The 143380-nt window shown below is 42.5% G+C and overlaps 7 protein-coding genes across 11 annotated transcripts; 6 read left to right on the top strand and 1 right to left on the bottom strand.

The window, feature by feature from the left end:
• The first annotated feature begins 4924 nt into the window (after positions 1–4924).
• Positions 4925–18114, top strand: fam20cl (family with sequence similarity 20 member C, like). Its single transcript, XM_034089835.1, has 11 exons — positions 4925–5032; positions 7646–8194; positions 9872–10050; positions 12272–12350; positions 13635–13727; positions 13864–13979; positions 14706–14886; positions 15844–15953; positions 16204–16285; positions 16430–16489; positions 17828–18114. The coding sequence occupies exons 2-11, from the start codon at positions 7647–7649 to the stop codon at positions 18096–18098; spliced, it is 1719 nt and encodes a 572-aa protein (XP_033945726.1). The 5' UTR covers positions 4925–5032; position 7646; the 3' UTR covers positions 18099–18114.
• Positions 18115–19140: 1026 nt separating this feature from the next.
• Positions 19141–28909, top strand: sp100.1 (SP110 nuclear antigen, tandem duplicate 1). The gene is made up of 17 exons (XM_034089468.1): positions 19141–19239; positions 19451–19659; positions 20578–20752; positions 21240–21467; positions 21586–21705; positions 22563–22696; positions 22776–22820; positions 22913–22943; positions 23179–23259; positions 24117–24233; positions 24333–24469; positions 24858–24926; positions 25013–25146; positions 25989–26103; positions 26190–26261; positions 27085–27228; positions 27704–28909. Exons 2-17 carry the CDS (start codon positions 19525–19527, stop codon positions 27800–27802), a joined length of 1836 nt encoding a protein of 611 aa, XP_033945359.1. The 5' UTR covers positions 19141–19239; positions 19451–19524; the 3' UTR covers positions 27803–28909.
• A 2718-nt stretch (positions 28910–31627) lies between these two features.
• Positions 31628–36845, top strand: LOC117451074 (uncharacterized). 2 transcript variants are annotated; one of them, XM_034089172.2, is made up of 5 exons: positions 31628–32171; positions 32703–32876; positions 33560–33733; positions 34359–34645; positions 35420–36845. In XM_034089172.2, exons 1-5 carry the CDS (start codon positions 31973–31975, stop codon positions 36272–36274), a joined length of 1689 nt encoding a protein of 562 aa, XP_033945063.1. In that variant the 5' UTR covers positions 31628–31972; the 3' UTR covers positions 36275–36845. The 2 variants fall into 2 exon arrangements, with proteins under 2 accessions (XP_033945063.1, XP_033945064.1); XM_034089173.2 differs by having other exon boundaries at positions 31629–32171; positions 32703–32771.
• Positions 36846–38654: 1809 nt separating this feature from the next.
• On the top strand, positions 38655–46326 carry LOC117451491 (GTPase IMAP family member 7-like). 2 transcript variants are annotated; one of them, XM_034089817.2, is made up of 3 exons: positions 38655–38698; positions 40769–40947; positions 44200–46326. In XM_034089817.2, exons 2-3 carry the CDS (start codon positions 40881–40883, stop codon positions 45198–45200), a joined length of 1068 nt encoding a protein of 355 aa, XP_033945708.1. In that variant the 5' UTR covers positions 38655–38698; positions 40769–40880; the 3' UTR covers positions 45201–46326. The 2 variants fall into 2 exon arrangements, with proteins under 2 accessions (XP_033945708.1, XP_033945707.1); XM_034089816.2 differs by lacking the exon at positions 38655–38698 and adding an exon at positions 38703–38755.
• Positions 46327–48583: 2257 nt separating this feature from the next.
• Positions 48584–57806, top strand: LOC117451120 (uncharacterized). 2 transcript variants are annotated; one of them, XM_034089239.2, is made up of 9 exons: positions 48584–49204; positions 50708–50997; positions 51457–51635; positions 51829–51891; positions 51979–52067; positions 52275–52389; positions 53582–53938; positions 56513–56612; positions 56748–57806. In XM_034089239.2, the coding sequence occupies exons 1-9, from the start codon at positions 48644–48646 to the stop codon at positions 56905–56907; spliced, it is 1914 nt and encodes a 637-aa protein (XP_033945130.1). In that variant the 5' UTR covers positions 48584–48643; the 3' UTR covers positions 56908–57806. The 2 variants fall into 2 exon arrangements, with proteins under 2 accessions (XP_033945130.1, XP_033945129.1); XM_034089238.2 differs by having other exon boundaries at positions 51454–51635.
• A 44-nt stretch (positions 57807–57850) lies between these two features.
• ccdc97 (coiled-coil domain containing 97) lies at positions 57851–62795 on the bottom strand. Its single transcript, XM_034089240.1, has 7 exons — positions 62325–62795; positions 61974–62150; positions 61218–61377; positions 60578–60666; positions 60296–60485; positions 59487–59610; positions 57851–58160 (listed from the first exon to the last, which is right to left on the bottom strand). Exons 1-7 carry the CDS (start codon positions 62508–62510, stop codon positions 58022–58024), a joined length of 1065 nt encoding a protein of 354 aa, XP_033945131.1. The 5' UTR covers positions 62511–62795; the 3' UTR covers positions 57851–58021.
• Positions 62796–63519: 724 nt separating this feature from the next.
• LOC117450525 (myocardin-related transcription factor A-like) lies at positions 63520–120436 on the top strand. Of its 2 annotated transcripts, XM_034088338.2 has the most exons (20): positions 63520–63785; positions 66177–66340; positions 85647–85712; positions 97947–98002; positions 98750–98825; positions 100188–100349; positions 104008–104168; positions 104631–104747; positions 105368–105436; positions 105526–105710; positions 106875–107046; positions 107714–107966; positions 109384–109511; positions 110663–111559; positions 112898–113080; positions 114475–114585; positions 115697–115831; positions 115951–116034; positions 116783–116831; positions 117043–120436. In XM_034088338.2, the coding sequence occupies exons 2-20, from the start codon at positions 66208–66210 to the stop codon at positions 117552–117554; spliced, it is 3549 nt and encodes a 1182-aa protein (XP_033944229.1). In that variant the 5' UTR covers positions 63520–63785; positions 66177–66207; the 3' UTR covers positions 117555–120436. The 2 variants fall into 2 exon arrangements, with proteins under 2 accessions (XP_033944229.1, XP_033944228.1); XM_034088337.2 differs by lacking the exons at positions 63520–63785; positions 66177–66340 and adding an exon at positions 76732–77134.
• Positions 120437–143380: the final 22944 nt, after the last annotated feature.

The raw sequence follows: 143380 nt of genomic DNA, 5'->3' as shown, positions 1-143380 counted from the left end.
ATATACACCTGAACCTCAGCAGGAGAGGACTCTTTAAAGTAGAGACACTACATACTGATATACACCTGAACATCAGCAGGAGAGGACTCTTTAAAGTAGAGACACTACATACTGATATGAACCTTAAAATGAGCACAATAGGGCCCCTTTAATCGAGGTATTGTGGCGTCGGTTGTTTCGTTCTTCCTTTCTCTCTTAATGGTTTTTCCTTTGCTCCATTCTTTCCTAATTGCTGCACACACAACAGAGATCCATACACAATGTCAGGCTGTCCCATGAAGAAGCAGGATTTCATTATCTCACAAGCTGTCACCTTGAAATGGACGACATGAGGAGAAAGAACGATTCACAGGAGGTTAGAAAGATGGATGGGGTAATGTAGACGCTGAGAAAGATTAGAATTACACCACTGGGAATACAAGAGGCTGGATCTGAGAGGGTTTATCTGATGTCCTGCTTGTATATCTACGGCGTATATGAACTGTGCGTATTAAACACATTGTTGGTATTCCATAGTTCTCTCCCTCCTCCAACGTCTGTCTTAAATCTCCTTCCCTCTTATATCTCATGTCTTTCTCTTGTTTCCTTCTCTCCCCCAGGTGTATGTGTTCTTCTTTGTCTTGATTCATTGCCATCACCTTTTTAGCTCCATCACTTGGGACTCCCCCCGCTCAATCTCCCTCATGTGTCTTCTTTCAGCCTCCCTTTTCTCCTCCTTCTCTTTCTCTCTCTCCCCGGATGAAATATTCATACCCATCCATACTGGCAGTGTGGCAGCAGGAGTCAATGCTTTCAAATAAGTGGGGGAGGGGGAAAAGGAGGCGGAAAATGAGCGAGGAGTTGAAGGCAGAAGAGAGCAGGTGCGAGAAAGAAATAGAGCGATGAGAAGTTGTGACAGGGTGGGAACAAGGGAAGAGAAGAAGGTTGAGTGAAAGACCCATCACTTCAAACGCCACATGATGAAACACTCCCTTTGGCATTTCCCACACACACACACACACACACACACACACACACACACACACACACACACACACACACACACACACACACACACACACACACACACACACACACACACACACACACACACACACACACACACACACACCTGCACACAGATAGGTTTAACTCAAAGAAACCCACAGAGAGATAAAGCACTTCAAACATCAGCTGACAGAGGATTAAACGCTTTTTGTATTCCACCGAAAAACTCCTATCATTTGAGACGTTTTTACACACACTCACACACTCACACACTCACACACTCTCTAAACAAGCATCCATGCAATCATAATGCATGCCAACACACACAGTGGGCCTCCAAGGCTTCCATTAGGCCAGCCTCCACATGATGCGACAGGCCGCCCTCTAATCTGCCAGATGTGATCTTAAATTCACTTTGTCTTATTATCCCGAGTTTGCACAACAGAGTCGCCGCCCGCCCGCCCGTTGGACAAAAGAAACACACGCTCCAATTAGGTGCCACCATTCTGGGTTGTTTCCAAGCAACCTAGATGGAGCTGCAACTGCTGCGAGGCCTCAAAGCTTTGAAGGATGTGTATCTCTGTTTAATGGGAGTGTGTGTGTGTGTGTGTGTGTGTGTGTGTGTGTGTGTGTGTGTGTGTGTGTGTGTGTGTGTGTGTGTGTGTGTGTGTGTGTGTGTGTGTGTGTGTGTGTGTGTGTGTGTGGGTGTGTGTGTGTGTGTGTGTGTGTGTGTGTGTGTGTGTGTGTGTGTGTGTGTGTGTGTGTGTGTGTGTGTGTGTGTGTGTGTGTGTGTGTGTGGCTTTAAAGATGTGAGACACAAACCGTCCATTACCATTATTCTGGGTAAATTCTCTTGAAGCCCTTCCTCTGTAAATACTCACAAATGCATATCAATCCACTGCTAAAAATAGTCCACAAGGAGTACACTTCACTTTGTGTTACATTGGCTACACTGCTGAGCGTTTCAGGGAATCATTTCTAAGGATGAAACTGTGTATTGGTGACAGATTTGCATCCTCAGTGGGAACCAGCAGTCTTCACGCTGAGACGGATAGGGATCGATAAATCAGGTGTTTAGAGAAGGACTTATTTTACAATTTTCCTTCGGTATGTACTTTCCTAACACCAGTGAAATTACAAATACTATACTATACTTGTGTTGCATAAATGAACGTAAAACCTACATTGGGAGTTTTGAAAAGACTGTACGCATGTACCGAGCTAAAATTAGCACAACATCATAACATCCATAAGAAATGCTATTGGGGTTACCTGGACCGTCATAGTTTGAAGCCAAGTGTCACCGATATATTTGAAGAGTTAGTCGGTGAAGTAATAGAAACATAAAATATCTCCAGCCTTGTCCTTTAGGGGAGGATTACTTTTTTTCTAGGATCAGTACAGCTTTTAGCTCAAAGCGCTACTGTGATTGAGGACAGGCTGACAGAGCTATAAGATAGCTTTACACTATTGTTGTATTATTGTAGAGCACTTCCTAATATTATACAATATATAGCCAATACGCCAAACTCTTCCAAACACTGCATTATATATAAAACCATACTCAGACATTCCTTGAATGTAATGTATGGAAAATATATTCAAACCTGAATGTATTAGAGAAGACCCTGAGATTAATGAATCATCTCATCAAACGATATTCCTCGTTGCCTACTTCCAATGTAAAACTGCAAGGGGCGTTATCATGATGATGAATCATTAGGATCAATGGGTGCTGTCATAAATCTAATTTATTTCCTAATGCATTCAAACATGCAATATTTATCTAACAAGGGATCTATCCTCTCACTCTGTCTCTATTCCTGTGTGTGTGTTTTATTGTAATCTTATTTGTGACATTTAACACTTGTTTACATGTAATGAAACATACTCAGAGGCTGCCGATAAGAAATCAGACATATTGCCCCAGTTTTTAAAAAGCGTCCGCCTAATCAACGGGACCTGCTGCACATACATTATGCATTCTCTCTCAGAGCGAAGTTAGGTAATGAACAGAAACATATCGTTGGCTAATTAGCCGTATGCAGGAGAACGATTGTTCAATCCCCAGAGGACAGAACATGCCGAAAGCCAGGGAGAAGGATTTAAAATAATAGTGGGCGATATGATGGATGGTTTATGATATAATTAACAAGAGATAAAAAAAGGGAGACAGGTTTGAAGAAGGACACAAAGTGAGACTGTGTTAAAGAGATTAATTCTGATTTCATCTGGACTCCTTTAGAATATGAATGTATTTCCTGCATGCTTCTCTGTGCACCTTAATGCAGACACTATGAAACTGCGTAGGACAAAAAAGAAAGTTCACGGCTTTTAACCAATACATTGAGTATTAAAGAAAACCATTTTAATTAATAAAAAAATAGTCTCTCTGAAAAAAAAAACACCAACTGAGTGTCCTTTCAAAAGTCAAGACAGAAATCAATAATACTGTAGAGCAGGGGTGCCAAACTCAAATACACAAAAAGATGGGTGCTACTCGAGGGCCGGACTGGTTCAATGTTTATAGCAAAACTTATTGAAATGAACTTATTGCACATATTAAACCTGGAACTAACAAAGCTTAAATTATTGCCTATAAAAACAACATTAAACATTAAATAATCAGTTGCATTCATTTCTTATGGCTCTATCTGCGGCTTCTCCTCAGTCATTTCTTATGAGTACATTTTCCCACAGGCCAACAACAGCTTCAACAAAACTATTTCCCTCAAAGAAAAACCAAACATGCCCTGTTGCCGTGAGAGAAAAAGTGCAGAAGGAAACATTGAACTCAGTGTGCTGCTCTGAGATGCTAGCTCAGATACTTGGCATCTCATCTCGGGTGCAAGGTCATCAATGTTTGGGCTCTGAGCGGAGGAGACCCTCAGGATTGAGTGAAGGTCTGCGTGCAATATACCGGCGGGCCAGATCTAATAGTAATCAAAAATTATCCTGCGGGCCGAAATTAAATCCACCAAGGGCCTGATTTGGCCCCCGGGCCTTGAGTTTGGCCCATGTGCTGTAGAGCAAACAAATATGTGAGAAAGGCCACACAACACAAGACACAAGGAGAATACAAAGTTGACAAACATGGGAAAATAATACATTCTGGGGAAATGCGATCCTTTCCCTTTATTAGCATGAGCTGAGAAGAACATTGACAATACCCTTATGTGTTGGTAGTCCATACACGATACTACTACTAGCAACCCGTTAGCTTAGCAAGGGAAACGAGAACGAGAACTTCTGAAGATTAATCTGGTTTAGTCATCTGTTAAAAAAAAAAAAAAGGGTGCAGGACTATTCCTTGGACAGATTTTTCTACCATTACTGTTCCTAGATACAGCAGTTTTTTTGCCAAATGAAACCAAACAGAAGCAGTGTGTAGCTCCTGTAGGATTTATTGATTTCATTGTGTGGTGTTAGTTTTGCAGTTTTATTTCGAGCTAACTTCCAGCAGTGGGTGGATTTGCTGCCAGTTTGCCAGCACATTTTGTTAGCTTTGGACATAGCTATAGCTAGCTGTTTCCAGTGTTCCTGCTGAGCTAAGCTAACCAGTCGCTTAAAGTCAAGAAAAATATAATAAGAGTTCCTACAATGTCAAAATATGACTTGGATTGAGATAGGAAGTGAAAGCTGTTTGTTGTTAGCATGACATTCAGGGTTCCCCATTGAACCCTCCTGTGTTATGATTACTTTTACAAGTCAGTGATGTTGTGTTGGACCTCTGTCTCTACAGTACTGCTGTGAGCACCTCCATTATCATCCACTCCGTATTGATCCAGGCAGATCAAAAGATCATTTGGCATATTGATTCTCTCAACTGTGGGTCACGCAGACACAGGTCACCGTGACTGAAACATGCCCGTCCCTGTACTTCTGTTTGGATTGCAGTGACCAGATGATAACAAACAATCTTCCTGGGCAGCATCGGGACAAAAGAGCGATAGAAATGTCACTGCACTCCGAATATACTCTTTTTACAGAGCAAGGGAAGTGGAGAGGAGGAGAAGAGAAAAAGGTCTTGATGGGAAAGAGAGAAGTAAGTAATTCCTACAGCCTGAGGGTCCGCAGGGGGAATGTTCAATAATGTATTGATGTTCTTATTGAGAACTTCTTTCTTTGATGATTTATTCTAAATAGATATATCTGGGTTTTGTTTAAGTGCAGTGCGAATATGTGTGTTCCTGTTTATCTGTCCATCCACCTGTCTGTCTGACTTGTATATTAATCAGTCAATTGTTATCTCTTCTAAATATTAGCTTTTTATCGTTTTGTGTTTGCCTAAGGCGCAGAGCAGAGAGTAATATCTAACTAATACAAAGATTGGATTGAAGTCTATGAAAAATGTCCCGACTTCTCATTTGATGTATTACCTCAGTAATTAATTTTCTAATGAGTTTTAATTACTAGTTTACAATCTTCTTTATTTCATCATGATTTTAGTTTAGTTAATAAGTTATGGTCCCATTAGGAGTTGAGTAGAACCTAAAGTAGGGTTTGTAAAGTAAGCCAGTATACCTCATGATTGAACGGGCAGTATTACAGGGTGTTTTTTCAGTTCAGGAGAGGTCATTTTCACATTTTGTTAGACTAAACATTAATTTTTTAGCATACTGTTGTACTTTGCTCCACGCTCTCCTGTCCACTTCTTGTTCCAAAAACCAAGATGCCAATGAATACTTTTTTAACAACATGGTTTTAAGAGGATCTCTGGTTTTCCTCTTGTGCCACCATGTTGTTCCCACTTGTGATTATGAGTGAAAGATCTTGTTGTTTTTGCATTGCATGGTTAGCCATGAAATCTGGTATCCAAATGACGCAACTTGTCCTCATTCCCCTCAAAGGACTGTGATATATTTGGTTATCCCTTAAAGGTGGGGTTGGTAAGTTTCAGAAACCGGCTCGAGATACACTTTTTGTTATATTCCATGGAATGCTCTCAACATCCCGATAGCAATGAATATTTTAAGTGCTTTGACAAAAAATCCATAAAAAAATGTCATCTGTAGAAACCGTAATACTGTAAAAAGTACATCCAATCCGTTTAGCCGGCCCGGCTAAACGGATTGGATGGCCTACCTGCCTGTCAGCCTTCCATCGGGGCACAAAATTATCTCGTGCCCTCATTGGTCATGTGCGCGTTCGTGTGTGTTGGAGGAGGGGCTCTATAAGGAAGTGGCAGATTTTCTCCGGTTGTGTATTTTCAAATTCTAGCGATCTCGAGCCGGTTTCTCAAACTTACCTACGCCACCTTTAATGTTTCATGTTGCGTCTTCATCTTGTCAAATGTTTATGACTGAATACCTGAAACCTAACATATCCCATCAGATTTAGCTTTTGTTTGTGGTTAATGCATGCTAACTGAGATGGCTAATATTACACCTGCTAAACATGTTGGTATTGTCATTGTGAGCGTGTTAGCATGCTTATGTTAGCATCTAGCTCCAAGCATTGCGGATGCCAAAGACAGCCTGCTGCAAAAGACAGTGTCTGAAATTTAGGAACAAATTTTGACAGTGTGTAAAATCTAGGAACAAATTCAGGCTGTTGCTATGACCTACGTCTGCGAACCAACCAATCAGAATACGACAGGAAATGATTCACAATAAACTCAATGGCGTGAGAATTCGAAGGCACTATTTTGGAATTAAATGTAGGTGCAATCGTCTGTTGCCACCCTTACGTCCCGTCCACACTACAGCTTCAAAAAAAGCTTGGAGCTGAGCGTGTCTGAAGCTCGACCAACAACCAATCACATGAATCTCCCGCCCCTGACACACAAGCAGCGGTTTGATTGGCTAGAGCTTGTACTGGCATATGATTTGATTGGCTGACGCTTCCACCGAAAGCTTCAGAAGCTTCAAAAGTACGGCCCCGTCCACACAGCGGCGTTGGAAGCTTCTTCCAACGCTTCTGCCCATTCACTTTGAATGGGGTGACGTCACTTTTCGCCGAACTGCATTGTGGGAAGCAGAGCTTTCCTGGCGTTTCAGGCTTCAAAAGTTGAGCAATGTTCAACTTTTGAAGCTTCTGAAGCTTTCGGTGGAAGCGTCAGCCAATCAAATCATATGCCGGTACAAGCTCTAGCCAATCAAACCGCTGCTTGTGTGTCAGGGGCGGGAGATTCATGTGAGTGGTTGTTGGTCGAGCTTCAGACACGCCCGCCGACAAGCTTTTTTTGAAGCTGTGTTCCAAAGCCGCTGTGTGGACGGGCCGTTACTGTTTGTTATTGCTCCTTTGTGAAATGTCTTCAAGGTTCAAGGCTTTCATTAGTCATTCGTACATAGCTACAGTGTAGTTATGATGATGAACATCTTAGGTCACAGGCTCCACCAACAGAGCAACACAATAAAACTGAAAAACAGAACAAAGTAATACAAAAAGAAAAATAGTAAAATAGTGTATAGTGAAATAAGATTGGTGATTGGAATATGATATATTAGATATATCATTTGTAAGTTGCAGCCAGATCAATGTTATGGATGTTGTTTCAAAGTGATGTTTCTTTCTTATGATGTCCGAGTGTGTGCATGAGTGGGATGCAATGGTCAGACCCGTGTTTCATAACGATCACGTTTGAAGGGCTGGCGGGCCTCCATGGTCTGTTTAAATGTTAAATCTCTTTCTTTGTTGTTGCCTCTTTTTCCACCAGCATGATGAGACAGAAGCTGGGTCGATCCACTCGCTCCATCTATCTCTATCTGGCGTTTCTCTCCCTCGCTCTCCACCTCCTTCTGGCATTTTTTTGTTTCTCTATCCTCCAGACAGCATGTGTACCTTCTTCCTCCTCCTCCTCCTCTTCTTCCCATCCAAAAACAGATAGTGAGCACCGTCAGTCCCTCTCTCACTCCTCCTCTTCTCCAGCTGCCTCCTCCTCAAATAAACTGCCAACACTCCTCCAGAACGAAGAGCATCACAAACTGAATTCCAACGAGTTAGACCATAAAGAGAAAGACTTATTATGGGATGCCACTGAGAGGGAAAATAAACTGACTGGAGGTTTGATCCGAAAGGTCAAGGGTTGGTCTAAGCTCGAGGCGCTTTTCAAACACCCGCTGTACAACCTGCCACCTCAAAGTTTGCAAGACGATGATTGGCTGCTGAGGGTGAAGAAAAACACTGAACATACAAGTGATAAAGGAAGTGAGGAAGGAAGTGAGGAAGAGGAGAAGGAAGACTCCATCGATACTGACGGTGATTGGTAAGTGAACAGGATGGAGAAAATAGATCGATATGTCACATATGGAAAGAGAGTTCTTCCCAACGTCCAAGCTGAGTTCCCCCTTTTCCACATTTAACTATAGTATCAAAATGAGATCACAAGCCTTTTTTTTAGACATCTGGTTGTCAAGGGTCTGAGGATGGCAATGTCAGTCATGGTCAGTCTGTTGGCCCATCGCTTCAATCCTTAGTAATCTCAATTATTACTAGAATTAAAAAACCTTACATTCTTGACATTCTCTCTGGTGCCAACATGAGGTCTGCACGGTCGATAACACGGTTGGATTAGCATGACATCTAGCCTAAACTTTGGTGAATCATTGACTGACAAACGGCAGCAGTCGTCCAACATTTTGGTTATAGCTGCAAAACAAAGGACATTCACATAGATAACTAACAAACTAAACGTGCGCTGACTAAAATAAGCTAGCATGCCAACACAATAACCCAGATAGTAAACAATATTCTGTGTTGGTAACACTCTAATAATAGAGTGCCGCAGTGACGCGTCCTAAAACCAGGAAGTAAACTCCTTCCGGTTCCTTCGACAAAAACGCAATCTCTCCGTAGGGTTTTGGAAAATAGCTGGAAATAAGGTCTGTGGTTGAAACACGTTTAAGAGACGGATCACGTTTTGTTCAGCCGGATAATCTCCACATGTCTATCCTACTTTTATCATTTCTAATCATAAATCTAGTCGCCAGAAGCAAAATGCTAACGTTATGCTATAAAGGAACTACAGCAGGGTCGCTGCTTCGACCTCACGCCAACTTAAGATCCATATTCAAAACTACAGATTCAAAATTGTACGAGTTGAAGCTTTTGTTTCAACACTCTGCACGAGGCAGGGACTTGCTTTCAAGCAGAACAGGGGGAACAAACTTAGCGGGAGTGTTTACGTGTTCGGTGTAATGACGTAAAACGGCCTGGACAACTTCTGTAGTCCTATTCAGCCACTTGGTAACAACCATCGTTTTTCAGACACCTCAACTCTTCAGAAATCACCAGTGGGGTCACTGCTGATGATTTAATGTCGTAGAACAAAACGTGATCCGTCTCTTCAACGTGTTTCAACCACAGACCTTATTTCAGCTATTTTCCTAAACTATGGAGAAATGCATCGCTTTTTATCGAATGAACCGGAAGTGGTAAAAATGCTAACTTACTTCCGGGTTTTAGGACGCGTCACTGCGGTTCTCTATAATATAACCTACAATCAAAATGTTGTTATGGGCTACCAGGGCTAGTTAGGAAATGCTAGCACGCTAACACAATCAACTAGTAAACAATGTTGTGTTATTTCTTAATTAGAAATAAGAACATGACACAATAAACTAAGTTGGTGAAGAATACTTTGTGCTTTAAGCTAATGAGAGAATGATAGTAGTATGCTAACTAGGAATTGCTAATCATGTTCCTGCAAAACTACTGTTAGTGATATTTACTTGTATCGTCTCTCAGTTTTAAAGTTGCTGTAGCATTTGCAAAATAATGTAATGTGTTGCTTTTAGTTACAATCTTCATTACACATTTAATCCCTACGGTTTATTTTTCATATCTCAGAGTAAGCCTGGAGTAAACTCTCTGCGCCTCAGCTTGACTATAACCTTAAACGACCTGTTCTGCCTATGTATTGCCTCCTCTTCCTCCCCTGAAGGGAGAGTGCCAGCGAGAAGAAAGGCTACGACAAAGTGTCTTGGACGAAGGAGGTGGAGACCCATCCTCCATGGCTGCGCTTCCACCTGGGCATCTCTCGCTGGGAGCTGTACGACAGGAAGGATCCCAACCTGGCCCAGCTGACTCACTATTTGGCAAGGCAGCGTGTCCTCGGTGCTGGTGAGTGGGGAGGTGGGGATAACAGGTTGCAGGACAGAAGGAGAGGTGGAGCGAGGGAAAGCCAGCAGAGAATGAGGACAGACGTTAGAGCCGGGTGCTCTGAGGAAGGGGAGGGATTTACATTACCCTCCATTTCATTTTCTGTTCCTGAGAATATTTCCTAAAATTTGAGACGGATACTTTTTTTTTCTCTCCGGCACAAATCACAATGCAGATATGATTCTTTAAATATTGTGTTCTGCCAACTCACAATTAGATTTCTAACAGCAAAGACAACGAGTTTTAACTGGTTATGAAATAATTAAGATATGACTTGTTTGTAAGCAGAAATAACAAATTCCCAGAAGACAAAGTTCCTATATTTACATTTTCACACAGTTTTGCTATGAGTTGCATTTGAGCGAGACAAAATGGAAGCAGGAGACTTTTCTCTAAACAAAATGATATAATACGTTTATTTTATTATTTATTAAATACATCGTGTAAAGTGGTTTTATGTGAATGTGAATAACATTACATTACATGTTACTTGTTAGACGCTTTTATCCAAAGCGACTTACACACTTAATACTGTGGACAATTTGAACCTCCCCTGATCCGAACACCAACGCACTACCCACTGCGCCACACGCCTCCCAAATGTATTTTGTGGCGAAGGCAAAGTTAACTTTGTGTCACCATCAAACTTTACCCTGGATCGTCCAACACATGCTTCAATTCCTTCAGATAACTCTTGACACGAATACAAAGCCACAACCAGGCTGCGTTCTCATTTCAACTCTAATCTCTTTATACAAACAAGCTATTCTCTGAGCGAGCCAGAGGCAACGCAGCATTCACCAACGTGTTCCCCTCTGTGAACAGAAGCTGTGCCAAAGTTTATATTCAGTGGAAATCACATTTTTAGAAGCACTTTCACTTAAAGTGGAGCACATGCTAGATGACAAATCTGTGGGTTCACATCTCAAACAAAGCATGTCAATATACTTTTACTTAACAGCAAAACCTAAATGCTGTAATGCAATCAAGAAACCTTATAGAAAAAAATCTATTCATGAAACGGACACACTCTACCGTTGCTTCAAAACATTTAAATGCACATTTCGTGTTAACACATCTCAGACACCCTGTCTTCAGCACGCCCCATCATGAATAATGCATTGAGATATGGTGCAGATGTAGCACTAATCACAGCTAAAGGCTGAATTTCATCCATGTTTTAATGTGTAACATGTACCACAGTGTATATATTTAAAGATTAGATTCATATTTCCCTAATCAGAGTTATAAACAGGTGTTATACATAAATATGAGATGATTTGATTTCAATATTTTGAATTATTTACTGGACTTGCTCCAACAAGCATGGCATGCAGCAACCAAAGCAGTGGAGGCATTGCATTCATTACCAAGTCTTTTGATTCCAGCTGCACAACAATCCCGACGACTAAACATATGTGTAACGTTTCTATGAATGTTACTTTATTGATGTAATTACTTGTACTGATGTAGTATGCAAAATACAAATGAAGTAAGCAGAGAAGTATCTACTGCTGTAAAAAACGGTAGTATTCATTTAAAATTGTATTTTTATTGTTAATATTGTAGCGACCCTGCGTAGGATGTCCAGGGTGTCACTCAGGCATCCCCCGTCTCTCTGCCAATCATAGAGCTGCACAGTGATGCTGGTTGAGGTGCGGGCCTGTGGTTGGGGGAGCGGACGGGGGAGGGCGGGGAGTTGTGAGTAGGCACTGCTATATATATGTGTGTTAGGTTAGTGTGAGGTAGAACCCACAAAGTGTGCATGTACCTGTGATCATCTGTAAAGAACAAGAGTTATTAAAGCCTCATAACGAGAAGCCTGTTTCCGACTCACCGTGTGAACGTTACAATATTATAAAACGGCCCTTTAATATTGATTGCATGTCTTTTTGCAGTAATGTACCAAGGGTCTCGTAGCAGCTTTGACTCTGTAATCAGCCACCATGTGGAGACACACATGTACTGCAATACATTGAACACATACTCAGTGCACACAAACAATTCAACATTACAATTAGAGAAGATGCAATTGTGTGATGATTGCAGTATGTATGTGCACTGCATACTCACTTCACTATTGTGTCTATGTTTTACTGCAGTGAGAGTTGCCAATGAAATGTCGTTGTCCTTTGTATGACGACAATAAAGAAATATTCTATTCTTCATGCATATGTTTCAGTTCAGAAGACGGGAGGCACGCAGCTCAAACTGCTCATGTCGTTCCCAAACTACGGACAAGCTCTTCTGAAACCCATGAGGTGAGAGTCCTCTGTGTCTGATGCCCGAAGCTGTGATGACTGATCGTGCTATCCTGCCCGTTCAGTTGTGAACACGTTAGATGACGGATCCATAGGTTTCATTTCTTCTTTTAATGCATCTTCTCACACACGACGCGCATGTGAATAATTTCAAAACCGGCAATCGTAGAACCTTGCACACAAAACAATAAAGAAGTGAATTTGGCCCGTGTGCAGGAATGCTTTACCCCTCAAATCATCATGAATATCAATTATTCAAGCCACTGGTGCACACGTATCACACATACATACACAGACACACAACCTCCAGTGCTTCAACACATTTTGTGTTTACTCAACTCGGACATCACGTCTTTAGCACGCTGCACAATAATGAATGCGAGGAGATATGGTTCAGTTACTGCTAAATCACAGCGAGATTTCTCATTCAACCAAAAGCGCAAAATGTACTGTTACACATGAGAGAGGCCCTATTAAGCTTTTTGGGGTTACTAACTTTCCTGTAGTGTGTTATGTAGGTTTGTGTGCATGTAAATGGTCTGCAAAGGCTAACATCATAAAGTGCCCTGCCTGAAACACCTCCATTGGACTCACTTCCTGAACAAAGTGACATCACTATGTAACACTCGGTTTTCGCGCTCAAACACATTGTACTAATAGGCTAAGGGGCAGGACTTCTCTTAGCGGTTGACCAATCACAACAGAGCCGGCCAGCTAACCAATCAGAGCACACTGGGCTCTGGTTTTAGACAGAGGGTGAAAAGAGGTGCAGGCAGTATGAGAAAAATAAAGAGCTTTTTGAACATTAAAGCATGGAGACATGTTTCAGTAGAGGCACTAAATATAAATATGAACATGAGCCCGGGTAGGCCCATGTAAGTTTGAGAAACCGGCTCGAGATACACTTTTTGTTATATTCCATGGAATGCTCTTAACATCCCGATAGCAATGAATATCTTAAGTGCTTTGACAACAACAACAAAATCTGTGGAAGCCGTGGTGCTGTAAAAAGCACGACCAATCATCTGAGCCGGCCCGGCTAAAGTAACTGGATGGCCTACCTGCCTGTCAGCCTTCCATCGGGGCACAAACTGATCTCGTGCCCTCATTGGTCATGTGCGCGTTCGTGTGTGTTGGAGGCGGGGCTCTGTGAGGAAGTGGCAGATTTTCTCCGGTCGTGTATTTTCAAATTCTTGCGATCTCGAGCCGGTTTCTCAAACTTACCTACCCCACCTTTAAGTCATCATAGCGGATTTCTGTTTATATCCGTTTTTTGTCTCACAGACAATCCAGAGATGCAGAGACGGATGTGAACCTCTTCTACTTCTCAGACTTTGAAAGACACAACGGAGAGATCGCTGCCTTTCACCTTGACAGGTACGGAGCCTCGTCAGTATCCATCAGAGCAACACACGCCCAACACTGGGATTACTCTTCCATGAAGCCGTTGGGCAGCTCGTAACATCTTCTTATACGGAAACAAGTTTGACCTTTCTTTCTTTTTCTTTTTCAGACTGTTGGGCTTTAACAGGATCCCTCCTGTTGTTGGTCGACTGATCAATGTGACCTCAGAGATCAGAGAGATCACCACCGACCACAGGCTGTCCAGGACCTTCTTCACCTCCCCTGGTATGTGTGCGCATGCATTTAGAGTCTAGACAATCGGGCACTTGTTTCTCTGTAGAAGTTTCATGTTTCTTTTGGGTCATTTTGAGTCCCTGTGTTTCTGTGTTTCTTGTCACTTTGTAGTCATGTGAAGCCTGCTCGTAGTTGTTGTATCTCTCTTTGTTGTTGTTTTGAGCTTGACTGTAGTTGTTTTGTGTATATTCGTGGTCATTTTGTGTCTCTTTGTAGTCATTTCCAGTCTTGTTGTGATTGTTTTGTGTGTCTTTGTATTCTTGTTATGACTCTTTGTAGTTGTCTTGTGGGTCCACGTAGTTTTTTTGTGTCTTTATAAAGTCATTTTTGGTGTCTTTGTCGTTTTAATGTATGTCTTTATGGTTGTTTCTTGTCTCTTTTTGTCATCTTGAGTGACACTTTCCAGTATGTTGAGGAGTTGTGAGTCTCATTGTGGTCTTTTTGAAGCTAGTGTGGATCTCTCTGTAATTGTGTTGGGCTGTTGTTGTCTTTTAGGTCTCTTTGTAGTTGTTTGATTCTCCTTTGTGGTCATTTTGAGTCTTGTCCTTGATGGTACGTGTCTCTTGAAGACACTTTAGTCCCTGGGCCTGTAGTCTAAGACCTGTTCAGTAATCCATTCATGCATGTATGTGAGTATGTATCCGTGCCACCTGCACTAACATGTGACATACTATCCATGCAAACTGAAAAACTAAGCTGCCGTCTCTCTGACTGCAGCGGGCAACGTGTGTTTCTATGGCCAGTGTGAGTACTACTGTTCCGCGGAGCACCCGGCGTGCGGTCAGCCCCACAGTCTGGAGGTTTCTCTGGCCGCCATGCTGCCAGACCTCAGCCTGGCTCCCCGCCGCTCCTGGAGGTCACCATGGAGGCGCTCATACAGCCGCATCAAGCTAGCAAAGTGGGTACACCATTTTTACAGAATATGTATTATAAATGGTTGATTTTGAAGGTCCCCTATTATTCTGTTTCTCATCAGTATATTACAGCTCTCAGATATATACAAAACATGTCTCTGAAGTGTTTGGCTCCAAACACCAAACAGGTCATTGCAGCATTACCCATAATCCCCTCTGTTTCAGCCCTGTTTCCAAAGTGCTGATTCTCTGTCTGTTACTTTAGATCAGGGGTGTAAAACTCAATTTCATCGCGGGCCACATTAGCATTATGGTTGCACTCAAAGGGCCGGTTGTAACTATATAAATATACATATATAAATATATAATTATATAAAATAATGTATTATGTTACATTATTGCCTCTGAATTGGATTATTATCGGATAGGGTAATAACTAACGTCTGAAAGCAGAAGTCCAGGGCAAATAATTGCAAGTCTCTTCAGTGCGCATGTCACAAAACGAGATGCATTGTGGGACATGTAGTTTATGGGCAACCTGCTTCTGTAAAGTGGCATGTAACCGTATAATAAACGTATTATATTCTTTGCATGCTCTTGCGGGCCACATAAAATGAAGTTGAGGGCCGGATTTGGCCCCCGGGCCTTGAGTTTGACACCCCTGCTTTAGATGAAAATAAGGAGCCCCTCCCCGGTTTCCTGAAACTTTCAGAATGTCTTTCGACAGAGGGGACACGTGTTGATGTAGAAGAGACATGAAGAAGTGGACTTTGCATAATGGCTGAGCTTTAAACAGAAAAACCCTGCAATAATCACTGCAGTAATCAATTGTAATGTTTCGACCTTCTGTTGGAGTCTAGTTGGGATGAGTGTTTGTATCATAAGGCTTCACTGTCCTCTGGTGGTCAAATTAAAACAGTAAAACACAACATTAAATATAAGTACTAATATCATCCTATTAGTATCCTTTTTCTTCTACCTAATTGCTGTGTTGTTCCCAGGTGGCAGAAGGACCCGGCCTACTGTGACACGGTGAAACAGACGCCTCCTTACAACCACGGCACCCGGCTGGTGGATCTCATAGACATGGCTATTCTGGACTTCCTCATGAGTCAGTGCTTTCATTTAAACACACTCCTAGCTTGAAACAAAATGGGGTTTACACAGTGAAAAAGGCTCACTGGCCTCTTCTTCCTTTAAGATGTAAGGGGAAAACATTCAAAGTGTATAAATAATTAAGAAAAAGAGTATTGTTTCCCAGGTTAATGCTCAGGATGTTATCACAAACCATTATTATCTTTGTGTTTCGACAGAAATGTCAGTCACATAGTCTAAATAAGCATGCATGTTTGTCTTTGAAGGCAACATGGACAGACATCACTATGAGACGTTTGAGAAATTTGGAAATGAGACTTTTCTGCTGCATCTGGATAACGGACGGGCGTGAGTACAATGAGCTGCTGTCTGGGAGTTGATAATGCTACTCGTATAGAAGAGGCAACAGCAACTAATATGTAGTAGAAGTCTGAGAACAACATAAATAAAGAAACATTATATATGGTTGATGCTCTTGATGATGTTTTTCAGGTTCGGCCGTCACTCTAAGGACGAACCGACTATTCTAGTTCCTTTGAAACAATGCTGCAGGTAAAACAAAACACTGTCTGTTCAACTATCCAATATCCAACATTTCTGCCTTGAATGTCCAAAGACAACCAGACCTATGCTATATATTTTGTTAAATTGTGTTCTAATATCATCCCAAATAATTCCAACATTTATCAGACTTGGAGAAATCCGTTTTTTTAATCAAGGTGACATTCCATTTCATTTAGTCTCCTGTGAAGAATGCTCTTGCACATGCATCAACATTGGGGTTTGTCTGCCAGAAGCTGTCATAAATGGACTTTTTATCTAATTTGAGCCCCATTTTAACAACGCACCTTTAAGATGTTGGTTGTTGTTGACAATATATTGTAACTGGTTGAATGTTTTTAGTCATCAGACATCTGGATCTTCAGTTATCAGACAACAAGCTGAGCAAACGGCTTATTTTAATATATTTTGGGTCTTCTCACCTTGTTGATTTGAAGAGAAATTAGACCTCTGTGGATAATCCAGCTCTTGGTAAAATCCTCCTGAACGTCTAGCTATCAAATTACCATAGCAACAAGCTGAGCAAGAATTTCCATGTTACGCCAAGAGGTGTGGGAAAAAAGTGATTTTTAACGTGATTTGCTACAAGATGCCACCAGATATACCGTACTTTTCGGACTATAAAGCGCACCTGCATATAAGCCGCAGCAGCTAAATTGTCCGTCTGTCTTGCTCTCGTTCTGTCTCTCGGTTCCACTTTTACTTTGGCGCGCTACCTGTCTCACTTTTCCGGCCTCCAGCTTTTCCTGCTGGAGCCCGCCCCTTAGAGGTGGCGGGCGCGGACCGGTCATAGAGCCCATAGCGTTAAAGGTGGTTAATTTTACCTGTGAAATCCATAGATTTAGGAGGTTCCCTAGTGGCCGTTAGCTGTACAAAAAAAAACGGCTTATAGTCCGAAAAGTACGGTAGTTAATTTTTGATATTATTCATATTTATTTTTTAATGAGCAACTACTAGTGGCAATAAAACTACAAAAAATAAAGGGATGAATTAAAAGAATTCAGCACATTTTGTATGTAATCTTTATTTAACCAGGATAGGCCTCATTGAGATTACAAATCTATTTTTCAAGAGAGTCCTGGCCCAAGAATGGAAACAGCACAGATACAGACAATTTAAAAAAACACAATCACAACACAGTCTTACACCAAGTTCAGCCAAAGCATTTACAGACACAGCGGCCTGCTTCAAGGTCAGTTAGAGTAGCACATAATGACACCTGCAATTAACAGACCAGAAAGAGGGTGAGGAAACTTGAGTTATCTCTGAAGATTCTGGCTTATGTGTCAATATCTCTTATGATCTTGAGCTCTCCACCCATATGTGTAGCATCCGTCGCTCCACCCTCCTCCGCCTGCGTCTCCTGTCCCTCCCTGGTTTCCGTCTCAGTGACGTCATGAGGGAGTCTCTGGCTCAGGACCCTCTGGCCCTTATCGCCCCGCTGCTCTCTGAAGGAAACCTCTCTGCTCTGGACCGGCGCCTCGCATCCGTCCTGCAGGCGGTGCAGACCTGCCAGGAACACCACACAGACGTGATCTACAACGACTTGGAAGGATACGATGCCATCAACAGCATGCACGAGGAACAAAACAATAAATGATGTATTCAAGATTCAAGGCTTTTATTGTCGTTTGTACATACAGTAGTTACAGTGTAGATATGGCAATGAAAATCTTAGGTTACAGGCTCCTCCAACGGCGCAACATGATAAAACAGACAATTCAAATAGTGCAAGTAATACAAATAAAATAGAATGGAAATAGTAGAGAGTCTATATTCAAGTAATTAGAATATATTTTCCCACCGTTGGGAAGGTTAGTTTCAAACTGTAAAAAGTGTTCAAGTTACACTGTGGACAAATGTAAAAGGCAATGACGATTTTCTAAATACTTCTTCCTACAAATGTTATTATATTTGATTACTTTTATAACAAAACTGGACAATAAAGCTGAAGAGTCTGACAAACAAAACAGTGAAAACCTCACTAGAGTACTGACCACTCGTAAATGTAAAACTTTTATTTTAAAGTTCTTCAGTATAACTTAAAAAAGAAAAGAGCAATATTTTACATATTTATAAGCATTTCCCCTAAAAGAATATAGTCAAAGGATTCAAAAGCTGTATTTATTGTATGCACAGTAGCTACACACTGTGGTATTGGCAATGCAAATCTCAGGCCTCTCCAACAATGCAACAAACAATATACTTTACATAAAAGTAAATGACATACAATTGTGCAATAGAGAAAAAGGTGCAAGTTCGTTTAAGGAATAAGAAAAATATATACATATAAAATAGAACAGAGATAATATGCAGTAAAATAAATAGTGTATATTGTAATTTTATATAGATATGTTTAATAAATAGAGAACAAAAAAACAGTTTATTATAGACAGTAAGACAATTTACAGAGCTCATGAGATTAAAAGTCTTATGACATATACAATTCCCTTAATAATCAAATTAAGTTTGAATAGCAGCATAATTTAAAAATAAAACTGTTATTTTTCTCACTAACTAAAATAACAGGTATTCTTTCATTTAAATAAATAAGAATTCAGGAAGTATCTTTTAAGTGGATGGCGCCCTCTGCAGACAGGGACCAGTAGTGCATTTATCTGTCAAAAATAAAAAACTAGTTTCACTTTTCAAACGTCACCCAAAGAGAAGGGGGGTTTACAGGAATATACTATACTATTCGCTGAAGGGGGAACTGAGGACACATTTGTGGGAAGATACAGGTAAGAAACTCCACGAATGAATGCTTCTAAATCTACTTGTTTTGATTTCAAACCTCCAACCCTGTTCTAGTCCACGGTGAAGTTTCTTATGCGCATTTGAAAGGGCCAGTGTCCAAATAATATGAATCGGGACAGTTTACGCGCAGGGAAGGAGGCCTAATGCATGCTAAACAACGGAGGTAGACTTTCTAAATCACATTGTTTACTTTAGTGCCATAGTTTGGATGTGGAGCAGACGCGGTGTCTCTGGGTGTTCTGTGGCTGTGACTGTATCTGATTGAAACGATGGATTGGCTGAGGGATAATGAGCTCCTGCAGTTTTTCCGGCGAAATAAAACGGAAATGTCCTGCATGGAGAACCCGCAAACCTTTCTGCGACAGCTCCGGGACCACGACCTGCTGCTGGATAAAACATACGAGGTGAGGGGCTGGAGTGGAAACGCTGTTGTTATTACCTTCTTCATACACACTTCCTGTTTGAATGAAATGCCTGCTACTCATTTCTGCACAAACATTTTGAAACGTGAGGCATGTGATAAAAAAGCGCCAAAACTGCAGTTCGTCGAATAGACACTTGGAGCTGGTCTCAATATCTAATTCCACTACTTTTTGACTCAGATTGCGTCTGAGTCTACACTTTACAAACAACATAAACGAACAATATTTATAACAATTACTTTATTTAAAGTGATGTAGGCCTGTATTTGGGCTGTTTACTGCCGACTTTGCAAATGGATTTTGAATATGGTTTGGTTATTTTCTATTTTCTAATGGGCGTTGTCATGCCCCCCTCTACCCCAAAACTATTTGTTGTCCCCTTTTATGTGCTTTTTGAGACGTTTGGTGAACAGACATTTTATATAAATTAAACCATGACAGTGATCAGCAGTATGAATGATCTGTCAATCAGGTTAAAGTATTTTAAAATCTGTTTAACCCAAATTGAATGGAAGCATTTCAACTTGATCTGTCAACCATTGGATAGATTAAATGAATGTTAGCATACATACAGTAGGTATACATATTTTCAAATAACCCCAACCCCTGCTTTAATGGAAGTGTCAAAGCTAACATTGTGATCAGATGACCAAGAAATATATCCTGGTGTTGTAAAACAAGTTCAGTTTATTTTTGGTTTATATTTTAGGTTTCACAACTTTTGTAATATACACGTAAAACAATATCTAGGTTGTGATCTTTGTGACTTCAATCTAGGCTCTTTGGATGCTGAAAATGATAAAAACAAAAATGTGATTTGGCTCAATCTGATTCTGCGCTCTGAGGCTATTGTGCAGTTATTGAACCGCTTATTTTCTCCTTTTGTTTGTGTGTCTGTAGAAGGTGATTCGCATGCAGAGTATTAAAAAAATAAAGAACGGTCTCTACGAGATTCTGGACCGGTTGGAGAGTAAGCAACCACAGGACATCAGAGCGTTCTGGACCTGTGTCTTCAAGGAGACCATCTTGAACGAGTACCCCACCCTGCGACTGCTGAGAAATGACCTCATGAACGGTCAGACGAAGTCTTTATTTTGGTCATTAGTGTGTTAATGATTAAGATTCTGTTCACCATGTTCCGGTTCTCTTTGGACATTTTAATCGGAATCACTCAACACTAACACTGTTTACTCTATTTTAGGATTGATAGGGTTAGCGAACTAGCATACCTGTTTAACCGGAAAGCTGAAAGTAAATGGACTAACTTGAAAAATATGGACACTGTCAATTTTCTTATAAAGTAATGAAAAAACAAGTTGAAATCGTTGGCCATTGATCGTAAAATGTAAAATAGTTCTGCATAAACCATGGTCAAAGTGATGACCATGGATTAAACCATTGTTGAAATTGATAACTAGAACAATAAATACACCATTGTTCAAATAGTTAGCTAAACAAATAAATACGTAGTTATAAGTTGACATCATTATTGGCGAAATTTGCTGACTATGTTAGGAAGGAATTTTTCCGTTATTATCAATGGCGGTTAATTGAAATTGCAGGAACTTTCCAATCCGACATAAAGCCGTCTGAGAGGGCGGAAACAGAGGAGGCAGATGAAGGGAAAAGGAAGGATGTTTCAGAAGATGAGGAGGAAGCGGAAAAGCAAGAGAGCTCTGTTAAAAAGAAGAGAAAACTGAAAAATAGGGACGTGTGCGACGAAGAGGAGGAGCAGCCAGGTCCGTCGTCTCGGGTGACTCCGAGGAAAAGGCCTGAGAAAATACACTTCTGTAAGTCACCTCCCACTTCTGCTTCCATTTGTAAACATGACTGTGTATTACTCAAAGTTCCCCTGCTGAAAAGTAACTTGTAAAGTAAATTCTTTCTTTCTTTGCTTTTATTTTCCAGCCTCTCCCCTGAAGAAGGGAGAGAAGAACGACATTTGGAACTGGGACCTCTACAAGTCCCAGCTGCCGGTGACCTGTGGAGAGAAGGAGGGGATACTCGTCAGAAAAAGACTGGCTGATGGTGAGCAGAATATAAATAACTGAAGTATGGGATCATGAAAAAAAAAATGATCATCATTGTCTACTCCAATATGGAGATCAAGTGAATTAGGACCAGATTTAGAGATCATTAATCACAATGTAATTTCTGATATATAGTGAAACTTCTCCAATCTTATTCTGACCGGAGAAAGATAGTGACTTTATTAAGTAAGTAATATGTGTGATAACGTATTCTCAAAAGAAAAGGGGAGATATTATATATATTATATTATTTCGCTATGAGCAAATGTTCTCCTGCAGTGCAGACTGATAAGATTTTCAAGACACTGTACTATGTGTGTGAGACCGTTAACAATGTCCAATTGAAACCATTGCGCTGCTACATTTTTGTTTGTTGGACTTTTTTTGTGTTCTTCCGTAACATAGTGACAGCACTCTGTATCATTCATGCTCCAATTGTTTGCACTCCATTACATTGTAAGTGATAGCCTAAGGGGCGGGCCATCTCTAAGCATTTGACCAATCACAACAGAGCCGGCCAGGTAACCAATCAGAGCAGACTGGGCTCTGATTTCAGACCGAGGGTGAAAAGAGGTAGGCACACACAGGCAGTGTGAGAAAAATAAAGAGCTTTTTGAACATTAAGCATGGAGACATGTCCCGGTACAGGCAGAAGGTACTAATATGAACCTGAACATGTACATGATATGTCCCCTTTAAAAAACTGAAATCACGGTCAATTTAATATTGGCAAGACTGGTTGCTCAATATCCAGTTTTGTGACATGGGGAAGTTAGGTTTAGCTGGAAGGATTTTCCAATGCTTGATAGATTTTGATTGACATTAACCCATCCTCAATACTTTATTCTGTTTCAGGGGAGAAGTGCATCGCTGTTGGGAGACAGTGGTTTTCTCCGGGTGAATTTGAGAGGTTTGCGGGCAAGGACAGCTCCAAGAACTGGAAGATGACCATTAAATGTTTGGACACCACTCTGGGAAAACTTATACAGGTTTGTTAAACTTGGATTTAAGTTAACTGGACTATTAAATGTTGCGACACCCTGTAAGATTTTGGGAACTTCACTGCAGGCGGGTCATCTGAAAGCAGGAAACTACAGAGCAGGATGCAAAAAGGTAATAACGAAAACTGATGTAAATACATATATTCTGACTACTTAGTTTTTAATGATCTGACCCTAATAATATCCCTTTTCTCTTACTGTTAGACCCTGTTCCCAACTCACGATGTAACCACAGGTTTGTTGCTAAAGGTGTATACATGGAGTATTTTTGATAGTCGATGAGAAAACTCTGAATCCCTGCAAGCTACATTATTACAAGATGTATCGGTCTAATCTAAATGGTTTTCATCTAAGTCTGCATGTGTAAAATGTTGAGTTTCAAATATTGAAGAAGTGAGTGTTTTAACTGTAGGATAAATTATTCATACGAAGAAGCAATAGAAAACCTATTCACCATTTTCATTTTTTAGTGTCCGAGGAAGAACAAGATAAGGACGAGGACGAGGACCAGGATTCATCAAGCAGCACAAATATTTCCACAGCTGGAACAGGTCCTGCTTTCCTCAGTTATATAAGGTCACGGCCCGTCCACACAGCGGCGTGCGTTGACGCTTGCCGGCGGGCGTGTCTGACACTCGACCAACAACCAATCACATGAATCTCCTGCCCCTGACACACAAGCAGCGGTTTGATTGGCTAGAGCTTGTACTGGCATATGATTCGATTGGCTGATGCTTCTGCCGAGGTGTCAAAAGTTGAACATTGCTCAACTTTTGAAGCGAGCAACGCCAGCAACGCTCCACGTCGCTTCCCACAATGCAGTTCGGCTAAAAGTGCCGTCACCCCATTCAAAGTGAATGGGCAGAAGCGTTGGAAGCTTCAACGCACGCCGCTGTGTGGACGGCCCGTCACTGATGCTAATGTTAGAACAAATCATAGAACTTGTTTTTTTTGTACCAAAGGCTAAGTTACCAGATACTTGAAGCTAGCTAGCTTGGTTGGCAGCCATAATTCACGTTACCTTTGATGTCAATTGGGATGCTAATTTAGGCTAGCAAAAAAACGCTTGTTCGGTCACTCACTACTAAACTGAAAAAATTAACAGCTAACTCTTTAAAGTGACTTGTACATCAACGAGCTAAGCCAACAGGCCAAGTGCAGACATTGATTACCTGCTAATAAGTGCCAACATATAAATAGGATATCACTAGAATTTCACTCACTGAACATTTGAGACTGACACTTTTTTTGTAGAAGAATTTTTGCTGAAACGGTCGCTCTTTAAACCTCCCTTTTAGAGCCTCAAGTGGCCATTTGAAGAAATGCAGTTTTTGGCACTCTTGCATCGACTGCCGCTTGACCCAATCCCAGTATCATAGCATTAGGATAATCATGTTGTCCATTACAGACGAAGAAGGAGAGAGAGAGGAACAGACAGACGCCAGCCATGACAGTGGCAGGAAGGTGTTCAAAGTCACATGTGGACCTTTAGCGGGGGACTTACACAAAAAACGATTTGCAACAGGTAGCTATATCTGACTGAACACAAAAGCTTAATATGTGTATTGAAATAATAAAGTTTTTACTGACCAGCTGAATCTAGTGTAATGTGTCTTCTTGCCAGCGATCTTAGGGAAGAGTATTCGTACTGAGACCAGATGGATGACCCCAATGCAGTTCATGCTGGAGGCATCTCCAACATATTTGTCCTGGAAGAAAGACATCGAGTGTGAAGGGAAAGCACTCGGGGATCACATAAAGGTAAACATGTAACTGTGCATTCTTGTGAGATGCATTTTCATAGGAATCTTTAAAGGTTCCTCATTATGCTCTCTTTCAGGTTCATACTTGTATTTTGAGCCTCTACTGTGACATGTCTCCATGCTTTAATGTTCACAAAGCTCTTTATTTTTCCCCTTCTGCCTGTGCTGCAGCACCTCTTTTCACCCTCTGTCTGAAACCAGAACCCAGTCTGCTCTGATTGGTTAGCTGGCTGGCTCTGTTGTGAAAACAGTGATGTTTAAGAATTTTCAGAGCAAATCTTCAGTTACAAAAATGTACCTGTAGCCAGGGAGGTAATGAGCTTTTGAGAGACCGAAGGACTTGTCAAGCCTGAACGTTGTTAACCATAGACACTGTTTATTTTCAGGCAAATATCTTGAGGATCCACAAAGTGCGGTGTGATTGTAAACTGTGCAAACCGCGAAGTGAGGATCTGGTAAGTTTGTTAATCAGTCATTTTCATAAACAAGGAACCTTCTGTAGTGTAATTCTACTGAGATGTTTACACTTCTGTCTTGGCAGGATGATGAGAAAAACGATGACGAGTGTTTCATCTGTAAAACTGAAGAAGAAGACAAGTTTGTGGTGTGTGATACCTGCCCTCGCTCCTTCCATCAGAAATGCCACCTTCCTCATGTGGAGGACAAAATCATACGGTGAGCTTTGAAGCGAAAGAAAAAACCACGATTAATTTTGTTCCCCTTAAATCTGGATTAATACTTGATTCTGATTGGCTGCAGGTTGTTCATTATTTTCTTATAAAGGACACCTACCAAGTAGTTCAAGAGACATTGTTTTTCCACCAGTCTAAACTCATGGATGTATCTAAATCAGGGGTGTCAAACTCAAGGCCCGGGGGCCAAATCCGGCCCGCGACCTAATTTTATGTGGCCCGCAAGAGCTTGCTAAGAATATAATATACAATACAATTGGTGTAATTGTTTAATATTTGCTTTCAATTATTTGCCCTAGACTTCTGCTTTCAGACGTAGTTATTCAGGAAGATATTACCAGAACTGATAATAATCCAATGCAGGGCCAACAATGTAATATAATACATTATTTAATATATATTATATTAAAATTTAAAACCGGCCCTTTGAGTGCCACTATAATGCTGATGTGGCCCGGGATGAAATTGAGTTTGACACCCCTGAATAAATGATAGCAATGTGACATGCTTTGGCCTCGAAAACTGACATCCATAAAAAAAATGTAGATTCAACTTCAACTGGAGAATCCTACTTAATTCAATACATTGTATTGTAATGCAAGTCACCTAATCTACTTTATTTTGGTAAACGCATCGCTGCCTTGACGGAGACCCTGCTTTTATTACATGTTAAACTAACTGTTCAACTTTATAAATGACCTACGCAAGTGTTATGTCACGTGGTTTCACTTATTTAAAGAGGGATCGATGTTATCTACTGTTGAAGATTGCTAATTGTCCGATCCAACATATATACCGTTATGATGTTTGTGTCAATGTGAGCAGCGATGGAAACCAATGGATGTGTACGTTCTGTGTATACAAGGCCAACGGAAACCTTTACCCCAGTGAGTCGGACAGAGAAGCAGCCTTGTCTCGCACAATATCACAACGACTGCTGGTGAGCACACTGCGACTCAATCTCTCTTTTCATCGTCGTGTCTTGTTTTCCATTAATCTCATCCCTCCCTTTTCTTACATCAACAGCATTGCCAATACCTCCTTCTGTGTCTGCGCAGTGCTGATAAGGATCACATATTTGCTTCTAACCCATGTGGGGTAAGTGCTTTTTATTGTGATTCCAATATTGCTCCTATTAATGACAAATAATGCCAATGATTTAATTTAAAAGCATATAAAGTGTGCTTCATTATCTGGTTCCTGGAGGACTATCTTCTTGTCTTTTGTGAATCTGATAAATGTGTTTTTTGCAGACTGTTTAAAGAGAACTTATTCTGCTCATGTTCAGGTTCATATTTGGATGTAGTTTCTCTACTGTGAAATGCTTTGTTTAATGTTCAAAGAGGTCTTTATTTTTCTCATACTGCCTGTGCTGCAGCACTTTGTCGTGTCCTATCTCTGCCTGAAGTGCCTCCTTTGTTTACTTCCATAACACAGTGACATCACTATGTAACACTAGCGGTTCTATTAGCTAGTGTTCCAACACATTGTACATGATAGGCTAAGGGGGCGGGACATGTCTAAGTGGTTGAACAATCACAACCGAGCTGGCCAGCTAACCAATCAGAGCAGACTGGGCTCTGGTTTCAGACGGAGGGTGAAAAGAGGTGCTGCAGTATGAGAACAATTAAGAACTTTTTGAACATTAAAGCATGGAGACATGTCACAGTAGAGACACAACATACTAATATGTTAGCACCAGCCAATAGGAGCGCTACGGAAGTAAACAAAGGAGTCCAATGGAGGCTTTTCAGTCGGAGGGGAGTGTGTGGGAGAGAAACTCCCTCTGCAGGGAACTTTGGGATTTGAGCCTTTACAGACCATGACATGCACAAAAACCTATATAACACACTACAGGAAATGGAAAGCCCCAAAAAGCGTAATAGGCCCTTTTTAATTAATTACTGCTTTCTGCCCACAGTTGGAACGATACTCCTCTGTGATTAAAACTCCGATGTGGCTGGACAATGTAGCCGGAAAACTCCAGAAGAAACTCTACCAGACTGTCGGAGAGTTTGTGTCCGACGTCCAGCTCATTTTCTCCAACTCTGCTTCATACAACCAAGTAAGAAACAGTGTCTTTCATAAGCTCTACATCAGTGCTTCTCAAAGTGTGGTCCGTGAGCGCCCCCTAGTGGTCCGTGAGTATATTGGTAACATTTCACATTTGAAATAAATACATTTATTTAAGTTTTTCTCACTCTCGCGGGAATATCTCCGCAATGGAACGAGCTTAAGTTTCACTTTCGATTGCATGATATAGCCCAGATAAGCACCTTCATCACACATATTGCCACTTGTTTGTACAACTTTCAGGCGATTTGTAAAAAACGATGTGTTTTTGGATATTTGTGGAGTTAGGTGGTCCGCGAGTGTTTTTTTATTGAACTCCCAACCCTGCTCTACATGAACTGCAGGGTTGGGAGTTTTCATCATGTTCACATCTGGTACTAAATGGTTTAAAACAGTCAAATATCAAAGTAAAGATTCATTTTTTAGGACATATTTTAGTGATAAGGTCTGTTGTGTTCTTTTTGCAGGACAATGCTGGATACCTTGCGATGGGAAACAGACTGAAGAAGTTGTTTGACAAGGAATTTAATAGTGTGTTCAACATCTCTGAACAAACTGTTGGCTGACAGATTTCATTTTTTAAGCTCAGTGGATACTGGGAAACGGTTTCAAAATGTGTAAATAGCCCTGTTTCGATAATATATTCCAAACAGAAAAGTTGCTAATCAAGAGAAGGCAATGGAACTTTACTTGATTTAAGACACAACTTATCTAGCTTACCTAACGTACTTTTTAAATTACATTGAATTTCAAAGTGTTAACCTGTGGAAGGTCGGATAGACAGGTCATAAACAGTACTTCCAGATAGATTAATCATTAATGTAATAAGTGAGATGGCCAGACCTTTTGAGTCGGCTCCATATCTCTGCTTGTGTAATTTAACTAATATATTCTCCAACCTTATGTTTCGTTTCAGTCAAAGGTCCAAAAGTTTTTCCGGTTAAAGTTTTCAACTTCCTAAGTGTTTCAGCTCCAGGGTGCAAAGTGCTGATCGTGGGGAGAAGATGTTTCTCTGGCAAGAGTACAGCAGCACTGCAGCAATTTTAGTTTTAACATTTTCCAAATAACTTTTATACTGTCAAGATAACTTTCAAAGAATGTTTACTGTAGCAGCTACCTTGATTCCTGCTCTGATATCCATTTACACTCAGGCTTTACTATCCAATAGTATGAATATAATTTAAAAAATGGCAAATATATTTTTAGATAATAGCAACACTGACTTTAAATGGTGTTTTATTGTCCTTCCTTTTGGAGTAGTATAGACATGTTTGGACTTTTCAGTCTCATCCTGTGTAATTAATTCAACAGATTGTTCAAGGAAGACAAATGCATGAATAAAGTATCTTGAGTGCATTTTGCATTAAAAAAAATGCATTTAATTTCTTTACTCATAAAAAGGTTAAGTGTGGTATCATTAGTATTTGTTTAATTGTTTTCTTAAGTTTTGACAGCTTTTCTTTAACCCAAGTTTTAACAATGGAGGTGTTTTATATGAATGTGTGTGATTTTATTCAAAGAAAATGTAACTCAACATTATTTTCAATGGCACTTTATTTTAAAGAATAATCACGTTGGGATAAGAGGGTTTCATAAAGTATCAATTATGAATGTATGTTTTGTGAAAGTCAGAATTTGAAATTGCTTGTTTTGATAAACCTGCTTGCACTTCACCTGAGTATTTTCATTCAATGCTACTTCATACTTCTACTCCACTACTTTTACACTACTAAATGTATCCGACAGCCATAGGAACTAGTATATTTTGAAGCCACTACTTTCGTACTTTACTTAAGTAAGATTTTAAATGCAGGACTGTTGAGTATTAACCCTTTCACGGAGTACTTTTGCACCAGTGCTTAAAGGTTAAATCTGTATGCAGAATGAAAACAAAGAAGATTGACACTATTGTAGTAAAAAACTTGTATGAAAACTTGAAAAGCTTAAAGTTTATTTTAATTATAATAAAAAGGATGGAAATATGTGTCTTCTTTTAAAGAGTAATAACATGAGGGAACCAAAGGATTTTCTGTCCTTCTATATTTACCCTAAGTCATTTGTTAGATAGAATCAGAATACCTTTATTTCAAACCGGAGAGACGTGATGTAAGGAATACATATTTATTGTTACACGTCATATGAATGAAATGATTGCTATGATAATACAAAAGGAGAATGGAATGGTGTTTGGCGATTAGGCCCCGGTTTGCAGGATAATCATTCAGGAGGGAAAGCACCGCTCCGATGAAATCCCCGGGGGCTAGACACTGATGGTGGTGATAAGTAGGTGGGACCGGTCTGAAGAGGGAAGTTAAGCTTTGTCCTGGAGGAGGCGAGAGGGGTGGAGGCGGGTTTCGTGTGGTCACCTGAAATGACAACTGACAGGGAGGAAGAGCAGGTATTTAAGGAATTTAGTCTGTGCAGCAATTGGCTGCTGAGGGGTGACGCCCTCGTATTTAATGAGGGGGGAAGGAAGCAATAGAGTGACGCGTAAGTGACTCGTGTTAGGTCTTCCCTATTGAACTTGCGCTAAAGCTTTCATTAGTCCCACAGAGGGGATATTTACATGTTACAGCAGGTAAAGAGCCAACAATAGCTGAATATTACTAAAGAAGCATGCATAAAATATGAAAGATACAAATGACACCATTTACAAAATACACATCCAGTTCCAACATGTCTTTGTGCAGGCAATGTTTCAGAAGATTTGAAATGTCTACGTCCATACTGTTAAGGACACCTATAGAAAGTGTCCTGTTGAAGCTTTATTGCAGTGGTGTCAAACTCAAGGCAAAATCCGGCCCACAACCCAACCCAGTCTCATAAAAAAAACGTGTAATAACTACGTTGGTCCACAACGTAGGACGTAGTATTTATACAAAAACGCATCTGAAATTGTAAATTCCCTACGTTTTTTTCACCATTCATTCCAATGGCTGGCGTCTATGTCACGTGATCTTCACATTTCTCCCTGCAGAAAAAAAAACATGGCCGAACTTCGTTTTATTCTCGGTGTAAAATGCCTATTTTAAAGTTAGTTTGGCCATTAAAATGCCTTTTGATGTCATTTGATGCGATAAATATGAGTTGTTATTTCAGATTATGTGTGCAGTGGATGCACATGATCTTTAGTTTGCTAGTTATTACCTATATACAGTCTATGGTTATTACGAAGATTACTTCAGGAAATTGTGTCTACAACGTTTTCATTGTTACCAAGGTGGTTGCTAGGGATGCTGCTATCGATATTATTTCTGTTATGTTGTGTAACTGTTTAATGGTGTTATCTTTATTGCTACCCCCTTCCCCGTCAATGTATAGTGTTGGTCCACAGCGCAAACATATTAGTTTAACAAAATCCGCATCTAAGATTGTGGCATAGATACGTTATTTTCCCCTGTGCAATTCCACATCGTCATAAACAAATACCGGAAACAGACCGAAAACACTTTATTCAGAGTGTGCTTGCTTTTCTCTTTGAAAGTCATCACATATCACGTATATTATTGAATTGATTATGATTATTATTAGTAGTAGAAGTAGTGTATTTGCATTAATTATATTGTAATCTTTTCGAGACTAGTATTTGGTAGGAAATGCAGACGCACCTAACGCATACTGAACCACATACATGCACATTTACCATTTACCTCACTGTATAAAAAAGTAACTGTGTTGATAATAATAATAAACAGGAATTATATTTGCAAAGTAACCTACTTTGTTTCCAAAAACATTTCTTTTTACTCCTGTCGGTGGGGGGGAAGTTGGCCAGGGGCGGCCCTGCCTACGATTAAGAATTGTTGACTTGCATAAAGCTGGAAGGGGTTCCAAAAGTATCTCTAAAGCCTTGATGTTCATCAGTCCACAGTAAGACAAGTTGTCTATAAATGGAGAAAGTTCAGCACTGTTGCTACTCTCCCTAGGAGTGGCCGTCCTGTAAAGATGACTGCAAGAGCACAGCGCAGAATGCTCAATGAGGTGAAGAAGAATCCTCGAGTGTCAGCTGGAGACTTAAAGAAATCTCTGGCACATGCTAACATCTCTGTTGACGAATCTACGATACGTAAAACACTGAACAAGAATGGAGTTCATGGGAGGACACCACGGAGGAAGCCACTGCTGTCCAGAAAAAACATTGTTGCACGTTTGAAGTTTGCAAAAGAGCACCTGGATGTTCCACAGCACTACTGGCAAAATATTCTGTGGACAGATGAAACCAAAGTTGAGTTGTTTGGAAGAACACACAACGCTATGTGTGGAGAATCCAAAGGGTTCACATACTTTTTCTTGCAACTGTAATACATTATTTATTATATATTTACATATATATAGTCTTAAAGTTACAACCTTTGAGTGCAACCATAATGCTAATGTGGCCCGCAATGAAATTGAGTTTGACCCCCCTGCTTTATTGCCTCCATGCCCTGCGTGTGACGTCACCGTCACAGTTCCCAGCAGCAAATCTATGCGGAGAGCTGCGCAGCCGCTCTGCGTCAGCAGGAGAGGACAGCGCAGCCATTTCTCTACCCCTCACGAAAAAAAAACTCCAGCGGGGGTTTGTGAGGGTCTTTCTAACCGAATAACTTCCCCGACGTGCGGGAATCATGAAGTGAGCAGCACATACCGAGGCGCAGCTCGATCCCGGAGCTACAAACTTTCTCCCAAATGTAACGCCTGCGCAGGCGACATACACACGCTCGGTCTTTTTTCTTCCCTGTTGTTTTCTGTCAGAAATGGAGGGACATCTGCAAGGCGGCTTCGGGGACATCGTGATCCTGCATGTGAAAACGGAAGCGGTGGATGAGAAGAACACGTCTGCGCTGGTTCTGAGCAGCCGAGGCTCGCCTGCGCCTTGCGGGGATTCCGCATGCCGAGGCGGGGAGCAGACTGCCGAGGAGCCGGGAGAGAACACCGCTGCTCCGGGTCTGCTGTGTGAGTGCTGCTGGGCTTTCTCTTTCCCTTTTGAATGCACAATTTAGAAACAATAATTCAATACGTGGGGTTTCTGATTAAGAGGACGCACTACAGGTGGATAGTGTCCACATCTGAATATTTAATTCATTCTTGGGGGAAATTGGGGTTCATGACAGATTACATATACATTGTACGGCAGTTTATACTAACAATACATATGTAAATGTGTATAAGAGCTAATATATAATTATAATATATAGCCTACTTATAATATATACTTTTTTATTATTGTATTAATGAAGGTATTAATGCTGAACCACCTAAAAATTTACAAAAGAAAGTATGGATATTACTTAGATGATTAATTACATCAAGACATATATTTATAAAAAATTGCGCAGTTGCCTACAATTCTTAAAAGCCTTACACTTCCTATGCAAATCATGCTAAATATAATGCCAACTTTGGGTGAGTCTAGTAAAAATCTACAATCCTTTTTAAATCTTATTATGATGATAATAATGTGCCTCTTATCTGTTTTCCTTTTAGACCCGGTGAGTACAGACCGCTTCTTCACCACATCGGGGGAGGGAAAGACGTACCTGAAGATAGCTCCAGGTGAGAGCATCAGTGTAAGAGGATCACTCCCAAGGGCGCACCTTGTGAACAGGCAAGGCAGGCAACTGCTTGGGGCCACGGACCAGAAGGGGCCCCCCAAAGAAGGTAGATTAAGAAGGTCCACAGCAACGACTACATGAAACACCCTTTAATTTACTGCAACGACATGTCGGGAAACCCCCTCAAGGCTGCCCCATGCATAGCGTGCCGTAAAATGCTGCTTCTTCTTATCTTAAGTTTTGTTGCCTTGCTCCGCTCCGGGCGGCCCACAGTGAATGTTTGCCTAGGGCCCCCACAGACCGTAGGATCGCCACTGATCACACCTTTACAATTATGATTGTTGATCAAAATGAAAAAACTCTCCAAGTCTAATCAGCATGCACACACATGAACGAGACGACCTTGATGTAACAACATTTTCCATTTGCCCTGTACGATGGGCGATGTAAGTGATGAAAGTGGGAGATGGAGAGAGAGAGAGAGAGAGAGAGAGAGAGAGAGAGAGAGAGAGAGAGAGAGAGAGAGAGAGAGAGAGAGAGAGAGAGAGAGAGAGAGAGAGAGACTGTTGCGCTCACGGATAAAATAAGCTGTTTCTACAATAATGTGGAGGGAGAGTCATGACATGAGGAAAACGAATAGATGGCACTATGAAACTTCACAGTCTATCACTTAATTGTATTAACTTTTATGTTTAATATGCAAATCATGCTAAATCTAATGCCAACTTTTGGTGAATCTAGTAAAAATCTACAATCCTTTTTAAAGCTTCTTACCTGTTTTCCTTTTAGACCCGGTGAGTTCAGACCGCTTCTTCACCACATCGGGGGATGGAAAGACGTACCTGAAGATAGCTCCAGGTGAGAGCATCAGTGTGAGAGGATCACTCCCACGGGCGCACCTTGTGAACAGGCAAGGCAGGCAACTGCTTGCGGCCCCGGACCAGAAGGGGCCCCCCAAAGAAGGTATTAAGAAGGTCCACAGCAACGACTACATGAAACACCCTTTAATTTACTGCCACGACATGTCGGGATACACCCAAGTCTAATCAGCATGCACACACATGAATGAGACGATTCATTTGGTGTAAGAAATGTTAAACTCTTACATGACTTTAGTTTTGTTGACAAACCTTTTAGGAATGAAAGGATCATTTAAAGTAAATGACAAAATGTAAATATTTCAACTGTATTTTATGTTAAAGACCTTCAAAACAGGGGTTCAAATCTTTTAAAATGTCTTCATAACACTAGGTTTTGGCAACACAAAAGTTTAAAGTCAAATTTATTTATATTTTAGTAATAAAAGGTAACTCCTAAGTACCATATGTAGATCTTAATTAGATTTTTTTTAAATATTGCTAATCCTCATTGGAGAATGTGACATCACTTTTTCCAACCAAGCCCTGCCCACCTTACACCATCAAGAAGTGCACAGCAAATACACACAATATCTCAAGTTAAATCAATGAAAAATGTTATCACTTTTGCTGAATTTTATACATTCTATATTAAGAAACTGATTCAAAAAGTACGTCTCCAGGCTTTTATCTCTTCCATATCTAAATCCCACTTCTTTCCTCTCCCCCAGCGATGCCTCTTTCCCCCTCAGACAAGACGCTTCTCTCCGGCTCTGATTTCTCCTCCAAAGCCGTGCTGTGTCTGATTGAGGCGGTGGGCCGGCGCTGGGGCCTCTACGAGACCCGGGAGCGCTCACAGCTCTTCCAGAGTGTCCAGGAGGAGATGGCCTCCAAGGGCCACCTGCTTCCTGTCGAAAAGATCCGCCGCAAGTGGAACAACCTCATCGTCACGTACAAGAGGGTCAAAGACCGCAGCCAGGAGACGGGACACGCCAAAACGTCCTGGGAGTTCTTCGATGTAAGTCTTCAAGGAGCCCTGCTGTGCTTTTTGGGTTTTTTCCCGAACACTGTTTCGATTTCTATGAATAACTTTGATGCTAGTTTAGATCGGCAGCCTGCTCTAGAAATGCAACTGGATCATGTCTGATCTATACCATGAACCGTGTTTATCGATAGTGAGTGCTATGCAAGCAGGTGTTTTTTTCAAGAGCTTTATAAGGAAGGTTATAATTAATCTAAATAAAAGTCCCATTAGGGGACTAATATACTTTCAGATCTCCGTTCCCTTTGTCAAAGTCATTTGGATGATCTCTCATGCTCTGCCTTTATACCCGATATATACACACCATGTTTAAAGCTCTCATAGCTGCATTTTCACTTTGAGCTTTACCAGGCATACTGTTTAAATTAAAACCGACCCAGCGGGTGACCTTAATCCGTATGAGGGCATTTAATTTCAGAGGTACAAATAATGGGTGTCGTGGCCACCCAGGGCCCGCCCCGCGTCTGCATTAAGGAATAATGTTGTTGGCTGTTTGCCAGGTCTCCAACAACAGCCATTGTCCAATCATAACTTAACCCTCGAAATCCGGCGCAGCAGGCCTGTCAAGCTTTAGATTTCTCTGCATGTTGACACAGTGTACATAGTGCCGTAGTGAGAGCGGTAGAGCTTACTCATTGTATGAGATTGAAGTATGTTCTATACATTCACCAAAAAACCTGAAACAAAGTTGTTTAATCGCTTGTTTAATTCCTTTTTCCATCTCTTTGTGTTGATCTTCTTTCACTCTAGTTGATGGACGCTACTCTCTGCGACACCGTTGGCACTCAGGTCATCAACAACAAACGAAACAAAAGCGGGAAGGCGGTTTCCACACTGCCTGGTCCTTTGGCCCAGATCGCTGTGAAACCTGAGGCAGCCCCCCCCACCATCATCCAGCCCAATGGGGACTTTGCTTCGAGCGGTGGTGTGGACTCAGTGGGTCAGGGAGCCATCAGCGGTCAACTCATCAGTACTGCTGCTGCCATGCCTTCAATGACCACCGGTAGCCCACCGAATGCTCCCGAGCTCAAACCCCTGATCATCAGTGACACTGTTACAACCAGCATTCACCCAGCCACCATTGTGCCATCCCCATCGTTTATCTCCTCTCCTTGTTTTACAGAGACAGCTTCCCCTTCCCTTCTTAGCTCCACTAGCAACACGGACCACAACACATCGCGATACGTAGGCTGTAAAGCTCCGTTGTTCTCATCAGGCGTCGTACCCTTTCGTCTTAGCAATGCGCCGCTCTGCAACACCCAGAATCTCCTCAGCCTTTCCTCCTCTTTCCCCCCTACTTCTTCCTCTCTCAATCCTTCGATTTCCCACGCAACAACCATGTCCATGAGCGAAGGACAGAGCCAGAAAGGGAACGAGGAGCCGAGCAGCGCCGCTTTGTCGCAGGAGATCCTGCAGCGACAGGAGGAACAGTCCTACCTGGATCGAGTGGCTGGACACCGAGTGGAAGCCAGGGAGAAGAGGCGCGAGAGGAGGGAGGTCCGGATGGCAGGGTCCCTCGGCAGGATAGCCACCGCCCTGGAGCTGCTCTCCTCCAAGCAGGACACAGTCATCGCCCTCCTGCAGAGACTGGCTGATCGGAAGTGATGGAAATAAGTCCCTCTGTAATCCACGCTAAAGCTGCATTCACATGTCACGCGGTAAACGGCTCTGCGATGACGGTGTGTTTTTATGGGAAGATCGGTTCAGTCTGACTACGTGGAAGGGCTAGCCCTGGCGTCGTGGGCCGCTCAAAACATTTGTACGAGCTGATCACTTTTCTACGTTAAGGGATGAGTTGGTGTTTTTCAGCCTGGGTCGAAATGGCTCCAGTAATGAGTGAGAGCACTGCAGCTGCAAAACATACTGCAATGGAGTCGCTCGCAGTCATTCCACACCGTCATTGTTAGGAAATTGGCAAAATGCTTGACTTACAGGCTCAGATTTGTGTTATAAGTGTCTGACTTCCTTACAGAAAATATTCTACAAAGACATTAAATGTTTTACTTGACCTTTCACCTCATTAAGTATATCTGTTATTCCAATTAACCAAATCTCGCACAAAAATCCTCAATAATCTTTGTGACATATCGTTAAATGTTGTTTTTTTTACAAAAGTGGGCTACACTTTTAATACTCCCACACAATCAATTTCACAATAAAGGCATTTCTATATCAACTCTCCCTTAGGTTTTCACTGTTGTCTTCGGGCAACAAGTCAAACTAGAGAATGCAATTCCTGAAGAAATTGCTAGTGGGAATGCTTCATGCTGAAAAGCTGACGCTAAACTGCTATGCTGAAATGTAATGTGTAAGAAGAAAGTGAAGAATTTAGATTAAAATGAAATGTGTAAGAAGAAAGTGAAGAATTTAGAGAAAACCGTGTTTCATGGCGAGCATTGTGTTGCCATGGCAAAGGCATTTGAAGAAATCTCAACTGTCCCATAGATGTCTTCACGGCTGGACTGTTAGCACAAATGTGAAGTTTGAGCACTTTTGAAACATTTTCATAGGAGTTATAGCGACATCATGTTTTATGGCGAGGGATGTGTTTCCATGGAAACGGCATATGGTGAGATCTCAGATTTGGCGTAGAGCTCTTGAGGCATGGACCGGTGATATACAAGTGAAGATTGGGGGACGATTGGACCGTGTCCATTGCACTTATAGCGACATCCTGTTTTATGGCGAGGGATACGCATTCCCACTAAATGACACAATAACAAAACAACGACGTTCGTTGACATTGCAGAAAAGCCCCCCAATGCAGCCCATTTTGCAGCTCTCACTCAATGCTGGCCCTTTATCAAAAATAGTTTCCCCACTTGAACACAAAAACATGGGGAAGATGTCAAGGTTATAAAATACCTAAATGAACCTTTAAGCATAAGTGACATGGGTGCATTGTTACATGTCTTACAGTATAATAAAATACATTCTCCTTCAACCTTTGGTTAATGTGATTTCGTCTCAGTGGATTAAAGTACAATACATAGTAATTGTTATCTCTTGAGAAGAGGCGAAACTTTTGTCAACATTTGCTCTTGGCACAGAAATGCACAAATGACTGCCAATGTTTTTTCAAGTTAGGTTCAAAGTTTTATCCTTACTGTCAACACTCCCATGTGTACATGGAGTCCAGTTTTGGTCTGCGAAACAATTATGTATTTCAATACTGGCCAAGAAGATTCCCCATCCGAATGTTATTCACTCTGAAAGTAAGAGAAGGAGAGAACATCTACACCATGTGTTGAACCCAGTGAGGATCTCCTATTGGATCAATTTTGGGTAGTTAAAGTGTTCACACTAAGCAGTTTGATCAGATTAAACTGAAATGGTTTCCCTGTTGTTTATTAGCATGGTTTAGTAGCGTACATGTTGTTCAAAGCATGTGACTTTCAATTGAATAACACAAAAGAACGGTTTAATGTTTACCATGAATGCAACGTACTTAAAAAGTATGCTTTTATATTGCGTTTTAATGTTGGCAATTCTTTTTTAGGGGAGCATTTGTCAGACCTTTGGACCTGAACATATGGAAAACTTTAATTGTTGTGCCAGTATCCGGCCTTTATTACATTTCCTTCGCATCATCACATTAATTTTTGCTCTGCAGTGGCAGGACAGGCAACTGGAGAGTGGACCGATCGAAATAAAATAAACTTTAATAAGAACTATATTTTCAGAATCAGTCTCTTTATATTCAGAAAGTGTAAAACAGCCTTGACATCAGGCCTGGTGCTGAGCAAGAGGATCAGGGTGAGTATTCAATGGATGAACTTTATTCAAAAATAATTCAGGCTGATTAATGAAGTTTGTTTGTCTTCCTGAAACCAAAGCTTCTTCATTTAAAGCAAACTAAGTAAAATACCTTTCTGGTCACTTATTTTAGCAACACGTTTGAATTATTCAGGGTTTTTATGATTATGTTGTGCAATGTGACTGTTAATGTTTTGGTGAGTGGTGACCTCTGTTGGTTTCTTTAAAGCATGAATATGTCTCTGCTGGGTGGAAGAGCTGAACATCATCGAGGTGAGTCAGTCACTTGTTAGTTTCTCTTTCAATTCTTTTGTTTTGTGAACAGCAGCGGTAAGACACTCTCTCGTTATTCTGGGGATTCTTAGACAAATGTAAAGCTGGTTATTTCTTCTGGTTTTTTCTCGTACTGCATTTTGGTAAAACAAATGTAACTGGACATAACTGTTGTGTGTTTGCTGTAACTCAGTTATAGTAGCCGTGCCTGTGTGCATGTGACGTTAACTCCCTCTCTAACTTTCCATAACATTCGGGTGGAGAATATTGATTTGTCTCGCAGATTTCGGTTTTTTTAGATGCTTTACTTCAACTTGATATCGGACTGGGTCGCTTAAAGTCAGTTAATGCGGTTGAACTTTGAACGCATTACCTCGCGCCAGGAAAAGCGGAAATAGACGGGAATACGTATAGGACCATTTTATCAGATTTGGGGTTGTCAACAATGGCCCGTAGTCTCCGTTTGGTGTAAAAGTTGTAATCTTTCTTGCAGAAAGGACCGTATTTTAGCGGTCAGAATTAGCCGTAAAACTTCCACGTTTAGGGGATTTATTTGTTTTAGATATCAAAAAGAAAATGTAATAGGCCAACAGGAGAAACCTGTCTCATATGGGCGGCCCTACGTCAGGCCCGGTGCTCATTTGAAAAGTAAAGAAAAAATGAAAAGTCAAAAAAATGAAAAGTCAAAAAAATGAAAAGTCAAAAATATTACATATATAATAATAATAATAGTAGTAATAAGAAGAAGAAGAAGAAGAAGAAGAAGAATATAGTTGAAATAAAATAAATTGTAATTGTGGTTAAATAGCATTGTCTGCTGCATTTATTTGGTCAATTTAAACGGTAAGTAACGTTATCATGTCAGGTGCGCGTGACCTGTGCCGCTGCGCGTTTTTCATCTGCAAGGTGCTTACACAGCAGTCGGTGATGGACATCAGAAAATGGTTAAAACAACCAGCCCTTATCGCCAGCAGTAACACTGCAGGTAACAACAGTTCAGATCATGGGGACATTACGTTACCCGCGGCCACTGTCGTGGACACTAACGTCCTCCCGCCCGACTCGCCGGCTTTGCCCGCCTCGCCCACGGAGGCGGAGCAGCCGTCTTTGTTGCCCCAAACACCGCCACCCCTCAGCGGCCCGCAAGTGCCAGAGGACCTCGGCAAAACAGAGTCTGCCCAGGTATATTTAAAAAAGTACCCAACTCGCCTGTACAGTGGGGTAAGGCGCTCATTGTGCAGCTCATGGTTTCAAAACAGAGATTGGCTGTAAAAAAGATGCCATCTTCTGCATGTAGACATTTCGGTTCAAGTACGTCAGATGCCTTCACCACAACTGGCTACAACAACTGGCGTCATGCTGTTGTACGTGATAACGGACTGGGAAGGCATGAATCAAGCAAAGAGCACAGATCCATAGATCTCTTCATTTTGCTCTCAAAGTGCACTAGATTGATGCTTTTAACTTCAATATTAAAAAAAAAAAAAAAAAAAAAATCTTCTCCGAGGGGGCATGCCCCCGGACCCCCCTAGAGGAGGTGAGGACCCCCCCTAGAGGGTGTTAGGTCCACTCCCCGCTTATAAAAATAGCACTTTACCACTGCACCCTCTCTAATCTCAGATGCACCCTAAGTCATTTTGTTCTGGAACCGGGCCTGCCCTACGTAATGACCTGTATAGAAACAATAGCAATATGTATTTCACACTGCTGGTACCGAGGAACTCTATATTATTTATACTCTAAATTATACAACTCCAAAATACAACTTTAAAATACCAAACACATATAGGATAAGTTGAACGGATGTATAATATGGCAAGGGCCACATGAGAATAAATAAAATAGGATGTTACCAAAAGTAATTTACATTTTTTTTTACTTTTGGTCACATTTTTCTCACGTGAGATTTAGGAGCCAAACGTAAGGGTATGTGTGAGTTTTGTGTAATTATGCGTAGGCATTTCCTTACTAGGTAAATACTGGCAGGGTAAGCCCGTAAAACATGTACTGTATCCTGCCTTTATTACATTTCCTATTCATAATGTCACTTTCATTCTCCTTCCTTGGCAGTCAGGAGTCAGGACCGGGAGAGTGAAATCTACATCACATTGAACTTCCCTCCTAAAACCCATCTTGGCATCCGGAGGGTGAACACTGTAAACACTGACAGAACAAAGAATCGATGGAAGAGATTAATGTAAACAACCTCGACATCATGCCTTGTGCTGAGCAGGAGGATCAGGGGAATCGTAAGTATGAAAATGAACTCTTATATATTTCAGTTGGTCTCTCTATTTTCAGATGTCCATAGACAAAAGCCACATTATTTAAAAATAAACTGAACTTCATTTACAAGGATTTAGGCTGACTTTTTAACTGTTTGTGTGTGTTATGTCTTAAACTGAAGCCTCTAAGAAAATCACCTCATGTCCTCTTTTTATTTCAATAATTTTCATTTTTTATTTAACCAGATAAAAGCATTGAGATAAAATCTCATTTTCAATGCTGACCTGGCCAAGAAGGCAGCAACGTTACACATAACACATAACACAAACATATAAAATACTGAGAATATAACTAAGAAAACAAAAGACGAAAAGCAGTCACTACATTGTGCACATTAGGACAGTAAGAAAGGTACACTACTTATTACTGCAAGAGCAGCTGGTGGTAAGCTGGTAGTCCTGACCGTCAACCCCCAGCCTGGACCGACCCAGCCTCTTTGCTGCTTCACTAACATCTCGCAGCATGAAGTTGAGGCCATCATCAAAAAGATGAAACCCTCCACCTGTGCCCTGGACCCCTTTCCCACAGCTTTGGTTAAATCGAACATTGGTGCCATAAGTCCGCTGATCACTTCAGTGATAAACCAGTCCATCCAGTCTGGTCATGTTCCACCACCATTAAAAGCTGCTGTCATCAAACCACTCCTCAAAAAACCCACTTTAGACCCTGAAGTCCTAGCCAATTACAGACCCATCTCCAACCTGCCATTCCTATCCAAGGTACTGGAGAAAGTAGTTGCCATTCAGATCCAGGAACATCTAACACTGAATAAACTCTTTGAAAAATTCCAGTCTGGTTTCCGCCAGGGCCACAGTACAGAAACTGCCTTAGTCAGGGTGACCAATGACCTGCTGATGACAGCTGACACCGGATCTCCATCTCTCCTCATCCTCCTGGATCTAACTGCAGCATTTGATACCGTCGACCATGACATCCTACTCCACCGTCTTCACACTACAATTGGACTCTCTGACTCTGCCTTAAACTGGTTCACCTCCTATCTCACCGGGAGGACTGAGCACGTCACCTTGGGAGCGGCTAAATCAAGAACTCACTCTGTGACTTGCGGTGTCCCCCAAGGATCAGTCCTTGGCCCCACCCTTTTCACCATATACATATCCCCCCTTGGTCGTGTCATCAGCCGGCATGGAATATCTTTCCATTGCTATGCTGATGACACACAACTCTACATCAGAGCAAACCCAACCCCCTCTGCACCTCTGCCATCATCCACAATAACCACATGCCTGGAGGAGATAAAGGTGTGGATGAAGCACAACTTCCTCCAGCTAAACAGCTCCAAGACTGAAGCCATTCTTATTGGCACTCCACATCAGGTCCGTTCATCTGCCATCACCAGCATCACCTTCTCCGGTCAGAACATTCCACTCTCAACAACGGTTACCAATCTGGGAGTTAAAATGGATCCTCACCTGACCTTTGAGGCCCACATCAAGCAAATATGCAAGACCTCTTTCTACCACCTGAGAAATATTGCGAAACTCCGCCCCACACTCAGTCTGCCAGATGCTGAAAAGCTTGTCCACGCCTTTGTCTCCTCCAGGCTGGACTACTGTAACGCACTTCTCATTGGGATTCCTAGCAAGAACATCCAGAAGCTGCAATACATCCAAAACACAGCTGCTAGGATCCTGATGAGAGTGCGGAAGTACGAACACATCACACCCATCCTCAAATCACTGCACTGGCTCCCGGTCTCACTCAGGATTGACTACAAAATCACCCTCTTCACTCATCAGTGCATATATGGAAATGCTCCCTCCTACATCAAGGAATTGCTCACCCCACAAACCTCCACGAGGAACCTACGTTCAGTAAAGGCAAACCTCCTCATCCCACCAAGGACAAAACTGAAGACCATGGGAGACCGAGCCTTCTGCTCCGCTGCTCCGAGATTGTGGAATGCCCTCCCAAGCCAGCTGAGGACACCACAGACTGTGGAGGCTTTCAAAAAAGGCCTAAAAACGCATCTTTTTAGAATAGCCTTTAACTAGATTTTTAAATCCCCCACATTATGCCATGCGGGCATGAATGTCACAGCTTTTATTATGTTGTTTTAATTGTTTTTTTATTGTTGTTTTGTTTCACCCTTTTTAATTTTTAATTTTGTAGCACTTTGAGTTTTGTTTACGCAAATGAAAAGTGCGCTTATAAATCAAATATATTATTATTATTATTATTAAGAACCTCAGACAACTTCAATTTAAAACTGGCTATAGGGACAAGTGCCGTCAGTTTGAGGCGTGATTGAAGGTCATTCCAAGACCAAGGACCATCATAAAAAAGACTCCTTTTCCCAGCCTCAGTCTGCACGGCAGGAACCTGGACCCGTATCCAGGCACTGGACCCGTATCCAGGCACTGGATCTGAGGTTGTAGGAGTCACAAACTGGAGCAAATCTGGCACAAATATACAGTGGAAGCTTTCCTAAGATGGCTTTATACATTAATAAAAACCAATGCTGCATCCTACGCACACTAAGTGAGGACCATCCAGTTAGGCTATACAGTTTGCAATGATGAGTCCTATAGGGTAGATTTGATATATCGCAGTGCAGCATGGTAGAGTGGAGTAGAGTATAACATTTCATTTGGTGAATACTCAAAAAGTAAATAAAATACCTATGTATTTTTTGGTTAAAATGTCTAGTGTTCACCTCTTGCACGCCTGTTATGGTGAATACACAGTGGCAGTACATTACTCAAATAACGAACTATACTTGTAGCACCATTTAGCAACATTACAATTTCTACTCTCGCTATGGACCTCTGGAATTGTAGCCTTTGCAGCCCATTTATATGCACAAAAAACGGATATAACACACTACAGGAAAGGGAAACCCACAAAAAGCAGAATAGGGCCCCTTTAAGGGTGATATGGTCCTCAAGATGTTGGAAAAAATCCCCTATTTCTGCTAAATAAACCATTTCAAACATGTTGGTGATAACACTTGAATGCGTTTACTTAAGTTAAGTCTTGAATGCCAAACTTTTTCTTGTACTGAAGTATTTTCATAGTGTGGTACTTTTACTGCAGTAAAGGAAGTAAATACGTCTTACACCACCGCTTATGGACCACCATTATAACCACTATTTAAACACTTGAATAAAGCTAGCTGGGCTTCAACAAAAATGCTCAAAACTAAGCAGATTGTGCCCGTCTTGTAAAATCTTTCCCATTTGTTGAATTCACAGATGTGCCGCCCCTGAGGATCATGCTTCTTGGGAAGAGCGGGGTCGGCAAGAGCTCGAGTGGGAACACCCTCATCGGAAAACGGGTGTTTCTATCAGACATGAGGCTGAAGAGAGTCACTCGATACTGTGAGGCGGGTAGCGGGACAGTCAAGGATGTTCCCGTCTCTGTGAAAGGGGAAACAAAGGATGTGCCTGTCACTGTGATTGACACTCCCGGACTTTTTGAGACAAACCGCAACAAGGAGACACTCGTGCGGGATATTCTGAAGTGTGTCAAACTCCAGGAACCAGGACCTCACGTCTTTGTGTTGGTTGTCCCGGTAGGAAGGATGACTCAGGAAGACGAAGACACCAACTCCCTGCTGGAGGAAATGTTTGGCCCAAAGATTTGGGACTACACCGTCGTGCTGTTCACCCATGGGGATCGTCTGGAAGGTAAAACGATAAACGGCGTCATCACCGAGAGTGACGACAAACTCCGCAACTTCCTACGAAAGTGCAGCGGTGGCTTTCACGTCTTCGACAACAAGAACCCGCAGGACCAGGACCAAGTGACCAGCTTCCTGGAAAAGATCCAGACCTTAGTGGCCCTGAATGGAGGGGGACATTACAAAACAGATCTGTATCCAAAGCAGGAGAGGAAGATAAGAGAAATACAGGAGAGCATCCTGGCAGAGAGAGCTGAGGAGATACGCACCAAAGAGAAACAGCTGAAAGAGCATTTGAGGGAGGAAGACCTGGAAAAAGGCTTGATCGAGATGTGGAGAAAAGAAGAGGCCAGAGCAAGAGAGTGTGCAGAGAAATACATCCACATGAATTCCTACTTTTGGACTTTCATTCTCTTCCTGGTAGTAATAGCACTGGTATGTTTCTGTCTTCAGACACCAGTTGTGTTGACTCTGGTGGTATTTTTTATTTTGATTGTGTTTTTCCTCAAAAAATGGTTTATTCGTCCAGCTATATCAGGAAGAAATCCACAGCTTTTTAAGAAAAAGCAATAGGATTTAGTGTGTTTTGAGATAGTGAAGCTCATCCAGAATGCAGTTGCATGATTGGTCGCTCACTTGACCCAGAAACCGTTCAACAAAAATACACCTGTTTGCTATCCTGACTTCAAAATGCTGGAACGATTTCCCATCGGCATCAGGACAGCAGGAAGTCTACACATCTTCTGTTGCAAACTATTTCCACTTTACCTACGCTTAATCAAGGATTAAGTAAAAAAAAAAAAAGGAGTGCAGAGAATCATATACACGTGACTTCCTACATGTACATTAGATAAAAAATAAATAAACCAGTATTCAGAATTTGAAACGGCATATTCAGATTTTGGCCATGTGTATCATTTTCTGATGTGTGAGAGATGACCATATTTATCAAGTTTTAGTTGGTGATGTATTTAGTGAATTTGGAATATGCATCTTAATAAGGGATTTTTACCGCTTTTGCAACACATCGCCACGGCAACTTTTTCAGAAGGTGGTTGATCAAAGAGGGACTTGCGTTCAACTGATCGATACAAGGGCCCCACCACTCATTCAGTTCATTGGAATTTAATATTAATCCTAACTATTGCAAGAGCCGAGTATAATGACAAAAACTATATATGTTGTGTTTGTTTAAATATTCATTATCAGTGGGCTAATTAGTTATTAAGTCTCTAATGGATGTTCAACTATTGCTCCTGATTTTTCTTTCAGTTTTTTCAACATGTTTGGTTTTCCCACTTCCCTGTGCTATCACATATAATCTTAAAGAGAGCTAGCTAATCATATATTATGTTTAAGGTGGTATTTTGTGTCAAAAATAACTTCTTGGTGTTAAATCTGGGTGTTTTGTGATTATAATGCAATGTGCAATGTGACTGTAAATATGATGGGATGGCGACCTCTGGTGGTTTCTTTAATACATTAACATGACACCGGACCAGTCAGTTTGAGTCAGTTACTTAGTTGTTTCGGTTTACTTTCCTCTGTTTTGGCACAGCAGTGGTAAGACACTCTTTTCTGATTTCATTTTGTCAATGCTTATTCTGGTGATTTTCTTTTTTTAAACAAATGTTCTGATTTCACGTAATACATTTTTGTAAAAAAATGTACATGGACAAAATAAACAGACATACTTTCAGACTGCTGTGCATGCTGAGAAGCTCAATATCTTTGAGAATGTACATTATTGCAAGACTGTCCTAGCAGCGTATATATATATATATATATGTATATATATATATGTATATATATATATATGTATATATATACATATATATATAGCTATCTTTAATATATATTCAACAATATACTGTATCCTTCCTGCAGCATATAACACATTTTATCATTTCGTACTGAGCAACCATTATCTCACATAAACACAGGGCCGCCCCTCCCTACAGGCCAATCACGCAGGCTGCATGGGGCCCCGCCTTGCGCAGGGGGCCTCGCCCAGAGGTCCTCAGCTGCTGTGCTCAGTTCTCCGCGCACCCCCCGGCCGGGCCCCGCGAGAGTGAGAGGTGACAAAGTCTGTAACCCGACACCGTTGCAATGAATCGACATCTGACCAATCACGACTTTGATACGGCCACTATGCAGGTGAAGAGATGTCGTGAAAAGACAGTTTCAGTCCGGCGCAAGCAAGAGGGAAAAAAAACAAAACATGAAGAAACTAGAGCATCACTCGAAGGTGGGTTATTGTATGAGTCAAATGTACAACTTGCGAATGTTGTATAAGTCAAATTGCCAATTGCCATATTAAAACATCTGCTGCAATTCACGACATGAAGAAGGCAGTCTCTGCATAGCATATAGGCTAATGGAGATGCAGTTATTTCCAGCATTCTTTATTCATTCAAGTATGTGATGCCTTTTATCTGCTAATGTACAGGAGGAAGAGAGATAAACTGTCTGTCTAGTTGGCTTACATAACAGTTCAAGTTTACAGCCTAAACAACATGGGGCATTTCCCCCCCTTTTATTCATTTCTATGTCAATTTGCACATTTCATGGTGATGCTCAGCCTCTCCCCTTAACTCCTAACAGTCATCATCATGTCAACCACAACACAGAGAAATATTGAGAGAAATGTGTGTGTCGTTGTTGATACATTGCTGACAGAGGGAACTAGAATACAGATTTAAGAAATATCAGTTTTGTCATAAGCATGTTTTGTCTTGACTATATTACAATATTATAATAAAATAACATAGTATTTATATTATTGAATTGATTAAGATCATTATTATTAGTAGAAGTAGTTTATTTGCATTAATTATATTTTAATCTTTTTGAGGCTAGTATTTGGCAGGAAATTAAGACGTATTCACCTGTAAACTGAACGACATTCATGCACATTTACCATTTACCTCACTGTATAAAAAAGTAACTGTGTTGATAATAATAATAAACAGGAATTATATTTGCAAACTAGCCTACTTTGTTTCCAACATTTTTTTTTTCACTCCTGTTGGTTGGGGGAGGGCCTCATCTCACAATGTCGCTTGGGGCCCCAAGTTGGCCAGGGGCGGCCCTGCATAAACATATTTACATCACATAATATATGATATACTTTAGGTGTCTATATTAACAAATACACTGATAAACATAAACTCATAAAACGCCACCAGTAACCAATAGGCATATCATGTATTTATTTTTGCTATGTTTGTAAATGTCTTGTTCTTATATGTTGTATTAGTGAGGGACTACGGATGGAAACTCAAAGCTAAAATCTGGCATATTTACACGCATTATTTGTTTAAAGCAGGGGTTGGCAACCCCTGCTTATTCCTAGTGTTGCCGGTTATACCACTAGGAATAAGTGTGCTCAAATGACTAAACCAGTCAGTATCTGGTGTGATGGGTAGGGTTAGGGTAATGTTGTGAATCGAGTGGCCTGTGTTCGTCGTCCATTACATACGCCTGCCCATACCATAACCCCACCACCACAATGGGCCACTCGATTCACAACATTACCCTACCCCTACCCCTCATACCAGATACTGATTTTAAACATAGCCTACACATCTTACATTTTAAAACCAATTACTTTATACGATGAAAATCGCAAGGTCAGTATAATGTCACATTCGTTGGCATGTGTGTATTTTACCTTACACACATGATATATTAGGTTTACAATTGTGAATGTTGTCCTTTCTTATACACTTTTTCAGGTAGTTTGGATATTACTAGAATATGTTTACATGTCGTAATGTAAATAATGTAGGCTACTGTATCCAGGCAAAACTAAAATAATACTGTAGTGTTAAAAACAGTGTTGTTAAGTAACTAAGTGCATTTACTCAAGTGCTGTATTTACGTACAAGTTTGAGGTACCGCTCGAAACCGCTGGAGACGCTGTAGTATAAGTGGCGCTGTACTTCCGCCACAAAATACACCAAAAGCAGCGAATAAGACCCCCGAGCATCAGGCATAAACAAACAAGGTAGAAGATGGCAGATATTCGTGCAATAAGGGGGGCATTTTTGTGGACTGACGACGAGGTAGAACTTCTGCTTCGGGTCACACTAGAGTACAAAACGACCAAAGTACAGGAGAATGTTGACTGGGAGTCCTGCAAGTGTAAATATATCGATATTTCTCGCACATTTCACGAGCAGTATCCGAGGACCCAAACAGACAAGGATTTCCCTCACGACGCGAACGCCATTACAAGGGTCCAACTTACCGCCAAGCTTAAGCAAATTCGCACCAAGTACAGGCAGTTGGTGAACACTGGGAGTCGGAGTCACCAAGGACGTGTTATGCTCTTGTTTTTCGAGCTGTGTGAAGAGGTCTGGGGTGGCTCGCCTTTTACGTGCCCCATTAGCTCCCCTGCTACGCGCACCATTGGCTCCCTGAGCTCCGGCATCGAGACGGGGGACCTGGAAGAGTCGTCTTCCGGACAAAGTTCATCCCCGAGTTTGGAGCGTTCCAAAGATTTGCCACAGCCGAGCCAATCCAGCGAAAGTCTGCCAGCTGCGGTTGTAAAGCATCACAGGGATCTGCTCCAGGTACTGTTCATGATTTCAAGCTTAACGGACTTGCTACATACTATGATACAGTACCTTCCACAGAAAAACTGAAAATGTTTAAGCTTTGTAAAAGTAGAAGGTATTGAGAACTGTTGTATTTGTAAAAGTTGAATGTGCTATTTCACAACATGCCTTTGGTCTTACGTTATCTGGTGGCTACGGTGGCCCTGAAGTGCAAGACACCACAGCATTTCAAAAGACACCACAGCATTTCACAAAACACAACAGCATTTCACAAGACACCACAGCATTTCACAAAACACCATAGCATTTCACATTGGACGGAAAGGGTATTCCTTAGGGAGAACACTTCTTGTTTGTGATTGGACAGAGCCAGCCATAGAAGCACTGCTGTGATTGGTTGTTTTTGCTGCCAGTCAAGAAATGACGCTGCGTGATTGGCCCAACATATCAGCCGTCAGCTGTTAGCACACACTCAGAGCTCACAGCTCCTCATATCTGTTCAGAAACTGGACAAAAGTTAAACATATACAAAACACAGACTGTCTATGTCATTTCGAATACAGTCGCTGCTTTATTTACGTCTGCATGACGTTGTTGTGAGCGTGGACGGAGCAGCTACAGGTTAGTTTAGCCGGATCGATCCGATTCCGATAGGATTTACATGGAGATACGGCCCGCCCCCTCTCCAGAGTCTTGTTTGAATGACAGGAGTAAACGCAGAATTAATGCTTTATTCATTCATGGTTTTTATGGGGCTTATCTCCATGTAAATACTATGGTAGACCACCCAATATTCGCATCGCTCTAATCGCTCGAGTTTCGAGTTACCGCGGCTGTCAGCTGTGTTTGCTCCTGTCATTCAAACAAGAGGCGCTGGAGCGGGGGCGGGGCGTACCTCCATGTAAATCCTATGGGAGATACCAACTACAACAACATGAACATATTTGACCGTGATTTAATTGTAATACACGTTTCAAAATAATGCCGAAGCAACTACATACTGATAACGGTTAGTAAAAACCACGAATTAATGCTTTGACAAGTCTGCAGATAAGACGGCAGGCGAAAAGCTTTTAAAATGCGTGTTTTCTGAATGGAATCGGACCCATCAGGCTAAACTAACCTGTTGCTGCTCCGTCCACACTCTCAACAACGTCATACAGACATAAATAAAGCAGCGACTGTATTCGCCATGACATAGACATTCTGTGGTTTGTACATGTTTAACTTGTGTCCAGTTTCTGAACAGATATGAGGAGCTCTGAGTGTGTGCTAACGGCTGATGTGTTGGGACATATTTCGCTGTCGGGTGTTGACCAATCACGAAGCGTCATTTCACAAACAAGAAGTGTTCTCCCTAAAGTAATACCCTTTCCGTCCAATGTGAAATGCTGTTGTGTTTTCTGAAATGCTGTGGTGTCTTGTGAAATGCTGTGGTGTCTTGCACTTCAGGGCCACCGTAGGTGGTTATGGTCCTATTGTGTAATAATAAAAAAAAAATGCTCTGGTTTATTCAAGCCAAAGCTGAACAGCCACAGAAGTGACCGGCTGAAGAGAACACTTCCAGCTGACCTTGCAGTGCAGGAAGACATCCAAATAAAAAGGAGGATGTTGGGGACAATGGAGCAAACATCCAGCCGCAACGCAGACAACATGCAGCAGATAAATGCCAACTTTGCCAGCATTACAAGCACTATTCAGGAAAGCTTTTCCGTGATGAGGGAATTAATGCATAGTAGCGGCGGTGGATATGGACAACCCCAGGAGCGCTCACCACCATTCATGCAGTCATTACTCAATAACAAGACGTGAGTACTTCTCCCACCTCTGGTTAAAAATGACTGTAGAACATTATTATTTTAACACCCTATTTCGTTATAAAAAAATATATATAAAAAACGTTATATCCTTGTTAAACACCTGAACTTTTGAAACAATATTAATCTGGCTACAATTTAGAAATGATGTATCTATATCATATTCAATCACTTGCATATAGACTCTTATTGCACTGTTCCACTTTTTTACTATTTTTCTTTTTGTATTCACTTGCATTATTTTTTCTGTTTTATTGTGTTGCTCTGTTGAAGGAGCCTGTGACCTAAGGTGTTCATCGTCATAACTACGCTGTGGCTATGCACACATGACCAATAAAAGCCTTGAACCCTTTCTTTACTTAAATAACTTTGATCCAATTGAAAACACTTTCACCACAATACACAACATTGTGAATGCCGTCTAACATGTTGTTTGTTTCAAAACAGAAGAATGGAGCCGCAAGAAGTGGAACATGTGAACCGAAGAAGTAGCTCCAGGATTCTGAACCAAAAGCGGTTAAAATATGAAGTAGATGATGGGGACAAAGAGACAAATGAAGAGGAGGAGGAAGATCAGGAAGACGATGAGCAGCCAAACACATCCGAACACACCAAGAGAACACAACCAAGTAGAAATAATACATTTAGCATCCATTTATCTTTTATTTTGACAAAACCAGCTGTTTTGCAATGTGCGAGACATTCTCTAAGAACATTGTCGATGACATTAAAATACACTCAATATTTTTGCAGCTAATAAATATTCTGAAAGTTGTTAGTCATTGTTTGTTTGACAATTATGTCCATTTGTGCACAATTCAGGACTCGTGACTGTGACCTGTGGAAACAAAACGGGAATCCTCTTCGTAGAGAAGCTGGAGAGGGGTAAGCACACTTGTTTTTCTATTTCCTTATTCGTGATTCCTAAAGCCTTTTTTGTTTTTTGACATGTGTTGCTTTATGTGTGTTTAGGTGAGAAGTGTATCAAGAGTGAGGGCCGCTGGTTTGACCCCACAGGATATGAGATCTTTGGGGGAAAGCCTCTGCAGTTTTGGATTGATGTAAGATATTTGTCCTTTTATACACGTTTTATTCAAGAAACCAGAACAAACCCTTAATTGGCAGCATTCTCACTATGATCACTGAGAGGTTACTTTCCCAACGATACATCTAAAAGGAGAGCGACTGGAACGGCAACTCAAATCAGAATACAATGTGATATGCAACATAACCGTGATGATAATGCTGCATTTCCTTTATTCTCCCAGAAATGTAAGATCCCGCCCCCAGATCTCACATCGGAGAGCATGTCTAAAGTTTTGGCAATGAAAACGGAGGAGGAAGAAAGAGCGGTTCCTGATGTTGCTGATAACAACAGTAAAGGTGACCGAAACATGTTTCACAGATTTTATAAGAAATTAAGGAATCTGGAAAGATTACCGTTAGGCCGGTCACGATAATACATTTGGTTGGACGATACATTTTCCCGGAAATGATTGCGATAAACGATGATATTGTCGGCACCGTTGTAAGACCATTTTAGACCACTGACATGATGATAATATATAATGATAAGTCAAGTACATCCTATCAAACAGAACTTTGTATTGAACATTCAACATTGCAAATGAAATGTGAAATAATATTAAAATATATAAATTATATATAATAAATACATTTAATAACAAATTAATTAAAATCAAACGCAACCAAAACAATCAATTAAATAGACTCAGAAAACAGAGCTCTCTCTCTGTAGGGCAGGTGGGGGCTCTCCATCTCGAGCTGCCGTGTTTGCTCCCAGCTGGGAACATGGAATGGGTAGGTTGTGTTTCAGGTGCAGTTTAAGGTTGGTCGTATTGCTAGCTTTTGTTGCTACCTTTTTTAAACAAATGCGACACACCGCCCGGCCCATTCAAGTCCGTAGGTTCGCCTCGTTGATTTGGCTTGAATCCAAAATATTCCCACACCGGAGATGTGGAATTAGGTTTTGCAACCACTTCCATTTAACTTCAAATTCCCCTCGGGTAAGTCACACGTTGTCTCCTGCTTGTCTCTATATTATTAATTTGGCTGCTGCACGCTGAGTGTCCTGACCTGGCTGTGTGTGAGCCCCGACCCCTCACAGCGCGCCGGGCTGGCAGCCACAGCTCTCCTGGCTACAATGCTGGTCACATCCTTATGTAAACAAACACGCATGTAAACGGCAATTTATCGAGCTCAGAAAAGTTATCGAGTCCATTTTTATTTATCGTACGATAAGTCAATTTATTGATTATCGCGACAGGCCTAGTGACCGCGAAATGTTCTTTTTTTTCTGTTCTCAAGTCATAAACACAGGAGAGAAAACTATTTGGATCAGACGTGTGAAATGAATCACTATAGTATTTTTTCTCATTTGCCTCTCAGGGCTTCCGTAGTTTTGCTGAAAGCCATTTTAATCTATAGATGTGTGTCAGTATGGACTATGTTTTATTATGGGCGACATCCAAAGTCAAGAAAGATAATTCCACAGCTTTATCTAACTTTAATATTCAAGTGTCTAATCTTTAACCTTCATTTAATTTGTGAGCAGACAGTTGGTGTAAGCCATTGCACGAGGGTGCACAAAATGAAGAGAGGGGAGCTCACAGAGTCTCGCCAATAGATGATCCCATTGATATCTCAACAACCGTCCAACCGTCAGCGGAGCGGTTTACACAAAGTAATGAAATAAAAGAAGATGGACAGAGAGAACTTCAAACCGAAACATCGCTATCTGCTCCAGCTACCTCAACACCAACAATCAAACCTGAAGTCCTGGAGAAAGCTGAAGACACTGAAACAGCCAGCGTTCAGACTGCCATCTTTAGTGGCTCCCCTCCGCTGTTACTCACACACATAACTGGAACCACCAGAGACGCTGCCTCAAACACAGCATACATTCAGGAAGGTAAGGAAGAGATTATTCGGATATTCGTTTTTTATTTATTGAAATCTCCAATATCAACGTAAGAGCTTGTGCCTCTTCGGGGGGTGCTAACACTTAACCATAAACGCTATCGTTTACTTTCTCCGTCTTTATATGAAGATATGACTTTTTCTCCATTAATCTCCGTCACGTTGTTTCCATAGCAACAACAACTTCCTATCAACTGCGCTAACTCCTTCAAAATAAAAGTATGTCCATTACATTAGAAAGCCAAGCCAAATTACACTTAAGACAAATACAACTGCAACGAAAGTAACAAACACAATGCAATATCATTTTCAATTTCAAAGAACACATTACATTGTATTTAGCTGACGCTTTTATCCAAAGCGACTTACAATAAGTGCGTTCGACCAACAAAATACAAACTTGAAGAAAACAGAATCATATAAGTACATCAGGTTTCATAGAGCAAAAACATTTCAAGTGCTACTCAACTGGCTTTAGATAAGCCAGCCCTTTATTAGTATATAAGTGCTCTGTTAGCAGTTCTTTGTTAGTAATTCTATCGCTCGAGGTGGAATCGAAAGAGATGAGTTTTCAGTCTGCGCCGGAAGGTGTGTAAGCTATCTGCTGTCCTGATGTCAATGGGGAGCTCATTCCACCATTTTGGAGCCAGGATAGCAAACCCACGTGTTTTTGCTGATGGGAACTTGGGTCCCCCTCGCAGCGATGGTGCAGCGAGTCGGTTGGCTGATGCGGAGTGCACGTGCTGGGGTGTACGGTTTAACCATGTCCTGGATGTAGGAAGGGCCAGATCCATTCGCAGCATGGCACGCAAGTACCATTGTCTTGAAGTGGATTCTAGCAGTTACCGGAAGCCAGTGGAGGGAGCGGAGGAGCGGCGTGTTGTGGAAACATTTAGGAAGGTTGAAGACCAGACGAGGCGCTGCATTCTGGATGAGCTGCAGAGGTCGGATGGCACATGCAGGTAGACCAGCCAGGAGGGAGTTGCAGTAGTCTAGGCGTGAGGTGACGAGAGCCTGGACCAGAACCTGCGTCGCTTTCTGGGTCAGCTGGGGACGTATCCTCCTGATGTTGTAGAGCGTGTATCTGCAGCAGCGGGTTGTAGCAGCGATGTTTGCAGTGAAGGACAGGTTGTTATCTAGGATCACACCCAGATTCCTTGCAGTCTGAGTCGGGGAAACAACAGAGGGGCCGATGTTGATAGTTAGGTCAAGAGTGGGACAATCTTTTCCCGGAAGGAAAAGCAGTTCAGTTTTGTCAAGGTTGAGCTTGAGATGATGAGCGGACATCCACTGAGAGATGTCAGCTAGACAAGCAGAGATGCGTGCGACGACCTGGGTCTCTGAGCGGGGGAAGGACAGAATTAATTGGGTGTCGTCAGCGTAGCAGTGTGTTATGTGTTTGTGCCCTGATCAGGCGCTCCTAGTGTGATGTGTCATGTCTAGCTGTAGTTTCCTGTTATGGTTTTGTAGTCCTTATCGTTTCTCCTCCAGGTGTACCCATTTGTAATTAACCCAGGTGTGTCTTGTCTCGTCATTACCTCATGTATAAGGATTCTGCTTTCCCCTTTGTCTGGGGCTGATCCTGTCTGTGCAGTACGTGTTCTTGTCTGTCATTACTTTATATTTCCTTTGTCCAACCATGGTGGTAATTATTAATTAAATTCTTCTTTTGACTACTTCGGCTACCGTCTCCTTTATTATGTTGCCTTGACTCGACATTGAGCCTGCTAACAGTCAATGGTTACGTAATACAGTGGTATGAAAAACCATGCGGGCTAATGACAGATCCGAGCAAGTTTGTGTACAAGGAGAAGAGGAGGGGACCAAGAACAGAGCCCTGAGGGACCCCTGTAGTTAATTGACAAGGGTTGGACTCGGACCCTCTCCAAGTAACCCTGTAGGTGCGGTCTTTGAGGTATGAGATGAGGAGGGAAAGTGCAGAGCCTGAAACTCCAAGTTCTTGGAGATGGTTCACCGTGTCGAATGCAGCGGACAGGTCCAAAAGGATGATGACAGAGGAGAGGGAGGCTGCTTTAGCAGGGTGCAGTTCCTCAGTGACAGCAAGAAGGGCAGTTTCTGTGGAGTGACCTGCCTTGAAACCAGACTGGTGCGGATCCAGAAGGTTTTTCTGATGGAAATAACAGGAGAGTTGTCTAAAGACAGCGCGTTCAAGTGTTTTAGAAAGGAACGGGAGGAGAGAGACAGGCCTGTAGTTTATAACATCTGACGGGTTGAGAGTGGGTTTCTTTAGGAGAGGGTTTACTCTTGCACAAATTGGGTTGCATTAACAAATAACTATAAAACAACAATACTGTAGAATAACAAAATGAATGCCGTGAATAAACTGAAATACACGTGTCGAAGCGGTTCGCTGCTGATTACTACGCACCCCCCACGCGCGGAACGAATATTCCCTGCTGATTACTACCAAATATCCAGAGCCCGAAAAATGGTATTCGGGACAGCCCTACTAGACACAGCGTGCAAGTTATTTAGAAACCATTAGAAAAGTCTTTTTAAATGTTTGTGCAAGACCACGTGGAATAATATTCTACTTCCTGTGTAGGTCCTCAGAGGGAGCTGGATGACGGTTGTCATGACGAAACAGAGGTAACGACATCTGGTCATGATACTGCACAATTACAAGGGATGGAGACAGAAACAAGGTAAGGTGCAACACGCAAATAGCACAAAGAAGCTTCATTTGCATTTAAGCAAGACATACGATTTAATTTTTCATTTGTACATTTTTGATTGTTTTCAGTTATTTATTTCTATGTTTGTTTATGTTTCTTCCACAGGGTTCCCCAAGCCTCAAAGAGCACTCCAGTCTCCACTTCCTGTAATCTGGATACAATGGACCTTGAGCAGCTGAAGAGAGAGAAAATCAGAATGAAACTAAAGATCATGAAGCTGCAAGAGGAGTACTACACTCTGAAAATAAGGGAAATTAAAAAGTGAAATAGTTTTACTGTGGCATAAAAACATGGTGAGCCTAAATGTTATCGACGACAGGTTGGACAAAAGGACAATGCGATCACAGAGGGTGTAAACCTGTATCACCAAAAAGGACACAAGTTGTTGGACACTGATGGCAAAAGACAAGCAAGTGTTGTTCCTAAGTAATCCTGCATGTGAGATCATGTGACCATGTGCTGCATTTTATGACAAAAGGCTTTTTTTAATAATTTTTTTAAAGTGTAGGAAATATTTCTTCTTGAATTCTCAAAGCGAGACATCATTTTGTTGGTGAGAGAAAATTATTGAACTGTACCAGACAAAGACTTTATCTAAAATGTGCATCAGAAGTTGACGAGGTGCCCGCCGGGTTTGTTTCCTGTGGCATCAAATGCCTTCCTTCAGGTTATATAAAGCTAATCACTTTTTTTAAACCTCAAACCATTTACCTTTCCTTAACTTTGACTCTTAATCCTAAGGTTAAAACATGTGTTTACTGCGACTGTAGTAGAGCATCACAGTTTGACCACAAGACAATAAAAACGTGCCAGAAGTTAAGGTTAACATAAAAACAAAAGTCAACAAATAACCTTACGCACATCTCAAGGAGACACAAAGGCCAATTTAAATAAATGTGGGTCTTCAGTTGTTTCTTAGAAGCTGCTCCAGCGACCGCAGACTGAATGTTTTTAGTAAGAGAGTTCCATAGTGTTGAATCCTCTACTATTCTCTGTGTGCATTGATGTAGAGGAACCATCCAGATGTAGCAATATCAAAATATTTTGGGATAACTTGTAATTGTACTTTTCTGATTGTACACATATTAGTAAAACTTTCTTTGAGCTTTAAGAGAGGAAATGTACAGCCCATTATTGACATTTAATAAAAATGTAACCTGTTAATGTGTGTGATACTATCCGTGAATAGAAAACAGCGATCTGGTGACTAAAAGGCACAGAGTCTTTATTTCAGGGTATCACATTTACTCTCAAAAACAATATTTATCACCGGCCATGTTTGCATTCATGTGTAAGATTAACAAATGGAAGGCATGGCATTATTTTGTACATGTTGTATTTACAGATCGATCAAAGCAATGAGTGTTACTATAAAGACACTATTCTGTCATGTTCTCATCCTCCTCGTCATTTTCCATCTCCTCTTCTTCATCATCATCTTCATCATCAAAGTATTTATCCTCCTCATCTCTGCTGACGATGTCCAAGTTGTCGTAGTCCGGGTTCTCGTCCACCTCGCTGAAATGGAAACAAACACTTAAACTACACGCTTTCAAAGTAACAAGAGTTTGGTAAATTTTTCTGGACATTATCATACATGTACTTTATTGTTTCTTTGCTAATATACATTTCCTATAGTTTGAATATTTAACAATCAACCACAGTAGAATATTTACAAAATCCTTAAGGCATCTGTGTGAAATGTCAGCGCCACCAATAACATGTATTTAAATACTCGAGACCAGCAGTGTAGATGAGGGCCCTACCCCTACACACTACCCCGCCGTTCACGCGGAGGGTCCGCCACATTAAGTGCTGTTCCAAACCAACGAGTGTGGAGGGGAGTGGGCTATCAAGCCCTCAAACAGCGAGTCTACTTGAGACCGGTCTCTCCCTGACTGGAGTCACGCTGTGTGTGTCCGTCAGGAAACACGCTGTGTACAAGTAGTTCCAGCAAACATCCACTGATAAACTGCGATGTTAGCAACCCATGATAACCTCATATTTTTTTAACTTAGGTTCATACCTGTGTTTAGTCTAGAAAAAGGTAAATGTGTGCATTTTATTATAAAGTTGTGTATATTTACAGACCGTTGCAAAAACTAAGAAGCTTATAAAAATGAGGTTTAAAACTAAAAGAGATTTACAAAAACACAATTACAGATGTTTGGAGTTTTATTTTAGTTATTAATTTAAATGTTTTGTCTAACAGATGCTGATTTGAAACCGTTACAGTTACGGCATTTCCTGTTTCTGCCGGAGAGAGGGGAGTTTGTCCCAAAGCTTGCCGCTGTATTTACTCCCTCCATCTGACAGGAGGAGCCTCGTTGAGCTGCGAGTGGTCCACGGAGTTCACTCCGTCACGGAGGGGGAGTGTGTAGGGCGTGGTTTGGGATTGGGCCTTAGTCTTACAAATAATCAACAATCTAAATAACCCTTCAGTGCATATATTTAATATTAATAGAAAAACAGACAAAACAATGTTTACATTTATTATTAATAATTGGAAATGGTGTGGTTTGTATGTATGCCTGTCCAGATCCACACCGTATCACCTAGTAACGTAATTTCTAAACCCTTAACCACTTTGTTTCCACTTTAGAGTCAACACTGATCAGACACATGGCCTCTCTTAAATCTATTTGAGGTCATCTATTCATAGTGTCAGATATTATGAAATATAATAATAATAATAATCCCTTACATTTATTATAGCGCTTTTTCAATGACTCAAATATGGAATAAAGCCTCTTTTTCAGTCCTTACTATGACGCCCAATTCCCTGTGGTGTAACACAGATGGCGCCCTAACATAGCATAGATGTGAGCTGTCGCTATGGCTGACCTGTAGTTGATATCCTTGTCTTTGCCATCCAGGAAGCGCTGGTGCATCTGACCGATGAACTCCTCTCTGAGCAGAGCCTTCTCCTCGGCCGTGGGCTCCCAGTCCTTCTGCTGGGCGGCGATCACTTCCGTAGGCACGGGAAGAGAGACAGACTTAGTGAGTCAAAGTGGGATCGGGGGAAGAAGACGACAGAAACAGGGTTCTTTTCTTTTCACTTCAATCCACAGAAACCACTTTAAATGCTCTTTTAGTCTTTTTTATTTACCTACCTTTATATTGTTTTATTCATTGTATAGGTCTTAATCTTTTTATTTGTATTTCTGTAGTGCCTATATGTTCACTTTGTTTTATATTGTTGAATCGATTCAGTTGTCTGGCGTGTGGCGCAGTGGACTAGAGCGTTGGTGTTGAGATCAGGGGTCGCAGGTTCAAACCCCACTGCAGTCAGCATGTCGTTGTGTCCCTGGGACACGTCACCCCAAATGGCTCCTGTGGGGATTTCCCACAGTATTGAGTACGTAAGTCGCTTTGGATAAAAGCGTCTAACATGTGATGTAATGTAATGTCTTATCTGTCAGAGAGAAACCTTTATTTATTTAATTTATTTTTATTATCATGCATTTGACCTCCTCGTGTCTATTAACCTGATGAAATGTTATATGTTGCTGCATGTACCTTTCAAAGTTCTGAACAAATAATCTGAGGGGTTTGTTTTTAACTTGTGATGTGTCATTTTGAGCTGCATGTGTTGTATGAAAAGTGCTATATAAATAAAGCTTTATTATTATTATAACACCAGCCTCTCTCACCATCTTCCTCCTCCTCATCCTCCTCCCTCGCTCCGTCCTCTCTCTCCTGCTCCCTCTGCAGGCGGTCCTGGATCAGACGCTCCTGGTAGGAGTTGAGGAGGAGTTGTGTGAGCCCCCCTTTGTTCCCTGCTGGAGCCCCCGGGCCCCCCTGTGCATCGTCCAGCATGGACTCCTGGGAGCGCGCCAGCACCTGGAACACAAGTCGTTTGGAAAAGATGTTTAAAAAAAAAAAGGTAATTATGAAATAGAACTTCCCAGCACCGTCCTGCACCAGGCTCTCACCTCCTCATCAGTCAGGTACTGGCCGATGTATTGTTCATACAGCAGCGGCTCCCTTATCCGCATCTGTTCGTCACTGAAATACTCTCCGCCTGGAAGAGGGAGGACAGAAGAGGACAGCATCTTAATTTAACGCACAGGTAATGTACTTCAGCAGGTATATGGTAGCTACAAGACTGATAGAAATGTTCGGGGTGGCAGCGGATATCTCAGCAGAAGATGTCTTTAAACCTCACTAACTGGCGATTTCTTTGTCTGTCAAAGTACTTCATATATGCTGTATATACAAGGAATCTATTTTTTCCCTGGAATATTGCAGTTTAATTGGATACTATTAAAACATTGACATTTAAATCAAATTGTATTTGTTTTACCAAAAACTACAACAAGTGACAGAATCTTCTCACACTCAACAATCTTTGAAAAAGCCATTGACAAATTACAAATCCAGAAAGTTATAGAATAAAAACCAAAACATGGATTGCAGCATAACCCACTTTATACATGTTTCCCAGAAGAAAACAGGCGAAGCATATGTCAATCAATAAGTCCCTTTTCTAGCCTGTCTTATGGATTCTTGTACTTGCGAGAACTTGAATGAATGAACAAATCGTCTCTTCCATTTGACTAAAGAAGGGCCTACCCTCCTGCAGGGCCCTGAGAGCCGCGTAGCGCTGGTTCCGAACCCTCGTCCTGTTGGTGAACGCTGCAGCTCGTCTCTCTATCACTTTGCCGTAGTGAAGAACCCGTGGGTCTGAGCTGACGTGGGCAAACACTGACAGGTCCTGGGGCTTGAGGCACACCTAGAAATGGGTGAAGAGTAGATAGATGTTTAACCTTAGAGCTAATAGCTCCTTTCAGCTGCTGTGTCTATCACAACTGGACCTTCTGTAGACACACACACACACCCCCCGCCGCCGCCTGTAATATTACAGATCAACAACACAGATACAATTCTCTTTTATTGACATTTTATTTATAAAATGAAATCGATTTTTGTTTGTTTTTGAGTGTTTCAGGGTATTCTCTGAATACCTTGAAGGCCCTGACGGTTCACCACTGATATACACACCAATGCGTTTGTATATAGAAACATAATGGAGCAGAATGGCGCCGGTGATGATGGCTGCCGTGTCTTTTGCTCCGCTCCAACTCTGCCTTTTTTTTTGCTTTATTTCAGTGTTTGTTTACTTTTCGTTGTGTGCTTTTCATATTCTGTTCTTGTACATATCAAATTCTATTTACATGTATATAGACTTTTTGCACTACTTTTTATTTTGTATTTTTATTATATATGTTGCATTGTTGGAGGAGCTCAGGTCAGAAGAATTCCATTGCCATTTCTACACTGTAGCTAGTTTGTGCATATAACAATAAAACCTTTACTTTGAACACTTACATGGTACCTCTCCAGGAACACCAGCGGTCTGCTCCTGTACTGATGCAGGAGCTCGTCTCTGCGTTGATCCAGGGTCAGCTCAGCATCTCCTTTCTGCTGGCTCTTCACTGAGCTGCCACTCCTGGCTATGGCCTCCACCATGTCATTCACACAGGTGGACTCTGCCTGGCTCACGGGCTGTGGGACAAGCAGAAAAATAAATAAGATTATAAGTAGTGAGTATACAAAACAGGTCATGCTGCTGATGTTGGGGGTGCTTGGGACTTAAGACTGCCATTGCCATATCTACACAGTAGCCACTTTGCACATGACAATAAAGATTTTTGAATATTTGAACCTTGGATATCTCACCTCTGTGTCTTGTTGTTGTTGTTGTTGTTGTTGTTGTTGTTGTTGTGGCTGACGTGTGTCTGCGGGGCGGTGAAAGCCACATATCTGGGAAAATGTGATCCCATTTTCTTCTGGTAATTCAGGCTCGTCTTTGCTCTCACACAAATCAGGTTGTGTTTTAACTGGAGGGTCTATTTCACCCCACATGGTTAACTGTTAGCTTAGCTTTTTAACGTGTTTACAGAGGAAGCTAAGTGAATTAGCATTACAAGCTAACGTTTATATCCGTTATTGGCCGTTATACGGTACTGAAAAGGTTATCGTGGGAACCGAAGGTGCTGATAAATCTTCTCAATTGTGTGTGAACATTCACTCGTGAAAAAAAACTATTAATTACAGATGAATTCCAGACATTTGTTTCAGTTGTTTAGGTTGCTTAGCATTAGCAATGTTTTGCCGCCATGTTGTCCGTCAAAATGATTGGTCCCCTAGACAGAAAGAATGGTTCCGCCCGGACGAGGCTGTGCTGTTGAATTTGTCGCCATCTGGTGGTAGCTTTGTCAGAAGAAAGTGGAATATTATTTCAAATAAAAAATTAAATATTTTTTTAAATTCCAAATATTTATTTACATGTAGGTGTCTGCTTACTGCTTAACAAATATGCCTCCCCTTGGATCAGCAAACTCCCGTAGAAATGTAAAAGAGTATATATATATATATATATTTTTTTTTAGCTATCAGTTCATGTTTGATTGTTTTATGGTTTTGCGATGTAACTGTTTTTGTTTTGTTTGTATAATTTATTTTAGATTTTGTTTCTTATTAAGTTATTTTTAACTCGTTATTGTTTTTAATTATCTTATCTTGCTCTGTAAAGCACTTTAGGCTGAATCTTGCACGTCAAATAGAAATAAACTACTGCTACATTTAATCTCATTTTCAATTTCCACTTTCTCCCTGCTGTATTAGTGCTGATTAATATTAAGCAACCACACAATGCTTTAATGTTTGCAATAACAAACTAAATAGAGGTGCATCCTCTGTTTGCAGGATAGGCGAGTCACATAAATGTTTTACTACGGAGCCAAGAAGCGCTCAGAATCAAAGAGCCACTCCCACAGAAATACATGGACTTACATTTTATATTTGCGTATCCAATCCACTTTTTATTGTTAGATAGTGTGTTGCGGACCAACAATGACAAATAGCACGGACTTTTAATGTCTCAAATGTCACACCGTCACATCGATGCTTTCAAAACAATTGTAAGAATTGCTCTAAAACTTGTCTGTCCTCATTCAGTAGGCTAAACAATGCGAGTTGTATTTTGAAAGTTTTAACAGGAAATAGTTTGTTCTCATCCTAGTTGACTTCGCACAAACTTCTCGCGTCAGCTTCCAGAAACTCTGCCAGTGTTTCGGTTGTATTTGTTCGAGATTAGCAATAACATGGACGCCATACAGGAACAAAGATAATACCAAGGTACGTAATTAAAACGGATTAATGCATGCTGCGTAACTCTTTGAGAAACTGCTTTAAAGTAAACTGTCAAACCTATTAGTATTACATTACATTTAATTTAGCTGACGCGTTATCCCTACAATAAGTGCAATAAACCATGAAGATACAAACTCAGAGCAGCAAGAATCCTGCTGTTAGATTCACTTTGAATTAACCAAACCATCGTAAATGGTGTTGCAATAGTTTCAAATAAGCTAAAACCCTTTAAGTCTACTACGTTAATATATTTTACAAAATCAGGAGGATACATACTTTACTGACTCATTAATATTTAACGTGAAAACTATCATAACATCAATACAAGTTTGTTGGTGAAAAGCGAAAAGTCGACTATATTTACTCCAGTACTGTACTTAAATTGAGGTACTTCTACACCAATTGAGTATTTTCACAGTATAATACTTGAAATATTATAGTATTTTTTCCAACTTTTCTCCACTTCTGAGTAATTTGCAGGACATTTCGGAGCATGTACATATACGTAAAGTAAGCCTTCTATGTGTCAGCAACACCTGTAAAGCCAGGATTTACAATGTGGGGCTACAACCTAATTATAACCTTAAAGACAATATCAACACCTGCAGCCTGGATATTCAACAGGATTTACACGGACAGACTACAGGACAATATCACTCAACACATGTATCATCTGTCATACAGGATTTACACAACATGATTACAACAATATCAACACAGCAGGCCTTTTCAATGACAAAAGCAAACACTTCTGTCCCACAACGGATCTATGATTCAGATTCTTACTTGACCATCATCCCGCCCTGCTGCTGCAAAGCGGGAGCCATGTTTGCTTTTCTATTTTCTGTTCAAAGTTGACAATCATTAAATGTGTCACATGTCTAAATTGCACCTCTTAGGCTCACAGAAATACACACGCAGCAAGTGCAAATAGACACATTTCTCTTGAGATCTGCTTTTGAGCGAAGAGTTCTTTATTTTTTACATTTCTTTGTGCATGGAATCTTTCCAACATTTAAAAAATCATACTTTTAAAAGGTGGTGGGGGAGACAACATTGGCCATTTCAAAAAGTGTTGGTGTCATGTCCAGCGTCCCTAGCGTAAATTACACAGATTTTTGCAAGGTTTTTCTCTCTGCTTTGCTATTGAAAAAGCTGCGGAAAGCAGAGTCATGTTTTCCCCTTAGACTGGACTTAATGACAGCTGCACTCAAAACATTGTTTACATTCCAACACAAACACGCAGGGATATTCTGGGGCTAAATTAAGCCGCTGTTGCCCCCTTTGTCTTGCTGTGCGGTGTTTCACACAATATATATGTCTCATGGCATGGCACTATGAGTGAGTTCATCTTGTCAGCTCTGATATCAGACATGTTACATTACTATGAGTAGCCTAAGACTTGAACTGAGTCACAGATAAGCTTTTGGTGGGACCATAACAACAACTGCAGTGTTTTAATAATACTGTCTCTTAAAGTGTTTTTTCGTTAGGACCATAAAGAACATTTTAAGTAACGCTATGTTGTAGAACAGGGATCACCAACTTCATTTGGCCTAGGGCCCAAATGTATCCAGTAGACACTTTCGCGGGCCAGCGATTTTTATATAACCCAGAATTTTGAAGTTGTTGACCAGGGGCGGTGCTATTGGAGCACGCTCAGGTACTGCGGAGCGCATAAAGCTTAGCAGACTCTTCCCGCTAACGAAGGATCACTTCTAGGCTACTGTCTCGCAGCTGCTGCCTCTCTGTTGGACTCTGTCGCAGCGGGGCACATAAACCAGACTCTTCACAACAAAGGATCACTTCTTCTTCAGGGCATGGAAGGCTTCACAGTACGCAGTCTACTGTCCCGCAGCTGCTGCCTCTCTGTTGGACTCCGGTACTGCACCGTACTCACGAGACGTTGTAAAAAAAAAATGTGTGGGGGGCGAACGCACTAACCACTCCGCCAACGCCACAGTCACCCCCGTCGTGTGGGCCGGATGAGAATGTCTGGCGGGCCAGATGTGGCCCGCGGGCCGCCAGTTGGTGGTCACTGTTGTAGAAGGATAATAATACCCCCGCAAAATTATCGAAGACATGCTCTCTCATTTCTAGTCTTAAAGAGGCCCTATTATGCTTTTGGGGGGGTTTTCGCTTTCCTGTAGTGTGTTATGTAGGTTTTTGTGCATGTTATTGGTCTGCAAAGGCTACAACCCCTCCAGAGGGAGAACATTTGGAGGGGTAAAGTGGACAGGGATGAAAAATGCTTTATGTTATGAGGTTACACTGGTACAGTATTAGTGTCTGTTTGTTGTGCATGGAAACTCATGGCCCTTAAACTCAGCTTTGCAACATCCCAAGTGTGCGTCAATGTTTTTCTTCACTTCCTAGGTCCAAGCTTCGATCTGAATCCCTGGTAATAATGGAGACCGAGTTTGGAGCGAATTCAGGTGCCTTCATCCCGAGCCCCCATAGTGACGCCGTGGCCAATGAGCTGCAAGAGATGTCCCTGCAGCCCGCCCCCAACCTGCTGCCAGTCAGAGAGAGGAAAGATGGTGAGCTGCAATTTTTTAACACTCAAATATCAACCCGCTTCCACTCATGCAAAGTTACACTTGGTGTCCCACAAGGGTCTTTAATGGGCCCACACATTATGTTATTTCTAAAACAATGGAGCAGAAAAACTAAGGAATATTATGTGTCTGTGATTATAAATACAATACTTTATAGAACAACATCTTATTTGTTCACCTCATAGGATGTTGCATTTGTAATGAAACTCTGCTCCAGATGTGTCTCTAAAGCAGTCTGTAGATAAAACTGTTTGTTTTGGCTTCAGATGTAAGGCTTATTTACACCTTGTATTAAACAAACACTCAGGTTTTTATTTTGGGTCCCTGTTTTCTGGTTCCTAATCTCCACTTGTGAGTGTGTTGTCAGTCATGTTTTTTCAAAGGCTACAGCTTCTACTTCAGCAGCTGGTCATGATGTTTAAACCAGTTTTAGCTACTTGCTTAACAGGAAGAGATGATTTAGTTTGATTTGTTTGGCATACTTTTTTCTCACGATCCTGGTCATGCTGTACTACTTTCTTTCAAACTTGGCTCTGTGACTATAAAAGAGTGAAATGCTTTGTGATATGTATAGCCCTATTCTTTATTTTTTTCCTTTTTAGTTATGTTTTTTATGCATTTGACCAATTATAGCCCACTCCTGAGCAATAATTAATATAGATTTTATGCCAAGAGATCCAGATAAATCGCCATAATTTATCCTGAATGGATAAAGTTTAATCCACCGGAGAGAATATGTTCCTCCTTTCTTCTCCTCAGAAGGACACATCACAGGGATTGTCAGTTTTTTACATTTCAGTTTCAGAAGTGCAATAGCAAAAATATCTGCTACTGTAAGTAAACAACTGACAGTTAATTGAAACGTATGCAAAGGACTGTACCAGTTAGACAGGAATTATCTCTATTTTACAATGTGGGCATGTCACCACCTGCTGGCAAATACTAATACTACAACAACCCTTTTTTTTAAAATAGAAAACACATGTAGTTCATTTTTAGTCTCCTTCAAGTCGTGGGAATCAGTCCCGGATAACCCCTTTTTATAGTGTGTGTGTGTGTGTGTGTGTGTGTGTGTGTGTGTGTGTGTGTGTGTGTGTGTGTGTGTGTGTGTGTGTGTGTGTGTGTGTGTGTGTGTGTGTGTGTGTGTGTGTGTGTGTGTGTGTGTGTGTGTGTGTGTGTGTGTGTGTGTGTGTGTGTGTGTGTGTGTGTGTGTGTGTGTGTGTGTGTGTGTGTGTGTGTGTGTGTGTGTGGACTAGCATTACTATACTTGTGGGGACCTAAATCTGTTTACATAGTCACGTGTGGGGACTCGCCTCCCTTATGGGGACAAATTGGAGGTCCCCATAAGGGGGATAATTAATTTTATGGTGAAGACTTAGGTTAGGTTTAGGATTAGGGTTAGGGTAAGGTTAGGGTTAAGGGTAAGGGTTAGGGTTAGGCATGTGTTGGTTATGGCTAAGGTTAGGATAAGTCTCTAGGAAATGTATGTAAGTCAATGTAATGTCCCCTGAAGTGATGTGTGTGTGTGTGTGTGTGTGTGTGTGTGTGTGTGTGTGTGTGTGTGTGTGTGTGTGTGTGTGTGTGTGTGTGTGTGTGTGTGTGTGTGTGTGTGTGTGTGTGTGTGTGTGTGTGTGTGTGTGTGGGTGGGGGGGTGTGTGTGTGTGTGTGTGTGTGTGTGTGTGTGTGTGTGTGTGTGTGTGTGTGTGTGTGTGTGTGTGTGTGCAACTCTAGCCCCAGTGTGCACAGTTTAAGAGGCTCTGGATATAGCGGTGAGGGCAGCTGGTCCTGCTATTTAAACCAGTTGGAGAAAGTAAAGAGGTTAAGAGCAAAGAGAGATGTAATATCAGAGGAGGGGGATGGGTGGGAGTAAAGAAAGCTTATTGGCTGAGGAAATGGGCAAACTGGGTGCAGGAGTTCTTAAGAGGAATGAAATAAAAGGTCAAAGGAAGAGATCCTACTGTATGTGAGTTTAAAGAGGAAAGGTGTAAGGGCAACCACACACTGTGGTTGTTGTGAGGTTGTTTTGGGTCTCTTTGTAGTGTTTATGCATGTTTTCATGGTTTTCTGTTTCTTTGTGTGAGGCTATTTTGTCTGTTTTATCTTTTATTGATCTGTTCTGGCTTTTATTAATTTCTTCTAGGTCATTTTGGGTCTCTCTGTTGCATTTTAGTGTCTGTTTTTGGTCCGTTTCTGTCTTTTCTTGGTCTAATTTTTCATTCTTATTGGTCATTTTGTGCCTTCTTTCCTAGTAGTTTTTGTGTCTTTTCAAGGTAATTTTTGTGCCTCTTTGTCGTCATTTTGCATCTCTTACTCGCCTCTTCAAGTGATATTTTGGCAGACTTAGACCCTGCGAGGCCTGTTTAGTATTCCACACTTGTCCGCAATTAGCAACTTCTGCCAGAGAGACTTAGTCGACAACACATGCGCTGATGGAAAATTCACTGATGGAAAAAAGCGTCTCCTACTAATCTGTCTTTGGATTTCAGTTTGAATGACATCAATAGTAAATAACTACATTTCTATTCGTATATGAAATCAGGAAGTAAGAATATTGCACCTGAGAATCTCTATGGAACCCAAACTTGATGACTGCTTTTGTCCCATTTACATTTTCAAATGTAAATGGGAGTCTAAATATTGAAAGAAAAAATCAGATTATTGTATATAGTAACATTTATGACCACACCACAAGGGGGAGGGGGAGTGGGAGATAATTTGACACTTGTTTACAGGTTTGTCTTGTTTTAGGAAGAGCATAGATGTCGAAACCGAAGACGAGGCTGACACGTACTAATAAATAACTGTGTAAAAATACATAAACCTCATTTATAGCTATGGTTAAGTTATTAAGAAAGGAATTGTACCCTGGCTTATTTCAATTCTGTATCTGTTTTTCCTTTAAAACTTTTTTAATTAATCTTTTAAAATGCTTCTCAGCAACAACCCCATATGAGATTCACAGCCTTCACATACATATTAACTATGACAAGCTAGCATTAATAATTAGCTTAATGTCTTGAAGCCGGGATTCTTTCCTTCTGTGTGTACACTGTAAAATGTTTGGCTGTACAATTACAGTAAATTACTGGCTACTAGGATTTCACAGTAACTGACTGTAAATATTTTACAGTAATTTACTGTAAATATTTCACAGTAATTTACTGTATATATTTTACAGTAAATTAGAATAAAAGTACAACTAAATACTGTGACTTTACAGTTGCCATGCCCATGGAATTACTGTGATATAGCAGTACAGAGCTGTGGTATTATGGTACCTTGCTGTACAATACATTACAGTAATTACTTTATTTTAACACTTTTACTGTAGAAGTAATGAAACACATTAGCCAGTAATTTACTGTAAATATAAAAATGTAAATAATATGATAATATATTGTAAATTTGACTAGTTAACTGGGATTTTACCATAACTACACAATTCAATCAGCTCAATCAACAAAGAAAATGCCCATTTTAACTTTGTATTACTCCATTGAAGTGCAAAGTACATTTCACAGTGTCTTGGACATGTTGTTACGGCCCCAACCTCTACTCCGCGGTAGTGGCTCGTGCTGAGACCCGCAACATGAAAGAATACATGCAATAACCGGTACTTGGTAACGAGCATTTATTGATAATCAGCCGTTTGCTCACACAAGAGAAACGGGAAACAAAAAGAGGTCTGGAGGAGTGGCCAAAAGGAACAAACAGAAGGAGGGAACCCGAGCCAGCCACACGCCGTAGGACCCAGAGCTTCCCCCCTCTAACCAGAAATCAATTATAAACCCTATGGGAAACAAAATATAGCTGCGAAAACTGGATTACCTGGTCCTCCAGAAACACATCTGCAAAAATATGGCCTACAGCTCAAAATGGCAAAGAGGTATTCTAAGGACAGTGTCTCCCGGCGTTAGGATAGGCGAGACATCCTTCTCCTCCAGCTTCTCTTTATATATACACGGCTGAGTGGAATTTGGAACACCTGGGCAGAGGCGGAGCCAGGGGAAGACCTGGTGCACCTGCGCAGCAGGGAGACAGAAAAGAAAACAAGGAGGGGAGCACATGTCTACACAGACATCCACTCGAAGTCAACAATTTTCTGAAGAATGTGCTGACATGGGGGTTTACATTGCCATGCCTCTTTTTGTCTTTCGAGCCCGTCTCAGGGTTAATGCCCAGGAAGCACCTGAAAACAATAAGCCAAGACAACAATTTCAATTTGACATAGATTTATATGTTGCCTAGTTTATTTTAAGGCACATGCAGCGCCTGCCCCTTTCAATTTAAGTAAAACCTGCACCAAAGAAATAAATTAGTATTTAAAGCCAAGCAAGAGCGGTAAAAGCAAGAAAATCACTTAAAGGAATGGTATGCTCATGACACTCATTTTTTAAAAATTATCATCCGATAAAACAGACCAGTCTCTGCCAGTCTCTCTTTTTTTTTTTTTAATCCGATGACATTATCAGTGATTTTAAACTGATTATATACCGAAATAACATCAACACTGTGGGCGCCGCCATTTCCCGGACGTGACGTAAACCATGCGTTTGGTTTTCGAAGACACGTTGATCTCCATGTTATTTACTGTAGTTTCTCTCTTCAATATGCCTCACTGTATCGCGAAATATTGCCATAATTCGGATAGGAACAATCCACGGAATGCTCGGTTCCATCTGTTGCCAAAAGGTAAGCGTAAGAAGTACATTCGGAGGCAGTGGCTAGCGAAATGTGGCCGGCCCGAACCGAGAGATTCACAGGCTCATGTATGCAGCGAACATTTCACATTTCCGGACGACTACTCTGAGAGTATGATAAAACATAACATGGGATTTATGGAACAACCATTACTTAATGGAGATGCAGTACCATCGGTCTTTCTGGTGTCATCACCGACCAGGACACCAGTTCGGCCAGTTGAGAAATCGCCCTCTGCAAGTGTGAAGCGACGGAGGAGCAGAAGTAGTGCTCGGAGTAAGAATAAGGTATGTTATAGCGCATTTCCATTGCAGCGGCTAGCCCCGTTTTAACGTCCAGGCCAGGACAGTTTTTGGTGGCCTTTCCATATAGCGTAGTACCGGCTAGTGTGTATTTCCCCCCAGTTTTTTCCGGCCCCATAAAATCGTGATTCTATGGCCAGGGACAACGAAGCTGAGTATGCTAAACTAGAGAGGGAATCGCTAGCAAGGGTGGTACTACATGCATACATATAGTATCTTATATCATCTTCCTATTATACACACATGCATTTTCAAACATCTGGACTACCTATGTTGCAAATGTATTATCTTTTCAATTTACACACGGCATCTATTGCACGTCTGTCCGTCCTGGGAGAGGGATCCCTCCTCTGTTGCTCTCCCTGAGGTTTCTCCCATGTTCCCTTTAAACTGTGGGTTTTCTTCGGAGGTTTTTCCTTGTACGATGTGAGGGTCTTAGGACAGAGGGTGTCGTATTGTCATACTGATATGTATGGCTGAATTCCCCCATCCAATCTCTTCACATTGGTCAAAACTTGTTCCTCTGCTGACGAGTCCGAACTCAAATACTCCACCATGTTTCCGTGTGTTGACAAAGTGAACGCATGGATGACGTCACGACCATCACGTGACTACTGAAAATGGCAAACATAGCGGCGGCCAGACGGAATATACAGGTCTTGATAAAAAAGAGCTATAAAATCATTATTTACCGAGGAATATCGCTGATTTCTTCAGGGTATGGTTTAAACATAATGTTTCACTAAATACTGAGGTTTTGATTAATTATCTAATGAGTGAACCATTCCTTTAATGTCTTGTGTTATCACAGAGGATGGTCTGAATACAGTATTGTATAATAGTAACATGTTGTGAAATCCTTGTAATCATTTATCCTGTACGTTCACAGTAAGTAACTGCGCCTGTATTGATTTCACTGTGAAATTCAAAATTACAGTATTATATTGTGAACATCACAGATAAAGACTGTAAAGTGGTAAAACAGTAATCTATTGTAAAATATTACAGCTAAATATTGTGAAATCATGGTAATATTTTACAGTGTAGTGTATCCTCGGAGCTTTACTTTAATATCTCTCTGAAGTACAGAATCAGGTTTTTAATGAACACACACACTGACAAATGCATGTACAGCAGCCATTTTTGGCTGACCTTTGCCCTCTAGTCTCACCATTTCCTCTCAGTGGCATTACAACAAATCCTTTTAATAGATCCATGGACTTCCTCTCCAGAGAAGACAGATAACCAGGATTTCTAAAGGGTCAAAGAGGTCAAGCTCAAGGCTTAAAGGGGACTTATATTGCTTTTTCGATTTTTCAATTTACTGATGTGTGTTATATAAGTTTTTGTGCATGTAAATGGTCTGCAATAGCTAAAGTCCCAGAGTTTCTCCCCCACACCCCCCACTGTCTGAAACTCATCCATTGGACTCCTTTGTTTACTTCCTGAATATAATGGCATCACTTTGTAACTTGCTTCTATTGGCTAGCGCTACCACACATTGTAGACTTAGGGGCCGGATATCTCAAAGAGGTTGACCAATCACAACAGAGCCATCAGAGCAGACTGGGCTCTGGTTTCAGACAGAGGGTGAAAAGAGGTGCTGCAGCACAGGCAGTATAAGAAAAATATACCTTTTTGAACATTAAAGCATGGAGACATGTCACAGACACTAAATACAAATATGAACCTGAAAAGGAGCATAATACGTCCTCTTTAATGATGCAGCTGGTAAAGGTGGCGTTTATTTCAAATACTTTATATAGTGGTGAGTAGCTTACCCTATAATAATATATCATAATTGATTGATTTGATTTATATTTTGTATTAATAACATGCATCTGCTAAGTAGAAAAAAGAGAAAGCACACTTTGTAATCCTCTAGGAGAAATCTAGCCCATAAATGCTGCATAATAGATATAGGGGTGTAAAATGTTAGTATTGCCTTCAACATGTGGTGTATTACAACTATAAGGAAGTATCATTTGAAAATACTCAATTGAAATACAAGTAGCTCCCATTTTTACAGCACATACATGTCGATACACTCTTTGAGAATAAACATCTACACCCAAACACACCCAGCAAAGCGGGACGATCCCTGCCAGCGTTTTTGTCGGGGTCTTATCTGAAGTAATGGCGGATCACAGTGCTGATTCGTTTCCCCTCTCTTGTCAGACTGTGGACTTCTTCGCCCGGGGACATCTTGAATATTAACACGCTCTCATACAGAAATGCACCCGGCGCTGACACATAATCCTGCATATTTAACGAACACACACACTTGCAGAAACAGCTATGTATCAGATCCCTTAACAGTCCTTTATTCCTGCACTCATTGCTCTGTTTTTCAAGCCACTAATTAATTAGTTTCATCAACATAAAGTGAACATGACAAGCGGCGACGGTTCGTTGTAACGCCACCCGACAGATGAGAAGGGAGCGCTTTGTTTTTTCACCTTGAACAGGCTCTCTCGCACCTTTTTGTGTCATGTCACATTATGTGGTGTCAGCGGGGACAGAGCCTTAATAATGGAGAGGAATGAAAGTGTCAGCGGACAATCAGGTGTTTCATTCTGACAAGCAGGAGGGGAGGAGAGCGAGAGAGATGAAGGCGTGCATGTAGATATACGCTTTATTGACCCTCAGAGGGAATACACCAGCTAGTAGTCAGGCTAGCGATGCAGATTTTTACTTTTTTTCTCAAGTTAAAACCACAATTGCTTAATGTGGAAGCAAACAACAAAAGGGAAAAGCCTTGTTATATTTAAATAATATCTCCCCTGTGTCTCCTGCATCTTAAATTATTGTACTTTTAAAAAGGTCTAAAGGAAAACTTGATCGACACATTTTCTGTCTCTCACGGACAGTTTTATAACGTCTCAAGCTGTGGATGATAGAAAGTAGACGGTGATAGGAGTGGAAGTTTATTAGGATTCATTTTCATTCAAAGAAAAAGACCAGGGGAGACCGAGCGTTCTCATCGGTAGCCCCCAGGCTCTGGAACGACCGGCCCCCTCATGTTAAATTGTCGCCTAAAAACCCACCTATTTTCCCTCGCTTACCAGTCAGTCTGAGCTGATCTATGTCATACCTATTTGTATGCTTTCACTGTCTGTCCATGGCCTTTATGTGCCTTGTTTTTATTCTTATGTGTGCTTTTTTTTTATCTATTCGTGTAATATTATATTTTATTATAATGTTATGTTCATTGTGAAGCACTTTGGCAAACCCTCTGTTTTTAAACTGTGCTATACAAATAAAGTGGATTGGATTGGATTGGATTTTATTTCCTAAATCCTCGATTGAATTCCTTTGAGCATTTGTACATGGTGCAACTTAAAAGGAAGACTTAAAGAGAAAGGAAAAGCTACTCCTGTGTTACTGACTTCAACTACCCCGCTTCTTTATCCCTATATATTTTAAAATGTGTTGCCAATTAAAATAGTATCAGTGTTATGTAAGAGTGGGCTTTAAAGCAGCTGTGATGCTCCATATTTTTGGTCCAGCTATTTTTTTCATTTACTCAGAAAGTTATAACTAATGCTGCGTCTAAATGCGGACACTTCCCTTAGTGCACTGCCATGTGGCTAGGGTTGCAAAGGGGCGCAACATTTCCGGTACATTTCTGGAAAGTTTCCATGGGAAGTTAATAAGAAATATTTGATGCAAAATTAAACAAAAAAACATGACATTTCAACAGATTTTTTTTTCAAGTAGAACAGAACAAGTGTTAATTATTTTATTGTGTATTTGTTTAATTGAAGAACGAAAACAGGAATGTTGAGTTAAATATTACTCATCCCCCCCAACCCCACTTATTAAAAAATTAAAAAAATGCACCCCATCCAAAAATCCCCACAAAGTCCCATTCAAAATGCTAAACGAAAAGAGCCCTTTTCCCTCCAAAAAGTCCCATTAAACAAAAGCAAATCTTCCTTCAAGCGATCCTCTGCATCTTGGCTAAACCCTTTCAGTCAACGGGCACTTCTGAGCCTCATCAACACCACACTCTTCCTCTTCCTCTGCCGTGTCACTGTCCAGCCTTGTTGAGGACGGCTCTGTGTCCGGCTCAGACCCTAAGGTTTTCCCGAATGCCAACCGGTTTTTCCACTCTCTCATTTGTGAGCCTGTTGCGAACCTTTGTGCGGTCGCAATAGCCATGCAGTAAGCAGTGTGCTATGGCATGGGTATTCAAGTGTACTTGAATGCCATCTGTTTGTTTTCGTCAAGATTATTCTAAAATATACTTTCCCCAACTATATTTAAGTTCCCTATGAAGAGCCAACCTTCAATTTAGAAAATTCCCAGTTTATTCCCATGGAAAGTTTCCATCTTAGAAAATTCCCGGAACTTTGCAACCCTACATGTGGCCCATGTTTGAGCTAGCAGTAGCTAGCCACTAGCAACATTATTGTTGCCGTTAGCAAATCAAAACAGACTGCTCAATTGAGTCAATATAATGAATGGTTTCTTCTACACTAAACTAAAGTGGGACGTTACTTAAATAGAGAACATATACCACATTTTAGTTTTTTGTGTAACCTTATTTGCTGATACTTGGCAATCCAATAGACATTATTTTGTCAAGAAAATCAGGGCAATGCTAACTTCAGTTTTGGCCTAAAAAAAGAGGTCCTCCCTGCAGATATTTAGTGAAGCTTTCAAACATGATTAGCAGGAAACAGCAAGACAGGTGTGCAGCTAGAAAAACAGTGAAGAAAAGATGTGTTGACGAGTGGAAGCAAGTGTTGTGGTGTGTCTGTGTGTGTGTGTGTGTGTGTGTGTGTGTGTGTGTGTGTGTGTGTGTGTGTGTGTGTGTGTGTGTGTGTGTGTGTGTGTGTGTGTGTGTGTGTGTGTGTGTGTGTGTGTGTGTGTGTGTGTGTGTGTGTGTGTGTGTGTGTGTGTGTGTGTGTGTGTGTGTGTGTGTGTGTGTGTGTGTGTGTGTGTGTGTGTGTGTGTGTGTGTGTGTGTGTGTGAGGAGGCCCTGAAGGCAAGATGGCAGAGAGGTGCTCACATCATATCCTTGATAACGCACTCAGCTTAGATCAGAAGTGCTAAGTGAGAGGAATTTGGTGAGAAGGAAAGGGGCACCACTCACAACGTGTGTGTACCAGCGTGTGTGTGTGTGTGTGTGTGCTCGCGTGCAGGACGCCTGTTTGTGTCTGTCAGTGTCTGAATGACGTCCAGCCGTGAGTTCAGCAGCAGCTGGTACAGACTGCTTGATCACAGATTCACAGACAGTTGACACACACACTCTCACACACACGCGTCTCAGTCAGTCCTGGAGCCACAGCAGAAGCGCAGTACTTCTGAATTGATACACTCTTTTTTTTACTTCAATATTACACACATCGAAGGAGGACTTTGTCGTGAGGAATGCTTTCATTCAATGTAATTAAGGAGGTTTTTCCCAAAAGATTTTGAAGCCTCTTTTTAAGGTCTTTTGATTTCAGAAACTTTGCCCAACTCTTCTTTTCATGTTTCAACGCTTTGAAGAATATTTGTTGTAGTGATAGCAACGTCGTCACAGAGGATTACGCTCTCCTGTTCCCCGGCCGTAGAGCCTCATCCGGCCCACTTCCTGCTCCTTGCTTTTCCCCGCTTTGGACATATTCAGATTAGTATCTTAGTTTGATGGCCATGCTGGAACACCTGCCTTGCATCCGCATTGACCCCGCCCCTCTCAGGCCTCAGCCAATCAGCAGGGACATGGAGGAGAGAGCGCTGCGGTTTGAGTTGGAGCGGCAGGCCTGTCAGAGTCTCAGACAAGGTGGGACACGTGTTGTTGTGTTTCATGCTTTGATTTTAGGCCTGACATTGCTATTGTGTTGTGATTCTCTATATTGGAGAGATTGATCATTTTGAATCATAATTCTCATTATCATTGAAAAATGCGTTTAAATAATCATGGTTTGATTTCTTAAGAGGATTGCTCTAATATGTTTTGTTAAGTCTATAGAATACGCTTTGTGGGCCAGGATATCTGCAAGTTCATTTAAAATGGTCATTTGAGCACATATTGAGCCGTAAACCAATTGTACTTCCTGCGATTTGAATATTGCACTAAAGACTATATTCGATATAAGTTAATTCTCAATGAATGGTGCATCTCTACTTTGTAATAATAGTCAAACCTCCAACACTATGATTTGTAAATGTGTGTAGCTTTCATGGTGAATTATTTGGCTTAAGTAGTAGTTCCTTCAGAGAACAAAGGCAGTATTTGTCCCAACGTTTGGAGGATGTCGATTTAAAAAAGATGTTACAAACGGCTTTGACTGTTTTTAAAGTGTAGAATTTGACGCCTTTTGGTGTTTTATTGCAGATTGCCCATCTGCTCAAACCTTCCCTTTATAAGACTGTTGTCACCGGCCACCCAGTGTGAGACTGTGATAACGTCTCGGTGTGTTTCAGGACCTCCGCTTTGCTCAGGCCACATTTACTACAACACGACACTAAGAGCAGCGACATGTACGTTGGCAGCTGGCGTTACAGCAGACACGCGTGTTGTTGAATTACCTGGGCTTACAGGTAACGCAAAAACAAGAAAAGTCCTATCTTGAGCCAGTGTACGGTCTGTCCATTTCCTCCATTTAACTATTGAATCCGTGGATGAGGAGCCACTCATATATGAAGATCAAATCGTAAGCTAACAAACACCCAACAGTTCTAAGTTTCAGACCTTTACACTTAAAGGGCCAGTGTGCCATAATAAGGGGGATACGAGCAGAACTATTTATCACCTGAAAGTTTCAGGTGATAAATAGTTCTGCTCGTATCCCCCTTATTATGGCACACTGGCCCTTTAAGTGTAAAGGTCTTCCTCAGAGTGTAATCCAAGTTTATTTTCTGGGCCCAGGTGTTAAGTGGATCAAATACATTACAAGTGGCCGGGTTACAGTAGGGGGGGGGGGGGCAGTCTGCCTCGTGCTCATGAGCTCAGCAGCGGGTGGACTGGAGAGACCTCGGACCAAAGAAGCTGCTCTGAGATCAGTTTGGACCGATTCAGGGAAGGACAAACTCCGTGAACTCTGAGAGTCTTCCAGAGTAGTCTAAAGTATAGTGACAAAGTATTTACTTTAGGGTCCATTTGATTATTGGCAATATTATTTTATTATTTCTTTACTGACATTACACATAAAACTCCAATATGGCAAGTAAACGTGGTTTCGAGTTACAGATGTATGTCTTGTGGTTTTCTGTTGACTGACGCGAGGAACACGTTTGAATAGAGACTCACAGGTCTTTTTCCAAGGTAATCCCATGAACCTGAAATTACATTAAATTAAGTTACACTCACTTATTGCCGTGTGAATAATTTTTTTTAAAGTTAAACAGGTCATAATTCAGTTTTTAATACGTTAATAGTGTAGCGACCCTGGTATAGGCTGTTGAGGGTGTCACTCAGGAATCCCCCGTCTCTCTGCCAATCATGGAGCTGCACGGGCTGCTGTCTGAGGTGCGGGCCTGTGGTTGGGTGAGCAGACGGGGGAGGGCGGGAAGTGTGACGTGTACAATGTGTTATATAGGTGCTGTGTTAGAAGTCAGTGTCAATGTGTGTGAGGTTGAGCCTCAAGCTATACCCCTCCGTAATCATCTGTGTAGAAGTCAGTAGAAGTCAGTTATTAAAGCCTAGTAACTGGAAGCTTGCCTCTCGACTCCTTCCTGTGAACGTTACAATATCGTCAAATAAACCCATCAAAACAACTGTATTACTAAATTGAAATCATGCATTTATCACTTTACAAATAACATGGCGATAACTTGTTTTCCTCACCTTGAACACATCGTCATGTATTTTGAATCCAACACTGCTATGTTTACGTTAGCTGATATTAGCACAGGTATTCACCAAAGTGTAACAGTGCTGCCCACCGGCTGCTAACAGCTAACGTGTAGCTATCACGCCAATTCTCGCTGGGAATTGTTATTGTTGACACCGTTCGTCTCGAGTCACCTTTTCAAGATTTTGAGATAAAATTGAGACCGAAATATCAGTTTCTCCGAGTACATACTCTCTCACAGGGCGTTTACATTGTTGCTTGCCCTCTCAAGCACTCCAAGGTTCCTCGTAATCAAGTTGACCTGATATATCTTAAGGGTGAAGTCGGGTTATTATTGTTTGCATTAAACTGTTGTTGAGTGAAGGTGCACTCGCTGCTATGTGGTGGCATTCGAGCAATGAGCACACTTTCCCAGAATAGACTCTGTATCAGCACATAGCATCATCTCCTGGCACAAATCATCAGCCTTGAAAACAAGCGTTCTGTGTGTGTGTGTGTGTGTGTGTGTGTGTGTGTGTGTGTGTGTGTGTGTGTGTGTGTGTGTGTGTGTGTGTGTGTGTGTGTGTGTGTGTGTGTGTGTGTGTGTGTGTGTGTGTGTGTGTGTGTGTGTGTGTGTGTGTGTGTGTGTGTGTGTGTGTGTGTGTGTGTGTGTGTGTGTGTGTGTGTGTGTGTGTGTGTGTGTGTTTATTCACACTATGCAGCTGCAGAGTGAGGTATCAAACCGGTGTGTTTAATACGCTCTCCTGCATATGCTTCCAAATGTCTCGCGTTCCTCTAACGGGTAACTGTGTTATATTTCGATGTGTTAGTCTGGCTGTTTTCCTGCTCCCAGTTAAAAAAGTGTTGCCGCTGCCAAGGGGAGAAACTGCAGCATCCTGCGTCAGCCCCGTCCTCGTCACAGACTTCAGAAGAACATGAATGTTTTGTATCCGCGGCTACTGTAGGACACACAGAGCGACTGTCTGCAGAGTCTTCCTGCAGGAGGCCACAGCAACAGAGCTGGCTCTCATTACTAACTCCAATGTACAAATAAATACTCATCTTTTCTACACTGTTGAGAAGCATCCTTCTATAAAAGAAGGTTGCTGCATTCAGAGAAAGGGAACACAAGGCAGATGCATTAGAGCAGGGGGGTCAAACTCAATTTCATCGCGGGCCACATTAGAATTATGGTTGCACTCAAAGGGCCGGTGGTAACCTTAAGACTATATACATATACATAGATAAATATACATAATATATATATATATATATATATATATAAAATAATGTATTATTTTACAATATTTCCTCTGCATTGGATTATTATCGGATATGGTAATAACTTCATAATTAACTACGTCTGAAAGCACAAGTCTAGTAAGTAATTGCAAGTCTCTTCAGTGGCATCTCACAAAATGAGATGCATTGTGGGACATATAATAAACTAGGGCTGTGCGATTATGGCAAAAATCATAATCACGATTATTTGGGTAATAATTGATATCACGATTATATTGACGATTATTCATTGACCATTTATTGAACTTTAAAACAAATAATATTTTACCAATAAACAAGATCAACAAATATGTTGGAGCGCACTTCCAAAACCATACTAAACATATATTATTAATATGATAAATAAAAATAAATTAAACCAAAATAAATTAAATCAAATATGATGCAGTGCAACCTACTGAAAACTCCTTAACATATAGCCAACATTTTGGTGAAACATATTCATTATTCCACTCAGTTAAACGTTGAAGGCTGGCCAACCGTCATGGTCCAGAAGTAACAGGAAATACATGTTGAACTACAATTTAAGACCAAATAAAAATATTAGGCCACCATGGCAAATGCTGGTAGGGCTGCTCATGTCATCTCTTAAAGATGCAAGAAACACCAGCCTGTTGACATGGTCAGGTTTCAGAGATGAGCGCAGGCAGGAGACAATAATGCCACCAGTACTGAAGACCCTCAGCCACGCCCCGACACATGGGGTGACGCCGGCCAATCACAAAGCTTTGATGCGTTCAAGTGCATTATTCTGACACAGGAAGATTATGTTACAGGACATTAACCATAAAACAGATTATTGTTGTTCTATTTTTAGACACATCTCGCGATCGACTGGTTGGGCACCCCTGGGCTAGACCATAGGTCTGTTGTGGTAGCAAAGTAGTCAGCTGAAGCCACATCTCTCTCAACTTCCCCACGGCATTTGTCATATAGTGCAGGCAGCGCAGACCTGCTGAAATAATACCGAGACGGCATCGCGTAACGCTTGTCCAACGTGTTGACAAGTTGCTTGAAGCCCTGGTTGCTAACTGGGCACATATCTTTAGCGATGTGAAATGTAATGGCAAAGTACTTGCAAATAGTGGAAATAGTTTTACCCTTCTTTTTAACGAGTTGCTGCTCTTGTTCCGACATCTTCGCTCGCGCTGAACACTCACAACACATGTCACTCCCACGTGGCTGAGTGGGCTTTTAGGGAGGGGCGAAAGCGCACCCAGCAAAATAATCGTATTTTGTCAATTATGCTGTTTTCATAATCGTCGCAAGCCATAATCGTAATCGCGATTAAAATACGATTAATTGCACAGCCCTATAATAAACTTATAATAAACGTATTATATTCTTTGCAAGCTCTTGTGGGCCACATCAAATGAAGTGGCGGGCCGGATTTGGCCCCCGGGCCTTAAGTTTGACACCCTTGCATTAGAATGATAAGCACTCTTATCTTTTCTTTTACTGTGTGGGATTAAAGGGGAACATGAATGGAAATAGATACGCTATCTTTTGTTATCCGACCTGCAAGCGACCAACACTAAGGACAAGTCATGTTTTGGTGTGTGAAGTGTTTTTGTGTTGAGGCAGAAGGAGAAAAGATGAAAGGAGTGGATAAAAGGTTAAAGAGAATGACTTTAGGACACAGTTTGGACACAATGCGTCTCAAATGTGTGATTCTGCAGTAACTCTCTGACTCACTGCGGGAACAGCTTGCCTTCCTTTCCAAACACAATGAATTGGAACCTCGCAGTTCCCCGCAGCTCTACAAAGCGTCTTCTAGCTCATTCTTTGGGTTTCGCAGGGGGTAACTCTACTGTTACTGTTTTCGCTATTGTTTTTGGCCGCAGCTGTTTTCACCACAAAAGCTAATAGCCAGCACCAGACAGCAGACATATTTATCGATTGACCTCTGAACTCACACAGTGCAGCATTTAGAAGGGCCAGATATTTTGCTCATGGGTTGGTGGAGACCAAAAAAGAGGTGAATATTGGACTTTATTCATTACTCTTCTCGTCGTACTTGTATAATGACAATAAATGCTTCTAATTCAAATTCTAATAATTGACATTGAGCAGGTAGCCTGAAACAAGTGGCTAATGAAAATGAATGTTGCTCCAAAGGCACGAATAAGGGTTTGTTTTTAACGTGTTGAGGTCCACTTTTTAAGAAATGTCCAACCTGGTTGACAAAAGACACAAAATTACCAAAAAAGGAAAATAACTGCGCTGTTAGTATACACGAGTATCGACTTTGATAACCCACACAATTCAATCCTTCATTGTCTGCCATTATGAATCAATATAATGTTTAATGTTTTCTAAATTCCTCACCACACATTTCGGAGCTTCTTCTGAATCACTTTTTGGTCTAGAAAACGATCCACTTTGTTTCGCTCCACCGGAGGGAACGTTAGCTAGCTAGAGTTTGCTAAACGAGAACGTCGAACCTTACTGGTCTCGAGATAATGCTTTTCTTTGGTGTGTTTTCTTTACGAACGTAGATTTAAAAAAACTTTTCTGCAATACCTCCGATGCCTTCTAGATTCTGCTTTGGGGCCCTTGTTAGGAATAAATGCTGTATTTAACATCAGAACACTGCTTAAAAAGAGTAAAAGCTATTGTTGGCTGTTATTTTTGGTATATGTCTGTTTTATGTGTTGTCTTATAAAAGTGTAGTTTTTAAAAAAGCGATTCTTAACTCATTGATTAATAGTATACTGCAGCTTCATATAGATACATTTACAACATTTAAAGAATAGTTTTTATTACGCTCTGATAGGGCTGCTCAATTAATCGGATTTTAATCGCGATTACGATTATGTCTTGCAACGATTACGAAAACAACGTAATCGAAATAAAACGATTATTTTTTTATTATTACTTTTTTTTTTAAATAATTTTTTTTTTTTTTTTTCAGTTGAATTATATTTAAAGTTCGGGGTAATCAACTGTTAAAAACATACTGTTCACATTTTTGTTCTCCAATAAATGGATGTTTTCAAAGTCAATGAATAATCGCATTTAATAATCGCAATTACAATTACTGACCCAAATAATCGAGATTTTGATTTTTGCCATTATCGAGCAGCCCTACGCTCTGAGTCGCATCACGTTCTGTTCCCATTCATTCATGATTTATGACAGCTTTGAGAATGATTTACAAGTTCTACTGGCCTGCAACCTTGTGTTTAGATATTGCTCGTACAAAATCATGTCAAATATGAGTGTGTTGGTCATGTGAACCTAACTTGTCTAAGGCTGATCAAATGACCACACGTTGGGTCTCAGTTCGTGGCATAGGAACGCTGTGCTGAGGAAAGTTGAGCTACTGTTTGAATGTCATCGGGGGGGATTGGCTTCGGACCAGGAGGCGCAGCAGTAAATTCATACTTTATGGATTTGTCCTTTCTCTGATCAGGATGTCACAGCAGTGAGGTGTTCGCTCTGCAGGACACTTAAAAACATTATGTTCCTTTCATCAGAGGAGGGAAGATGTAACACCTAAGTGTGAAAGCTCAGGAAATTAGGAACTTTTTTTACTGAATATTAACAGCATACAGTTCACGCTGTAGGCAAGGTCATGAGTTCAAAATACCTGCTTTGCAACACCTCAGACACAGCTTCGCAGAGCAAAGATGTGTCAAGTTCGTTGGGTTCTTTGGCTTTCTCTCAATGTCTGCTTGAACTTGAAAGACTGGAGAACAAAAGCGGACCAATTCAATTTCCTTTCTTTGTCTTTAATGAGTCTTTGAAACAGTCCTTGACTTCAAGGTAGGGTAGGTAAGAATGGAGAAACCAGCTCGAGTGCGCTAGAATGTGAAAGTACGCAGCCAAACAAATCTGCCCCTTCCTTCAGACTTCCTCGCAGAGCCCCTCCCCCAACACACACGAACACGCGCACATGATCAATGAGGGCACGAGATCAGTTTGTGCCCAGATGGAAGGCTGACAGGCAGGTAGGCCATCCAGTTACTCAGATGATTGGTCGTGCTTTTTACAGCGCCACGGCTTCCACAGATGACATTGTGTATGTATTTATTGTCAAAGTATTTAATGTATGCATTGCTATCGGGATGTTAATGGAATATAACAAAAAGTGTTTCTTTAGTGAATTACTTACCCCACCTTTAAGTAGACACTTCGATTCTTGGAGTTTTCAGGTAGAAAATCTTCTAAAAAAATAATAGACCTGTAAGCCACAGCACGGCCATTATTACATACACGTGGGCGGGTAAAAGAGGCTTCTACCAAACATGTTCCAGATGCCAGTTGAAAGAGTCCCTATTGTGATTTAGGGGTCTTCTATAGAGGTTTGTGTGCATGTAAATAGTCTGCAAAGGCTCAAATCCCAAAGTTCCCGGCAGACGGAATTTCTCTCAAATACCTGAAAATGAGCATAATATGTGCTCCGTAATGCAGATTTCATGACCCAGATTTCATAATACACAGCAGTTGCCGATCTGCAGAAAATCCTTTCCTACGTTTTTGCTGATATGATATTCCGGCTGAGAAAATGTAAGGTTCAGTTTATGTTATCGTCCAACTCGAGAAAGTTTTACCCGCAACAAATCAAAAGAAAAACAACAGTAGAAAACATATCAGTGCAAAAAAGACCATTTAAAAAGCATTTAAGGTACATGGTCCTAAGCGCATAAGTGCAAGGTATCATTTACCCTTTGTGCAAATTAAGCATGTTTTTTGGCCCTCCGAACAAGGTGAGTCAGTACACATGGGATGGCTTTTCTGAGCAATGACCACATGCAAATACCAGTTAACACATGCATGTAGATCTCTTTCCTTTTCCCTCTTTGTCACACATCTATGTCTCCTGTGGTGAAGAGATGTGATACATGCAGCAGTAAAGTGTGTGAGCTGCTTCAGAATCAAATACTTAAACAGGAAGCTGCGCCGCGGTTGCTGTGTGTTGTTCACATCTGTGTGTTTCCATAAAGTGACACAGATGTTATACGTCTTCTCTCAGGCGACCACAGAGACACTAATTTCGATCATCAGCAGCTAACTGGGTATTTAAAAACCTCTGAAAATCGCTTCAGATGTCACCGTGGTTACTTACATTCAAACTAAGAAAGCCGTCTTATTTGATGGGTCTTTACCGGCACCGTCGTTATGAGTAATATCTGTACCGTTGTGGCTTTCTGTGAACCGAGGCACAGATGATGTACGGTGGGTTGACTCTACTTTTTTGTACTTGTTGTTCAGTTCTGCAGCTGAAGCTCCAACAGAGAAGATCCAGAGAAGAGTTGATCAACCAGGGGATCATGCCGCGTAAGTACACAGCACTTTTATTGTAGTGAGAAAAGTAAATCCATGTGTTGAAAAAGTAAGTGGAGTACATTCAGACTGTCAAGTGTTCTTAGTGCTGTTACAACAGATATTTAAACATCTCTTTTCAGAAGGGCTGCCCATTTGATTGAAATGTATCAGAGTCTCAATATGAACTAATAACAGGAACATTTCTTAAAGGTTATATATGTATTAAATAGCATTTTATTGAAGTATTGCAGACATATCCCGGCCTACAGACTTCACAAAACACATGTGTGTTTGGTGCAGACTCTTTGAAAAGTCACACCAGAATAATTAAATATGTGATAATCACAAATTATCAATACCACAAGTATTGTGAATAATATAATAATAATCGCAACTAGTGACTTTTCCCAAATCATGCAGCCCTACTTTCTTTGTGTATCTTCATTTTTAACATTGTTTGTTTCATACATTTAAAAAACAGTGCCTATCTCAGTATCTAACAGTCTCTTCCTGTGAGAACATGTTGTGCCGCCTCATTACTCGCTGCTGAAGGGATTTGGATTGTGGTTCAGACCGGGCTCCTGGCAGACGGCAGTTTCAGAGAAAGGTGTATCAAGGTCAAACTTCAACTGCCGTCACAAACATCCACTTTTTGTCTAATTAAGAGATTTTTCCAGACTTCCTCACCCTCAAAAGGTTTAGAATCCTTCGATTAAGGACTTTTACAGTTGCTTCTCTTTCAGATCCGTTCACATACTTCTGCTGTCTTAAAGAGGCCCTATTTTGCTTGTTGAGTTTTCCCTTTCCTTTAGTGTGTATAGGTTTTTGGTTTGATTTTCTGCAAAGGTTAAAATCCCAAAGTTTCCAACAGAGGGAGTTTCTCTCCCACCCCCCCACCCTGTCTGAAACGCCTCAATTGGACTCCTTTGTTGACTAGTGACATCACTATGTAACACACGCACTTCTATTGGCTAGCGCTACAGCACATTGTAAGCGATAGGCTAAGGGGCGGGACATCTCTAAGCGGTTGACCAATCACAACAGAGCTGGCCAGCTAACCAATCAGGGTGAAAAGAGCTTTTTGAACATTAAAGCATGGAAACATGTCACAGTAGAGACACTACATGCTGATATGAAACATTGAAAATGTGCATATTAAAGATACCGTGAAGTACATCATGATCTATGTAAATAATCACCAGGAACTTACATTTATCTGTATGAAAATACCTGAATGGCTTATATATAATAATAACATTTTAAAGTTTGACTCTGGGTACAGCTCATTAAAAGTGCAGCTTATTTCCCCCAACATTGAAGTTCCACACATTTGACTCTTGATCTCTGTATAATCTCACATTGTCACACAGGAAGTGTGTTTGCGCTGTTCGTCTTATCCGCTGGTATTTCTCTGAATTCACCATGCGCAAATACACTCACCGTTTCCTCTTCTCAGTGTATTAGGAAGTTCTTAACGTTGTGATCAGACAGCATTAGTAATGAAGCTCAGACCTCTTCTACCTGAGAGCTGTCTTAAAGGTTAAGGACCAACAATGTTCACTTTGAGAGAACTAATGATCTAACGGCCCGTCCACACTACAGCTTCAAAAGAAGCTTGGAGCTGGGCGTGTCTGAAGCTCCACCAACAACCAATCACATGAATCTCCCGCCCCTGACACACAAGCAGCGGTTTGATTGGCTAGAGCTTGTACCGGCATATGATTTGATCGGCTGACGCTTCCACCGAAAGCTTCAGAAGCTTCAAAAGTTGAACATTGCTCAACCTTTGCAGCCTGAATGCCAGGAAAGCTCCGCTCTGCTTCCCACAATGCAGTTCGGCGAAAAGTGACGTCACCCCATTCAAAGTGAACGGGCAGACGCGTTGGAAACCGTTTTTGAAGCTGTCGAAGCTGTAGTGTGGACGGGCCGTAATTGTCTGTGAAGCGAGTATCACATGCAGGAGTACAAGAGAGACAGTCGAGCTGTGATCAGACCAAGTGTGACAGGAGGAGTTAGTGTTATCACAGCTCTCGTCTTCTTCCACTAACTCACCGAGACTGAGATCAAAATGTTTGGTTCACATGGTCTCATCCAATTAGCCTACGCCCCTCGACGCTCCTTAACCAAAGGGCTTGTTGTGGCTTCATGAGGTGTTGTTTGTGTCCCTGTGTCGTGTCTCCTGCAGTGTTCAGGCAGATTAGAGGATGTCCCAACGAGCCCCGCTGATAGTATTTTGTAAATGAACAGAACGGAGATGCTTATGGAGACAGGAGGGGGCAATGAAGATCACAGACTCGAATGCCATATCATACGGTTGGGACAACATAATAAACATGTTAACTATAAACCAGAGAAATATAGTCATACACCTAGTGACGAAGGGAAGGGAACTTCGTCACTATGGACTGACGGCTTCAGGCCGGGTAATAGGGCACTTTATTAGCGTTGTCTGTGGCTGATGACGGTGTGCACCTGGTGTCCTGTGTTGTCTCCTCCCCCCTCACCTGTGTCTGGTTGTGCTGATTGGAGTGGCTGTATTTAGGCTCGGTTTCTCTGTCTGTTGAGAGGGCTGGGTGTGTGTGTGAGATCCTTGTGGCTGCAGGATGTGGACAAAGGGAACAGCAGGATTGAAGCTGTGAACTTTGTGCCCATGATTTTAATAAATGCCCATGTCGGGTTATATTTTTGGACGTTCTGCCTCTGCCTCCTTGCTTGGTGTGGGCCGCTCAACGGTCAGCTTCACACACCTTCTGAAGTCAAGATGTTTCTATCACTGCCCTAAGACTGGTGTTAACGCCAAACAATCGGCAATTGCAAATCTATTTTTTTTACCATTTTCTTAAAGTAATAAATAAATAAAACAGACTTACAACACATGTCTACCTTCCTGAAAAGAAAAAATACAACCATTCCCGAGACTTTGACCTTGTTTTAAGTCATCGTAAAACCCACTTTGCTTCATTTAATCTCAACAGAAACAAAAATAAAACTCATCTATAAATGTCTTGGATTGTTTCTCCAATATTCAAACAATGCCCGACAAACATCACGCTGACTTTACAAGCTTTCACCACCACGTTAGCGTCATTAATTGACCCAACACGACCAAAGAAAGCAGTCATTGGTGTACGCCATTACGGATGTGTTCGTCCAATCGCCCGTCCTTTCCACTTGACTACGTTTAGAACCGGTTCAGGTTTTGATGTGGTTAATGTCAGAGTAGGGGCAGAACAATTAGCCACTGACATTAAGAAGTCCTTCTCGTGTCTTATGACCGTTCCTGACCTATGATTCTCCCTGGAGTATCTCATAAGGAGAGAAGGCAGTGATCAGACAACATCTCTACAACTTCAACCTCTGACGAATTTCATTCTCATGATCACGTATTTCCTTCTTTCATTCACGTCAGATCCATTCGCCCGTGTCCATTTATCCGCATCTTTCAGCTTCTTCCTTCTGCCCATTTCATTAAACGTCAGATTAGTCCAGATTTACCTTTGTCAGTGTTGGGAAATTACTGAATGTACTCTGATACCAAAGGCCCTACGTGTTCATGACAGGATGAATGATTACGTAGAAGAGCATCAGGACTGTTTTAGGCATATGATAGCTATGTGATGAACATGATGATTCAGCCTCTACGGAGAGAGACATATGACAAGCATGCTCATTTCTGACGTGGAGCTAATCTGAACTAAACATTGAATACTGCTTTCTATTCCTCCATCTTGTGACTGTGTGACTCCCTCTCTTGCATATCAGCATGTGAAGGACACTGTTCAGGAACTAGTCGTACCAAATGAACGTGATATCCTTTATTTAACCCGGTAAAAGTCTCATTGAGATTAAAGGCCTGGCCAAGAAGGGCAGCATGAAGAAAGTTACAACAGATCAAACACAGACAATACATGTAGACCAGGGGTGTCAAACTCAAGGCCCGGGGGCCAAATCCGGCCCGCGACTTCATTTGATGTGGCCCGCAAGAGCTTGCAAAGAATATAATACGTTCTTATACAGTTACATGAAGAGAGAATTATTTGCCCTGGACTTCTGCTTTCAGACGTAGTTAATTACTAAGTTATTACCCTATCCGATAATAATCCAATGCAGAGACAATAATGTAATATAATACATTATTTTGTATATATTATATATTTATACATGTATATTTATATGGTTACAACCGGCCCTTTGAGTGCAACCATAATGCTAATGTGGCCCGCGATGAATTTGAGTTTGACACCCCTGATGTAGACGAATACAGCGGTCGTAAAACACAAATTAAATGGCACATTTACCAGTCAATATGCAAATAAAAGAAACTATTATAAAACATAAAAAACTGGCACAATTTAAAACGACTTCACTTATGGGATACAGCAATCACATTGAACAATGGATTCTTGTTCTCTGTCCTTTAAGATGGACTTGAACTCCCCCATAGCGATCCTGATTATTGAAACTCAAGCCGGTGACGAGTGAGATTTTTCCAACGGTCAGCAATTTCCTCTTGTTCTGGGTCGTGATAACAACAGTGAATAAAATATGTCTTTCTCTATTCTCACAACTAGCCGCTTGACCTCTTTTGGCAGTTGTGGGTTCCCTCATCCTTTGTCCACCCCCGGTGTCTCTTCATCACTCACCATATCTCCATTCTCCCTCCCACTGCTCATCCAAAAATAATCTTTCAAAAACCTGCTTTGTGAGAAAACGCCTTTTTCTTCTGTTAGCCGTAGGACGGTGGTGTGTGGTCGGCTGTGTTCATTTGACTCGGTGCTATAAGAAGCCCACAGTGATACCCTGCGTAGAACTGTATTTATACACTTCTCAGATGTGTGAAAATGTTTCGCAGTTCATACTTAGCTACACATGGTTATCAGGTTAGCTACAGTAAGATAAACTTTAGTTGCTAATGAAGCCTTTTCCAAATATGTTTTAAAAAGTCCAAAGAACAGAGTAGAAAGTTTCAACGCACACTTCTGGACTATTTGTTCCCTACCAAAAAGCACCTTCGTCGCATTTATTTTAACATTTTGTTTTAGTTAGCTGTTAGCTAGCTAGCAGTTTTTTTAAGCTAGCAAGCTTATTGTTTGCGGTACCAAATCATTACAGAACGTTCAATTAACATGATAAAATGTTAATGATGGCTTCTGTTTACGACAACAGTAACGTTTCTTAAATAGTGCGGGAACAAATTTAAAACCTTTATTTGTAAAGTTGTGTGTTCAGCGTAGCAAACGTAGCCTAATCACGGATAGCCAAATGCAGATTACTGAGGGTGATGGTATTGCACCATCCAGGTACCCATAATGCACTGCATTTTGCCATACTTTGCATAGGATTACACATAAAACAAGTTTAACTACAAAAGGACACAAATAGGGAGACACAGCAATTAATTTAAATCATACATGTGTACTGACCACAATAAACTTGACATGTATTGAAGCCAGTGGTGATGATTTACACATTTTCTGATATTTCCCACAGTGCCAAAGTTGAGTTAAATATTATATTGGGAAGTTTCTTAAGCAACAAGCCAGTCAGTGAAGAGATAAGAATGAAAACCAACTGCATCAGACTGAACATAAAATCACAGTCACAGTCAATGTTAGCAACGTTTAAAAACAGCTAGCGTGGGTTAGCTTCAGCAGGCTGGCATGAAGCCAATATGCAGCCACTCATGCACATAATGGTGTCTTTTCTCTCTGACCTCATCCCGATCCCACCACTCTCTATTTCCTCCTCTTCATTTGCCCTTTGGTCTGTTGTTCCATTTGTCTTGCAGCTGCCTCTCTTCATTTATCTCCCCGTCGTCTTCCCTACATTTTCTGATGCTCCGTCTTCTTCCTATCCCTTTCCAACCATTTCACTTTTTGCCCCCTCTTCTAAAATCTCATTGTGTGCTCATCCATCCATCCGTCTAGCCCTTAATCCCAGCACTCTTTTCCCATGCAGCTGACTGACAGGCAGGTTCAAACCCTCTTGTGGATGGGTGAGAGGTCTAAGAGGGTTGATGTCCCCGGGGTCTGTAAGAGTGAGTGTGTACCAGCAGTGTGACAATGCTCAGCGACGTGAACTCAGGCTTGAGCAGGTACCGGCAGTCTGGCCCCAGGGACGCTAATTTAATCACACAACTCGTTTCTGTGTGTGTGTGTGTGTGTGTGTGTGTGTGTGTGTGTGTGTGTGTGTGTGTGTGTGTGTGTGTGTGTGTGTGTGTGTGTGTGTGTGTGTGTGTGTGTGTGTGTGTGTGTGTGTGTGTGTGTGTGTGTGTGCTGTGAAGTCAGACAGTATTAGAACAGCAACACATTGATATTGTGTTAGCTCCTGCATATTGGATTTGAAATGAAACACTGACTATGAAATGGAAGTGCAGATTATTTGCCTTAGCTGGACGGGGCTGACTTCAATGCATGTGGTATTCCTCTAGTCAGGTCTGCAGCCATAGAGTGGCGCAGGAATGAGTCCTAAACCTGGAAATGAGTGAGCAATTTAGAAAAACCAATGTTCCCTTGTCCCAAAGTCAATGGGTTTTTTAATGTGAATGTCTGAAGCTTTTACATGTCTTTCACTAGCCACCGTTAGCTTAGCGGTAACACAAACATCATGTAGTTCTGTCACAATTCACATGCTATGTCACGCTTGTAGTTTTGTCTGTGTTGGTGTTTTTCTTGTCTTTGGGTTTCCTGTCTTATTGTGTTAAGTGTTCACCCCCGTTTCCTGCCTGTCTGCTTTCTGTCTGTTTCCCTCCCTGATTACCCGATTGTGTTCACCTGTTGTCCTTGTGTTTCTCCTCCCCTGCCCGGCTGTTTCTCGTTGTCATGATTACCCCTTCTTGTATTTAGTCTTGTCTCTGTCTGTGTTCAGTGTTGGGTCATTGTTTGTTGGTGACGGAGTTCACCGGAGAGTGTTCTGTTCGGTATTTGTCATTTATGCTTTATCCTTGGAATAAAGGGTTTTCTCAAAAGTTATCTGCATTTGGGTCCTGCTTCCTTCACTCATCCGTGACAGAATGACCCAACCAGAAATGGACCCAGCAGATGACCCTTTTGAGGTGGAGCTGCAACAGTTTTCTTTTCCTTTGGAATGTTGCCACGATTGGTGGAAGGAAGCGTCCAGTGTTCGGCTGAAGGAGGCCGCCCTGGTAGAGGCGCACCGGTTGGCGATGGAGAAGCCCGACTTGGTGGAATTCTTACCTGACTGGATGTTGGACTTCCTCTGGAGGTGTGAGTTCCAGCCTGCTGACTACAGACGTCTCGGAGTGTTCCGTCTGGAGTCAACCTCTGCTTCTTCCCCAGTTCCTGCTCCTATTCATGAGTCTTATGCTGGAACTCGTCAGGCTTATGGAGGCCCACGGAGCATTCAGGCGGCTGCTAAGAGGAGTCGTCGCAAGGCCAGACAAGGAGCCCGGGCCCCAGCAGCCATGGTCCCAGTACAGGCGCCAGCAGCCATGGTTCCAGCCTCAGTCCTGGCCCCAGCAGCCACGGTTCCGGCCCCAGCAGCCACGGTTTCGGCCCCAGCAGCCATGGTTCCTGCCCCAGTGCAGGCTCCCGCAGCCATGTTTCCGGCTCCGAGTCCGCCCCACAAAGTCATGATCCGGGCTCCAGAGCTGGATCATACAGCCATGTTTCCGGCTCCAGGGCCGGCCCCAGCGGCTATGGTCCCGGCTCCGGGAGCGCCCTATACGGCCGTGTTTCCGGCGTCGAAGCTGGAGCTTATAGACAGGATTCTGGCTTCAGCAGCCATGTTTCTGGCTGCTATTCCGGTCCCTGCAGCCAGGGTTTCGGCCCCAGTTCTGGTCCCAGCAGCCATGGTCCCGACCCCAGCTGCCTTGGTTCCAGACCCGGATCTGGTCCCGGCTGCCACGGTCCCATCTCGGGTTCCCTCCTCTGGTTCCTCCTCGAGTCCCCTCTCTAGTTTCCCTCTCGAGTTCCCTTCTCTAGTTACTCTTCTAGTCCCTCCTCTAGTCTCTCCTCTAGTCCCCTCTTTAGTCTCTGTTCGAGTCCCCTCTCTGTTTCCATCTCAAGTTCCCTCTCCAGTTCCCCCTTGAGTCCCCTCTCGAGTTCCCTCCTTTAGGCCCTCCTCTAGTCCCTCCTCGAGTCCCCTCTCTAGTTCCCCTCTCGAGTTCCCTTCTCTAGTTACTCCTCTAGTCCCTCCTCTAGTTTCTCCTCTAGTCCCCTCTGTAGTCCCTTCTCGAGTCCCCTCTCTGTTTCCATCTCCAGTTCCCTCTCGAGTTCCCTCCTTTAGTCCCTCCTCTAGTCCCTCCTCGAGTCCCCTCTCTAGCTTCCCTCTCGAGTTCCCTTCTCTAGTTACTCATCTAGTCCCTCCTCTAGTCTCTCCTCTAGTCCCCTCTTTAGTCTCTGTTCGAGTCCCCTCTCTGTTTCCATCTCAAGTTCCCTCTCCAGTTCCCCCTCGAGTCCCCTCGAGAGTTCCCTCCTTTAGTCCCTCCTTTAGGCCCTCTAGTCCCTCCTCGGGTCCCCTCTCTAGTTCCCCTCTCGAGTTCCCTTCCCTAGTCTCTCCTCTAGTCCCCTCTGTAGTCCCTTCTCGAGTTCCCTCTCTGTTTCCATCTCGAGTCCCCTCTCCAGTTCCCCCTCGAGTCCCCTCTCGAGTTCCCTCTCGAGTTCCCTCCTCTGGTCCCTCCTCTGGTCCCTCCTCGAGTCCCCTCTTTAGTTCCCCTCTCAAATCCCCTCTCGTGTTCCCTTCTCTAGTCTCCTCTGGAGTCCCCTCTCCAGTCTCCTCTCGAGTCCCCTCTCAAGTCTCCGCTTGAGTTCCCTCTCCATTCCCTATTCAAGCCCCTACGCAAGTGTCGTTGGAGGTCCCGCCGTCTACTCCCCTGCCGGGGGTCCTGCCAACCCGGTGTCCTGTGTCGTTGGAGGTCCCGCCGTCTACTCCCCTGCCGGGGGTCCTGCCAACCCTTTCTCCTGTCCCGTTGGAGGTCCCGCAGAATACTCTTCTGCCGGGGGTCCTGCCAACCCTTTCTCCTGTCCCGTTGGAGGTCCCGCCGTCTACTCCCCTGCCGGGGGTCCTGCCAGCCCTGTGTCCTGTGCCGTTGGAGGTCCCGCCGTCTACTCCCCTGCCAACCCTGTGTCCTGTGCCGTTGGAGGTCCCGCCGTCTACTCCCCTGCCGGGGGTCCTGCCAACCCTGTGTCCTGTCCCGTTGGAGGTCCCGCCGTCTACTCCCCTGCCGGGGGTCCTGCCAGCTCTGTGTCCTGTGCCGTTGGAGGTCCCGCCGTCTACTCCCCTGCCGGGGGTCCTGCCAACCCTGTGTCCTGTGCCGTTGGAGGTCCCGCAGAATACTCCCCTGCCGGGGGTCCTGCCAACCCTGTGTCCTGTGTCGTTGGAGGTCCCGCCGTCTACTCCCCTGCCGGGGGTCCTGCCAACCCTATATCCCGTGCCGTTGGAGGTTCTACCGGGGGCCCTGCCAGCCCCATGTCCATCACCGGTCTCGCCGGGGTTCCTGCCAACTCCTGGTCCTTTTCCGTGGGGGATCCTGCCGAAGCCTGTCCGACCGGCTCCGGTTTCTGTCCGGCCGACACCGGGTCCTGCCCGATCTCCGGAACTGGCCCATCAGCGCTTTCCTGCCCGGCCTCCTGATCCTGTCCGGTCGACACCGGCTCGAGCCCGGCCCCCTGAGAGCCGCGGTCTTCGCCCTCGAGCCCGGCCCCCTGAGAGCCGCGGTCTTCGCCCTCGAGCCCGGCCCCCTGAGAGCCGCGGTCTTCGCCCTCGAGCCCGGCCCCCTGAGAGCCGCGGTCTTCGCCCTCGTGCCCGGCCCCCTGAGAGCTGCGGTCTTCGCCCTCGGGCCCGACCCCCTGACTCTTCCTGCCGTTGCCTTCGCCCTCGGACCCGGGTCCCTGACTCTTCCTGCCGCTGCCTTCGGTCCTCCATGGTCCCCACCTTGGACTCTGTTTTGACCCCGGGCCGTCCGCCCGAGACCCCTTCCTGGTTCTCTGCCTTGTCCCCGGGCAGTCCGCCCGAATCCCCCTTTTTGGACTGTACCTTGCCCCTCGGGCCGTCCGCCCGTGACCCCTTCCTGGTCCTCCGCTGTGTTCCTGGGCTGTCAGCCCAAGACCCGTCCTCCGGACCCCCTCCGCCCACCCTGCTTGGGGTTTTGGACTTTTTTGTTTTGTTTTTTTTAGGGACGTCTGGAATCCGTCCCTTGAGGGGGGGTTCTGTCACAATGCACATGTTAGGTCACGCTTGTAGTTTTGTCTGTGTTGGTGTTTTTCTTGTCTTTGGGTTTCCTGTCTTATTGTGTTAAGTGTTCACCCCCGTTTCCTGCCTGTCTGCTTTCTGTCTGTTTCCCTCCCTGATTACCCGATTGTGTTCACCTGTTGTCCTTGTGTTTCTCCTCCCCTGCCCGGCTGTTTCTCGTTGTCATGATTACCCCTTCTTGTATTTAGTCTTGTCTCTGTCTGTGTTCAGTGTTGGGTCATTGTTTGTTGGTGACGGAGTTCACCGGAGAGTGTTCTGTTCGGTATTTGTCATTTATCCTTTATCCTTGGAATAAAGGGTTTTCTCAAAAGTTATCTGCATTTGGGTCCTGCTTCCTTCACTCATCCGTGACAAGTTCCTTTATAGCCTTACCTTCGCTACCTACTTTTTGGCGGTTGCATTTTCAATTCAACTAATATAATAGTGGTGTTAATATGTGGAGATTATCCTGCTGAACAGAACATGTCGTTTTTGCCACATCATTAATGTTTTGAAAAATCCTTTCGTCAAGGGAACGCTTACCTTTATCTGGCTAGTTAAATATGCAAATATATGATAAGCAAAACAGTTTGATGTATGACTTTATCACATATCCTTATCAAAATTAGTCTTCGAGCAAAGTATTTTTTATATATATTATAAACATAACAGTAGTCCTATGAACCCAAAGTCTCTATAGTAGAATAACATGGGTTGTTCTTAAGGAAACAACGAGGAGCACAGTCAAGTATTTGGTGTTCATGAACTCATAACAAGTTGAAAATCAAATATAATCTGGAAGATATTTATTAAGCACGATGTTAGTTTCTAAATAAAAATCATTTTTATAATTTCATATGATCATAAAATGTCAAGTTGTTCTGTTACACAATTGCCAAAAACATGCGTCAACCACATTTCAAGACTTCAGGCCAATCAGAGCAAACATTGTGGCGTCTTTCTTTACTGTTTCTAAATATAGCCTTTGGGCACAAATGGGTTTATTTTACAGAATGCATCTTGGGAAATATTCCACAGCTATATGATGAATCACAGGATGGTAAAGTGAGGGAATTATTTAAAGAAGAAGCAACATGAAAAGCGTAGCACAGCTCTGCACAGATGGGGTGGAGTGAGAGGAGTCAATATAATAGGACAACAATATGTTATTATTTCACATTTGGGCTTTGGTGACAGCAGCTTTTAGTCCTAGCTGCAATTGAGTGGGAGACAAGGGGAGATTGGGAGGGATCAGGGTATTAATGATTTGGGATGTTTCATTGTTTGGCGTTTATTCATTTAAAATCATGTGGTTGTCCATACACTAGAAATATGATTAATTTATGGTCACGCTTTCTGGCCTTTTCATGAATTATGTGACGTTAAAGGTCATCTTAAAATAATACGACCCCTGGAAATGGTGTTCGTAAAATGCATGGTTTTAAATGTGACTCAAGGTGTGCTATTCAAAGCTACTCTCTCGTGCAGTATAACATTATTTAATAGTGTGAGGTTCAGATTCTTGTTTCAGAAGCTAAAGCCTAATGCCTGCGCTGATATGCTGCATTTAACTCAGCATTTTGGTGTCATCGCAACCCTTTAGGCTTCTAGGTGTCGAGCACCACTAATCCCTGGGTTTTTGCATAATCACGGGCCCACAGCACGTCTTGCTTGAGTCATTTGGGAATCCGTACAAAATATCCCATAAATTCCACTGCTGCAAAAGAGGCTCGGTGGACTGACACTTTACATTTTAATAGCACCACTGCCCAGGCTATAATGCATATTGTTCTGCCGTGGCCTAGAAAGATGCGAGTCTTTACAGCGAGAGCGAGATTACTACACTGACATTGCACTCAAACGGTTATAAAGGAATAGCTTTGGCAATATAAGAGCAATAAGTCTCACTATCAGTAAAGCTATTCGAGTGAACTGGAGCTGAACAGTTGAGGCAAACAGCCATTCTGAGGCATTCGCTCTCCATTTCTCCTCGGTGGCTTGAATGTACACCCTGTCACCATGTTAATATCCGCTCTCTCTTCTTTATTCTTTAAGCCCTGAAAAGTTCAGCTGCCTTCCACGAACAGAGACGCAGTTTGGAGCGAGCGCGGGTGAGCATTGATTCAATCAGTGAAGTCAAAACATTCAATCACTTTCAGCTTTTCAACCTCTGACATCATTACAGCAGCGCCTGCATGACAGCAATGCACCGCAGACGGGCTGGACATGGCAAATAAGAGCTGGGTTAGGTCACCTGCACAATAAAGTAGTGCTTGTATTGAATTGTAAGCTGCAATGTATTAAAGTCAGTGGTTTAAACACCAGGGGTTCTTGTACTCCAGGGCATGTAGAAAGATTATGAATCGACTACAAATAAAAATTCCAATTTGTATTAAAATAAATATATATCCAAATATTGAGCAAACTGTGACATCTGAACCCCATGTGTTCCGAGTGTGTGAAAAGTAATTAGTAATAGATAAATAAATATCTATATTGAAGTTATGGATACAAGTTTAAAATAGTTGTTTGGAAAAAATACTTAAATGCTTTCATTAAATAGCTGAAGAGATGGATAATGAAAATAGTTAGCTCAAAGTAAAGGATAAAGGTCATAATTTAACTAGCAGAAAATGAGAAGTTAACCAGATACAACTGTACAAATTAACCATACAAAGTTAGCTATAAGTGGTAAACACATTGAAATAATTGTATTTATTTGATATGTGGGTTCTCTTATCATCTGGCTCTAAGGGGAAATCTGACACAAAATAAAGTTGGTAACCACAGCACTAATGGTGGCATGAATCCAAAAGTGAGTAATGTGTGTATCTCAATGTTTCTCTCTCTTTCTCCAGACTGAGGATTATCTGAAGAGGAAGATCAGAGCCCGACCTGAGCGCGCCGAGCTGATCCGGATGCACATCCTGGAGGGTGAGTTCTATACTTCGTTACTGTACTTAAGTACATTCTTCTGGTATCAGTACTTTACTCCACTACTTATTTTACTGACGACTTTTTACTTTGACTTCTTACATTTTGAACACACATACCTGTACTTTCTACTTCTTACATGTTGAACACAAATACCTGTACTTTCTACTTCTCACATGTTGAACCCAAATACCTGTACTTTCTACTTCTTACATGTTGAACTAAAATACCTGTACTTTCTACTTCTTACATGTTGAACCCAAATACCTGTACTTTCTACTTCTTACATTTTGAACACAAATACCTGTACTTTCTACTTCTTACATGTTGAACACAAATACCTGTACTTTCTACTTCTTACATGTTGAACACAAATACCTGTACTTTCTACTTCTCACATGTTGATCACAAATACCTGTACTTTCTACTTCTTACATGTTGAACCCAAATACCTGTACTTTTTACTTCTTACATGTTGAACTCAAATACCTGTACTTTCTACTTCTTACATGTTGAACCCAAATACCTGTACTTTCTACTTCTCACATGTTGAACACAAATACCTGTACTTTCTACTTCTCACATGTTGATCACAAATACCTGTACTTTCTACTTCTTACATGTTGAACCCAAATACCTGTACTTTCTACTTCTTACATATTTAACACAAATACCTGTACGTTATACTTCTCACATGTTGAACACAAATACCTGTACTTTCTACTTCTTACATGTTGAACACAAATACCTGTACTTTCTACTTCTTACATGTTGAACACAAATACCTGTACTTTCTACTTCTCTCATGTTGAACACAAATACCTGTACTTTCTACTTCTTACATGTTGAACACAAATACCTGTACTTTCTACTTCTCTCATTTCCCAAACAGCTGGTTCCTTTAGTCTGAATGTGTGTTGGTGCGTAATCATTATTATTTAGAGTCATTGCGTGCCTATTGATTTGAACACGATCCGTGTATCCATCACTTCCTGGTCTTCTCTAAAGAAGAGGGACCAATGGAAACGTTGTCATGTTGCCGTTGTTCAGCATGGAAACATTCATTAGCTAACAATGACATTATTGTTCTGTTAATATAAAGGGAGGTCAGGTACTCTTTAAAACAGCTGCTAGTTATGGGTACTTTTTACTTGGGTAGATTTCAAAGCCCTCTTTACTTGAGTAAATAAGTTTTACAGAGTATTTTAAAACACGAGTATCTCTACTTCGACTTGAGTGAAGTATGTGTGTACTTTTGGCATCTCTGCTGTCTGGACTTTAGGCAACTCTGACTAATAACTTCTCAGAGTCCTAGCACACGGGTTAAAATACATCTCATGGTTGGTGTCTGTATGCTTCCAGAGTTGTCAGCGGAGCCGTCTCTTCAGGCCAAGCAGATGCAGCTGAAGAGAGCTCGCCTGGCCGATGATTTGAACGATAAGATCTCCCACCGGCCGGGGCCCATGGAGCTCATCCACAAAAACATCCTGCCTGTTCACTCCAGCATCAAACAGGCCATCATAGGTAAGCAGGCAAGCTGTCCCATAGATTATACTTCTCATGTACTCTCCCAATGATTGACTCACTGACATGTGGAAAGTCAGTATAGGTGTTTCTTTGACTGTTGCCATATTCAGCTGCAAATAACTCCTCTCACAACTGGTGCAGCCAACGATTAAGGGGGCCGACTCTGGTCATTTGGATGTTGTGCCTCTACTGTGACATGTTTACAAGCTTTAATGTTCTCATACTGCCTGTCCTGCAGCACCTCTGTCTGAAACCAGAGCTCAGTCTGCTCTGATTGACCTGCTTTATCGTCTATTTCACTCTAAATGGCACTGTGTCGAAGAGACGAGCAATCGGGCCAAGAAAGTCATTATTAAACTCTTTACTAAGGTATTAAATCAAGTTAGAAGTGGGTAATTCTTCCTTCAATACAATCAAACTTGTTTTTGTGCCCGGTCCATTAGACAAAACCCAGGTTTAAGGCACTTCTATATGGGCTCCACTTTTCATACCAATAGGTTGCCTCTTGAGAACGACAAAGTCAAAGTGAAGGCTAATATTGATCTGTGTAGCCTGACTATAACGACTTTACATGTAAACCTTGTTGTCCGATTACAGGGGCTTTACATCTCTCAGCTTGCCTAGCTGTTTTTCTGCCATGAAATACCGGACACGCCTTTAAATAAATGATTCCCTGCATGTATGTGGAGGAGGACGGTGTAATATAAAAGTGATAGTGTGATATATCAACAGCACGCCCACAGATCAGGGCTCCGGACAGGACGTCCCTCATGGCCTCCTCTTCATGAACACACTGATGCTCCATCTCACATGCATCAGCTGTTTTTGAGACAAACACACACAACAGAAGCACCCACACATCCAATATGTACACACTAACTCACCCACCTGAGTATGCTTCAAAACAGCCACAACTCTTATAATAGGATACAGTAAATCATGAATGCCTGACAGACAGGAAGTGAAGACTTTTCCATCTATGCTGTCAGTGTCTCTTAATGAAACCCATTATTAGAAAAATTAAATACTAATTGAAGTGTTAAGACTCCATATGAATACGTGTGATTTTAATCAGTTGCAAATCGGGCAAAGTGACGGAAAATATGACCCCAATTTCACCCTTTTTCCAGAATAACAGCAACAATGAAAGCAACAATTAGCAGTGCTATTTAACTTCTACTGCACATCTTATCATTGACAGGAGGTCCAGCTGCTTGGTGGCTGTGTGGAGAAAAGAACTCCACCCTGTGTCAGTGGGTTATTCATCTCTCTGTCACAGCACAATAAACACAATTGCATTAACCGCCGCTTATTGTAGGAGCAGCGGGAACGTAGGGTTTATACAGCGTTGACATGCAAAGACACACACACACACACACACACACACACACACACACAAAGCCTGACGTACAGACACACACTGGCACTGCACAGCGGTGAGGAAGTCATCACGTTGTTGGATCAGAGGGTATTAAATCAACCCCATGTTGTCTTTTCATCATCACCTGCTGATGTTGGATTAATGAGCAGCGGTGTGTTTTACATAGCTGCAGCCACTGTTATGAATTAACACTCATCCAGTAGCAAAAGAAAAGTCTCTATCTTACTCCACGCGATCTTAGCAGTTACCTTTTACACCTTAAATCCCTGAAAAGACTCAAAAATCTGCATTTTAATGAAATGACTATATGTGATCACTACGACCTTCATCTCTTTTCAAAAGGGCGTTTTGAATTCACCGTTACCTCGACTGCTATGGAAATATTTGACCGTTGTTTGACATGCAGTATTTTTCCGACATACTCTCCCGATGTTCATCTACCTTTTAAAGAGAATATCATTAGTAGCACAGAAGTCTGGCAGTAACAGAAGGAGCCCTCACATACACAGCTAATGCGTCCATAGCACGAGTTACAAAACCGATCCTCCTGAATTCTCAGAATATCGTCATTCCGTCGAGAGACGCCATCTGTCACATAAAGACCAGTATAAATGAGGTGGCCTGCATCATTTGGCTGCACTGAAAGTGAACTTTGATGAATGAAAAGTGTGGCAAGATTCCAATTTGGCCCACGACAGCCTCCCTTTACCCACTTCCACTCTGCGGAGGGTCCACCATATTAAATGCCATCCCAGACCAATTAGCTGGAAGTGAGTTATGAAATGCATCCAACAGGGAGCCCACATCGATTCATTACACACCACATAAAATGCAGTTGTATGTCTGCAGTGGCGGTTCTAGAGCAATTTGACTGGGGGGCCAGTTATTTTCTGAGGGGGGCACAATAAATGCAGGACGAAAAAGAGAACTAGACAGTATGAAGTAATTGCGCATAAGAAAACAATGCAATACAGTTATTGGTATTTGTTTCAGTACATTTATTTAATTCAGATATATCTTATAGTTATTACTGTTAGCTTCAGCTTAAGTTATAGTGCAATGTTTGCACTAACACCATATTTATATAAAAATAAAGGCAATGAACAGTTACATCTCTACTTTACATAAGGTTGTCTGCACAATCTCACATTACAGCAACACAATCCTGCAGTTTTTGGCAAACCGAGTACCAGAAAATATACATTTAAAAATAAATAAAAAATATATGTCATTGTTAGGGGGGCCACAGGTCAGTGTTAGGGGGCACTGGCCCCCCCTAGAACCGCCCCTGTATGTCTGCTATTGAAGACGTTTCACACAAATGTAGGTTCTGTGCAAATGTACTTACAGACCTTTACTTGGAAGCTACATAGACTACATACATCTACTATTTCCATCCAGACGGTAAAAGTAAGGGTAAAGACATTCAATGTATGATGAAATGTAGTCCCAATTCGTCTAGAAACAGGCAGATTGTTCTCTATTTTATGTCATGGTTATATATTTACACTGCTTCAAAAACCAAGCAGCTCACGAACACCAGATTTCAAAAGACAAAAAGATTTGATCAGAATAACTTGTAATACATCAGGTTAGAAGAAGGGTAATTTTTTCAATGACTTCTATACAATCAAATGTCTTTTTGCAACCAGTGGAGTTGGCTCTTAGAAAGAATGCAATTTAAGAAACAGCGTTTTCTTTGTCACAGGTTGCATTCATGTTTTCATCCACCGATATCAACCTTTTCCTCTTTCCTCCTTACCCCCCTCTCAGAGACCAGTTTCCGAATCACAGGAACTTCATTTACAGAGTGAACATGCTGTGTTAAAGAAGACTAAAAAAAGACTAGTAATTGAGAGCAGAAAGCCATTAGGAAACTGTTTATTAAGTTAACAAATCAAGTTAGAAGAAGGGTCATTTGTTCATAGACTTCGATTCAATCAAACTTAAATAAACATGCTGTGCTCAAGAATAATTGAAACTACAAACTGAGACCATAACCTCATTAGGAAACTGTTTGCTACACTTTTTATCAAGCTGGATAAACGGGAATTTGTTCATAGACTTCTATTCAATCAAACCTTTTTTAATCAGTGGAATTGGCTCTAAGAAAGAATTCAGGTTTAAGGCATTTCCGCATTGGCTTCCCTTTTCCCTTCTACACGAGCAAGACAGGCCCACACACCTTAGTGAGTTGGAAGATACAGCTTTTCGTCTTCTCCGTTTTCATCCACCCAGATATCAACCTCCTCCTCCCTCCTCTCCCCCTCTCAGAGACACGGTTTCCAAAGGCTTCGGGCGATAACTCGTCATGTGATGAGGACAGCAGTTACAGTCTGTCTCCAGAAGAGCCTCTGAGCCAGGAGTCTCCTCTGGGTCTGAATCCTCTGCCCTCTCCCCCAGAAACACTGAGCTGCATCCCGTCTCCTGCACAGGTACAATCACCCTGTCAAATTACTCACTTTCAGTTTTTATGCACCCCAAAAGTTCCAGAAAACCCGAGGTCTTCACCAACGCTGAGTTATTTTAAGTCGAGGCTAAAAACACTACTTTTTTCAGCTGCTTACCCAGAAGTCTTTTAACTTGTTTTAGCACCTACCGTATTTACAATGTTGTTTTTAAACTATTCTCTATCTCTGTTAATCCATTATGTTGTCTTAAGTGTTAATGATGATGGAAATGTGCTTTATAAATAAACGTACCTTACCTTACCTTAGATGAGTACAAAGTGAACTCCTACCAATAACAATGTGGCGTTAAGCTTCACTTAACTTTGACTATTAACTTACTTTCTCTTTATAATAGTAGACCTGCCGAACATCGATTCAATAGACTCATTTCAGGAGATAAATGCACCTTGTGGATTTATTGGTTCACTTTTTTACCTTATCATTAAGGTCTGTACTCCTGCTCCTGCTCTCCCGCCAATCTCTGGATCCTCCCCCTCATTCAAGCTGACCAATGGGACGGCGGCATTAGCCGCACATAGGACAGGGGCGCCCTCACATATCAAGGTAAGAGTCAATCAAATCAGGCAAGGCCAACTAAACAATGAATACATAAAACAGCTCTTATTAGAAAAGAGATAAGCCAACTGCAAAACTCAATATCCTTAAATCCACTTAATGCTATCAACCCAAAAGCAAACTGTAAACATATGAAGTCAATAAAAAAGGTGTAAATAATGCAGCATTAAGCAGCTAAAGAGCCTGATGTTGTTGTTAGAGACCAACACAAAGTGAATACTGGACGTTGATTTTTGCTGTTGTATAAAAGTTGACGATAATTAATAATTAATCGTATTTTAATTGCGATTATGGCTTGCAAGGATTACGAAAACAACGTAATCGAAATAAAACGATTATTTTTTTTATCAATATTATTACTTTTCTTTTTAATAATTTTTTGTATTGGTTTTTCAGTCGAATTATACGTAAAGTTCAGGTTAATCAACTGTTAAAAACATCGTCTTCAACATTTTTTTCTTCAATAAATGGATGTTTTCAAAGTCAGTGAATAATCACATTTAATAATCGCAATTACCATAATGACCCAAATAATCGAGATTATGATCTTTGCCATAATCGAGCAGCCCTACGAAAAGCACTTACCATCACCTCTCTTCTTTGTTCAGTCCCATCACAAACCGAGCTCTGACCGCTCTGCACAGAGACACAAGAAGCCAAAGGACAGCAAGCCAAAGGTAGACTTTTGTTTCCTCTTTCAAAGATGGTAAAAACGAATTGACGTAATAATCTGCATACAAGTTGATCATCGTGTGTTGCCTCCTAGATTAAAAAGTTAAAGTACCATCAGTACATCCCTCCCGACCAGAAGGGAGATAAAGAGCCTCCCCCCCATCTGGACTCTTCTTACGCCAAAATCCTGCAGCAGCAGCAGCTCTTCCTGCAGCTGCAGATCCTGAGTCAGCAGCAGCAGCACTACAACTACCACGCCATCCTGCCCGCACCCCCCAAGTACGTTTAGTGGATGCTCATCGGGTTAGGAGATATTGCAAACATCTTATATCGAACTATATGTAATGTTTTATCATTAGGGGTGTAACGGTATCCGTATTCGTCCCGTACCGTCACGGTTCGGACGTCACGGTTCGGACGTCACGGTTCGGCACATGCAGTCACACGACCAATACGCCTTTTTTTTACGAGTGGGAAAAAAGTCTGTAATTCAGGGCAGCATCCACTACACTATTTATAATCCAGGGGGCGGTATTGCGCCTAAAAGCTGTTTGCCAGCCGCCCTTAAACAACAAATGAAGAACAAGAAGAAACACAACAACAAAACGAACAAAATACAAGAAGAAGAAAAGTTAGTATGACGATTTCAGATAACACACAGGAGCTAGAACCAGAACCCACCTGCTTCTTTTAAATCTGCTGTGTGGGAACATTTCGGGTTCCCTGTGGACTACAATAACGATGAAGTGTGCGAGTGGTGGATCGGACGAGTGGTGTCGGCGTTGTTCGATAGCGGTGCGGTATGCTAATGGTAACACACGCCAAACATGCTAAATCATATCAGAAGGCATCACCCAGATTTACCAATCACTCTTTTTAGTTTTACAGCTTGATGAAACCTTTTAGTTTGACATCAGCCATTATAGATAATATGGCCATCTGAGTGTGTGGTGCTGTTTATGGTTTGTTTTTAACTGTTTAATACAGTTAATTATTCAAAATGTCAGAGTTCCTTATGTTTAAACTGAAACTTGCACTACTGTTAAAAAATAAATAACAACAAACCTGGAATTATGCATTTGGGACTTTTTTTTGCTTTTTCTTGTTGTACCGAACCGTACCGAACCGTGACCCCCAAACCGAGGTATGAACCGAACCGTGACTTCTGTGAACCGTTACACCCCTATTTATCATGGTAATGGATTACATCAAAAAACAGTAATAGTTAAATTGATTAATGGTTCAAAATAACCATATCATACTACATGGCATTCTTTGATATTATAATATTTATATTGTTTCGGCATGAAAATAAGTATTGGGATTATCTTTGCGATATGATACACACTATTGGAGCTTGGGTCTTCTGTAAAAGGCATTTCATTTTTTTTTAAACTGTGGGGATAATAATCCTTTTCCTTCATCTCAATTTCCTCCCAACAGACCTCAGACAGATCAGCAGCCATCTTCCTCTTCCTCCTCCAGTTCAACGACCTCCTCCCCCCCTCGACCTGTCGCTGCCTCCTCAACAGCCGCTAACCAGTCCCGTCAGACTTCTGCTCCGTTAGCTGGGACAAAGCCAGCGTGCCTACCTCCAAACCTGGATGAAATGAAGGTGAGCTGCACAGAAACACATCAAAACACAACTGAAGATTCTCATCAGAGCAACAAGTGTGTCTTCTGTCAACTGGCAGAGATGGAAAAGGTAGAACTACAATGACCTAAAATATCATATCATTATGCACCACGGCCATCGCCACATATTATTAAAGAAGTATACATTAGAAATACTACAGTCAAATATAGCAAACTACCTTTCCTGTAGTGTGCCTAGAGCCGGCCAGCTAACCAATCAGAGCAGACTGGGCTCTGGTTTCAGACAGAGGGTGAAAAGAGGTGCTGCAGCACAGACAGCATGAGAAAAATAAAGAGCTTTTTGAACGGGAGACATGTCACAGTAGACTAGAGGCACTAAATATAAATGTCAACCTGAAAATTAGCATAATAGCGCCCCTTTAAGTAAAATACTTGAGTACATGTTACTTAAATTACATTACTAGTCCGCAGGCTATCTTTGGAGTAGCTGGTAGATAGAAGTTGGCATATGTAAAAGATCCTGTTTTAATAACTCGGAGCTGAAAGGGACAGTGATGGATTATTCTGTCTTTCTGTTTTCTCTCTTCCTGTTTCATTTGATCCGTTTCAATTTGTATTAATCCCCGTCCTCTTTACTTTTCTCCTCTCTCAATCTCAATGTCGCCTTTGCTCCGTCTCTCTGTCAGGTGGCGGAGCTGAAGTCTGAGTTGAAGCTGCGCAGCCTCACAGTCTCCGGCACCAAAAACGACCTGATCGAGAGGCTGAGGAGCTACCAGGAGCTGAAGGGAGGCGCCGACACTTCCTCCTCTCCGACAGCAGGGGGTCCCACAGGGCCGGGGGCTGGAGGAGCAGCGAGAGCCTTCAGAGCGGCTGCAAACAACAACAACACATCACAACAACAGTTTCAGTTTCAGAGCCATCAGATGTCCGCTCTGATCGGTTAGTCAAACAGGAAATCTGTCTCTGTTTGTCACAGATTTATGTATTCGAGTGTTAAAGGTCACCCATTGTGCAACATCCACTTTTCCATGTCTCTTCTACATCAACATGTGTCCCCTCTTCTCCATGTCTCTTCTACATCAACATGTGTCCCCTCTTCTTCATGTCTCTTCTACATCAACATGTGTCCCCTCTTTTCCATGTCTCTTCTACATCAACATGTGTCCCCTCTTCTTCATGTCTCTTCTACATCAACATGTGTCCCCTCTTCTCCATGTCTCTTCTACATCAACATGTGTCCCCTCTTCTTCATGTCTCTTCTACATCAACATGTGTCCCCTCTTCTTCATGTCTCTTCTACATCAACATGTGTCCCCTCTTCTTCATGTCTCTTCTACATCAACATGTGTCCCCTCTTCTCCATGTCTCTTCTACATCAACATGTGTCCCCTCTTCTTCATGTCTCTTCTACATCAACATGTGTCCCCTCTTCTTCATGTCTCTTCTACATCAACATGTGTCCCCTCTTCTTCATGTCTCTTCTACATCAACATGTGTCCCCTCTTCTTCATGTCTCTTCTACATCAGCATGTGTCCCCTCTTCTTCATGTCTCTTCTACATCAACACGTGTCCCCTCTTCTCCACGTCTCTTCTACATCAACATGTGTCCCCTCTTCTTCATGTCTCTTCTACATCAACATGTGTCCCCTCTTCTTCATGTCTCTTCTACATCAACATGTGTCCCCTCTTCTTCATGTCTCTTCTACATCAACATGTGTCCCCTCTTCTTCATGTCTCTTCTACATCAACATGTGTCCCCTCTTCTTCATGTCTCTTCTACATCAGCATGTGTCCCCTCTTCTTCATGTCTCTTCTACATCAGCATGTGTCCCCTCTTCTTCATGTCTCTTCTACGTCAGCATGTGTCCCCTCTGTGGAAAGAGACTCTGAAAGTTTCAGGAACAAAGATTCTCTCTCTTTTTGATCCATTTCTATAAAAACCTGTCTGAAAATGAGCTGATCAGATTTTGGCCACTTTATGATGTCATAACGATGTGTTGTCTTGTGTAACCATTAGCCAATCAGCAACCAAGGTACCAGCCCCCCCCCCCTTATCACCTGAATCTCCTCCTAGAGCACCATCGAGTTCTTTGTAACCAAATCTCTCTCAGAGGGGCGTGGGGAGGGGCTCCTTATTTTCATCTAAAGTCACAGACAGAGAATCAGCACTTTAGAAACAGGGCTGAAACAGAGGGGATTATGGGTAATGCTGCAATGATCTGTTTGGTGTTTCAGCCAATCAGAGACATGACCTGTATATATCTGAGACCTGCAACACATTGATGAAAAACAGCATAATAGGAGACCTTTAAAATATATTGTTGTGCTTTCTCCTCTTTCCTTTCCTCTGTATAGCCGATATGCCTCTGCAGCAACTGTCCCTCGGTGGATCCGTCTCCCCCCAAAACGACCCCCTCACGCCCTCTGACCTCTCCCCCATGAGTTCAGATACCGGCTTTAACAGCGACCCCCTGGGGGAAATGGTCTGTATTGTTTTGTTGACATTGACCTTATATTAGATAAACCCAGAAATGGGGTTACATCTGCCATTCAAGTCTGCCTACTAACACATATATCAGATTTTGTATATTGAATCATTTGTATTCTATTGTTGTAAATGTACTATGTTAACTGAGTATACTTCCAAGTGCACTAATGAGTAATGTTCTTACCATATTAGTGTTGTCACAATATATGATAACAACAATGTGACACGATTCATTTGAAATGTAAATATCTTAATTTTTTTAAACGATGGTATTTTTTACTTTTTTGTACCACATATATATAAATGACCTCTACTGCAAATACTTAGTAATATATACTTTGTATGAAATGTAAACAGTACCTGCAATAGTATTTGAATTTCATTTCTTCTGGCATTTTATTTCTAAGACTTTTAAGGTTTTCTTTTATGTAGTTTGGTCTATTTTATTTCGTATTTGAATTGTATTTTTCAACTCTTACTACATCTCACTGCGCCGTCCTGTATGATATATATCAGGGGTGTCAAACTCAATTTCATCACGGGCCACATCAGCATTATGGTTGCACTCAAAGGGCCGGTTGTAACTTTAAGACTATATAAAAAATACATACATAAATATTTAATATATGTAAAATAATGTATTATATTACCTCATTGCCTCTGCATTGGATTATTATCGGATAGGATAATAACTACATAATTAACTACGCCTGAAAGCAGAAGTCTACGGCAAATAATTGCAAGTCTCTTCAGTGAGAAAGTCACAAAATGATTTAAAAAGAAAAGCCGAAAAAAAAGAAGTGACATTTTGAAAAAAAGTAGAACAAAAAAAAAAAAGTCAAATTCTGACAAAAAGGTCAAATTTGAGATGCATTGTGGGACATGTAGTTTATGGGCAATGTGCTTCTGTAAAGTAGCATGTAACCGTATAATAAACATATTATATTCTTTGCAAGCTCTTGTGGGGCCACATGAAATTAAGTCGTGGGCCGGATTTGGCCCCCGGGCCTTGAGTTTGACACCCCTGATATATATTTACAATGCTAAATCCTTTAATACAATTAATTATGACTAAATGTTTCCTAAAAATAGCACGGTGATGTCAAGATGTCCTGCTGTTCATTTACCCAGTTCTCTCGCCTCCAGATGAGTTCCCCTCTCAGCCCGGGGAGTCTTCAGCCATGTGCAGCTGCTCCTCTGGCTGCACACATTAAAGAAGAACCGATGGGTTCCCCTCCAGCCCCCTGTCAGTTCTCTCTAAAGCCGGCCTCTCTGCGGACACATTGCCCAATCACCGCCCCGGCTCCAGCGGTGGACCTGGACAAAGACCGGCTGCTGCACGAGAAGGACCGGCAGATCGAGGATCTGACGCGGCTGCTGAGGCAGAACCAGCATCTGGTGGAGCTGCTGAGGCTGCAGCTGGAGCACCGCAGCAGGGAGGGAGCCGAGCCGCTGGTTCTGGTGCGAGTTAAACAAGAACCTCCTGATAAACCCAGCGTCCCTCTCTCTTTCCGCCATACACCGTCCCCTCTCTCACGTGAGATGGTCACTGTCAAGCAGGAGGCCACGGATTCAGAGGAGAGTGAGACAACCACACAATCACCAGAGAGAACTCAAATGAAACCGCAACAGATGAACACTCAGACTAAACAGCTTCTGCAGCAAAGCACTCTGCAGCTGGCCCAGCAGCAGGCCGTGCAGCAGCTGTTGCTCCAGCAGCAGCGCAACATTCAGAACCAGCAGCAGCTCATCCAGAACCGCAGTCAGGCGGCGGAGAACCTGCAGAAGGTTTCTCAGCAGAGGAAGAAGAAATCTCACAAGCAGCAGATCAAACAGCAGCAGCAGCATGTGTTGCAGTCACAACAACAACAACAACAACAACAGCAGCAGCAGTCAAAACAACAACATCATCAGCAGCAGCAGCAGCAGCTGAAGCAGCAGATTCTGCTGAAGCAGCAGAAGACGTTGCTACAGCAACAGCAGAGCAAACAGCTGCAACAGATCCAGACCAAGATCCATGTGAAGCAACGACAGGCAGCTCAGGTCAGGAACGAGCTTTAAAGAGGAGTTTCCCTCTCCTGTAGTGTGTTATATCGGTTTGTGTGCATGTAAATGGTCTGCAAATGCTTAAATCCCACACTCCACACCAGAGGGAATTTCTATGTCTGTCAATCAATCAATCAATCAATCAATCAATCAATCAATCAATCAGTGTTTATTTATATAGCCCAATATCACACATTTTACATTTGTCTCAGTGGACTTCACAGTGTGTACAGAATATCAGTATGACAATACGACACCCTCTGTCCTTAGACCCTCACATCGTACAAGGAAAAACTTCCAAAGAAAACCCAGTTTAAAGGGAACATGGGAGAAACCTCAGGGAGAGCAACAGAGGAGGGATCCCTCTCCCAGGACGGACAGACGTGCAATAGATGCCGTGTGTAAATCGAAGAGATAATACATTTTACAGCATATAGACCGAATGTTTGTAAATGCATGTGTCTGTAATAAGAAGAAGTCCTCTTTATAATATCATAATAACTCTCAATGTCATCCTGATCTAGTCAGATTCTAGAAAATACAGAATTTCAGTCAGACAACTCACGTGTTTCTTTAACATGTTTATTAGAAGCAGCATATAGTTTGGCGTCTAGGCTCGGGCCTCATCACTCCACAGATATACATAGCACGATGAGTGATGATTAAATAACTAACCCCCCGAGCCTACAGATGGAAGCCGGGGTGGTGGTGGGGCAGCAAGCAGCAGCGACGTAGAGGTAGCTGCAGCCAAGCATAGAGAGAGATCTGGCAGGTTCAATAGAGCGGCTAGTTAAGGAGTTTGGTTGGCTGTAGAGTGGCAAGGGACGTTATGTATGAATGCAGCATAAGTGCTCGAGTTGACTGCCTGAACTAGCTCGCAGGCTTCGCCCCATATATTAAGCGGTTGCCAGAATTACCCCGATGCCCTGAGAAGCAAGGGAGAAAAAAATATTCTAAATTGTAAATATATATATAGCCACATTAACAACATAAAAGGGGAATAGTTCTAATAAAAAAAGCAAATTAAGTTAAAGTACTAATACCACACTGACACTGTAAACATGACCCTGACATACAAGTACAATTGCTGTATTGAAATTGGTACTTCAAGTATAAAAAAGTCCCCTGTGGCTGTTATATACTATTAAAAACATATTATTTTTATTATGAATTAATGTGCTCATTTTTTTCCCTTTTCAATTGAAATGTTCGGTTTGCAAAAATATAGAAATTGTTGAATTTCCAGCTGATTTCTCGGCTTGCTCAAATGAATTATGAAACAAAAATGTTAACATATCCGGCTTCTTCCTCTAAAGTCTTGTGGGTTTCGTCCAGGTGTCTCAGCAGCCAGGCTCAGCGCCCTCTTTCCCTCTGGATCTCTTCAAGGGTGACTCCACCCCCACTCTGGTCACTGACGGCAACGGCAACCACTTCCTGATTGCACTGACCAATCACATCGCTGATAACCAAAGAACTGATGCACCTGAGAGCAAAGCAACCAATCACATCGCACTGCAGGTACCGGACTCATTTTTGTCAGTACAAGAGATTGCAAAAGTACACACATCCTTTACTCAAGTAGAAGTACAGATACTCGTGTTTAAAAATACTCTGGTAAAAGTAGAAGTACTGACTAAACTTATTTACTCAAGTAAAACTAAAGAGGGCTTTGAAATGTACTTCAGTAAAAAGTACCCATAACTAGCAGCTGTTTTAAAGAGTACCTGACCTCCCTTTATATTAATAGAACAATAATGTCATTGTTAGCTGATGAATGTTTCCATGCTGAACAACGGCAACATGACAACGTTTCCATTGGTCCCTCTTCTTTAGAGAAGACCAGGAAGTGATGGATACACGGATCGTGTTCAAATCAATAGGCACGCAATGACTCTAAAGAATAATGATCACGCACCAACACACATTCAGACTAAAGGAACCAGCTGTTTGGGAAATGAGAGAAGTAGAAAGTACAGATATTTGTGTTCAACATGTAAGAAGTATAAAGTACAGGTATTTGTGTTCAACATGTGAGAAGTAGAAAGTACAGGTATTTGTGTTCAACATGTAAGAAGTAGAAAGTACAGATATTTGAGTTCAACATGTAAGAAGTAGAAAGTACAGGTATTTGAGTTCAACATGTGAGAAGTAGAAAGTACAGGTATTTGTATTCAACATGTGAGAAGTAGAAAGTACAGGTATTTGAGTTCAACATGTAAGAAGTAGAAAGTACAGGTATTTGTGTTCAACATGTAAGAAGTAGAAAGTACAGGTATTTGTGTTCAACATGTGAGAAGTAGAAAGTACAGGTATTTGTGTTCAACATGTAAGAAGTAGAAAGTACAGGTATTTTAGTTCAACATGTAAGAAGTAGAAAGTACAGGTATTTGAGTTCAACATGTGAGAAGTAGAAAGTACAGGTATTTGTATTCAACATGTGAGAAGTAGAAAGTACAGGTATTTGAGTTCAACATGTAAGAAGTAGAAAGTACAGGTATTTGTGTTCAACATGTAAGAAGTAGAAAGTACAGGTATTTGTGTTCAACATGTGAGAAGTAGAAAGTACAGGTATTTGTGTTCAACATGTAAGAAGTAGAAAGTACAGGTATTTGTGTTCAACATGTAAGAAGTAGAAAGTACAGGTATTAGTGTTCAACATGTAAGAAGTAGAAAGTACAGGTATTTGTGTTCAACATGTAAGAAGTAAAAGTAAAAAGTCGTCAGAAAAATAAGTAGTGGAGTAAAGTACTGATACCAGAAACATTTACTTAAGTACAGTAACAAAGTATTTGTACTCCACTACTTCCCACCTCTGGTCAGTACATTTAAAAAATACTTTTTGTTTGCATAGACGTAATGTATTACAAATATCAAAACTAATATTATTGTGTACATTTTTCGTTTTCCACTAGCGACTACAGTCCACTCCAGCCAAGCTCCCCAGCCACAACGCTGTTCAGCAGACAATCGCTGAAAATCATTGCGAACAGAATGTGGGATTTTTAAAACAGCAAGAGACAAAGGTGAGAATTAAAGTCAAATATGTTTCGTCTGAATTTGCCGCCAGATTCAAAGTAGCCGTTTTCTTTGTGTGTGTTCTGTGCTACGGCACAATCGCCGGTCGTTAGTTAAAAGCAGAAAACAGAAACATAACCTCACCGTAGTCCACCAATATCAATATATTTGAAAGGATGGTATTAATGGAAATGGACAGAGCGTCTGTTAGAGCTTCATAAAGAGAGAAACACGAGGCCTGCTCCGCCGAGTCCGATCGATATTAACTGCTGGGGACGGTGACAGCAGTCTTAGATAAGAGTCTCTGACACTAGCCCGATGCTAATTATTAATGCTCGGCTAATTACTCTCACGTCATCTTCCCATTACCGTGATGCATGTTGTGAACAGGAGGAACAAGAACTCCACTGCGTCGCGGCTAATTGAGATGTAGAGAATCTGCAGGTGTGCTGGAAAATGTGCAGATTTGGAAAATGCTGTCATCAGCTGTCGACTCCTCTTATCGCACTCTGAGGAGACAGGAAGTGATTTCAGATGTTACTAAAATAACTAGTTCTGCTGCCTTTTCATTATGTGTCCTTATCGTTAACGGGAAAACATTGTGTAACCCCTTTCCTTATATTGCACTGTTTTCTTACTCTCTTCTGTCTTCATTGCCCGTTCAGCAATCCTTATTGAATCCAAAGTGTCGTGCACCTGCAATATTAAAAATGTAATATTAAAAAAAGTATTCCACAGTGTTTTCTGGGTGTTAGATGGAAAACTAGTACGTTTTTTTAGCAACAGCTGACGTTAAATTGAATAGACTTATTCCTGTTGATTCATCGTCCTATGTTCAGATCGTCCTTAACAAACTGCTGAAATTCCAAATTGACCAACCAGAATGGATTATCCAACCAAACTGTTAAATATTTTTTATCATATCTTATTTTTTTAATATTTGTATCTTATTATCCTTTGAGCTGGTATTTGTGACTGTTATTATGCAATGTTTTGTTGTTGTTGTTGTTGTTGTGCTATTACTGCTCTGAACCTAAACTTCCCTACTGGCATTAATAAAGCTTGTTATGTTTTCTTATCTCATCTGATCCTTAACTGTGTTCTGATTTGTATCCACAGAATGGGGGACCTCAGGAGTCTGTAGTCCATCAGCAGGACGTGTCTCAGTGTCTGTCTGCCCCCCCCAGCCTGCAGCCTTTCTTTAAGGACCAGGAGAGTTCTCCTTCGGGGAAATACTCACCTCCTTCTCAAACCGTAAGTAATCTGCAGATGACATGGACAATCTATCAAGATGACTTACAAATGATTTTGTTAATACTTCAGATGCACAGGTAACTGATGTTTCCCTTTTCTCTCCCCCTCCTCTCCTCCAGGAGTTGTGTCCCAGTCTGGATGTCTTGTTCAGTCCTCTGTCTCCAGCTTCCATTTGGACCACTGCCTCATCGCCTGATAACAAAGTATGAGGCATCTCAGGTTTAATGTTATCATTGTACAATTAAGCAATAGCTCACGACAGGCCGTGGTATATGCTCATCATATCACAGCTAAGGGGCGTGGTTCGGCCCGACGGTATACTGTTTTTCTCAGACGCGGAGGGATACTGACTTGTTGTGAGAAGTAACTTACAATTCTACCCGTGGTATACGCTCAGTATATCACGGCTAAGAACCAATCAGATTGCTTGATTTGACTTGTCCGTTTTATAAAATGGATTAAATCGTCTTAATCCACATTTAACGACAGTTTATAGAAAAGAGAGTTCAACCCGATGCTATTTCTGATCATGATGGTTTGGTGTGAGTTGCCGAGCTGTACATTTCTCGGCCTAAATATAATAAAACCTGTTGGCACTCTGCAGCAATCAGGAAATCATGACCCAATTATTCAAGATATTCCACAGCGCTTGCAGTTTAATGTAGGAACTATTTTACCATCTACCGAACCCCACCCACCATCGTATCCCTGCACAGAAAGAAACGTTTCCTATTCCTGGACCAAATGAGTGCGGGATGCGATATGTCTTTGCGTCCTCCTCGCCTTAGCTGTAATGTTAGCTATTTAAGAGAGGACACATGTGTTTTTGACGGTGTTGTTTTTGACTCTATCTTTTCTCACGTAACAACAAGTGCTTGTGGCATCTTGTTGTGAGCAATGTTACATTTAAACCCAGTTGTAACGAGATGTTTCTTCCGTGTGTGTCCTCAGGATACAGAGCCTGAAGAGGATTTTATTGACATCATTTTGCAGACAGGAGGTAAGCTGCAACAATATTGTTTGATTACTTTAAATGCCATTTTGTAACTTCTTAATGTCTTCTTTGTAAAGCACTTTGAATTGCCTTGTGTTGAAAGGTGGTATATACATAAACTTGCCTCGCTGTATAATAAAACATGTTTATTTAATCAGCAGTTTAATCTAATTACATCGGGATTGACGGACGCCCATATCTGTGTGTTTCCCCTCAGAAATGTCGACCACCTACAAACCAGCGCCAGGCTTTTCTCCCCACCATGTTCACCCACACTCCCCTCGGCCTCCCTCCCCCCTCCACCTGCTGCTCTCCCCCCCCACCCCACCCAGCTGTGACACCTCGCAGTCTGAGCTGCAGGCCTTTGACGACACCACAGAAGAAAAGCAACACCTCGGTAGCGCTGGGAATGGCCGCCTGGAGGACTTCCTGGAAAGCACCACTGGGAAGCCTCTCCTGGCGGGGGAGCCTGGGGGTCTGCTGACTCTGATCGATGACCTCCACAGTCACATGCTGTGCACCCCCAGCATCCTGGACCGCCCCCTGTCGCCCCTGGATACCTTCGACATGGCAGCGGAGGGGGAGTCGGGGCTGGACTGCATGGATTGGTTGGACCTTACCATGGGAAGAGAGAGGGAGGAGGAGACCCCCACTCTGGCCCCTCTTGGCCCACAGACACCACCAAGTGTCTTTTGTGCCGACTTCCTAGACACCTATGACCTAATGTAGTCACTTGTTAGCAAACTGCTGTTTTAAAGGTCACCTATTATGCAAAATCCACTTCCTCACGTCTCTTCTACATCAACATGTGTCCCCTCTTCTTCATGTCTCTTCTACATCAACATGTGTCCCCTCTTCTTCATGTCTCTTCTACATCAACATGTGTCCCCTCTTCTTCATGTCTCTTCTACATCAACATGTGTCCCCTCTTCTTCATGTCTCCTCTACATCAACATGTGTCCCCTCTTCTCCATGTCTCTTCTACATCAACATGTGTCCCCTCTTCTTCATGTCTCCTCTACATCAACATGTGTCCCCTCTTCTTCATGTCTCTTCTACATCAGCATGTGTCCCCTCTTCTTCATGTCTCTTCTACATCAACATGTGTCCCCTCTTCTTCATGTCTCTTCTACATCAACATGTGTCCCCTCTTCTTCATGTCTCCTCTACATCAACATGTCCCCTCTTCTTCATGTCTCTTCTACATCAACATGTGTCCCCTCTTCTTCATGTCTCTTCTACATCAACATGTGTCCCCTCTTCTTCATGTCTCTTCTACATCAACATGTGTCCCCTCTTCTTCATGTCTCTTCTACATCAACATGTGTCCCCTCTTCTTCATGTCTCTTCTACATCAACATGTGTCCCCTCTGTGGAAAGAGACTCTGAAAGTCTCAGGAACAAAGATTCTCTCTCTTTTTGATCCATTTCTATAAAAACCTGTCTGAAAATGAGCTGATCAGATTTTGGCCACTTTATGATGTCATGACGATGTGTTGTCTTGTGTAACCATTAGCCAATCAGCAACCAAGGTAACCCCCCCACCTTATCACCTGAATCTCCTCCTAGAGCACCATCGAGTTCTTTGTAACCAAATGTCTCTCAGAGGGGCGTGGGGAGGGGCTCCTTATTTTCATCTAAAGTAACAGACAGAGAATCAGCACTTTGGAAACAGGGCTGAAACAGAGGGGATTATGGGTAATGCTGCAATGATCTGTTTGGTGTTTGGAGCCAAACACTTCAGAGACATGTTTTGTGTATATCTGAGAGACCTATAATATATTGATGAAAAACAGTATAATAAGGGACCTTTAAATTCACACAGAAGCTTCCGGTATTTACTGACCTATTTTAAGTCATAGAACAAACCGTGAACATCTTGTGAGCTGAGATCTCTTTTCGGGCATCAACCAAACACATTTTCAAAAACCCATTGACTGAAGAATAGGGAACCATGCTAACTCGTCTCCGGGTTTTAGGACTCATTCCTGCACCACGGCCTACAGCAGAACAATATGCACACTCACTGTACAGTGCACACATGCATACACAAGCATGCCATTGATTGCTGAGGCTTCAGTATCTGATCACCGAGCTCTCACTCTATCCTCTCACGTACTGGTGTATTGAACTTTCAAGCTCTTTGAGCCTTTATTTATTTCATTTACACACGGATGTATTGACTTTATTAGGCAGGTCCTGTATCTGTTCTTGCTGCTTTAGCAACAGTTTTATCAACACATTTCGGACCCGGTAAATGATGAGAAAATGTAACCATGGATCTGTTGCTTGAACTTAAATTCATCTTTTCTATTGGACCTTGGTCTAATAAGGACTGCACATCCGTGGTTGCCTGTAAAGATAATCAATGATTGACCACTACAGCGGATCCATACCCAAAGTTAAGTTGAAGGACAGCTTTTCTTTTCTGCAACGTAATAGTTTATGATGGAGGAGAGATTTTTGCAGCCACACGATATGACCGTGACTTTGAAAAGACGTTGTGGTTTGATACATTTTCAACGGTATTATAGCTAATCATTTCTTCTGGGTGTACGCCTGTCGGTGTGAGCACACGTTTCTTTGGACACTTGCCTTACAATCTGCCATTTTGTATTTGTACTCGCTTTCTGTTTGCACTTAAATTCATGAGTACACACATAGTATAAATTATTATGGAGTTTTGTTATAACTTAGATGTTGCTGTTAAAGAGGTCCTATTGTGTTTCCCTTTCCTTTAGTGTGTTATAGGTGTGTGTGCATGTTAATGGTCTGCAAAGGCTAACATCCCAAAGTTCCCTCCAGAGGGATATTCTGTCTCACACAAAGGAGCTGCTGCGGCACGGGCAGTGGGAGAAAAATAAAGAGCTTTATGAACATTAAAGCTTGGAGACATGTAGAGACACGACATACAAATATGAACCTGAGAATGAGCATTATTGAGCCGCTTTAATGCTGATATTTGGCTATCCTGTACTGCATCAGTACTTGTGATAATGGGGATGTATTTTATCCTTTCAGTTTTAAAACTGACTGAATGTATAATAAGATGCATTTATTTGTATAGTGGCTGTTTTGTAGTTTGTGTCTGTGCCACACAAAAAGTGTTTTTTCTGGCAAAATGGCTGTTTGCCAAACACATTGTCACGTCTTAGGAATTTGTATATTTTAAAGTGTTATGCATTTGTCACCACAGACGAACTAAATCATACTTTCTGACTCTTTTTTATAATCTAGCTGCTTATGATTTGAAATATTAAACAACATTAACATTTTATTTCTGTTGAAATCATCCCCTCCGTTCATTCTGGCGATCAAGAGATCCCTAATGCCAGCCATCGGCTAAATACTTCAAATTCATTTATTTTGTAATAGTTGTTGATTTTTTAAGGACGTTAAGTGCTCTATCAAAGTCAGTTTCCTGCTGCATTAACCTTGTAAGTGTTGAACCTCCACATGTCAATGATTGTGAAAGCATTGGGATAACGTTTTCTGTAGTTTTGTGCAAATGGCTTACGCTTCTGTGTAGGGAAATTGTGATTTTTGTTTTTTTCTAAAATTGAAAGGAAACAGTTGGAAAGAGAAAAGATAATAAAGTCTGGTTTGGTGAATTCAGATTTTTTTTTTTAATTAGATAAACATTTGTGATACAGCTCAACATGTGGTAAACGTTCATACAACCAACCCGTTTCATTCTGTCCAGGCTTAAAGCCACACATTATCAGAGGCATGGCTGCTTTGATTGACAGGTGCATGGGAGCTGTAGCAGCCAAACACATTGCAACCTTCTGCCCTGCTAGGTCCTGATAATCCACTTCCTCTAACATGCAGAGCCTGTCATGAGCCAGAAGAGTAGGATTAGGGTTACACAAAGGTCCACACACACACAATGTATTAACACACACAAACACACACATGCAACCCTACATCCAACACTTTAATGTTGGACTCAGTTTACAAGAAGTGTTGCCGCTGGGCATGTTAAAGTAATTCTGCAGTTGCTTTGATGCATCTCAGCACAGCAATGGGGGGTATGCTGTGATGTGGTAGTTGCAAACACACACACACACACACACACACACACACACACACACACACACACACACACACACACAGAAAGTATAGGATTAATACTTAAACACAGGAGTGCACAAATACATACATGTAAACACACCTAGAGGGGAGAAGCGGTTACATGGTGAGGATGGGGCACAGGTTTAACACATGTTACTTCAAGGTCATGCAAAATGCAGTTTTTGATGTCTTTTATATAAATGTGTGTAGCCTACCCGGTGCGTCGGGGAACTCACGCAGCATCGGAAAATAAAACCCTTTCTTTTTTCCTCCGTACCCAAATCTTTTTAAAAAACGGTATGTGTGTACAACGAGCAGATACAGAGTTGCTGCCGATCTGACATCAAATCGGCAGCGGACCCACAGAGAGTTGCTATCAGAAACAATGCCTGACGTGTTTTGGACGTAATCTCGTTTTTGTTTACATTAGCAAGCCTCGCTAACACTCAGAGCTAACCTGTACTGTAGAGCACATGTGTTTAAAAAGCAGGAAATGCAAAAGAGGGGTATGACCAGTATGAGGCATGGCTACAATGTTATTCGTAGTAATGTAGATTGTCATTCATTTTCTGATGGTAATAACTTGTTCAGTAATCTGCCATGTTTATGTTTTGTTTATGATCATTCAGGTGTTGAAAATTATACACTACCTGTTCATATTTCTATAATCAATCAATGTCAGCAAACTCATACACATAAACATTTCCTGATCTGACGCCACTACCAACAGGACGACATTACGAAAGTTTCGGGTCAAAATATTTACCTGCTTAAAGTTAGCACACAGCCTCAAAAGACTATGTGTGCATTCATATTAATGTCTCCTAATCCTTCACAGGGATCATAATTCCTACGGCCACTAGAGGGCTTTAACGTACCACATGTTGTTTTGGCTTTTTTTCTGAAAGGACTGATCATGGTTACGTTAAAGATCACCTATTATGCAAAATCCACTTTTGTGTCCCCTCTGTGTAAAGAGACTCTGAAAGTTGCCACTTTAACAATTGTTTAATTTATAAACGGTTATTTCACCCCATCTCCATAAACGCGACCTGATTGTTCTTCTGTTTACAGGATAATTATAATTATCACTCTTTCTATCAGTATTTGTCTTTCAAAACGATTTTTTTTGCAATTGACCAATATTTGGTGTGCGCGTGCAACTCTAAAAGTAGAGAACATACAGCAGAGGTCTCACTCCTTCTTGTACCCAATATTTGACTATATGAACTAGTACATTCTTCCTGCCTTGGCAGCCAGCACACTTATTGAGCTACGCTGATTTATTTCCAATTTCCTTGAGAATGTTTTCGAAATGGTGACCAAAACGTGCACCTTATACCTAAATGATCCGTCTTTGGTGATGACAAAGCTAACCAAATACCGATGTGAAAGCCCCAACAGTGAAAGCTACGAAACCTAGTGAGAGCTGTTGTTGTTCCTGATGAGACGTGACAGTCCTTTTCCAAGCTCAGGTTATTTCAGACCAAACATCTTGACATCTCCCCGGTGGATGATGGAGTGAAACGATAGTTACGGCTGTAACTACGGTTCTATGAGTCCCGGATGACCGCCAGAGGCGGTGCTTTAGCACTGGATATGTCCATCGCGAGCATGCGCAGCTCGAGTACCAATAACAACAAAGTCACCTGTGACCCACGTGACACCGGCTACATCAGCCGGTGTCGACAGAGGATCTGTTCCCAGAATCTTCTCGCGAGTACACAAGAATTCTGAGTGACAGGAAACTCTGGCGGTCATCCGGGACTCATAGAACCGTAGTTACAGCCGTAACTATCGTTCTATTTCGTCCCTACTGACCGCCAGAGGCGGTGCTTTAGCACTGGATGACCTATACCAACCATGTCATGAAGAATCCAAGCACTTACTCACCTAGTTGGAAGCAGCGGAGCTTGGCCACAAGACCACCCCCAGGGGGTGAGGAGTGGCGACATTGACCCGGTAGAACCTGGAGAATGTGCCAGAAGACGCCCATGACGCCGCGGCGCAGATGGTCTCCAGGGGCACCCCTCTTAGGGCAGCCCACGATGTTGAGACGCCTCTTGTAGAGTGGCATCTGGCCCCTGATGGCGGGGGGCGGCCACTGGCCCCATAGGCACATGTGATGGTATCCACCACCCAGTGGGACAGCCGCTGCTTCGAGAGAGCACGACCCTTCCTAGTGCCGCCATGGCAAACGAAGAGCTGCTCTGACTGTCGTATACAGGCCGTAGCATCAATATACGCCCTCAGGGCACGCACAGGGCACAGCAACTCAGGTGTGCCGTTCTCCTGTGGAATGTTAAAGCGTGCCAGCTGGATAGGCCGATTGGAGTGGGCTAGTGGAAGCACCTTGGGCAAGAACGCCACATTCGGCCAGAGGGTGACACCCGAGCCATCGGAGTTCCACCTCAGGCATGTACTGCTTACGGAGAGGGCATGAAGCTCTCCGACTCGCTTCCCTGAGGTTATGGCAAGCAGAAATGCTGCCTTCAGGGACAGCCATTTAAGCCCGACCTGGGCCAAGGGTTCGAAGGGAGGAGATGATAGTGCATCCAACACTAGGGGCAGGTCCCAAGCCGGGGCCCTTGGGGTGCTAGGGGGGCGCTGCCGTAGAGCCCCTCTTAGAAAGAGGGACACCAACCTGTGGCGCCCCACTGTGGCGCCATCGACTCCGACATATCGGGCAGAGATAGCAGCCATATACACCTTCAAAGTGGAGTGAGAACGTCCACTATCCAGAAGGGACTGCAGAAACTCTAAAATGGTGGCCACGGAGCAATGTCCCGGATTCTCAGCCTTACTCACACACCAGTGGGAGAAGAGCCTCCATTTGCACTCATACTGTGCCCGAGTGGATGGAGCTCTGGCATTCAGGATAGTTTCCCTGACAGATGCCGTGACACCGCTCAACAGTGGGTTGGGCCCTGCAGAGGCCAAACCCAGAGCTGAAGGCGGCGAGGGTCGGGATGCCAGATCTGACCCTTGAGCTGTGACAGGAGGTCCTTCCTGTCGGGGAGACGCCACGGTGGGCTGCCGCAGAGACTGCGTAGCAGTGGGAACCAGACTCTCCCCGGCCAGCGGGGGGCGACTAGAAGGAGCCTGTGCCCCTGGGTAAGGACCCTCTGAAGCGTCTGAAGTATCAGAGGCAACGGCGGGAAGGCATACAGGAGAGTGTCCGGCCAGTCGTGCGCCAGGGCATCCTGACCCAATGGGCTGGTCACCTCCGACCAGGAGAACCAGAGGGGGCAGTGCCTCGACTCTTCCGAGGCAAAGAGGTCCACCTCGGCCCTGCCGAAGAGGCTCCAAATTATCTCCACCACCTCCGGGTGAAGCCTCCACTCCCCCGGTGGAGGCTTGCGCCGTGAGAGGAAATCTGCGACCTGATTCAGGTCCCCTGGCAGAAAAACTGCCCGCAGACTGGTGAGGCGGGGGAGCGCCCAAGGCAAGAGGCTCTGCGAAACGCGGAGCAGCTGTGCGGACCTGGCGCCCCCCTGGTGGTTGATTTGGGCAACTGCGGACATGTTGTCCGAACGAACGAGCACATGCCTGCCCGCCAGTTGGGGTAAAAAGTGCATGAGTGCGAGCAACACCGCTCGAAGCTCCAGCACATTGATATGGCGTGCACCTTCCTGGGCAGACCACTGACCCTGCACAGTCCTGCCCTGCCACACCGCACCCCACCCCGAGAGACACGCATCCACAGTGACAGTCTCCCGGCGGGATGGAATGGTGCCCATGGGCACACCCCTCAGGAGATAGGCCCTGTCCCTCCAGCGGGACATAGAGTGGAGGCACCGCTGAGACACCCTGACTCTCTTGTGCCTGTGCCGCTTGGCGTCCAAGTGACGGCTGTTCAGCCACATCTGCATGGGGCGCAGTGACAACAGGCCCAAGGGCACGACGGCTGAGGCAGCTGTCAGTCTGCCTAAGAGCCGGAGGAACTGTATGTAAGGCACCCTCTTGCCTAGTCTGAAGATGCGAAGATGGTGGGAAATGTCGTCCACACGACGAGGTGTCAAGTAGGCCCTCATGGTGACCGAATCTAGGACCATCCCCAGATAAGTGACCTGCTGGGAAGGGTCCAGGCAACTCTTCCCGGTGTTCACTGTCAGGCCCAACCGGGCAACGTGGGATGAGAGGCGCGCCGTATCCTGGGCCCCTTGGGCCCGGGACGGCGCGCAAACCAGCCAGTCGTCCAGGTATGGCAGGACCTTCATGCCCTGTGCCTGCAGGGGAGCGAGTGCTGCCGCAACAACCCTGGTGAACACCCTTGGGGAGAGGGAGAGACCAAAGGGAAGCACCCGAAACTGATAATGTCGACCCTGAAAGGCGAACCTCAAGAACCTCCGGTGATGGGATGCAATTGGCACGTGGAAGTAGGCGTCCCTCAAGTCCACGGTTGTGAACCACTCCCCCTGTGTGACAACACGAAGGGTGTCTGCTGTGGTTAGCATATGGAAGGGTAGTACCCTCAGGAATCTGTTGATTCCTCTGAGGTCCAGAACTGGACGGAATCCGCCAACTTTCTTGCTCACAAGAAAGTACGTCGAGTAGAACCCCCCGCTCTGACGCAGGGGGTCCACTGGCTCGATTGCGCCTTTGGCCAAGAGGACGGACAACTCTTGGGCTAGCGCTAAGGCCTTCGCCGGGTCCTTGACAACTGTCATTCTGACCCGGCCGAAGGCTAGGGGCCGGCGTTGGAACTGCAACTCGTAGCCCCGGGTTAGTGTGGAAACCACCCAGGGGTCGGAAATACAGGCAGCCCAGTAGCTGAGCTGCTGCTGGGAAAACCAGCCGACGACCGGCCCCGGGACTTCAGGGCCTAGCCCCCCGGCCCCTGGAGCCCCTCGGGGGGCGCCGGTAAGGCTCTGAAGCGCGAGGCCGCCTGGAAGCCAGGCGACCTGGGGCACGAAAGTCATTGGCCGGTTGAGTGGGCCGCTGGGAACTCTGCCGACCACCCCAGTAAGCCGGTGGCTGAGCGCGGCTGCTAGAGCGGCCCCTGGGCCTGCCGGGAGCGGCCGCGGGACTGCGAAGACCCGAGAGCTGCTGCCTGGTCTGCCTCGCTTGGGCAGCGCGCTCCAGTGTCTCCAGGGCAGCTGCCCATGTCGGTAGCTAGCTGATCCACTCTAGAGGACAGCCTGTTCCTAGTCCTCTTATTGGGGGGTGCACCCATGGCCATCGCTCCCTCAAGTCGCCAGGGACGGTCGAACTGATCTGGGGGAGGATGTGACCAAGAGAGGTGTCCGTTGGCTGCCGCCAGACGTTCCACCTCAGTGATTCTAGCCACTCTGAGTGCCCGGGGCATGCAGCTACAGTTCATGCAGGCCCCTACTGTGAGAGCTTCCCTTAGATGCTCGAGGCCGAGGCAAGAGGGGCAACGGTCGTGGCCGTCCTCGGGCTCGAGAGAAGCCATACAGGCGCTACATGAATGAGCCATTCTGTAGGTAGCCAGATGCAGAGAAGCCGGGAGCGGGTGCGGGAACACAGCCTTCACCAGCTACCTGCCCTTCACTGGCTGAGCCGAGGCGAGTGCCAGATGCAGCGTAACCGGGAGCGGGTGCGGGAACGCAGCCTTCACCAGCTACCTGCTTAAACCAAAACACAAGGCAGTTAGCGTCTACCAGGAGCGGGGGCGAGAACACTGCCTTCACTGGTTAATTTACAGACGAATGCCTGATGCAGCGTAACCGGGAGCGGGTGCGGGAACACAGCCTTCACCAGCTACCTGCTAAACAGAAAACACAAGGCAGTTTAGCGTCTACCAGGAGCGGGGGCGAGAACACTGCCTTCACTGGTTAATTTACAGACAAATGCCAGATGCAGCGTAACCGGGAGCGGGTGCGGGAACACAGCCTTCACCAGCTACCTGCTTAACAGAAAACACCAGGCAGTTTAGCGTCTACCAGGAGCGGGGGCGAGAACACTGCCTTCACTGGTTAATTTACAGACGAATGCCAGACGCAGCGTAACCGGGAGCGGGTGCGGGAGCACAGCCTTCACCAGCTACCTGCTTAACGGAAAAAACCAGGCCGTTTAGCGCCTACCAGGAGCGGGGGCGCAAACACTGCCTTCACTGGTTAAACTGAAGACGAACGCCAGATGCAGCGTAACCGGGAGCGGGTGTGGGAACACAGACTTCACCAGCTACTTGTTTAACAGGATAAACACGGCAACTTTAGCGCTAAATCAAAGGCGAATGCCAGCTGTAGCTAAAGAAAAAAGAACGGCACGGGAAACTCCGGTGCTCAACCCGGCGTCCGCCGAGTGGCTGCAGCCGCTACTGCTAACTAGCCAGTACAGCTCAATGCCAATGAAGTTTAGCTCAATGCTAATGAAGTTTAGCTCAATGCTAATGACGTTTGGCTCAGCGCCGCGGCCAAAACAGTACAAAAGCACAGCAATACTCCTGGGAGAGGGAGCGAAAACACCTCCGTCACCAAAAGACTCAGCAAACAGACAGAAATCAGGATAACTAGGCTGGGAGAGGGAGTAGAAACACTGCCGTCGCCAACCAAGCCGACACCAACCTGTCCGAACGAAGTCTCTGCGCAGCCAGCCGCAGCTCCTGGAGGACGGGTAATCCCGCGGCCCCGACTGGATGAGTCGCGAAGCTACACGCAGCCAGCTGTTTGCAGAGAATCCTTAACAAATGTTCCGAACAAACGAACGCTGTAGGCTACAAAAAATGTAGCCAAGGTACTCTCGCGCAGCGAGAAGATGAAAAGGAACAGATCCTCTGTCGACACCGGCTGATGTAGCCGGTGTCACGTGGGTCACAGGTGACTTTGTTGTTATTGGTACTCGAGCTGCGCATGCGCGCGATGGACATATCCAGTGCTAAAGCACCGCCTCTGGCGGTCAGTAGGGACGAAATAGAACTCATTTGTGGTAAGCAAGTGAGTTGGAGAATATCAACCCACTGAAGCAGCTTTCTGTCATACTGTACAACATGTATTCTTAGTAAGATCTTCAAGGTCAACGCAGCTTCACTCCAGATGACAGGTAATCTGGGCCGCTCTAATGGAAACCTGCTGCGGTGACATGCTTCAGCTCCAGCTGCATGCATGTACGCACAAAAGTGCTGACAGCTGCTGTCAGATACGCATGCACATAAGTAGAAACACGGCTGCCTGCACATGGACACACACCTACATGCACACACACAGACAAATAAGAGTTGTGTGTGTTCTAGACTGATAGTAAGACTCACAAAAGGATAATAGGGGTTTTGCAGCAACGTCTCGATTGAGCGCAGTGCCATTTTAAAGAGAGCAATGCACTATGGTCATAAAGAGGATAGCTGATTCCCTTAATTTGAATGAATCACTTAATAAATGGGACTGTAAGAACAGGAATGGAATCACTGAGGTCCAGGGCCGTATTCACCATATACATTGGGGGGGACACATCCCCCCCAATATTCAGATACACTCAAAATGTCCCCCCCAATAAATAGTAAAAAAAAAAAGAGTTTTGATTTTTTGATTTTTTTAATTTAAATAAAATTGCTATTCTATGACTTATTTATTTTGGTTATTTGTATACTTGAAAATCTATATTTCCTGTTATTGTGAGCTTCACCAAAATGATATTTCTTTTCATATGTAAATTGGTTCCTTATTTTGTACCCGCGGGTGTATTTGGCTGTTGCACGTCTGAGTCCACCTTCAGTTAGCTTGATGCTCCAAGCAGGTTAGTCATGTTTTAATTTGCCCTCCATCAGTTCTGGTATATTTTCTAGTTAGCCCTAAAGTAATCTATATTATTTTATTTCGTAATGGTAATGTTAATGAACCCTCCGGTTTAGCTTCTTTGTGTAAGTAACTTGTAGTTCTGATGTTAAAATCGAACTTTTCAGGAATAGTAGCTAACTAGCTGTGGGCTAGCTGCTTTCAGTTGTTAGCCAGGGTTTGGCGGGCTAGTGTCAGTATATAATATAGATATCAATATAGATGTTTTTAAAGTAAATTCAGATTGAACATAGTAAAAAAATGTAAATGATAGTGTCCGTGCAAAAAATAAACCATTTCTTATAGTGAAAACCACCCTTGAATGATGGGATAGTAGACTAAAAGCCTTAGGAATCCAAACTGTAACATATAATAAGTACCTTGTATCAAGATTGATGCAAAACAAGTATTTCCAAGGCACACCTGATACGATGGGCTCGTAAGAACTCAGATGCTCGATTCTGTTGCTTGGTAATAGTCTTTATTGGACAGAAACCAAAGCTATCAATGACTTCTAGGTTCTACTAGGACTCTCCATGGAATCACTAGGATCTACTAGGTACTGTAATATCGATCTCTGGTAAACAGGCATGGATCTAACGATAACACAAGACGAACCAACACCAGACAAAGGGAGAGAAGGACTAAATATACATATTAGGTAATGGGGCACAGGTGGACACAATCAGGGGCGGGAACAACAATCAGTCTAGCAGGTGCCACACGGACAGGAAGTGCCGACACCTGGAGAGAGAGAGTATAGTGATTATTATCAACAGACCGATAGACAAAACACTAAAACACAACAGCTAACAGCATACTAGCACTAAACCCTGACAGTACCCCCCCTTTTACGGACGGCTCCAGACGTCCCTGAATAGTGAGACCGTAGTCTGTCAAAATCTGTGATAAGGGACTTGTCGACAATGAAGCTGCCCGGGATCCAGCATCTTTCCTCTATTCCATACCCTACCCAGTCGACCAGGAACTGTCTCCCTCTACCCCGCTTTCTTTCTGACAGAATCTTTTTGACTGTATAGACGATACCTCCGTCGATGACCCGGGGAGGTGGAGGTGGTGTGGAGGGGGGAACCAGTCTGCTCTCTAAAACTGGTTTCAGCTTGCTGACATGGAACGTGGGGTGGACCTTGAGGGACTTTGGGAGACATAGGCGAACAGCAACAGGATTAATAACTTTTGAAATGGGATATGGACCAACGAACCGAGGAGCCAGTTTCCTGGAGGGGACGTGCAGAGGAAGATCTTTGGTGGACAACCACACTCGTTGACCGACCTTGTATCTAGGAGATGGACGTCGCTTTCGGTCAGCCAACCTCTTCATGCCGGTCGCACTTCTCTGCAGCATCTGGCGAACTCCCTTCCATACCCGGCGACAGCGGCGAACCAGAGCATGTGCTGATGGTACGATAACTTCCTGCTCGAGCTCCGGGAACAATGGAGGCTGGTATCCATGGACACATTGGAAAGGAGAGATTCCGGTGGCTGATGTGGGTAAGGTGTTGTGTGCATACTCAACCCAAATCAGATGTTTGCTCCAGGTGGTAGGTTTCTGGGACACCAGGCATCTCAAACAGGTCTCCATTTCTTGGTTCATCCTCTCCGCTTGGCCGTTTGACTGGGGATGGTATCCGGACGTCAGGCTCACAGTGGCTTGGATCAGGCGACAAAACTCCCTCCAGAAACGTGAAACGAATTGTGGGCCTCGGTCTGAAACGACATCGTTTGGGAAACCATGGATACGGAAAACATGGGACAACATGGCCTGTGCTGTTTCTCTGGCCGTAGGCAATTTGGACATGGGGATGAGGTGTACCATCTTGGAAAAACGATCAATGACTGTGAGTACTGTGGTGTAACCTGCCGAAGGTGGAAATCCTGTCACAAAGTCCAACGCAATGTGCGACCATGGTCTGTTGGGAATGGGCAGAGGTCGGAGAAGACCTGCCACAGCTTGACGAGACGTCTTGTTCCTAGCACTAAACCCTGACAGTAGCAGGTGCCACACGGACAGGAAGTGCCGACACCTGGAGAGAGAGAGTATAGTGATTATTATCAACAGACCGATAGACAAAACACTAAAACACAACAGCTAACAGCATACTAGCACTAAACCCTGACAACACCTTTATATGATCATTATAGTAATACAAAATAAGAGAATAACAGAATAACAGGTATTAAATCATTCCAACTCATACTACAGTTTAAAAAGTGAGTGATTTGTAAAATATGCATAAAGAAAAAGTAAATCTGTTCTGACTATCAACATCGGCACCTCTGTTGTCTCCCCGACCCAGACTGCAAGGAATCTGGGTGTGATCCTGGATAACAACCTGTCCTTCACTGCAAACATCGCTGCTACAACCCGCTGCTGCAGATACACGCTTTACAACATCAGGAGGATGCGTCCCCAGCTGTCCCAGAAAGCGACGCAGGTTCTGGTCCAGGCTCTCGTCACCTCACGCCTAGACTACTGCAACTCCCTCCTGGCTGGTCTACCTGCATGTGCCATCCGACCTCTGCAGCTCATCCAGAATGCAGCGGCTCGTCTGGTCTTCAACCTTCCTACATGTTCCCACACCACTCCGCTCCTCCGCTGCCTTCACTGGCTTCCGGTAACTGCTAGAATCCACTTCAAGACCCTGGTGCTTGCGTACCATGCTGCGAATGGATCTGGCCCTTCCTACATCCAGGACATGGTTAAACCGTACACCCCAGCACGTGCACTCCGCTCTGCATCAACCAAACGGCTCGCTGCACCCTCGCTGCGAAGGGGACCCAAGTTCCCATCAGCAGAAACACGTGGGTTTGCTATCCTGGCTCCTAAATGGTGGAATGAGCTCCCCATTGACATCAGGACGGCAGAAAGCTTACACACCTTCCGGCGCAGACTGAAAACTCATCTCTTTCGACTCCACCTCGAGCGATAGAATTACTAACAAAGAACTGCTAACAGAGCACTTATATACTAATAAAGGGCTGGCTTACCTAAAGCCAGTTGAGTAGCACTTGAAATACTTGGCTCTATGAAACCTGATGTACTTTATGATTCTGTTTTCTTCAAGGTTGTGTCTTCCTGGTCGAATGCACTTATTGTAAGTCGCTTTGGATAAAAGCGTCAGCTAAATGCAATGCAATGTAATGTAATGTAATGTTCAGTTCTGTTTCACATGGGTGTTGTTGAGATGTATCCATAGATGTTTGCAGGTCACCCTTGAAAAAGAGATCTTTTGATCTCAAGGGGCTTTCACCTGGTTAAATAAAGGCTACAAACAAACAATCATTTAGTCCCTAATGTTGCTCTCAAAGTGCACCAGATTGATGCTTTTAACATTTAAAAACAAATCTTCCCGGGGGAGCATGCCCCGGACCCCCCCTAGAGGAGGTTAGGTCCCCCGCCCGCCCACACCCCCCGTCAAATTGTCCCACCCACATTGAGGATGCTTCCTACACCCATGCCTGAGACACAGTTTCGTGACTATTGTTGTGTTTTGCCCCCACGGGCAGGGGCATGGGGTTTAACAGGTTTTAAAGTATCCAATGTGTTAGCGATTTTTTATGTATTTTCCTTTAGAATGGCAGGAAATTAGTATTCAAATTTGTATTGAATTTTTGGTCCCCCCCAATGTTGACTCCATGAATACGGCCCTGCTGAGGTCATACAATAAAACTGCACTGTTAATGAAAAGGAAATACTAATTAAATATAAGGTATGATCTGGAGAACTCCTCTACTACATATCAGTTTGCCTATCCTAAATAGTTAATCAGTTGATAAATAGTAGGATCAGTGATGATATTGCAGATCTGATACAGAAAACCCTTAGTCATTATTTTTAGCTGAATTTCATTAGTAGCCATATTTTCATTACACTGCTATTTAATACATTCTCAAATGTACGGTTTTATTGCGGCAACATGTGGGAAATATGAAGCCTTTAAGTTGGATTCTCTCCAACGTCCAGCAGGGGGCGCGTTTTCTGATTTAAAAAAGAAGTCGGAATGTATAGAAGACTATAAGAAAATGTCCCTACTTCTCGTTTGACATTTAACTTTACACATACTCCTGAGTAGAGTATGGTCACTGCTGCCAGTTTCAAGTTTCAAGTATAAGCATGATGTTTATTTCATAAATTGTGGTCCCGTTTTGAGTAAATCTGACGAAGAGATAGGTTGTTGTGCTCCCTATCTCTGTTTCTTATCCTATATCTAATAGAACTGCTCGGGTCTTGATAGATTGAGTGGGGAGGTTCATGAGATCTTTCTAGAAGGTTATTAAGAATCACTTTTATCCAATGACCTGTCCCCTCTCTGTCTGTGTCTGTGTATTCTCTTGTTCCGATTAACCCAGCCACATCTTTGTTCTTGTTTTGTGTCTATATCTACGCCGGGATCCGGAGTCGAGGCTGATCCTCTTGCTGTAGTCCTGTGTCTTGGATCCTCTATCCCGAGTTCTGGATTAAGTCGTGGACTTCGGGTCGTGGCTGAACCTGTCTCTGCGGTCCTGCCTGGGTCTCGTCATGCTGCTTCCCTGATGGCTTCCACAGGATTGTAGCTGACATCCTCATGGATTCATCTTCTTATTACAGACACATGCATTTCCTAACATTCGGTCTATATGCTGTAAAGTGTATTATCTCTTCGATTTACACACGGCATCTATTGCACGTCTGTCCGTCCTGGGAGAGGGATCCCTCCTCTGTTGCTCTCCCTGAGGTTTCTCCCATGTTCCCTTTAAACTGTGGGTTTTCTCTGGAAGTGTTTCCTTGTACGATGTGAGGGTCTAAGGACAGAGGGTGTCGTTTTTCTCATACTGATATTCTGAACAATCTGTGCTGTTGTATTTGCTGTAAAGTGTCTCTACTGTAGGCTATTTTTATTATATGTACAGCACTTTGGCTCGACCAAAAATCGTTTATAAATGTGCTATATAAATAAAACTTGATTTGATTTGATAAAATTGAAATCGAAGCTTTTCGAAGGTTTCAGTTCTGTTTGGGTGTTGTCCTAGCTGTATTGTGTATTTAACTCGAAATGGAACCATAGTTTACAAAATAAATATCATGCCGTATTAAATAAGACTTGAAATGTGTGACGTTAACTGAGGTAGTACATTAAATGAGAAGCTGGAACATTTTCTCATAGACTTCTATGCAATGAGACTTATCTTTACAACAGGTAGAGTTGCCACCTGCTGGTCATTTGAAATAATGCAGACGAGGCCCTTCAGCATTGGCTTTTCACTCAATCACTTTAAAGATGATGCCCATTCAACAAAAACAATAAAACCTCTGGTATAACCTCTACCTTCCCCCCTCTACAGCCCGGAGGAACCGACTGGAAATGATGGCGGAAGGAAAATGCTGACACAATGTCAATTAAAAACACAAGGGGAACAAAGAAAATTGTGAGAGATAAAAAGGAAGGAAATTAAAATGAGGGATGAGAGGGGGGTTGTGTGTGATGTTCGTGTGTGTATAACATGTGACCTGGTAAAAAAAAAAAGCATGAGCCGGAGAGACCATGAGAGAAGAGAGGTTATGAGCAAGAGAGTGGAGAACAGAAATAGCTGATGCCCATTTTCATCACCTCTACCTGTCGGGCTGTCGCACCTCTAATTATTGCTACCACATCGCCACGAATAGCACGCAATGAAGTGTGTGTGTGAGTGTGTGTGCGCTTGTGTAGATGTACTTGAATGCAGATTATTTATTCATGTACAGGATATGTTTTTATTCCACATGTGTGCACCTTTACAAGACATGTTCCGGGATGTTGAGTCTCTATGTCTCAGTTCCTGTTATGCTTTTTGTGATCTTGACATCGTGCGTGTGTGTGTGTGTGTGTCGGTGTGTGTGTGTGTGTGTGTGTGTGTGTGTGTGTGTGTGTGTGTGTGTGTGTGTGTGTGTGTGTGTGTGTGTGTGTGTGTGTGTGTGTGTGTGTGTGTGTGTGTGTGTGTGTGTGTGTGTGTGTGTGTGTGTGTGTGTGTGTGTGTGTGGAGATTATACCTTTCCTGTTAACCACCTGGAGAGAGGCAGCCTGGTGAGAGAAGCTTAATAATAATTTAATCCTAGCCTTAATGTGACAGCAGCATTTTCTGCAAAACTACCATCATTACTAAACTGTTGAGCCTCAGTGTGTGTGTGTGTGTGTGTGTGTGTGTGTGTGTGTGTGTGTGTGTGTGTGTGTGTGTGTGTGTGTGTGTGTGTGTGTGTGTGTTGAGCATCTCCTGCAAACACACACACACACTTACACGCCTCCTTAAAAGCAGACACTTTGCAGGAGGATACAGTAAGTGTGACTGCATGTGTCGTCTTAAGCACACTGTGAGCAGTCGATGTAGGTCAGGCGTATTGCAAACGAAAAGTCCCTGACTGTTCTCTGACTTATGTTAGAAACTAAATGCTACCATGGGGATTATATGGAGACAGTGACAGGCCACACACACACACACACACACACACACACACACACACACACACACACACACACACACACACACACACACACACACACACACACACACACACACACACACACACACACACACACACACACACACACACCCACACACACACACACACACACACACACACACACACACACACACACACACACACACACACACACACACACACACACACACACACACACACACACCATGTATACATCACTTCAGGGGACATTACATTGACTTACATGCATTTCCTGGAGACTTATCCTAACCTTAACCATAACCAACACATGCCTAACCCTAACCCTTAACCTTACCCTAATCCTTATCCTAATCCTAACCAAGTCTTCACCCTAAAATTAATGATCCCCCTTATGGGGACCTCCAATTTGTCCCCATAAGGGAGGCGAGTCCCCACACGTGACTATGTAAACAGATTTAGGTCCCCACAAGTATAGTAATGCTAGGCCACACACACACACACACACACACACACACACACGCACGCACGCACGCACGCACGCACACACACACACACACACACACACACGTAAAGGGCCTTTTGTATCGAGGTCGGTTAATTGCTTGAGACAGTACTAACCTTTACTGCACAAAAACTACAGGTATGAAGGAGAAACACGTGATGCTGAAAAACACATCAACACGAGTAACACGCGTGTCTTTTATGTACCTTCAAACCTACATGTATGAGATTCACTGTCCTCTGGGATGTCTCCATGTCCTTGCCATCAATCTCCCGATCTGTATCCATGTGTAAAATGCAGCGGCAGCATCATATGGCTCCTGACAGATTCCATACTTTCACCCTCTGCCCAACAAAAGCGCTGAACCTCTGCCAAAGAGAGACACACACACACACACACACACACACACACACGCACGCACGCACGCACGCACGCACACACACACACACACACACACACACACACACACACACACACACACACACACACACACACACTGGGACAGCAACAGCATCCAGCTCCCATCTGTTTATGGTGATGCACTTTCTCTTGTCACGGTCTCTGTCAGGTTTGTATGTTTGATGTCATGAGTCGGTGTGTCCATCTGCCCATGTTTAGCTCAATCTCTTCTTTGGTTGCTGAGAAGGAGCCTCTCTGAATTTAAAATCATTGGTGTGTATGTAGTTATGATTTGGTGTGTACTTAAATTCATTATATTTTTGACCTTCTCTTACAACTTATTTTCTTGTGTAGTTTATGTTTGCATAATGTGTAAACGCAATAAACTCGTATCTGATTCAGATGTTAAAACCATATCTCTTGTTTTGTGTGAAGAAGACCCGTTCCGTTTTCTGTTCCCAGAAATATCGCGGTCTGACATCTTCAAGTGACTGTTATCCTATCCTTCTCCTGTACAACTGTAAAAGGGACACTTTGGCAAAGAAGCCAAACCGCAGCTGACCTTTTCCCAGTCTTCTCCAATCACATTTTCCTTTTTAACATTCTTGTTTCCTATCTGTTGTAATTTCTTAGTCAATAGCACTGCTGCTTGGTAAATGTGAGTCTGGCTTTCTCAGTGTACAGGACTGTTGGTTGATTCATATTAAACTGCACATACTTCACTGTGGAAGCGGAACCTGTCTAACGCTGTCGACATTGTGGTTTCTGATCATGCAAAAGCGGAAAAGGAAACAGTTTTCATGCAGTCGATGTAAATTAAGATTGTGACAGATTGGCCATCTGGAAATTGGGCAAATGCCAGAAGGGCCAACAAACTAATGGGCATAAATTGGTCATCTTCATATCGATACAATTAAATGAAATATTTTTAAATGTTTGTCGATCGTGATTTTAATAAAAAAAATGTTACTTTATGCATTCAGCCCTAAACATATGTTTACAAAAAAAATGAATTGTACTTTAATTGCTACTTTCCCATAATCCCCTCATGTATAGCGCGTCAGGCTGTGAAATTGAGCGCCTATTAACTTTAACTGCTGGTGCTCGTGCCACCTTCACTTGGCTAATGGAAAACGAACTGTAGCACAAATGAGACAAAAAGTGAAAAACCAAGGAGAGCTATTTGGTTTAAGGTGACAAAGAAATATAAAACCCCCCGCAATGTATCGATTATTGAAACGAGCCACTGCAGAGGCTACAGGACGGGTGCTGCTTTAGCTAGCGCCGCTAACGTTAGCATGCGAGATATGTGTCAGAAAATGGATATAAACATGGATGTATAATGGATATAAACAACAGAAAGCATGATAAAGTGGATAACCGGAGCCAGAGGTAACTCATTCAACACGGGGGTGTGGCTTCCTAATATGTAAGTTAATTGTCACTGTGGCTGTGGGTGCTATATTGATATGCTAATGAAGCTACTGTAATATTTGCTGTACTTTTCTGATTTCATATTCTGATTAATTACTGTAGTATGCGCTGTAGCTGTGCAGTGCTGTTTTCATATAGGCCTACTTATTAAGCTACTTTAATATTCGCTGTACAGTGATGTTTTCATATTCTGATAAAGCTACAGTAATACATGAATGCCCACTGTAGCTCTGCAATGCTGTTTTCATATAGCCTACTAAGTGTGCTATTTTCATATTTGAAGCTACTGTAATGTGCACTGCAGCTGCGCAGTGCTGTTTTCATTTGCTAATGAAGCTACCGTAATTTACAATGTGGTGCTGCAATGCTTTTTTCATATGCTAATGGCTACTGTAATATTGTGGCTGTGCAGTTCTGTTTCAAATATGCTACTGAAGCTACTGTAATATGCAATGTGGTTGAGCACTGCTGTTTTCATGTATGAAGCTAGTCAAGCTACCGTACTGTAGCTATGCAGTGCTTTTTTCATTATGATTTCATTATGATAATGCTAATTATGTTGAAGCTTTTGTAAGTCGTCTTTTCAGTTGTCATCGCTTATGGTTTGTATTTTGTGTTGGGAATTCCTGCATTGTAATCTGTATGGATTTATTTCACGCCTTTTATGTTAAGTAGGGCTCGATTTGATCTTTTAAAATATGGCCGGTCGGTTAAATGGAGAGAATTTCTTAATCAAATTAGCCAAACAGGATGCACAGGTCTCCAGCATAAATTACATTTAACAACCACAAACTACATTTCTTAACCTGGTTCCTTTCCCTTTTATGAGTCCAGAGAGTCCAATTTAATGTATGTAGATTTCCCTCTCCAGATGTCAGGAAAGGTACAATAATGTTCAGTATCCGACAATATTAGAGCTTGAAGCTATGGAACAATCTCCATGCTGTATAACTTGCCTTTTCTCCAAGTTATCATACTTGTTTCTTTTTTACCTCAATTTAGTTGAACTTTGGCCACAAAGCCTGGGGGGAAATCAGCGCTGTGCTTGACACTACTCGCTGACTCCTGCCTGATAGAGCACAGCTGTTTCTTTCAGTGTACATTATGGCCTTGCTCCGAGCGGTGGTGAACCTTCAGTTATGTTGTGCAAACTGAGATGGGGGGTCAGAAAATATGACCAAAGTCATAAACTGAGTCAACCCCGTGGGACTTACAGTATGGGAACCGGAAGGTCGCCAGTTCAAGTCCCTGAACGAACCAAGAATCGAGATTGAACATGGTGTTTTGAAAGGTGTCAGTTCACCTTCTGGGCAATGCTGAGGTGCCCTTGAGCAATACTTGTCTTGACCCCAACAATGCTCCCAGCGAGCTGCATACAATAGCTGCAGACTAAGATCAAAATGGGTTAAATTATCCCTAAATATCTCTTTCATATCCACCCGTCCACTTTTCTCTCTCAAACAGCGAACATCTTCACTGTTTCCTCATACCACATCACGATAGAGTCTCTGTTTTACCACCAGTCTGCCCACACTCTCCGAAAGCCCTGCGGCATAATCAATGAGTCAGTTATTTCCCCCTGTATTCTCAGCCAAGCATATTAAGAGGTATTTGTGATATTCCCAAGGAGAGAAGATCAAGGCTGAGAGCTTACCCACCTCCTGTTCAGCAACCTCACATTTCCCGTGACAGCCGGTAGAAGGTAGAGTTTAAATGTTATTATTCTCCCTCTGATCTCCTCTTTCTCCTGCAGGCCCAAGTACATGTCTTACCTAACGTAGAGCTAGTTGTGTAACTACTCAGGATATTGCCAGTAAAGCTGCCTCTGCTCCGGCGTCATGTTTTTAGCCCCATGCAAACAGGCATGCATTAAAAACTGCTTGTGAAAAAGGAGATATATATAGTATGTGGGGCCAGTCTACTATTTTTTCTATCTCTTTGTGTGAGTGTAAGCTGATGCAAAACAGAGTTATGTGGTTATTATATACTTATACACTATATGGGTAGTGAGTGAAGCAAGCAAACATGTGATTTTACCAATCGTCTAAGCCTGTGGATTGAAAATGTGTATGGTCATGTGTGTGTGTGTGTGTGTGTGTGTGTGTGTGTGTGTGTGTGTGTGTGTGTGTGTGTGTGTGTGTGTGTGTGTGTGTGTTTATCTGTATATTTGCAGCTTATCTCGCATACTACCCGACCTATCAGCGTAACACTTTTTTTTTTTTTCTCATCTCAACGACTATATTCAAGTGTCTCTCTTATAGTTGCGGGCAATCACAATTTTAAAGGGTCCCTATTCTGCTAATTTCCAGGTTTCATATTCATATGTAGTGTCTCTCCTGGGACATGTCTCCATGCTTTAATGTTCAAAAAGCTCTTTATTTGTCTCATACTGCCTGTGCTGCAGCACCTCTTTTCACCCTCTGTCTGAAACCAGAGCCCAGCCTGCTCTGATTGGTTAGCTGGCCGGCTCTGTTGTGATTGGGCAACAGCTTAGAGGTGTCCCATCCCTTAGCCTATCACGTACAATGTGTTTGAGCGCTAGCCAATAGGAGTGCGAGTGTTACAAAGTGATGTCATGAATTGAGTTCAAACAGATATGTAGATATAGTCACTAAATGCAGACACCATATCAGATAAAGAAATCCCTCTTCGGCCATTTTGACTTTGCTGGGAGGGAGTGTGTGTGTTAGTTGAATTATTTTAGGTCCATATCCTCTCAGGAGAATGGAGGGGGAAATGTTAAGTAGCAGTGGAACGAGGTCAGGTTCACACACATACTCAAATGTGCACACACACTTTGATATTATTGTTTTGCGTGTCACAGAGAAACACTAAAAGCTTAATATTTAATTGTTCTGCTTCATAATTTCAAGATTTAGGGTCAAACCTACGCTTTGTATCCGTCTTCTGTTACATCCGTCTCGCTTCCTTGCTCTTTTCCTCTGCTCCCTTCTTTAGCCTTTCACATTTCAGACCTCCTCTCCGTTTCCCCTCATCCTCGCTCCACATTGAAACCTCTTTCTCACACATGAGCCACCGAGGATTCTGTAACAGGAAGTGCTGCTCAAAGATTAAAGGCTGTGACAAAAACAATGAGCATCTCACCACCGTGTGTTCTCAGATCTGAACCTCCGTGCTAACTCTGCTCTCACTTCCCATCGCCCTCTCTGTCGGATGTCTCGCCTGGTAGACGAAGCAGAGCGTGAACATGGATGTTTACCAAACTGTATGGTGCAGGGATTTAAAAAATGCTAAATATGCATCACTTCTTTGGCCAACACGTCCACTTCTTTGCATATCTCCATTTCAACATGTTGAATTAAAATACAATTATTTAAGAAACACAACACTCTGAAAAGTTAACTTTATTAACTGTTGATTGACAGTTCACCTTTTTGGTATAGCTTTGCAATTAAGCACTTGTCTTTGGCAACTGACTTGATCTGGATTTGCAGATTGATTCTCTTTCGAATAGTCGATTAACCAGCTTTATGAAATAACATCATCTGGTACATATAGATACAGACATTGGTGATTGGACTACTTTATTTAATGATGACAGAAAACTATACATACATTTTTGATTTTCAATGTCCTCATCCATTTCCACCCATGTGTGTTTAATTGTATTTCTCACAAAGAAGTTATTCACTAAGTTATTTATTACGTATTTTATGCAATGCCTTTCTGTGGACACCTTTCAAAATGTTGTGACATTCTGATCCTTATTTCCACCCATTTAAAAAAACATAAATCAAAGTAATACAAAGTTATGTTTTGTTCCACCTCGGTAAGGGGTAGTTCTTGTTTTTGGGGGATATGTTCTTCCTCTACAGTTCGTAATCGGCCAAACTGTGGTCCCTGTCTGCAACCTCGGGGCTTAACTGGTTCATGTGTACTCCTTGCCCCTGCGTTGCTATTCTCGATCTCTCCACCAGGTGCCCTCATCTTTCTCACCTGACTTCTCATTCACCGGCTAAACCTTTTCCACTTTGTCTCACCAGCCCTGCCAGGTTATAACGGGGCCATTTGCCCAATAAATGTCCCTAAATCCGACCTGCTTGCCTTCTGTGTGTGTCAGCGTTTGAGTCCTCCTCTGTTTTCCATGGAGTCCACCGAATGTGTCCATAACTGTCAAACAACAAATACACAGTATACCCCTCTCCAGAAGCTGCAGCCGCATTAATTGTATTTACATCAGTCATTGTTCTTTCTTTACCTTTATTTTCTCTCATTCTCTCCCCTTCTTCCAGCTCACAGCCTCCACTGCCTCTTTCCCCTGCTTTCACACTCTCTGCACCCAGCATCTATTTCTACTTCTACTTCTAAAAAAACATATTTTTCTAACAAGTTCACTGCTAACACCCACAGAGTGCAACAAATCCACAACAACACACTAAGAGGATTTAAAAACATAATATGGAAAATAGAGAAATGGGTGCTGCGATGACGGAGATGAGAAGTAGAAAGAAATGGGGAACCAATGACATAATTCTCCTTAAGGAAGCACATTTGAACAAATGAACACACACACACACACACACACACACACACACACACACACACACACACACACACACACACACACACACACACACACACACACACACACACACACACACACACACACACACACACACACACACACACACACACACACACACACACACACACACACACACACACACTGATCAAAGCTTCTTTGTATAAACCACAGGTGGTTTTGTTTGAGACGATGCTTAATATTGTGTTGACATGTTTCCCCAGCACTTGTTCTCATTACTCTGAATCCGGATGACAGCTCGGATAGTTTTGCAAATGTTCTTTAATGTCGGCATCAGTTCTGAGACCGTCAGACTCCAAATGATCCCTTTCTTTTCCAATGCTTCTTGTTTTTTTCTTTTAAAGACGATCACAAAAAAATCCGACAAAAGGATTTAAATATGCTACTCAAACGGCACTTTTGAGGACGCCGTATCTGTTAATATCAGATGTTGATGTTAACAGATACGGCGTCCTCAAAAGTGCCGTTTGAGTAGCATATTTAAATCCTTTTGTCGGAGATAAGACAGAATATTGTCTCTGCTGTGAATGAACAGTTGGTTCTAAGGGAGAGAGCGTTAGCAGGGTCAGTGTCCTGGCACTTGTTCGTGTCGGAGGGAGCGCGGTGAAAACATCTTATCAGGAAATGAGGTTATTGCGGAGAAACTCTTCTAATTAGAGAGGGGGAAAAGTGAGGTTATTCTGTGTACCAGGATCTCTTGCACACACACTCAGTATTTGTCCTTGTTGTGCTTTGTGTAACATCCCGTCATGTCTGCTAAATTGTTCATGTCATGTTAATCAGGTTCATGTTATTGTTTCACGTTTAGTTCATAGCCCAGGTTAGATTTATGTTTAGTCAAGTCTTTTTGTTCACCTGTCTAGTCCTGTCATTGCACTTCCTGTTTTATTTTGTACTTACCTCTGGTCTCATTTCAGGTCCCTTTACTTCCTCCCTTTGTGTGTTTTCCCGCCATCGTCAGTGTCTGCCCCGCCCCTGATTGTTTCCACCTGTTCCCCCTTACCTCATGTATAAATAGTCCTGTCTCCCTTTGTCCTGTGCCAGTTCGTCTTGTGCCTTGTGCCATTTAGAGAGCCAGCTTGTCTCGCCCAGAGATTATTGTATTTTGTGACCATAGTCAAGTTTATTTAGTTTGTAATTTGCTATGTTTTGCCTCTTAGGAGTGATGTTTTGTTTGAACTTTATACTTTTACAAAGTAAAGACTATTTTTGAACAAACTTTCTTTTGAGTCGTGCGTTTGAGTCCAAGTGTCTGTAAGGTCCTTAACAGAACGAACTGGCCAAAAAATGGACTCAGCCGACTCCGGTTCCTTCAAGGCCGATGTGTTAGCGCAGGATGCTAAGCTAACCCTCCATGCTGAACAGCTGTCTTCCATCAACCAAGGAATGATT

Source organism: Pseudochaenichthys georgianus, chromosome 8 (assembly GCF_902827115.2).
Source record: "Pseudochaenichthys georgianus chromosome 8, fPseGeo1.2, whole genome shotgun sequence".
Lineage (NCBI taxonomy): Eukaryota > Metazoa > Chordata > Actinopteri > Perciformes > Channichthyidae > Pseudochaenichthys > Pseudochaenichthys georgianus.
This window is presented reverse-complemented; position numbering and strand designations above follow the sequence as displayed.

What these genes read in the sequence shown, in the direction of transcription:
- sp100.1 (XM_034089468.1), top strand. Translation starts at nt 19,525, where the DNA reads ATGGATTGGCTGAGGGATAATGAGCTCCTGCAGTTTTTCCGGCGAAAT. An exon ending in TATTTCCACAGCTGGAACAG is followed by an intron (nt 23,260 to 24,116) that starts GTCCTGCTTTCC and finishes TGTCCATTACAG; the next exon opens with ACGAAGAAGGAGAGAGAGAG. An exon ending in CAAAAAACGATTTGCAACAG is followed by an intron (nt 24,234 to 24,332) that starts GTAGCTATATCT and finishes TCTTCTTGCCAG; the next exon opens with CGATCTTAGGGAAGAGTATT.
- LOC117450525 (XM_034088337.2), top strand. Translation starts at nt 76,999, where the DNA reads ATGGCCATGCTGGAACACCTGCCTTGCATCCGCATTGACCCCGCCCCT. An exon ending in GCGACCCCCTGGGGGAAATG is followed by an intron (nt 109,512 to 110,662) that starts GTCTGTATTGTT and finishes TCTCGCCTCCAG; the next exon opens with ATGAGTTCCCCTCTCAGCCC. An exon ending in TAAAACAGCAAGAGACAAAG is followed by an intron (nt 114,586 to 115,696) that starts GTGAGAATTAAA and finishes TTGTATCCACAG; the next exon opens with AATGGGGGACCTCAGGAGTC.
- fam20cl (XM_034089835.1), top strand. Translation starts at nt 7,647, where the DNA reads ATGATGAGACAGAAGCTGGGTCGATCCACTCGCTCCATCTATCTCTAT. An exon ending in GCTGCCTTTCACCTTGACAG is followed by an intron (nt 13,728 to 13,863) that starts GTACGGAGCCTC and finishes TTTCTTTTTCAG; the next exon opens with ACTGTTGGGCTTTAACAGGA. An exon ending in CCTTTGAAACAATGCTGCAG is followed by an intron (nt 16,490 to 17,827) that starts GTAAAACAAAAC and finishes CCATATGTGTAG; the next exon opens with CATCCGTCGCTCCACCCTCC.
- LOC117451491 (XM_034089817.2), top strand. Translation starts at nt 40,881, where the DNA reads ATGGAAGAGATTAATGTAAACAACCTCGACATCATGCCTTGTGCTGAG. An exon ending in GCAGGAGGATCAGGGGAATC is followed by an intron (nt 40,948 to 44,199) that starts GTAAGTATGAAA and finishes TTGAATTCACAG; the next exon opens with ATGTGCCGCCCCTGAGGATC.
- LOC117451074 (XM_034089172.2), top strand. Translation starts at nt 31,973, where the DNA reads ATGGAGGGACATCTGCAAGGCGGCTTCGGGGACATCGTGATCCTGCAT. An exon ending in GAAGGGGCCCCCCAAAGAAG is followed by an intron (nt 32,877 to 33,559) that starts GTAGATTAAGAA and finishes TTTTCCTTTTAG; the next exon opens with ACCCGGTGAGTTCAGACCGC. An exon ending in CGTCCTGGGAGTTCTTCGAT is followed by an intron (nt 34,646 to 35,419) that starts GTAAGTCTTCAA and finishes CTTTCACTCTAG; the next exon opens with TTGATGGACGCTACTCTCTG.
- LOC117451120 (XM_034089238.2), top strand. Translation starts at nt 48,644, where the DNA reads ATGGCAGATATTCGTGCAATAAGGGGGGCATTTTTGTGGACTGACGAC. An exon ending in TCATTACTCAATAACAAGAC is followed by an intron (nt 50,998 to 51,453) that starts GTGAGTACTTCT and finishes GTTTCAAAACAG; the next exon opens with AAGAATGGAGCCGCAAGAAG. An exon ending in GGGATGGAGACAGAAACAAG is followed by an intron (nt 56,613 to 56,747) that starts GTAAGGTGCAAC and finishes TTTCTTCCACAG; the next exon opens with GGTTCCCCAAGCCTCAAAGA.
- ccdc97 (XM_034089240.1), bottom strand. Translation starts at nt 62,510, where the DNA reads ATGTGGGGTGAAATAGACCCTCCAGTTAAAACACAACCTGATTTGTGT. An exon ending in AGTACCTGACTGATGAGGAG is followed by an intron (nt 60,486 to 60,577) that starts GTGAGAGCCTGG and finishes CTTGTGTTCCAG; the next exon opens with GTGCTGGCGCGCTCCCAGGA. An exon ending in GGATGAGGAGGAGGAAGATG is followed by an intron (nt 59,611 to 60,295) that starts GTGAGAGAGGCT and finishes TGCCTACGGAAG; the next exon opens with TGATCGCCGCCCAGCAGAAG.